At 43.2% G+C, this 144179-nt stretch overlaps 4 protein-coding genes and 1 pseudogene across 22 annotated transcripts in view; 2 read left to right on the top strand and 3 right to left on the bottom strand.

Annotated features, from left to right (window-relative positions):
* LOC109872858 (RNA-binding protein Musashi homolog 2-like) overlaps positions 1-32089 on the bottom strand; it is a 327630-nt gene extending 295541 nt beyond the window's left edge. For 7 of the 17 annotated variants that reach the window (XM_031808182.1, XM_031808181.1, XM_031808184.1 and 4 more), the window contains exons 1-5: positions 31890-32088; positions 31502-31542; positions 31152-31233; positions 30620-30704; positions 17786-17827 (exon numbers count right to left, since the gene is read on the bottom strand). In XM_031808182.1, coding sequence (XP_031664042.1) covers positions 17786-17827; positions 30620-30704; positions 31152-31233; positions 31502-31542; positions 31890-31951 — 312 coding nt within the window. In that variant the 5' untranslated portion in view covers positions 31952-32088. Of the gene's footprint in view, positions 1-17785; positions 17828-30619; positions 30705-31151; positions 31234-31501; positions 31543-31889 lie in introns of all 17 variants that reach the window. The other 10 variants (XM_031808187.1, XM_031808185.1, XM_031808191.1 and 7 more) reach the window with 3 other exon arrangements.
* Positions 32090-39302: 7213 nt separating this feature from the next.
* Positions 39303-61266, bottom strand: LOC109872860 (A-kinase anchor protein 1, mitochondrial). 3 transcript variants are annotated; one of them, XR_004206035.1, is made up of 11 exons: positions 61074-61245; positions 55930-57400; positions 55244-55428; positions 42811-42937; positions 42568-42692; positions 41999-42490; positions 41741-41891; positions 40468-40535; positions 40268-40341; positions 40098-40160; positions 39303-39985 (listed from the first exon to the last, which is right to left on the bottom strand). XR_004206035.1 is itself a non-coding variant. In XM_020464238.2 (11 exons), the coding sequence occupies exons 2-11, from the start codon at positions 57368-57370 to the stop codon at positions 39923-39925; spliced, it is 2475 nt and encodes an 824-aa protein (XP_020319827.1). In that variant the 5' UTR covers positions 57371-57400; positions 61074-61266; the 3' UTR covers positions 39303-39922. The 3 variants fall into 3 exon arrangements, 2 of the variants coding, with proteins under 2 accessions (XP_020319827.1, XP_020319828.1); XM_020464238.2 differs by having other exon boundaries at positions 42313-42490; positions 61074-61266; XM_020464239.2 differs by having other exon boundaries at positions 42313-42490; positions 61133-61244.
* A 391-nt stretch (positions 61267-61657) lies between these two features.
* On the bottom strand, positions 61658-143910 carry LOC109873160 (neurofibromin-like; annotated as a pseudogene).
* LOC109873161 (uncharacterized) lies at positions 93887-95958 on the top strand. The gene is made up of 2 exons (XM_020464736.2): positions 93887-94061; positions 94607-95958. Exon 2 carries the CDS (start codon positions 94611-94613, stop codon positions 95400-95402), a length of 792 nt encoding a protein of 263 aa, XP_020320325.1. The 5' UTR covers positions 93887-94061; positions 94607-94610; the 3' UTR covers positions 95403-95958.
* LOC116358174 (oligodendrocyte-myelin glycoprotein) lies at positions 96730-99760 on the top strand. The gene is made up of 2 exons (XM_031808640.1): positions 96730-97093; positions 98034-99760. The coding sequence occupies exons 1-2, from the start codon at positions 96948-96950 to the stop codon at positions 99385-99387; spliced, it is 1500 nt and encodes a 499-aa protein (XP_031664500.1). The 5' UTR covers positions 96730-96947; the 3' UTR covers positions 99388-99760.
* Positions 143911-144179: the final 269 nt, after the last annotated feature.

The raw sequence follows: 144179 nt of genomic DNA, 5'->3' as shown, positions 1-144179 counted from the left end.
ATTCACAAACACAAACAGACCCTACAGAGCCCCAGGACAGCAACAGAATTAGACCCAACAAAAAGATAATTACTTGACACATTGGAAAGAATTTACCAAAAAACTGAGCAAACTAGAATGCTATTTGTCCCTAAACAGAGAATACACAGTGTCATAATACCTGACCACTGTAACTGACCCAAAATGAAGGAAAGCTTTGACTATGTACAGACTCAGTGAGCATGGCCTTGCTATTGAGAGAGGCCGCCGTAGGCAGACCTGGCTCTCAAGAGAAGACAGGCTATGTGCACACTGCCCACAAAATGAGGTGGAAACTGAGCTGTACCAACCTCCTGCCAAATGTATGACCATATTAGAGACACATATTTCCCCTCAGATTACACAGACGCACAAAGAATTCCAAAACAAATCAAATTTTGATAAACTTGGGTGAAATACCACAGTGTGCCATCAGAGCAGCAAGATGTGTGACCTGTTGCCACAAGAATAGGGCAACCAGTGAAGAACAAACACCATTGTAAATACAACCCATATTTATGTTTATTTATTTTCCCTTTTGTACTTGAAATATTTGCACATCGTTACAACACTGTACATAGCCATAATATGATATTTGAAATGTCTCTATTCCTTTGAAATTTGTGAGTGCAATGTTTACTGTTAATTTTGTATTGTTTATTTAACTTTTGTTTATTATCTATTTCACTTGCATTGGCAATGTAAACATATGTTCTCATGCCAATAAAGCCCTTTGAATTTAATTGAATTGCAAGAGAGAGAGAGAGGGAGAGAGAGAGGAGAGAGAGAAAGACAGGGTGAAAGACAGAGGGAGAGAGAGAGAGAGAGGACAGAAAGGGAGAGAGAGAGAGGCCCGTTTTCTACAGTGTGCAGACCATTACCCTGCTGCCAGAGCTGCTATAGAGAGGAGGGTGAGTAATGTCCACTGAATCAGCCCATCAATAGTATACAGTATATACAGGGGAAACCACTGGAAACAACTTTAGTACAAAGATAAGGTCAGTGGTTGTTTAAACCTCCCAACTATATAAACTGTACAGACAGTGATTTGTTTTACATTAAATGTATGCTGATTCATGAACAGTGGCATCCTGTGATTTTTTTGCGCCTAGCTAGATAGCTCCGCAGCATACATACCCTGTGCTGTGTTTCAGAAGCCTTAAAGGAAAATCCCAAAACTATATTTTGGTATTTGTTTCATTAGTCCATTGTTGACATGGTCCCAAAATGTTTTGCTTGTCAGCAATCAAGTTTTCAAGATATGTGACTTTCAAAATACAGAAATACAGCCAGTATCCCTTTGGAAAGTGATTTATTTTAAGACTTAATAGGGCATGAGAACCAAAACACTTATGTTGGTTACAAATTCTTCATGAGAAGCCAGACAGGGAGACCCCTTCTGAAGGCCTGCCTGTTGTTGTTAGTTCAGCTGCACTGGCCATCTCCACTCAGTGTGAAGCTCATGCAGCTAGCTCCACGGCTGGGCTGGGCTCTGGCCCTGGCTGCCTATCAAGGCCCTTCCATAGGTCTGCCTGAGTCTACAGTGCACACGCACCAACGCACACACCCTTCCATGTGCCTTATTCACATGAAATCCCCCATGCCCACACACACAACCAATGTTGCTCCACTAGATCCCTCTGTTACTGCAAGCCTCTTTTCTATCGATCTCACAGTAATTGCCTCTAAAACGCTGGTGTACCAAGTTGCTTCCGTTATTGATGCAATGTGGGCGTCCTGGGATTTTCAAATATATCCCAATCAAAGCATGGAGTTCTACCCGGCATTATCAAAACATACTAATGGAGAAGGAGTAAAAGCACTCCAAGCAGAATTAAAGAGTAATTCCACTATTCCATTAGAAACTGGGCCAGACCAGTCTATATAGTCTTATGTAGCACAGCACTACTCAACATAGTGATGGCACACTAACTCTGTGCAAATACGGTCGAAGAAATCCTTGTGAATTCGGATATGCCCCCTTTTCATGGCGAAGGTCACCAGAGACATTTCATATGGTGCGAGTCAGGATAAAGGGCATGAAGAAATGTATCAGCCTCACCGTATGTCATCACTACTTTACTCCTGTCAAGTATAAGGTATTATAGGGTTTAAGGTACGCTATACCTAATAAGGTATGAAGGAGTCTCAGCAGGAGATTAGGCCTAATTGATTAATGTAATGGATCTAGACAACCGGGATCTAGACAACCGGGATCTAGACACCCGGGATCTAGACAACTAGGATCTAGACAACCAGGATCTAGACAACCAGGATCTAGACAACTAGGATCTAGACAACCGGGATCTAGACAACCGGGATCTAGACACCCGGGATCTAGACAACTAGGATCTAGACAACTAGGATCTAGACAACCAGGATCTAGACAACCAGGATCTAGACAACCAGGATCTAGACAACCAGGATCTAGACAACTAGGATCTAGACAACCAGGAACTAGACAACCGGGATCTAGACAACCGGGATCTAGACAACTGGGATCTAGACAACCGGGATCTAGACAACCAGGATCTAGACAACCAGGATCTAGACACCCGGGATCTAGACAACTAGGATCTAGACAACCAGGATCTAGACAACCAGGATCTAGACAACCAGGAACTAGACAACCAGGATCTAGACAACTAGGATCTAGACAACCAGGATCTAGACAACCAAGATCTAGACAACTAGGATCTAGACAACCAGGATCTAGACAACTGGGATCTAGACAACCAGGATCTAGACAACTAGGATCTAGACAACCAGGATCTAGACAACCAAGATCTAGACAACTAGGATCTAGACAACCGGGATCTAGACAACTGGGATCTAGACAACCAGGATCTAGACAACCAGGATCTAGACAACCGGGATCTAGACAACTGGGATCTAGACAACCGGGATCTAGACAACCGGGATCTAGACAACCAGGATCTAGACAACCAGGATCTAGACAACCAGGATCTAGACAACCAGTAACTAGACAACCAAGTCTGCATTTACCTTTGCTTAAACCTCAGGCTGGCAGCACTCTAAGTTCATACCTTCATCTGCAAATACTGTCCAATGAAATCCAGTAGCAAGTAGGCAGTAGTCAAACTAACTTACACATTCTGAACAACTGATGTGTAAAGACAGTTTTGTGGGAGGGGAAGAGGCAGTGGCTGGAGTCTCTCTCTCTTCTCCTCTGTCATTCCTGCTGTACTCGCACTCTTTCTCTCTCTCTCTCTCTGAGAGCCAGTAATGTATTTTTTGCAGAGAAGAAATGCCTCTAAATTTAGCTTCAGATTTATCAAGCTGATGCAAACGAGGAGAACAGGGGAGTGAGAAAGAGAAAGGAGGAGAGTGAAAGGAAGAGAGGGAGCGAACAAGGGAGACAGGGAGTGTGACTATTAAAAAGTGAGTGGGGATACAGTAGAAAGGAAGAGACAGATACTGAGAAAGAGGGTGAGAAAGAGGGTGTGTACCATGATAACCTGATCTGTTTCACCTGTCCTCGTTATTGTCTCCACCCCCTCCAGGTGTCGCTTATTTTCCCAGTGTATTTATTTATCCCTGTGTTTCTTGTCTCTCTGTTCCAGTTTGTCTTGTATGTTTCCAAGTCAACCAGCGGTTTTCCTGTTCTCCTGCTTTTTTGATTCTCTTTTTTCTAGTCCTCCTGGTTTTGACCCTTGCCTGTTTCTGGACTTTGCACCCGCCTGCCTGACCATTCTGCCTACCTTGACCACAAGCCTCTCTGCCACTCTGTACCTCCTGGACTCTGATCTGGTTTTGACCTTTTTGCCTGTCCACGACCATTCTCTTGCCTACCCCTTTGGATTAATAAACATTGTAAGACTCCAACCATCTCGCCTTGATAGGGGGAGAGTGAGAGGAACATAGGGGGCTAGGGAGGGGAGTGGTGTGTCAGTGAGGAGCTGTTCGTTATGAGTCACGATTAGACGGAACCAAAAAAACATTTCTGCCAGGCCTCAAACAAAACACACACAGCAAGCACACACATACTCATCACACAAAAGCCTTCCCCTAGCAAGATGCATGAAGGAGAAAGATATGTGAATTTCAATAAAGGGGAGAAGAAACAAACCAAGTAGTAGGCAAGCAGCGTAAGGAGAGGGAGGAGAGAGAGCGCCAGCCACCCAGGCAGTAGGCAAGCAGCGTAAGGAGAGGGAGGAGAGAGAGCGCCAGCCACCCAGGCAGTAGGCAAGCAGCGTAAGGAGAGGGAGGAGAGAGAGCGCCAGCCACCCAGGCAGTAGGCAAGCAGCGTAAGGAGAGGGAGGAGAGAGAGCGCCAGCCACCCAGGCAGTAGGCAAGCAGCGTAAGGAGAGGGAGGAGAGAGAGCGCCAGCCACCCAGGCAGTAGGCAAGCAGCGTAAGGAGAGGGAGGAGAGAGAGCGCCAGCCACCCAGGCAGTAGGCAAGCAGCGTAAGGAGAGGGAGGAGAGAGAGCGCCAGCCACCCAGGCAGTAGGCAAGCAGCGTAAGGAGAGGGAGGAGAGAGAGCGCCAGCCACCCAGGCAGTAGGCAAGCAGCGTAAGGAGAGGGAGGAGAGAGAGCGCCAGCCACCCAGGCAGTAGGCAAGCAGCGTAAGGAGAGGGAGGAGAGAGAGCGCCAGCCACCCAGGCAGTAGGCAAGCAGCGTAAGGAGAGGGAGGAGAGAGAGCGCCAGCCACCCAGGCAGATAAAAGCTCCAACACTGGGGGCTGTGAACGGACAGAGCATGCAAAACACACACACACACCAAAGCACACAGGCCGGTGGGGCTGCAGAACTAGGGCATCTGCTACAAGGGCAAGGATTACAGGTCAGGACTACTTCATGGACAAGTCAACCTATCTCTGAAGACCACAACACCACAGAGGGCTTTGAGCTCCCCCTCCTATCCCACCTCCCCCTCCTCTCCTTCCTGCCATCCTCCATGCGGTACCCAGGGCTCTCTGGTAGCAGTAGCTACAAAGGACATGTCAACGAGTGGGTTCACTTTATCCCATTCATTTGTTTAGTTTGGCCAATTTGGACCCTCTTGGGAATTGACTGTGTTTTGTTTGAGAGGGGGATTTATATGCAATGCTCTAAAAGAGCTAAGCTTTCCCCCTCCAGCGTTTGTGCTCCTCTGAGCGGCACCACTGGGCTTTAGTCAGGGACTCAGTGGCAGATCAGCTGTTTCAGCAAGTACGGAGCAGAGAGAGAGAGGGGGGAGGGGGGGATGTTCAACTCTTCCATGTTGTGTAAGCATAAGGCAGACAGCTCTGTTAAATATTACAGCAATAGGCATACCTTAATGTTTCATAAGTTAAAGATTGCTTTGGCTAAAAAATGACAGTGGCACAGTAGAACATCCAAACTTGACTTTATGAATATTCATATGTGGATGGGATTCAAATTCATTCTGAATTCATGTTCTACTGAGACAGTCGTTTGAAGTTTCGAGGTTATTCAACATTTAGAGGTACACATGTCTGTTCAATATTACATGGGAGGATAAATAGTTCCATACGGAGGATTTATCAAAGAATAGAAAGTCAAAACACAACTAGATATTCAATTCAAACTGTCCTCCCATCAAATAGGCTAACGCATCAATCTACCCAATTTAGTTGCAGTGAAACAATTTAGTTGGAACAAAATTCTGCTGGTTATAATATTGACAGACATTGGTTGGAAAAAATGGAATGAAGTCTGAAAGGAATCTGAATCAGAAAGGTGAAAGCAGAAGTTGAGTTGCTATTGTATAGATGGAAGAGTAGGCTTGTTTGAGCCGTGATAACTTGGATCCTGCAAATAACACTGCAGTCCTAGTTGCCTGCACAGTCTCAGCTACAGTCTCAGCTACAGTCTCAGCTACAGTCTCAGCTACAGTCTCAGCTAAAGTCTCAGCTACAGTCTCAGCTACAGTCTCAGCTACAGTCTCAGCTACAGTCTCAGCTACTGCCACAGCTACAGTCTCAGCTACAGTCTCAGCTACAGTCTCAGCTACAGTCTCAGCTACAGTCTCAGCTACAGTCTCAGCTCCTGCCACAGCAGCATGTTGGAGAGTTAACACATGGGCAGAGTAAGATAATTGTCCACTCTTCCAAAGGTGCTCTAATAGGCCTGGCAGGCACTCAGCGTTACATCAGCCAGAAACCAGAAGAAGATCCATCCTGGGTCCTGTATGTTGGTCACTGACTAACACTACGCCGAGAGGATCAGATGAAAAGTAAAGACGTTCTGTTCTGAAAATAGTTTAGCTGAAGTGCTGTGGTGTGGTATTTCTTATTTACATGAGGGGAAGCCCCTTGGAATACAAATTGAAAGAGATAAGAGTCAAGGTCAAACATGAAGGTCACTGCAGAGGCAACATACTAGGCAGAGCATACCGCAAGGTCTTTTAAGATTATTCAAATCTTCTCTAATACATTCTGGGTTAGAAATACATTATTATAATTTATTTTACAACTTTAATGCTGCATTTATTTGAAATGGTTGTGGGGAGCAGTGTTGTGTGTCTGGGTAGGATTGAAGCCGCAGAGACTTCGCTCAACGAAGGACTTAAATCACTTCTCGAGACGAGTGTAGCAGAAAATTGATAATTACTGGCAGCACAGCTGTGCCTAGTCATCAGGTGTGACAAATACCCACCTCCCTCCCAAAAACGATCATAACAAAAGTCGAGCCCAGGACAGGGGATGACAAATATCTACTTGTTTGTTGCTTCGGCAGGGCTGTTTATTTCTGTGTGTCAGAGGCAGAGACTGTGTGGTCACCCAGGCCACTTAGGCCCTTCCCTGGCTATCACGTGCCCCAGGCCAGAGGCTCCGTGCCAGGCCAGAGGCTTCCCGCCAGGCCAGGGAGATGCCACAGTGGGGTCAGGCCTCCAGGAATGCGGTGCTCTCTGGCCAGAGACTGACTGGGTGAGCTCTGTTCTGTGTCTGTCCCACTAGACCCCTCTCCTCACTGCAGAACAGAACACTATCTCAGTTCTCAGCTCCCAGATTCCATCTTGCTCAACCTGTCTGCCTCCGACCCTGGAACTAATCTACTCCCCACTCCGTCTCCCACAATGCCGCGCGAGACTGTGCCGCTGGGGCCTGCTCTGCGTAATTCAGTAGCAACGTGAGTGCAAAACTAAGCCACTGCAGAACAGCCAGGCTGTAACTATGTGTCAGTACTGTCGTAACATGTAAATATGCCTTCATCGGTCAAATAGAAGTGCACAAACAACAAGCTAGAATCTACCAATCAGTGAGAGTTTAAGAATCCTAGGTGAATGGAGATATGGTGGGGTTGGGGAGGGGCGGGGCGGCGCCATCAATGTGTGTGCAGGCGTGCACGTGTGTCATATAAAACGAGGGCATTGATAGGGCTGTGTTAGTAGTGATGAGGGGGGGTTGAGTTGGGTTGAGGGGGGCAGCTAGTCTCAATCCTGGCTGGCCTGAGTCTTCTCATTACTATCAGTCAGCATCAGGTTTAGCAGGGCCAGGCTCCTGCAGCCCTCTGTCCTCCCTGCCCTCCCTCCCCTCTATCCTGTCTGCTGCCATTGATAAGTACACAACACGGCCCTGAACCCCCCCCCCCCCCACCAAACCTAATTAACCTCGACCCACAGCAAAGAGACCAGGCCAGGGAGAGGAGAGGAGGGGAAATGGGCCAACACTCAGGAGCCAGCAGGACACAGAGAACACAGTCATAAACTGTACTACACATACAGGCTAAACACAAAGACAAGCATATAGTTCATTCAGAATAACAACATATGCCCACTGACACACACACACACACACACAGACATGATACACATCATATAATTACAATGAGTAGACGAGAAAACAGCATCAATCAAACTGAGCAGTGCTTTGACTGATTGAGTCTCTTCTGACTGTCTTTTGGTGATTCTGTCTGACCACCCAACAAACAGTCATTCATATTTTATTTTTTATTTTACCTTTATTTAACTAGGCAAGTCAGTTAAGAACAAATTCTTATTTACAACGACAGCCCAGGGACAGTGGGTTAACTGCATTGTTCAAGGGCAGAATGACAGATTTTTACCTTGTCAGCTCGGGGATTCGATCTAGCAACCTTTCAGTTACTTGTCCAATGCTCTAACCACTAGGCTACCTGGGCTTTGGCCTCATTCTTGTCTGGGCCAGTTTCATTGAGGTCATTCAAAGCTGGAACAGTGTAGGGTCAGGGATTTAAACACATCTCCTGATACCCCACACATCCATTATCAAAGGGAAAAAACATCTCTCCATGTAGCCCTCTATCTGGGGGGGGTTTGTTTGTCTCGGCTACAAACCTTTTTCACCAGGAGGTTAGAGGGAGGTAGCGATAAAGCAATCCCATCAACTGAACACTGATTGATTGACTTTTCCCTTGCCCTGATCCAAGTTAGCTTTGCCAGCTATCGGATTGTTTCTTGTTTTCAGTGAAAAGTCAATGCACTTCCCGTTGGTTCTAAAAAGCCATTTCAGAAGTGCATTTACGTGGAGGAAAAACATAAATACACATAGTAACAGTGAGGTTGTGTTTCTGTTGGTAGATGATTGTCTCCAGTCTTGGAGGAATGGAAAGATGACCTACTATCATCCAATGTGAAAACATGTAAGATAGAGATATACATGTACATAGAGATATACACAGAGATATACATAGAGATATACATGTACACAGAGATATACATAGAGATATACATAGAGATATACATGTACACAGAGATAATTTTGCACGCCCAATTTTTAAGTTTTTTATTTGTTAAAAAAGTTTGAAATATCCAATAAATGTCGTTTTACTTCATGATTGTGTCCCACTTGTTGTTGATTCTTCACAAAAAAATACAGTTTTATATCTTTATGTTTGAAGCCTGAAATGTGGCAAAAGGTCGCAAAGTTCAAGGGGGCCGAATACTTTCGCAAGGCACTGTACATGTACATAGGGATATACATAGAGATATACATAGAGATATACATATACATAGAGCTATACATAGAGATATACTTCCAGATATACATCTACATAGAGATATACATAGAGATATACATGTACATAGAGATATACATAGAGATATACATGTACATAGAGATATACATAGAGATATACATATACATAGAGCTATACATAGAGATATACATATACATAGAGATATACATAGAGATATACATATACATAGAGCTATACATAGAGATATACTTCCAGATATACATCTACATAGAGATATACATAGAGATATACATGTACATAGGGATATACATAGAGATATACATATACATAGAGATATACATAGAGATATACATATACATAGAGCTATACATAGAGATATACTTCCAGATATACATCTACATAGAGATATACATAGAGATATACATGTACATAGAGATATACATAGAGATATACATGTACATAGAGATATACATAGAGATATACAGTGGGGAGAACAAGTATTTGATACACTGCCGATTTTGCAGGTTTTCCTACTTACAAAGCATGTAGAGGTCTGTAATTTCTATCGTAGGTACACATCAACTGTGAGAGACGGAATCTAAAATAAAAATCCTGAAAATCACATTGTATGATTTCTAAGTAATTAATTTGCAATTTATTGCATGACATAAGTATTTGATCACCTACCAACCAGTAAGAATTCCGGCTCTCACAGACCTATTAGTTTTTCTTTAAGAAGCCCTCCTGTTCTCCACTCATTACCTGTATTAACTGCACCTGTTTGAACTCGTTACCTGTATAAAAGACACCTGTCCACACACTCAATCAAACAGACTCCAACCTCTCCACAATGGCCAAGACCAGAGAGCTGTGTAAGGACATCAGGGATAAAATTGTAGACCTGCACAAGGCTGGGATGGGCTACAGAACAATAGGCAAGCAGATTGGTGAGAAGGCAACAACTGTTGGCGCAATTATTAGAAAATGGAAGAAGTTCAAGATGACGGTCAATCACCCTCGGTCTGGGGCTCCATGCAAGATCTCACCTCGTGGGGCATCAATGATCATGAGGAAGGTGAGGGATCAGCCCAGAACTACACAGCACCTGGTCAATGACCTGAAGAGAGCTGGGACCACAGTCTCAAAGAAAACCATTAGTAACACACTACGCCGTCATGGATTAAAATCCTGCAGCGCACGCAAGGTCCTCCTGCTCAAGCCAGCGCATGTCCAGGCCCGTCTGAAGTTTGCCAATGACCATCAGGATGATCGGGAGAAGGTCATGTGGTCTGGTGAGACAAAAATAGAGCTTTTTGGTCTAAACTCCACTCACTGTGTTTGGAGGAAGTAGAAGGATGAGTACAACCCTAAGAACACCATCCCAACCGTGAAGCATGGAGGTGGAAACATCATTCTTTGGGGATGCTTTTCTGCAAAGGGGACAGGACGACTGCACCGTATTGAGGGAAGGATGGATGGGGCCATGTATCACAAGGTCTTGGCCAACAACTTCCTTCCCTCAATAAGAGCATTGAAGATGGGTAGTGGCTGGTTCTTCCAGCATGACAACAACCCGAAACACACAGCCAGGGCAACTAAGGAGTGGCTCCATGAGAAGCATCTCAAGGTCCTGGAGTGGCATAGCCAGTCTCCAGACCTGAACCCAATAGAAAATCATTGGAGGGAGCTGAAAGTCCATATTGCCCAGCGACAGCCCCGAAACCTGAAGGATCTGGAGATGGTCTGTATGGAGGAGTGGGCCAAAATCACTGCTGCAGTGTGTGCAAACCTGGTCATGAACTACAGGAAACGTATGATCTCTGTAATTGCAAACAAAGGTTTCTGTACCAAATATTAAGTTCTGCTTTTCTGATGTATCAAATACTAATGTCATGCAATAAAATGCAAATTAATTACTTAAAAAGCATACAATGTGATTTTCTGGATTTTTGTTTTAGATTCCGTCTCTCACAGTTGAAGTGTACCTATGATAAAAAATTACAGACCTCTACATGCTTTGTAAGTAGGAAAACCTGCAAAATCGGCAGTATATCAAATACTTGTTCTCCCCACTGTACATGTACATAGATATACATAGAGATATACATATACATAGAGATATAAATAGAGATATACATGTACATAAAGATAGAGATATACATAGAGATGTACATGTACATAGAGATATACATGTACATAACGATATACATAGAGATATACATAGAGATATACATAGAGATATACATAGAGATATAAATAGAGATATACATAGAGATATAAATAGAGATATACATAGAGATTAGAGGTCGACCGATTAATCGGAATGGCCGATTAATTAGGGCCGATTTCAAGTTTTCATAGCAATCGGAAATTGGTCATTTGGACGCCGATTTTGCCGATAAAAAAAAAAAGGTTTTTACACCTTTATTTAATCTTGATTGAACTAGGCAAGTCAGTTAAGAACACATTCTTATTTTCAATGACGGTCTAGGAACAGTGGGTTAACTGCCTTGTTCAGGGGCAGAAAGACAGATTTTTACCTTGTCAGCTCAGGGATTCAATCTTGCAACTTATGGTTAAGTAGTCCAACGCTCTAACCACCTGCCTCACGAGGAGCCCGCCTGTTACGCGAATGCAGTAAGAAGCGAATGCAGTAAGAAGCCAAGGTTGCTAGCTAGCATTAAACTTAATCAATCATAATCACTAGTTATAACTACACATGGTTGATGATATTACTAGTTTATCTAGCGTGTCCTACGTTGCATACAATCGATGCAGTGCGCATTCGCGAAAAAGGACTGTCGTTGCTCCAACGTGTACCTAACCATAAACACCAATGCATTTCTTAAAATCAATACACTGAAGTATATATTTTTAAATCTGCATATTTAGCTAAAATAAATCCAGGTTAGCAGGCAATATTAACCAGGTGAAATTGTGTCATTTCTCTTGTGTTCATTGCACGCAGAGTCAGGGTATATGCAACAGTTTGGGCCGCCTGGCTCATTGCGAACTAATTTGCCAGAATGGTACGTAATTATGACATAACATTGAAGGTTGTGCAATGTAACAGGAATATTTAGACTGATGGATGCCACCCATTAGATAAAATACAGAACGGTTCCGTATTTCACTGAAAGAATAAACGTCTTTTTCGAGATGATAGTTTCCAGAGTCTACCATATTAATGAGCTACGGCTCGCATTTCTGTGTGTAATTATGTTATAATTAAGTCTATGATTTGATAGAGCAGTCTGACTGAGCGATGGTATGCACCAGCAGGCTCATAAGCATTCATTCAAACAGCACTTTCGTGCGTTTTGCCAGCAGCTCTGCTGTTTATGACTTCAAGCCTATCAACTCCCGAGATTAGGCTGGTGTAACGATGTGATGTGAAATGGCTAGCTAGTGCGCTAATAGCATTTCAAACATCACTCGCTCTGAGACTTGGAGTAGTTGTTCCCCTTGATCTGCATGGGTAACGCTGCTTCGAGGGTGGCTGTTGTCGTTGTGTTCCTGGTTCGAGCGAGGCAGGTAGGAGCGAGGAGAGGTACGGAAGCTATAATGTTACACTAGCAATACTAAAGTGCCTAAAAGAACATCCAATTGTCAAAGGTATATGAAATACAAATGGTATAGAGAGAAATAGTCCTATAATTCCTATAATAACTACAACCTAAAACATCTTACCTGGGAATATTGAAGACTCATGTTAAAAGGAACCAACAGCTTTCATATGTTCTCATGTTCTGAGCAAGGAACTTAAATGTTAGCTTTCTTACATGGCACATATTGCACTTTTACTTTCTTCTCCAACACTTTGTTTTTGCATTATTTAAACCAAATTGAACATGTTTCATTATTTATTTGAGGCTAAATTGATTTTATTGATGTATTATATTACGTTAAAATAAGTGTTCATTCAGTATTGTTGTTTTTTATTTTATTTTTATTTCACCTTTATTTAACCAGATAGGCTAGTTGAGAACAAGTTCTCATTTACAACTGCGACCTGGCCAAGATAAAGCATAGCAGTGTGAACAGACAACAACACAGAGTTACACATGGAGTAAACAATTAACAAGTCAATAACAAAGTAGAAAAGAAAAAAAAGAGTCTATATACATTGTGTGCAAAAGGCATGAGGAGGTAGGCGGATAAATGTCATTATTACAAATAAATATTTTGTTATTATTACAAATAAATATAGAAAAATTGTCCGATTAATCGGTATCTGCCTTTTTTTTGTCTTCCAATAATCGGTATCGGTGTTGAAAAATCATAATCGGTCGACCTCTAATAGAGATATACATGTACATAGAGATATACATAGATATATACTTAGAGATATACATGTACATAAAGATATACATAGATAAACATGTACATAGAGATATACATGTACATAGAGATATACATAGAGATAAACATGTATATAGAGATATACATAGAGATATACATAGATATATACATGTACATTGAGATATACATAGATATATATATGTAAATAGAGATATACATAGAGATAAACATGTACATAGAGATATACATAGATATATATATGTAAATAGAGATATACATAGAGATAAACATGTACATAGAGATATACATGTACATAGAGATGTACATAGAGATAAACATGTACATAGATATATACATAGAGGTATACATGTACATAGAGATATACATAGATATATATATGTAAATAGAGATATACATAGAGATAAACATGTACATAGAGATATACATGTACATAGATATATACATAGAGGTATACATGTACATAGATATATACATAGAGATATACATGTACATTGAGATATACATAGAGATATACATGTACATAGATATATAGATATATACATAGAGATATACATATAGATATACATAGATATATACATGTGCATTGAGATATACATAGAGATATACATGTAAATAGAGATATACATAGAGATATACATGTAAATAGAGATATACATAGAGATATACATGTACATTGAGATATACATAGAGATATACATATACATAGAGATATACATGTACATAGAGATCTGGTCCTCTGTAGCTCAGTTGGAAGTGCATGATGTTTGCAATGCCAGGATAGTGGATTCAACACGTCTATAAGTTTCTTTGGATAAGTGTCTGCTAATGGCATATAAAGATATTCTCAATATGATGTATTCTGTTCTATATAAAGGACTTTTGTCCTTGAATGTTCTTTCAAACTCTGGCAGTGGTGCACGACTGAGTTTGAACAGGGAATCTAGCGCTTTTAATAAACTCATATGGACATTTAGAGTAGCTGGCAGCCATGGTTTCAAATTCCCAGCAGTCAGCTGTGTCAGTTGAAATGAAAATCATTCTGAGATGGAGAAGATTATAATACTAAAATCACCTAGAGAAAAACAACATATCTGAGTGAGGCGTAACAGCGGATTCACCAGGCTTTGTGAGGCTGTCCAGAATGAAAAGAAGAGGAAGAGATGGAGGGAGGGAGGGGAGAGAGACAGAGAGGGAGAAACAGAGAAAGAAAGTAAGAATGGAGAGAATGTAGGAGAGCAGCCCTTGTGCAGGTTTCTTAATTGGCATTGGGGTAGAGAACTGCACTCCTGGGCCTCTCTCCTTTGGCAAGCATTCCCAATAGTGTGTGTGTTTCTGTAAGGGAGTGTGTGTGTGTTTGTGAAGGAGTGTGTTTGTGTGGTGATGTGAAGGAGTGTGTGTGTGTTTCTCTGAGGGAGTGTGTGTGTGTGTGTGTGTGTGCATGTCTGTCTGTCTGTGTGTGTGCGCATCTTACATAATTGTTGTTCTGTATCTTTGGTTGTGTGTGTGTGTGCGTGTGTGTGTGCATGTATGTGTGTGTGTGTGTGTGTGTGTGTGTGTGTGTGTGTGTGTGTGTGTGTGTGTAAGGGGGGCTCTGTCTGTACTGTACTTCACACAGTGTCACCTTTGGACTTCATTAAAAACTTGGCGAGGAGTTTTCTCTCTCAGCAACAAGTTTGTCCCTAGCTCCAGCACCACGGGACACCTGGGAGCTTTTCTCCAACTCAGAACATTAAGCACACAACACGTCCCTCAGAAAGAAGTGGGGGACCAGAACCAGACAAAAGTGAATATATTCTAGACGCTCTAGCCTCCCCTTCCCACTATCACCAGCAGTAGAAGTCCCTCAGCAGTGGCAGAAAGCGAGAGAGGCAGGCAGAGTACACAGTGGACACACACACAGCCAGAAGGGGAAATCTGGGCCACTGCTTTGATGGTATTTATGACTGCTAACCTAGATCCATTTCCACTCAGGCCTACTACGGTACGCTTTGCTAGCTGCAGTCAACATTTGAAGGTTACTTCCTCTCCCTGATTAAAATATACATATCATATACATATCAGCACCAAATAAAACTTTGTGATTGTCAACCCAAGTAAACAGTATTACTCCTTTAAGTTCCTTTAGAGTCTAGCTCCCACTGTTCAGTACATCCAGAACATATCTATTTGTGTACAGTACAGAGAGGCTTGTCTCATCAGTGCAGTCCAATGACTGCCATTGATGTGGCGACTAGTGGCTGCTAGTGAAGCCTAATGAGGCAAACAGCCCCTGGTGAGAGACGGCCCGGCGGAAAAGAAGGGGTTAAGCTGCGCTGCTCGTCTTCTCTGAGTGGCCCAGCTCCTTCCTTTCATTTCCATAACAAGCCATCAGAGCTCATCTACCAGAGAAGTGGCCAATTAAAATCATGTTGGTACACGCTATGATTGTCTGTGATTCCGCAGTGTGAAAACAACAACAACAGCAGCAGCGCAGCAACCACAACAACGGCAGCGACGGTATCGGTAACGACATGGACAGCTGAGAAACCAATCTTTAGCGATGTGGGCAGCAACCGTCACCTTGGTTTCTAAACACACCAGGCAGTCATCAGCCCCCAGTTTCCATGTTCCTGTGAAAATACAAAAGAGAACAGCTCCACAAAGGATGAGAACAGAGAGAGACAGCACCTGTCCATCGCTCTCTCATACCTATCCCCTCCATTCACCTCACACAGACATCACACTGTGCAGATCTATTGGCTCAAGACAGTAGGGGATCCATGTGTGACCAGGTAGAACAATTCTAACATAATTGGGGCCCCTATATATTCATGCACGGTATTTAATCATACAGGAAACTGGGTGCATTATAATAGCACTAAGGCCAATGTCTGAAGTACCTGGGGAGATACATGTAGATGTAGGCTACTTAACTCTCTCTACAAAATCTACAATCGCTTAAGGTACAGTAACAGTACTGTGCACAATATGCAACGGTGCAGGGTAGATAGGGGGTGGAGTAAAACCAGGAGGAAACCAAAGCCGATTGGTCTCTCAACAACCCAGCGCCATTGAGGCACCTGTAGCCTGCCCTAGCAGCCGGCCCCATAGAAGCCCTCTCACTGAGGACAGGCCTGTTAAACAACAGCGACTAGCAGCCGGCTGGAGAAGAAGGTGGGGGGGGGGGGAGAAACGATGACAAATTCAAGACAGAAAGTGCTTTCTAAATGGCAACCTCAGACCCAGAATGCTTATAAAGGCCTTAAATCAATTAAATATGAAGGAGAAAGCCATGAAATGCTAATCTATCTGCCTTAATCCTATTTCTTTGAGATACTTTGAAATCCACATTCTCTTGCATAATACTAAAACAAATAAAAGCCATTTTCTCCTCTAATGAGCTTGCCCTAGAGCCTGCCGTTTTCTACAACATCTCAACGACAGGTATTTTCTGTACTACTGTAGCAATTCTGTTCAGTAGTCATTGTTTTCTTCCAGTGATGTAACCTACCTTCATAATGACACTGGATGTTTATAAGTGTGTGAGAACAATTCATGTATTTCTGAGCGATTCTGTTCTCTTACATGTCGGTCCCAGCTAAACAGAGCATATTGTTGTAAAAAGTATCAAATAATAAGCACAACAGCTATGTCTTCCAGGGAGGAGCTAGCTTCCCTTTCAACTGAAATCCCAAAATCCAGAGGCAAAACATGTCGGTTGTTTTTGATGTGTTTTATGTGTTTTATGTTCAGGAAGAGAAAAGGTTTAAGTGACAAACAGGCAAATGTGGGAGAGAGAAAAAAGAGCTGGTAGTTTCTCAACCATATGCCGATACCCGTAAAACACCATGTGCTCTGGCTTTGAAAGCTTTCACTGCCAATTCCCCGTTTGAAACCAGAACCGCTCAGTAACAACACCTCTCTGTGAGCCGGTGGGAAGGAGAAAAATACATTATTGATCTCCGCCCGTTTCGGGTCTAAAAGGTCTGATGTGAGGAGCACTACAGTGGCCTAAAGGCGCTCCCCTCTAACCCAAAGCCAGTCAGAGGGGATAAAGAGCACACCTCTCACCACTGTAGCTACATCATGATCACCAACACAACCTTAACACACTGTGTGTGTGTGTGTGTGTGTGTGTGTGTGTGTGTGTGCATGTGTGTGCGTGTGCGTGTGTGTGTGTGTGTTGCACACAGAAGACAACCAGTAACCGAGCCAGGATTAAGCCATTATGAAAGATATGATACTGTCATCATTAATAAGTTACCTACATGTCAAATATCCCCATTATTTTGTTATTGGTTTGTTTTGGTAAAATTGGGATCAGCATAGGGGAAATGACTGCTGACCATGGGAATGACCTTCCAACTGTGCAGGAAGTGGTCCCAAGCTTATAGTACAAGTGCCTTTGGAATGCTTTTTCCATTATGACACACGAGTGGGGCAAATGAAAGGAGTCCTGTTGCTAATAAAGAAAGTAGATTTAGAGAATGAGGCTGACTGGTCAGTTAGTATCACTAATACTAAGTGAGGTGGTTTGCTCTTACCTTAGGTTGAGCGCGTCGGGGGAAGGCAACCTTAGGATCAATCTGTGAATGACAGAAACATTTGGAGTAAGTAAATAAGGAATGACATTGTCAACTGTGCATCAACATTGACATTTTAGCGACAGAGATAAAATGCTAAAGTTCCTCCAAAGTGACAACAACATCATTTTGATGTAGATGCGAAGAGATGTTCACAAAACGGGAACAGGCCTTTGGAAGTTTGGAGGAAATTATTAATTCAAGATTACAGTGTTGGAGTCTGGAGTTTGTGACTCCAGATATTCCAAAATAAGCAGGAAGATACATCAGATCAAGCATTTTTTTTCAGTCTTCGCCTTGTCGTCTCGTTAATTTCATTTTTTCTTCTGTTTAACTGGTCTCGAGGTGTGCGGTTGCAGCCTTATCAATCTTGCATTCAGAATGAATAGAAACTATTTCATGCACCGATGTCACGGTGCCTTCTCCTGACTTTAATACCAGGCTCTTAAAAGAGAACTTTCAAACAAGCAGACCCATTGAAGGGGAAAAACGTAAACAGATCGAAATTGTTCTCTTGCAGAAAATTACTTCTTCGTGTTTAGCAGGGCAAACCCTTTACCTTGCTGCATATTTCTCTGTGAGGATTTGAAGGCTTGTCTACCTAGAGGTTGAATGTAATCCACTAGAGCATCATCATAGAGATCCTTTCTCTCTCAGTAGATGTCTCTCTCAGTGGGCCGCATGTAGGCCTGAGATGTCTCTCTCAGTGAGCCTCATGTAGGCCTGAGATGTCTCTCTCAGTGGGCCGCATGTAGGCCTGAGATGTCTCTCTCAGTGGGCCGCATGTAGGCCTGAGATGTCTCTCTCAGTGGGCCACATGTAGGCCTGAGATGTCTCTCTCAGTGGGCCACATGTAGGCCTGAGATGTCTCTCTCAGTGGGCCACATGTAGGCCTGAGATGTCTCTCTCAATTTACAAAAGAAGCCAAAAAGAAGGAGTAGGTGGTAATCTGTACTGGAAGAGCATTACAACATGTCACGTCAGCTGGACAAAACATCTTCCTCTTGCATTACAACATGTCACGTCAGCTGGACAAAACATCTTCCTCTTGTAAAACCTCTGCATCTCCTTTGACGTAAAAGGCCTCTGAATCGACAAAACTGAGATCACGTATTCCTAAGAAATTAAGAAAAAACATTCCTAAATAAGGAATGCAATTGACGATTCAGTTGAAAACAAAGACAACGCTTACCATCTGTGCAGATCGATTCAGCCTACCGTAGGTCCTATTTCACCTGTTGTGTTTTAAGTCAAATTTGAAAGAGCAGCAGGTGAGAACGAAGCAGCAACATCATTTCTCTGTTCTATTTCTATCTGGTGAAGTTATGACTGTTATCATTTGAAATCAGGTCAATTTGAGAGAGGAATTCAATAACACCTGGGTATGGCAACCCTGCTCATAATGAATTTCATGTAATGATTCGTTTTAGCAATTAGCCTCAGGCATAACCAATTCAACCTCAATTACTCAGTGGAGCCGGGCCTAGTCGTGCAAAGACAATACTATATGCTTTGAATAGCAACGTCGTCATACATGGTATTGTGTCTTTGAATAGCAACTCTTGCTGCTTGTTTTTGTTTCTCTTATACGGTCCATTTTCCTTTGGCATATAGCCTGTTTAAGACGTCAAAATAAATGTTTGCTACAGTTCAACTTATAACAGAACAGCAGTGGTGGAGGTGGTCAAATGTAGCCTTGCAGCATGTCAATCAAATCTACAATGGGTTTGGAGCATGAAGACTTATTCAACATACAGTCACTATCGATCCATTTTTTTCTTCTTCTCGTAATGCAGACATTTCGTTTGTTTATTGAAATGGCCCCATAATGCAGTAATTTGTCCAGATTACCAGTGTAGCTGGGTTAGGTAATGATGACTTAGTGTGGGATCTGTTGAGAAGGCTTGTAGAAGCACACCTTTATGTAGGTCACAGCCTAGGAAATGAATGGTTCCTTTGAGACGTTTGCCGAAGGGGGGAAATTCTAACAATTGTTTTCATTCTGTTGAAGTACTCATGTAAATGGGAAGTTTATGTGGGAATTACATTTAAAGCCTGGGCCCAGTCATATAGGCCACATATTTCCCATTACAACAGTACACTATAGCATGTCTGGAACTAAAGGTTATTCCATTTCCACACTTCCATAGGAATAGCAGTTTGCTTTTTGTGGTGTAATTGGTCTCGAGGAGTACTATTTCCCCTCACCAGTAGGAAATAAATCACAGTGTTGAATGAAGGGATCATTGCTAGAGCCATGAAATGATAACAAATCCACCAACAAGATATATGAGCAGTATATTCAATCAATTTTTTAATTCTGGTACAAATTACAATGCATACCGGAAGCTAATCTACAATATGTAATGGGTCATATCCCAGAGTTTAAAAATAGCTTTTTCTCAATCTCTACAGCATCTTCAAACTAGGTATGTCAGACTAATAAAAGAGAACAAACCAACACATTTTTCCCTCCTTTTATCTTCTGTTAGTGCTTTTTACAGCAGGGTCTCAGAGGGCCTCGTCACTGTGCGATTGTGAAAGAACAGGGCAGGAGGCAATTGTTTACATCCTTAGTGTAGATCTTCCAACAGGATTTCGTACATTATTCCATATTCTGGGTAAACTCTCTCTCTTAACAGATCTTCCTCTATACTGGCAGTTTAAGATGAAGTTGTTTTAAAAGCTACCACAATTGCTTATCAAAAGGCTTGATTTCTTAATTGTTTTCTTTGTGCTTCGAATGATTTAGGAAGCATTAGTATATAATGATTTATCATCTGCTTCTTTCTGTCAATTTCCCTATGGTTCTCATACACAAACAAGTATAATCATCGATGTCAAATGCACTGCCAACAAATACCCAAATGAAATCATAATTTCATGAGGCCATTAGGCATGCCCTTATCAAAGAAGTATTGTTTTGGAACATTAAATCATTCTATAGCAATTTATTATCCACATTTGGAAGCCTGCCTTAGCCTGCTGTGTAAGCCATGTTATAAAAAATAATTACATGTACAGTGATTTCAGAAAGTATTCATACCCCTTGACTTATTCCACATTTTGTTGTGTTACAGCCTGAATACAAAATGGGTTAAATCATTTTTTTTCTCACCCATCTACACACAATACCCCATAATGACAAAGTGAAAACATGTTTTTAGAAATTTTAGCACATTTATTGAAAAAGAAATACAGAAATATCTCATTTACTTAAGTATTCACACCCCTGAGTCAAAACTTTGTAGAAGCAGCTTTGGCAGCGATTACAGCTGTGAGTCTTTCTGGGTAAGTCTCTAAGAGCTTTCTACACCTGGATTGTGCAACATTTGTTCATTATTAATTTCTAAATTCTTCAAGCTCTGTCAAATTGGTTGTTGATCATTGCTAGACAACCATTTTCAGGTCTTGCCACAGATTCTCTAGTAAAATTAAGTCAAAATTGTAACTCGGCTACTAAGGAACATCTACTGTCTTTTTGGTAAGCAACTCCATTATAGATGTGGCCTTGTTTTTTTTTGGTTATTGTCGTGCTGAAAGGTGAATGCATCTCCCAATGCCTGGTGGAAACAGACTGAACCAGTTTTTCCTCTAGGATTTTGCCTGTGCTTAGCTCCATTCCGTTTATATTTTATCCTGAAAAACTCTCCAGTTCTTAACGATTACAAGCATACCCATAACATGATGCAACCACCACTATGCTTGAAAATATGGAGAGTGGTCCTCAGTTGTATTGGATTTGCCCAAAACATAACACTTTGTATTCAGGGAAAAAGGTTAATTGCTTTGCCATTTTTTTTTGCAGCATTACTTTAGTGCCTTGTTGCAAATAGGATGCATGTTTTGGAATATTTTTGTTATGTACAGGCTTCCTTATTTTCACACCGTCAATTAGGTTAGTATTGTCGAGTAACTACAATGTTGTTGATCCATCCTCAGTTATAACCAATTAAAGTCATTAAACACTGTAACTGTTTTAAAGTCACCGTTGGCCTCATGGTGAAATCCCTGAGCGATTTCCTTCATCTCCGGCAACTGAGTTAGGAAGGATGCGTTTATCTTTGTAGTGACTAGGTCATCCAAGCTGTAATTAAAAACTTCACCATGCTCAAAGAAATATTAAATGATATATTTTTTGATCTACCACTTTTTGCGAGGCATTGGAAAACCTCCCTGGTCTTTGTGGGTGAATCTGTATTTGAAATTCACTTACAAATAATTGTATGTGTGGGGCACAGAGATGAGGTAGTCATTCAAAAATCATGTTAAACACTAGTATTGCACACAGAGTGAGTCCATGCAACTTATTATGTGACTTTTTAAGCAAATCTTTACTCGTGAACTTATTTAGGCTTGTCATAACAAAGGGGTTGAATACTTACTGACTCAAGACATTTCAGATTTTCCTTTTTTTATCAATTTGTGAACACATTGAAAAACATAATTCCACTTTGACATTATGGGGTATTGTGTGTAGACCAGTTACAACAAAACAACATTTTATCAATTTTAAATTCAGGCTGTAACACAACAACATGTAGAAAAAGTCAAGAGGTGTGAATACTTTCTGAAGGCGCTGTATGTCTGTGTTGATTCAATTCAATTGACGTTTTGTAGTATGCCGCAGGTATTCATTCGCTCAAAATACAATCACTGCAATTATTATAAGTGCAACGAATGATGACAATGCAAAAAGTACTGCATGTACTGCAAGAGAAAAGTCTGAGAAGAAGACAAAATCCATCATAGGATCTGTTGGCTTTAAGCCTGGGAAAGGCATGTATACCTTACATGATTAACTGTGGAAGACAAAGCACCTGCTAGACCTGAACCAACAAGGGGCACGGTGGAGGTGAGCTCACAGCTGACATTACTTTCAATTTATATCCGACAGAGGAGGCTTAGATTTGTTCAGAGCAGCTGCTCCTATCTGTACCAGCCCTTTCTTCTTTCTCTCTCTGTTCTTATCCCCCTCACCTCAACCAGCCATTCTGTCATTTCAAATGCTACATCAAAACAGCAAACAGGGGTTGGCCAGAGGTCATTCAATAATGGCTGAAAATATCGGTGGACAAAACAGGCTACCTTTGTCTTGGAAGAAAGAAATCACTTATTTAGCAGTACAGTGCATCTCCACTGGCAGGAGTCCAGAGTGAATAATCCCAACTTGGACATTGATACTGTGACGCAGTAGTCTAACACTACAACTCCTCACATAAAGAAGAATTATAATCACTTCAAATCATGTTCATCATCATTTCTTAAACTAACTGTACGTAAAAAGATAACTTATACTTTTCCAAATGGGATATAGGATAATATCAAATATAACATCCTAAATATGTTCTGAATTGCTTTGTGTTTTGAAGCCTTAGGCTCTACTTGGCCATATGTCTCCATTCACATTCATCCTGGTCTGAAAGCCCTCTGTTTTAATAACTGGACAGAAAGCAACCCAGGCAATCAGGGCGGATTGAACAATAGCCATAGCACATTATGATGGTGTGTGCATTATGAAAGCATACATGTGCTCATTGTCCACGTCTCTCGCTGACATCTTTCTCCACGGGGTTATCCTGCTTCCACACTGAGGCCATTAGCACTAGAGAACATCCACTACAACAAACAAAGGAGGAATATGTTGTAAAATGTCATACTGTTTGGAACTGGAGTATGCTAACTGAGAGAAATAGATCAAATATTTATAAACACTGTCCCATTGAATGAGATTTTTTATTTATTTCTATTTCTATTTCTAAACCTGCAGCCTTGTAGGCTATTGCAAGTAAACTATTTTACTAAGTCCCTTCCAAGGTCACCACTGAGAGAGAAGAATCCATTCAAGCGTCAAAATGTTGTACTTTCAAGCTTCCTACCAACCTAACATCTCCACAAAAACACACGAAGAGCAATCCAAGTTCAACATAATGAACATTCTCTTGTGTTGTTGTTGAAATAGCAATGTGGGAGGATGATTAGATCTTGACTCATCTCTACACAGTAAGTGTTCTAAGAAGAAAAAAATGCCGGTACATAAATTGGTAGATTTCTTGTATTTAGTTCATGAAGGCTAGTCTCGCTAAGATCAAATCTCTTTTGCAAGAGAGACCTGGTACGAGACTGCATGGCACTCTTCAACACTGTAGTTAGTACATACAGTGTAATACATACAGTCTACACAACCCTTGCACAATCTTCACATTTTGGAGCCTTAAAATTACATCTAAAAAGGGATAACATTTGTTTCCTAATGATCTACACAACCTATTCCACAATTTGTAAGTGAAATAAAAAAATTCTAGAGCATTTTCCAAATGAGTAATAAATGCAAAATGAGGACGTATTGATTGTATTGTGGTGGCAGAATCATGTTACGGGTATGCTTGTCATCTGCAGGGATTGGGGAGTTTGTTAGGATCAAAATAATTATGGAAAAAGCCTCAGTCTTCTGAAAACGTAACCCTGGGATAGAGACAATTACACAAATGTTTATTGCAAAGTCACACCAGAATTGTTTTACAAGAGGGGTTGAGTGTTCCTGAGTGGTCCAGTCTCACTTCTGCCTTAAATTTGCTTGAATATCTGAGACAATGTTTGAATATTACTGCCCATCAATGATTCCCAACCAAATGTACTGAGCTCAAGCAATTTTTTACAAAAACAATATACCTGTTACCCTAATAGTTGTGCAAAGTTGGTAGAATCTTGTTCAAAATGATACACAGCTGTAATGGCTGCCAAAGGTGCTTCCATCAGGTATTACCTCTGGGGTGTGAAGACATAGGCAATCAAGACATATATATACAGTGCCTTGCGAAAGTATTCGGCCCCCTTGAACTTTGCAACCTTTTGCCACACTTCAGGCTTCAAACATAAAGATATAAAACTGTATTTTTTTGTGAAGAATCAACAACAAGTGGGACACAATCATGAAGTGGAACGACATTTATTGGATATTTCAAACTTTTTTAACAAATCAAAAACGTACAAATTGGGCTTGCAAAATTATTCAGCCCCTTAAGTTAATACTTTGTAGCGCCACCTTTTGCTGCGATTACAGCTGTAACTCGCTTGGGGTATGTCTCTATCAGTTTTGCACATCGAGAGACTGACATTTTTTCCCATTCCTCCTTGCAAAACAGCTCGAGCTCAGTGAGGTTGGATGGAGAGCATTTGTGAACAGCAGTTTTCAGTTCTTTCCACAGATTCTCGATTGGATTCAGGTCTGGACTTTGACTTGGCCATTCTAACACCTGGATATGTTTATTTTTGAACCATTCCATTGTAGATTTTGCTTTATGTTTTGGATCATTGTCTTGTTGGAAGACAAATCTCTGTCCCAGTCTCAGGTATTTTGCAGACTCCATCAGGTTTTCTTCCAGAATGGTCCTGTATTTGGCTCCATCCATCTTCCCATCAATTTTAACCATCTTCCCTGTCCCTGCTGAAGAAAAGCAGGTCCAAACCATGATGCTGCCACCACCATGTTTGACAGTGGGGATGGTGTGTTCAGGGTGATGAGCTGTGTTGCTTTTACGCCAAACATAACGTTTTGCATTGTTGCCAAAAAGTTCAATTTTGGTTTCATCTGACCAGAGCACCTTCTTCCACATGTTTGGTGTGTCTCCCAGGTGGTTTGTGGCAAACTTTAAACAACACTTTTTATGGATATCTTTAAGAAATGGCTTTCTTCTTGCCACTCTTCCATAAAGGCCAGATTTGTGCAATATACGACTGATTGTTGTCCTATGGACAGAGTCTCCCACCTCAGCTCTAGATCTCTGCAGTTCATCCAGAGTGATCATGGGCCTCTTGGCTGCATCTCTGATCAGTCTTCTCCTTGTATGAGCTGAAAGTTTAGAGGGACGGCCAGGTCTTGGTAGATTTGCAGTGTTCTGATACTCCTTCCATTTCAATATTATCGCTTGCACAGTGCTCCTTGGGATGTTTAAAGCTTGGGAAATCTTTTTGTATCCAAATCCGGCTTTAAACTTCTTCACAACAGTATCTCGGACCTGCCTGGTGTGTTCCTTGTTCTTCATGATGCTCTCTGCGCTTTTAACGGACCTCTGAGACTATCACAGTGCAGGTGCATTTATACGGAGACTTGATTACACACAGGTGGATTGTATTTATCATCATTAGTCATTTAGGTCAACATTGGATCATTCAGAGATCCTCACTGAACTTCTGGAGAGAGTTTGCTGCACTGAAAGTAAAGGGGCTGAATAATTTTGCACGCCCAATTTTTCAGTTTTTGATTTGTTAAAAAAGTTTGAAATATCCAATAAATGTCGTTCCACTTCATGATTGTGTCCCACTTGTTGTTGATTCTTCACAAGAAAATACAGTTTTATATCTTTATGTTTGAAGCCTGAAATGTGGCAAAAGGTCGCAAAGTTCAAGGGGGCCGAATACTTTCGCAAGGCACTGTATATAGATTTTGTTCTATAACTTTTAATCCCTTTTGAATTTTAAGGCAGTAAAATGTGAAGACTGTGCAAGGGGTGTGTAGACTTTCACTAGGAACTGTACATCCTACATGTGCGCTTCTGCAGAAAAACTGATGGAATGGAATATTAGGCAGAACACTGCTGGTTCAGGTCTATGTGATGAAACAACAGTTGCTTCCTTTGCATGCCGGCAAAGTGCCATATTTAACCTCAGTGGCACATCAGGAAGTATCAAATGTTGATCTCAGTATTGGTTAGTATTAATAGGTCCACACTTTAGGTCCTTCAATAACTCAGCTCATACAAAGAACATGACATCCTCCATCTCTTCAACTGCTAAACCATTGCGCTTTTAGAATCTTAATCCGAATGATTTTCACGGGGTATTCTCGCTTGCTTATCAAGATGCCGTCTGTCAATTTAATTAACACAACACACCTTAGTGCAAGGGAAATTGAACTAACAGTAATTAATAAATGTGTAATGTTCTGGAAGAAGATAAACAAATAAAACATTACAACGTGATTGTATGTTTCAAAATTTTTCTCCATAAAATATATCAAGCTATAACCTGCAATTTCAATTATAGCTTACTTCACTCAAATGAAGTCTTATTCATTACACACTGTACAGACAAAATGGAAAACCAAATGGCTTTATTAAGGCGAGAGCTTTATTTATACTTTACATTAAATAATCCAAACAATAAATTCTACGGAACTAATACCAGTGTTTTATTTGACAATATGCCTACTTATAATGTAACTACAGGTAACTCAATTGTTAATAACTATGGTTAGTTTGTCAGGCAGAATTGTTTATCTTTGAGTCGTATTAGTTGTTCGGTTATAGTAAGAAATGTGGATGAAACAAATACAGATACAGGACACACCAAGCAAAGAGACTTCTCATCTCTACAGAGGAAATAATGTCTTTGGTATGAGGGCTTTGTCAATAACCAACTGTTGTACCACCTGCATACTATCTACACCACGAGGGGCAAAATGAGTGTTATTCAATTAAGATTACTAAAGCATATTCATTATCATAAATAAAGAGTTCTTCCCTCCCTAATTTATATGGATCAAAAGTACTGTATATCTACAGTATACTGTACGTACCATATTCAGACATACAGTACCAGTCAAAAGTTTGGACACACCTACCCATTCAACTTTTTTACTATTTCCTACATTGTAGAATAATAGTGAGGACATCAAAACTATGAAATAACACATATGGAATCGTGTAGTAACCAAAACAGTGTTAAACAAATCAAAATAGATTTTAGATTCTTCAAAGTAGCCACCCTTTGCCTTGATGACAGCTTGGCATTCTCTCAACCAGCTTCACCTGGAATGCTTTTCCAACAGTCTTGAAGGAGTGCCCACATATGCTTAGCACTTGTTGGCTGCTTTTCCTTTACTCTGCAGTCTAAATCATCCCAAACCATCTCAATTGGGTGGAGGTCAGGTGATTGTGGAGGCCAGGTCATCTGATGCAGCAATCCATCACTCTCCTTCTTGGTCAAATAACCCATACAAAGCCTGGAGGTGTGTTGGGTCATTGTCCTGTTGAAAAACTAATGATAGTCCCACTAAGCGCAAACCAGATGGGATGGCGTATCGCTGCAGAATACTGTGGTAGCCATGCTGGTTAAGTGTGCCTTGAATTCTAAATAAATCATAGATAGTGTCACCAGCAAAGCACCGCCACATCTCCTCCTCCATACTTCACGGTGGGAGCCACACATGGGGAGATCATCCATTCACCTACTCTGCGTCTCACAAAGAAACGGCGGTTGGAACCAAAAAGATCAAATTTGGACTCATTAGAACAAAGAACAGATTTCAACCAGTCTAATGTCCATTGCTCGTGTTTCTTGGCCCAAGGAAGTCTCTTCTTATTATTGGTGTCCTTTAGTGGTGGTTTCTTTGCAGTAATTCAACCATGAAGGCCTGATTCATGCAGTAATGATGTACTGTTGTTTCTCTTTGCTTATTTGAGCTGTTCTTGACATAATATGGACTTTTACCAAATAGAGCTTTCTTCTGTATACCACCCCTACCTTGTCACAACACAACTGATTGGCTCAAACACATTAAGAAGGAAAGAAATTCCACAAATTAACTTTTAACAAGGCACACCTGTTAATTGAAATGCATTCCAGTTGACTACCTCATGAAGCGAGTTGAGAGAATGCCAAGAGTGTGCAAAGCTGTCAACAAGGCAAAGGGTGGCTACTTTGAAGAATCTGAAATCTAAAATATATTTTCATTTGTTTAACACTGTTTTGGTTACTACATGATTCCATATGTGTTACTTCATAATTTTGATGTCTTCACTAGTAAATAAAGAAAAACCCTTGAATGAGTAGATGTGTCCAAACTTTTGACTTGTACTGTACATAAAGAACACATGCTAATCGGCAGTATTAATACTGCATGTGTGTAGGCTATTTATCAATGATTTAATTCCTACATGTATGCCATATATTCTAATATATCACAGTGCTCTAAGCCATGACATTCTGTCATAGTGTTTGTATCAAATAATCACACGTTAAATGAAGCACTCTGTGGCTTGCTCCCCACTATCTGCATTGTACATCCCATTATTATCTGCAACAGCTTACAGGTGCTAGTTTCCTTTTATGACATGCAAAACATGAACACGCTCCTCTTTCACTTTCAAGTATCGAGATAAAAACGGCAAGCTTTTACAAGCACCCTCCAGTGACTTCCCAGTCAGGTCAGGACAGCCTTGCAACAAGTTCTAGCACTGCTTTCAGCCAGGCTCCACTGTACTTGTACACTGCTTGCTGAAGTACAATAGGTTTGTCTTTCCAAATATATCTGAAAGACACTCCCCTCTGAACTTGGCTTTCACAGAAGGCTGCAAACAAAGCGTTTATTTCTCGGTTTGGACTATTCCATTTCCAGAACTGTGTGAGCATGACTGGATATCACCACCCACTGAGCAGATATCTCAGACAAATATGATTTCATCTGAACACTGTCTAATTCACCGCTACACAGATTACTGACATGCTTAATTATTCATCTACTGCCACATTTCAAAAGGGAAGCACAACAATATAGTTCAAGGCTTGGGATGGGGATGCCGTGTGTGGGTGTGTGTGTGTGTGTGTGTGTGTGTGTGTGTGTGTGTGTGTGTGTGTGTGTGTGTGTGTGTGTGTGTGTGTGTGTGTGTGTGTGTGTGTGTGTGTGTGTGTGTGTGTGTGTGTGTGTGTGTGTGTGTGTGTGTGTGGATGCCTTGGTCTGGTGGAAAAGTACATGAGATAAACTGATGGGAGAAGCACCAGGTTTGTTGATGTTATAAGAAGACAGAAAATAGGTTTTGGTCATTGGGAAGGTGTTGGCATTTTACAGATTTGACAATGTACTGTGCCTTAAACTTAGAAGAAACAGTTCTAATATTTCAAATACACTTATGTATAAGAAGCATCCACTGACATAAAGAAATACCAAATATTTGTTGAGATTTACAGGATTAATGGACCCTTTGGACATCAACAATTATTTAATACAATCACATGTGTAACTTTCCACTTCCAATGATGTGATATACATCAAACTGACTAGAGTGACATGTATGATCTGAAAGGTCATATGCATGGATGTGGGAGGTCTGTGAGAGACAGCCCATTTGGGTGACATGTATGATCTGAAAGGTCATATGCATGGATGTGGGAGGTCTGTGAGAGACAGCCCATTTGAGTGACATGTATGATCTGAAAGGTCCTATGCATGGATGTGGGAGGTCTGTGAGAGACAGCCCATTTGAGTGACATGTATGATCTGAAAGGTCATATGCATGGATGTGGGAGGTCTGTGAGAGACAGCCCATTTGAGTGACATGGGATATGTGCACATGTGGAGCCATAATGGTAATGGGGAAAAGGGGCATGAGAGCTTAATTCGTTCAGAAAAGGGAATTTGAGCAGATATGAGATTCACCTCTGAGTAGTGTTTTACTGCAAGAGTTTGCATGGAGGAGGCAACGGTGTTATCATGGGCGTATTCCACATCTACAGCTTTGATCAAATGTATGGCTTTACCAAAGAGGTCTTTACCAAGAGGACCAACCCAGTGACCGGTACATGGCATTCTGAGTATTCTGAGATGCCACCTGCCACACATGGATGTACTGCAGTTGTTGTTGGTTTCAATGTGGTATTATTTTTCTATGTGGAACTTATATTACAGTATTATTACAACTCAAGCATGCATGTGAAATGAAGGCAATGATGAACATTTAAAATGTGCAACACAGACAGTAAAATATCATTGCAAATGACATCAAAACACAAACATACCGTCTTTGAGTCTAATTCGTGGTGTGGTTGAGCTAAGACTTTATCTACACTGGCAGCATCTGCAAACGTAACGAACCCAAATCCTCTGCAAAACAAAGAAACATCAATTAGATTACACATTATTTATGCAAATGAGAACATTGAATATAAACTCAGCTGTTTCTCTCAGCGCAATTAACATGTATCAGGGATTTCCTTAGCTTTCAAAAAATAGAACTGCACACACATGTATTTACACTACCCTAATGAACCAGTATTCATTCAGATGATAGGGATACGACTATCCTGAATTATAGATTACTATAGTAATTGCGGGCACTGATATTTAAGTTATATGACGTTATTGCAGTCCCAATTCCCAAAGTCAATGTCAAATTGCATTCGCCCGCAGTTTACTGCGAGCAATACAGCTGCAGCTATCTCTGTGAAACACAACGCGGGACAAACAGCCCGGGTTAAAATGTGTCATGTACACAAGTGTTGGATATAATTTCACCTACTGGAAAGCAAAAGTAAAAATATTTTATTTTACCTGGAACGTTTTGTCGTGGGGTCTCTCATCACCATACATTCTCTTATTTCTCCGAATTTGCTAAAATAGTCTCTAAGGCTGTCTGTGAATAGAGGAAATATATTGGGTAATTAGTCAAGTACAAATGGTCGTCATACTGTTGTCAGTGTGATTCAAACACGCCCTGCAATGCACATAGGGGTCGAATAGAGGACTTCAGATGATTGGAAATAACAAACAACCTTGCACGCACACACATATCCATATAGTATACTGCACACACGCACACACAGAGAACGCGTGCAAGCACAATCGATCATTGCAACAAAACAACATGAAACATGGGACATGTAAGGGAATAATTGTCTCACCTGGTGAGGTTTGCCAGCTGAGGCCACCGATAAACATTTTACTGTAAGAAGAAAACATAGCAGAAGTGAGTCCAGATGTTAGATCGGCCATTTTGAAGACTAACTACTTATAAAAGCGATCTTAAATAGGGAGAAGCAAAAAAAAAAACATTCGCTCGATCGCAATAATGTATTTTGTTAAAAGGGGGAGGCTACACTTGCTACTGTAATCTGCCAAAGCAAAGCAGAAGCTTCGTAGCTATCACCAACTGCATCCGGAAAGAAAGACCAATGGTTATGTGCGCACTGTAAACTGAATCCAGCACGGCACAGCGCTAAATCCTCTGCCAGATATTCTCACATGAAAAATCCTATAAATAAATAAAAATCGAAAAGGTTATAATCTTACCCCGGGTCATGTTGTGAATCATTTGGGCTTCCAGATGTGGCTTGACTCCCGTCTCCTTCCATAGCTAACCAAACTATAGGCAGTAACTACAGTAACAGACACACACACACAGACACGGGAAAAGCTATGCAAAGCCCGCTATGAGAATATTACTGAGCCGGGAATGGAATCGTCACACGTGGGATCAACTCAGCCTAGCTCCCTCCCTCTCTCTGCATTACCCTCCCTTACCCCACACTGGGCGGGGCGAGGGCTCGTCACCTAACCAATCCAATTGACGTCAATACACTAAACCCGCCTATAAAATTCAGAAAACCACTCCCCATGTTGGTCATAACGTTCCTATGACAATGTAACAATTGATTAGTTACAATGTCGATATACATTTTTTTTACATTCCCTAATGGCAACATTTTATTCAATTTCCTTCCAGGGCGCACATGCAATTCGAGAAACGATTAATGATATTTGCAAAACATCAATTCAATTCAAAGTTTCTTGGTCGTGTACACAGATTATCGCAGGTGAAGCGAAATGCTTGTGTTTCTAGCTCCAACAGTAATGATACCTATCAATACGCACTTAAGCCAAATAGTAAAATAATTAAGACATATCAGAACAAGCTATGTCAGATTCCATAAAAAAGTACACACACACACACACACACACACACACACACACACACACACACACACACACACACACACACACACACACACACACACACACACAAATATAGATAGACTATATGGACAATATATGAATAGAAAAGGTGTGTACAGCAGCTTTACACAGTACAGTATTTACATGTAAATAAAGTGGGAAAAACAGCAACAAACATTATTAAAGTGTCCAGTATTCAATGACTATGTACATAGGACAAATCAGTCTCTAAGGTGCAGGGTAGAGTACCGGGTGGTAGCCTGCTAGTAACAGTGACTAAGTTCCGGGCAGGGTACTGGGCGGAGGCCGGCTAGTGCTGACTGTTTAACAGTCTGATGACCTGGAGATAGAAGCTGTTTAAAAGTCTCTCAGTCCCAGCTTTGATGCACCTGTACTGTCTCAGTGTAGATGGTAACGGGGTGAACAGGCTGTGGCTCAAAATAAGCATATTGGCTATTACAGATGTTAAACTATTCAATTGATATATATTGTAACTAATTGTTTGTGCCTTTAAATTAGCAATATTATCATTATTTAACCTAAATAAATGCATTCATATTTTATGCATGTTTGTATGAACGTGTACAGTAGATTCTTAATATTTAACTCTTGCAGAGACAGGTTAAAGTAGGTCTACGGTACCACAGTATTAGCCTGCAATATGTGTTGTACTATACTATATAGAATAGGGCTATGTTTCTAATAACCACAGGTACACTGCAGAGCTATGCATAGAAGGGGGATATTTTGTTCAAATGGTGTTCAGAATTGTTTCAGAAATGTGTTACCTCACATCCCCTATAATCACTTATAATAAGACACTATTTTAATAGGAAAAGATTTTAGCATTGTATTCCATGTTGAATTTTGAAACACTACAGTACAAGAATCGCAGTCCACCTGAAGATGAAAAAGGAGAGAAAAAAAGAGGTGGATTTAATTGTAACCTCTGAATATGCATGTTCATTACTCAGTAACTGGGGGAAGCGGGCCTTGTTTTCCATTAAATCTGAACACAAGTGAGAGCTCAATTAAAGCTGGATGCTCAGCGGATTTCAAGTCATGGTACAGTGATTGCTGTTTATTTCCTTACTGTGGCCTGAGACGAAGGGAGGAAGACGCACGCACACACACAATAATTTATCTTTTTTTAGAAGGACACTTTTAAGGCATGTCACACACACTCAGTTCCTGGAATGAATCGGGTTTTTTCTTCAGTAGAACCCTTGTAAGGCACTTAGAACCGGTTGCAAAGTGATGTCATTGCTGACTTTGAACTGTCTTGTCTATGAGAGCTATTTTCAGTGTCAGTCACAAGTCACACAGGTCAACTTTTTTTGTTTTGTTTTACAATTAACATGATTTTATATGAAGCTATTCTAACCCATGTTGAAGCTGCTCTTATTCCTAGACAGAACCCAAACGTAGAGGAGGTTCAACATTGGTAGGTAGAATTTATTTTCACATGTACAGTGCCTTTCGAAAGTATTCAGACCCCTTGACTTTTCCACATTTTGTTGTGTTACTGCCTGAATTTGAAATGGATTAAATTGAGATTTTTTTTGTCACTGGTCTACACACAATACCCCATAACATGGCTGTGATAGAAAACTAAAGATGGCTCAACAATGTTGTAGTTACTCCACAATACTAACCTAATTGACAGTGATAAGGAAGCCTGTACAGAATAAAAACTTGCATCCTGTTTCCAACAAGGCACTAAAGTAATACTGCAAAAAATGTGGCAAAGCAATTCCCTTTTTGTCCTGAATGCAAAGTGTTATGTTTAGGGCAAATCCAATACAACCACATTACTGACTACCACTCTCCATATTTTCCAGTATAGTGGAGGCTGCATCATGTTATTGGTATGCTTATAATTGTTAAGGACTGGGGAGTTTTTCAGGGTAAAAAAAACGGAATGGGGCTTAGACACTGAGATAAATTCACCTTTCAGCAAGACAATTATCTAAAACACAAGGCCAAATATATACTGGAGTTGCTTACCAAGAAGACAGTGATGTTGCAGTTGTCTAGCAATGATCAACAACCAAATGTTGCACAATCCAGGTGTGGAAAGCTCTTAAAGACTTACCCAGAAAGACTCACAGCTGTAATCGCCAAAGGTGATTCTAACATGTATTGACTCAGGGGGTTGAATACTTATCTAATCAAGATATATATATATTTTTTTTTTGTACAAATGTTACAAATGTAGATTGTTGTCAAAAAATGGCAATTAAATCAATTTTAATCCCACTTTGTAACAACAAAAATGTGGAAAAAGTCAAGGGCTGTGAATACTTTCTGAAGGCCCTGCCATTGATTGTTTTTGTATGAACCACCACTCAAAGAGGAAAAAGCCACTTGAATTTATCAATATTACAACAACTAAATGTTGATGCTTGCTCTGGCAAATGAGTCAATTTATACTGTTTATCGTATTCTCTTCTCTGTGTTTCTCTAGCAGGCACGCACACGGTTAAGCTGAGCTCTAAACAGCCAAATACATCAAAGTACTTTACACAAGGCAAGTAAACATCACAATGTGGATATATCCCAGTAATTGTGACAGCTGTTGTATTCAATGAAATGCAAACACTCCAAGCCAGGGTTTATGGAGTGGTGGAGCATTCCCTTTAATCTGAGCAGCCACTAGTGTTAAGTGAGCATGTCTGAGATGCAATTCAGCCTTCAAAACAACATGGGCAATGCTGCTTTCCAGCCTAACAGCTGAGATCCCTTAGACCCGTCATGATGATGTGATAAACCCTTCCTCTCTACATATTAATGTAATCAATCCCTACCTAGTAATTAACAATACACACAGTCAAAGGTTTGTTCAGTGCTGAAAAGTAAAGGGAAAATATTGGTCTTTTAGTGATCAAGGTTAGAGACAATACGTAAAACACCCTTAACAACAGTGAGGAAACTGCATTATATCGCTCTACGGCATGGACACTTCTGTGAGTTCTCCTGCAGTCACAATAGCATCTGTGTTCGATTAATTAACACATAAAGTATTTAAAGAACGGTTACATTTTTCTATCCTACATCTGTTACGTGCTTTGAACATTTCAATTTGATACTTTCGCACATCAAAACATCTGACTCGATTCCCTATTGAAATGTGCAACATATATGTTCCTGTTTTGCACCATGAAATACACTTTTTTTTAAACTCCCAGAAGTTAGATGCATTTTTCATTGAGGAAAAATGTGGGGACTGTATCCATCTACTAAGGTTAAAACAAGAAGCTAAGAAATGTAACACACTAGCTCAATAAAGTGAACCCCTCTACCCAGAAAGCTGAGCCTAGAGACAAGGAAACATTGTCCTGCGAGCATTGATATATTGAACATAGCATTGACAAGCATTCAACATGAAGACTTTGTTCTCACACAGCTCCTCAGTAGTGATGGCACTCAGCATGCAGGACGGCAGAGATAACCAGGCCTGTGGATGCTGTTCGCATGGAGCTATTGGAGATTTAAAGGGAAAGAAGGAGAAATTAGTGTGAGAGGAGAGCAGAGGGGAAGTTGAGTGAGAGGACAGCTGGGGACATCCTTGTCTGCTGCAGCTGTCACACAGTCCCTTGTCCTCATACTGCGAGCTCCAGCAGAGATCGATGCATAGATCTCAGTGACAGTCAGAGGCTTTGCTGTTCTGTGTTAGGGTCTCTGCTGTTCTGTGTTAGGGGGCTCTGCTGTTCTGTGTTAGGGGGCTCTGCTGTTCTGTGTTAGGGGTATCTGCTGTTCTGTGTTCGGGTCTCTGCTGTTCTGTGTCAGGGTCTCTGCTGTTCTGTGTTAGGAGGCTTTGCTGTTCTGTGTTAGGAGGCTTTGCTGTTCTGTGTTAGGAGGCTTTGCTGTTCTGTGTTAGGAGGCTCTGCTGTTCTGTGTCAGGGTCTCTGCTGTTCTGTGTTAGGAGGGTCTGCTGTTCTGTGTTAGGAGGCTCTGCTGTTCTGTGTTAGGGGGCTCTGCTGCTGTCTAATCCCCAATCATGACTTCACATATTCAACCCATATTGTAATGATGACATTTGCTTCAAAACATTGCCCTGGTCTGCAGTATTCCCCAGATACAATCATGGTTTTGATGCCATGCATGTCAATTCTTAATGTTATTATTTATTAAAATCAAAAAGGAGTGATTCAACAACCTTTAACCTGAAAGGCCATTTTACGTAAATACTAGAGGAGCCTAAATAGCAGATATAATCTTCCTATTTGGTAGTGATTGCGCTGTCTTGCTATATTATTACTGTATTTTTAAAAGAGGAAATGTGTCAAGCCAAATACAGGGGGATATAAAAGTTATTTTTAAACTGTTAAAAAGCAATACCTGTGATTGGATGATACACTTTGTTTTGACCTTTACCACCCTCCAATTAATTCCCAGCACACCTGTGTCCTACATTAGGTCCCATAACTGACTAATCAATTGCACCTGTGCTGGTTAGCCACTCACACAACTTCACAGAAATATCCAGTACAATCATTTGCAGGATAACGTAACGTAGGCCTACAACAATATAGCAATTTGGTTAATATAGAAATAAAATATAGATATAGAAGAAAAATACTATTCAACAATAAAGTTGGGAGTCATTCATAACCCTAAATAGATCACTAGTTTCTTCCATGAAAAGGCAAGCTTTGTATTCTGTTTCAATTATCACAAATTAACATGACTCTTTTAAGAAATACTATCACATATTATAAAAAGATAACTGACATGTCACATAAAATACAAATGAATCCTTGCACTCAGCAGCACAGTCAAAACATCATGAAGTATAGCACTGACTTGAGTTGAGCATCATGACTAAAGAGAGCATTTATAGAGCGCAACGTGAGGAGACCTTTGCTAATCCTTCAATCTCTCTCCACTGTTGGTGGGTGAGTGAGTGTGCTATTATAAGCAGCGAAGATAATGGGGGATGACAGTGTGACTTCATTAATCAATAGGGGTCTTGGATGAGGCTCCTCATAGTCCTGCCCCCCGATTAGCTTTTTAAAAAAGATTTTTTTTACATGCCTCATGCCTTTAATTAGTCTCATCAAAGACACCAAGGAGTGCATGCTGCTGCATTATCATGGGGCCTTTGCTGGAAAATTAATGTGCACCACAGGTGATTTCTGAAATCCTCCCCAACTCCCTCCCTATTATCCTATCAGCAGAACAACGGACTTCTGAAATGCCCAGACGGCACGCTGGAAGACAACGGTCACTCAGTCTTCAACGTACACCACTGACAATTATAGTGAATAGAACAAAAAAGGAGAAAATCCAATCCACAAGTCTGTCCGTTCATGACAAAATAATAACCCTTATGTACTTAATATTTTCATTCAGTTCCAACTCAAATAATGTAACAAATTTGTGGTGAAACGACCCTAAATTTAAACAAAAAGTAATGACCCCCCCCCCCCCCCCCAAAAAAAAACCTGGATAGAAGCTGATGAAAGAGAAAACTATGAGTTGCAGAATTAAGATACAAACGATGTAAAACCAAAGAAACAGAGAACACATCTTCACACACATGTACACTTTTTTTTACTGTGTTAAATTCAAACTTGGGATGAATCTAGACAAAAGTTAATTTAGTTTTCCTTCAGACACGGGCATGGTTTCCTGTATACAGTATTAATTCAGAATGGCTCTAATTTGGTCCTGCAAGTGATTTATTCAATTTTTCAGTTGAGTGCGATGAGTAGTTAGCTGCAAAATAATAACGAAGTCTTCAGCTGCCTTGAACGATGGGCCTCCCAAGTTGCCTCACGTAAACAATGTTTGCTTACAAATGTAACCGCGGAGAGTTTATATAACATTTAGTAGTCAAACCTAAATTCATATACACTCATTCTTTACACGGTACTCAGTTGACTGAAACATTTGTCTGTGCTTATCAAGACAGCAGATGCTCTCTGTATTCGTAACATTCCCGGTCTAGTGCTTGACTAATAGGAATAGCAAAAACTAAGCCTTTGGCGCCATCTACTGAATTCGCTAGGTTCTTGTTTACTCATTCCATCATTCCCCAGAACATCCACTTCAAAAACTACTCATAACGAACAGAGACCTACAAATAACTCAAAACGTAGAAACAAACACTCCGGGGATCAACGCTGAAGCACAATAACCCTCAGTGAGTTTAACAGTCCAGACAAGTTCCTCACCGGCACTGGTTGACCAAGTCAAAATGTCCTTGGCTACAGAGCCATAATACACTGAATGTACAAAGCATTAGGAAAACCTGCTCTTTCCATGACAGACTGACCAGGTAAATCCAGGTGAAAACTACGACGCCTTATTGTCAGCTGTTAAATCCAATCAGTGTAGATGAAGGGGAGACCAGTTAAAGAAGGATGTTTAAGCCTTGAGACATGGGTTGTGTATGTGTGCAATTCAGAGGGGCAAGACAAAATGTTTAAGTGCCTTTGAACAGGGTATGGCAGCACAATCAGTTTCCCCATGTGTATCAAGAATGGCCCACCAGCCAAAAGACCCCGAGCTACCGTCACACAACTGTGAGAAGCAATGGAGTCAACATGGGTCAGCATCCCTGTGGAATGTTAGTTCATGCCCCAACGAATTGATGATGTTCTGAAGGCAAAAAGGGGTGCAACTCGATATTAGGAAAGTAAGTGTTCCTAATGTTTAGTTCACTGTGCATATTTAGTTTGGACATCGAGCTCAATATACAAAAGGTTCCTGAATTTGTGTATCATCTAACAAACTCACAAGATGTACACAACATGCATTCATTTAATGAGATGTGATTGAAGTCAATACAGACTGTAGCTTCATTATACTGTACATCTCACAACATAAGTCTGGCTCTGGTCAAAGTGGACACCTCAGAAAGGACAGTTCATCTTTATTTTGTTTCTTAATAGGATTGTATCCATTGAAAACAAAACGGTAATTATATTATTCACGATTCATCTTGGTCAAAAATCATGTAAGCATAATTAACAAACATTTATATAAGGGTGGGGGGCTGTAAATAAAACTTCACCAAATAAATACATCAGAAAGTGTACATGGTGATAAAGAAACAACAAGCATGAACAGTCGAGTTGAGAAGGAAGACATTGTTGTGCCCCAACAGGGCAACAGTCCAGAGGATGGGACTGAGGGGATGGAACGATGAAAGGCAAGGCAGGGGCCATGTTTGAATACTTCAGAGATCCAATTTTCCTTCCTACTTTCCTTGAAGTAATCACAGATCAAAATTTGGTAGATTGGTGAGGGTAATAGGGCTGGTAACCTTACTCACACATATCCAATCCCTTTATAGATCTGTGCTTAAAAAGGGAGGATACATTTGAAAACTATCCAAACAGGGACAGGATTTGTCTTCACAGTCAGAGGCAGTCTACCCAGCTACACAGTCCGTTATCCACCAGAGCACGGTTCACAGACACCAACTGGAAGACCAAGAGAGAAACATTAGCAACATGAACCCATTAGAATACTTTTATAAATGAAGAGGTTTAACAAACAGTGGACGCTTTCAAAAATATAAAAAGTATTGCATACCTCTTCTCCTTCAGTTTTCCATATCTGTACCAAGGGAATGCCACTGGTGTGACAGCTTGTGACCTGGGGAGTGTGCAGATACAGGGTAAGAACAGACACCACCTTTCCTTATTGTCATTGTGCTGACTGTACACCAGCAGGAGGAGACATATCCATGTACTTTTCTCTACCTGTGCAAGTAGTGGCAATCCTTGTGTCATTTCCTCCAGTGCAGATTTGGCTGCAACAGAGAACCCTTCTTCTCCTTGTAGATAGGGAAGAGATGTCACAGTGATATGAGAGCATGAACTTTAAACTCTGTATTTAAACTTCCATTTAAACTGTTGACAACATTTTGAAATTCGGTTTCATTAATACAGCTGAAACATACCTGGAAGGGGTGCAATATGTTCCAGGATCGCCTCAGATCCTTGGAAAGGCAAGGCAACAAAGTCTGATCTGTGGGAAGACCAACAGCAAAGTCAATCCCACGTTTCCATAGGAAAAAATGTGCAGATCAAAATGTGAGCTTTCCCGGCCATAACAAATATATCATATTCAAAATCTTGGCCTCCCAAGTGGTGCAGCGGTCTAAGGCACTGCATCTCAATGGCAGAGGCGTCCCTACAGACACCCTGGTTCGAATCCAGGCCATCACAACTGGTCGTGATTGGGAGTTCCATAGGGCAGCGCACAATTGACCCAGCATCGTCCGGGTTTGGCCGGTGTAGGCCGCCATTGTAAATAAGAATTTGTTCTTAACAGACTTGCCTAGTTGACGTGTAAGGTAATGCTTTCTTTAGGACTACCCACTGCCGATTCATTGACACCATATGGAAATGACTACATTAATTATGCAAGGAGGAATGAACGTTGGCTCCTTGCAAAATGCATGTCTTTGTCCATCTGGCTTGTAAATATTCTGTTTCAGTGTCAATCTATTTACCCACTTATCTGTGCCTCCATCCTTGGTACAGTAGCTAGTTAGCTAGATTGCTTAAACTGCTAATAATTTAAGCAAACTACACGATGAGGCAATAAAAGTCATTTTACTTCCTCTAAATCAGCGTTTTCCAACCCCAGTCCTCGAGTACCCCCAACAGCACAATTGTATTTTGTAGTACCAGACAAACTCAACTGATTCAACTAATTGAGGGCTGGATGATTAGTTGACAAGTTGTGTACTTGTCCAGGGCTGTGTGCACTGTTGGGGGTAGTGGAGGACTGGAGTTGGGAAATGCTGATCTAAATACTCCTCTTTGGTGGACAATTCTGTGTCAGTCACAGACTTACAGGTGAGGGAAACTTTGCTGGCCAGCACCAGTTGGTTCATTGAAAGTTTGCTTGCGAGAGTGTGCTCTCAAAACCGATCGGCAGAGTAGAGAGCGATGATGCGATTGAAAGAACCTGAACCAACCTCCATGAACAGCCAATGTGATTTATAGAGGATGTTGTTTTTTTCAATATAATATTTTGTGCTGGACATGTTTTTAATTTGGTAATTATTATTAAAATTTATTATTAAAATTATTATTATAATTTTAAATTATGCATAAAATTAAATCATCCAAAAGAAGGTTTTTCCAGGTAATGGAAACACTGGTAAATTCCAACATCAACTTCTATTCCAGTTACATTTAGACTCGCCACAGTTAGTGTGTCACCTGATCTGGCGGAGGGTGTCGATCTTCACCAGGACATAGCCTCCATAGTCCACATAGCAGAGCTCCACCTCCTTGGTTTCTTCATAGTAACCCATCACCTGCGCTCTCCACCAGGCTCCCTCAGGCATCTGGGCAGCACAGATCACTCCCACTGTGGGTGTGTGAGAGAGAAAAACATTTGAGATAGGAAATTACACCACAGAAAGATACTATCATCCGAGGGTAAGGAGTCCCAAGGCCCTGACTGTGCATGCCTACCTTCCACTGGGGCCGGCAGGGGAGGGCACCCTGGCTGTGCATGCCTACCTTCCACTGGGGCCGGCACCCTGGCTGTGCATGCCTACCTTCCACTGGGGCCGGCACCCTGGCTGTGCATGCCTACCTTCCACTGGGGCCGGCACCCTGGCTGTGCATGCCTACCTTCCACTGGGGCCGGCACCCTGGCTGTGCATGCCTACCTTCCACTGGGGCCGGCACCCTGGCTGTGCATGCCTACCTTCCACTGGGGCCGGCACCCTGGCTGTGCATGCCTACCTTCCACTGGGGCCGGCACCCTGGCTGTGCATGCCTACCTTCCACTGGGGCCGGCAGGGGAGGGCACCCTGGCTGAGAATAACACAAGCTCATCTGTTGGTCCAGGCTGCGGAGAGCATAGAAGGTTGGGTGTGTGTGCTGCTGGAGGAACACATAGTTCCCAGAGGCTACTTGGATCACGGTTACCTCAACTGTCACCCTATGGGGAAGCAGCAGCTGAGAGAGAGAGGCTTTTAGTCAACGCACTACCCACCGTTCCACACTACATCAGCCAACCAAAAGATACTACTTACCCAGGATGTGATGGGGAGAGAGGGCAGTCTGGCCACTGGAGGATGGACATAACAGCTGGTCACATCCAGATCTTTGAACTTCTTACTGATCAGCTCCAGAGCACAATCCACCTGCTCCTTTGACCCTGGAGGAAACAGACGGACAAGCTGAGCAAGTCACAAGGGGCAATGCAGCTACCAAAGCCTAGGTACCTGACTACAAGTGATGTCCTGTTGTGGAGAGCCAGCGTCTTGTGCACTCACCCTCTATATGGCAGATCTGTAACTCCTGGGTGTAAGGCAGGGTGGCGATGAAGATGTTTGCTCCGGATGTCTCCTTCAGGTAGCTCACATACCGCCCCTGCTTCCCAATCAATCTCCCAACAAGATGCTGTCGGACAGTGAAACAGAATTCAAAGAGAGATAATCATGCATACGTTCCTATACCATACTAGAAGGTGTATGTGTGTGTTTTTCTCTGAGTGGCATATAGGCTGTCCATGTCACCCGTCGCATGGCTTGCTCTGATAACGTGCTCAGATGTAACCAATTCCACCGAGCACATCTCAGAGTAATTGGAAGGAGCGGTCTGTGTGTGCATTATACATATATATATATATATATGCCACAGATCAGAGTCAGGCAGCATGTCCTTGAGTGAGAACATGAGGACAGTATGGCATCAGGAGGCAGCAGGATTTCCATTACACACTACCAGACCACAGCCCCAACCACCGTTCCCCATAGCACTAATCAGACAGCTGTACCCAGCTCAGTGTCACCGAAGTGCCTGGTCTCAGTCTCAGAGAGTATTTACTGCAGCACACTACTCTACCAAATCTGGGCTATAGCTAAATGGCTCACACTACAAGTAGGCAGGACAAAACTGAGTCGGTGACTTCTGGTATTTCAAAATATATAAAAATACCGTTGGAAATTAATATTGAAAGTTACATTTACATAGTTTATTCCTAAAACTTCCGACATTTGGATAAATAACTCATGTCAAAACACAGCTTAAAAGGTGTCCAAATCAATAACCAATGCGCAGAAACAGTTTGTGATATTGGAAACCTAAAATGTAACATCTACACATGCAACAATAGTAAATCAGTCCATTTGATTTATTTTCTAAAGCACAAGCACCAACCACTTGTTTTGACAAATGTCAAAAAGACATTCAGATTGATTAGTGATCAGTGTACACCCAGAAAAAAAACATGGAAACGGGAGATATCTTTTACCTCACTGGTTAGATGACAATGATAAAAATCCAGAATGTTGGATTTTGATACGGGGGTCACCAAAACGCAACACTTTTGTAAATTACTTTATCGATATCACATTGAAATCAATAGAGTGACACAAATATATTTAAAAAGACAGGTTGCACATCCTGTAAATAAAATTTTAAAAAACATGGAATCTAGGAATAATTTGTATATCACTGGTAAAGGACAACTTTTAGAAGACAGCCAGCTACATTTGGAAGTGTTGCATTTTGATCAAATCAAAGTTTGTTGGTCGTGTACACAGGTTTGCAGATGTTATTGCAGGTGCAGCGAAATGCTTGTGTTTTTAGCTCCAACAGTGCAGTAATACCTAGCAAAATAAATACACAATCCAGAAAAATTCTAAAATATCATAACGAGCAATGTCATAAATATATTGTTATAATGGTGTGTAAAAACAATATATGAATAGAAAAGGTGTACAGCAGTCGTTATATAGGATGAGCCTTGACTAGAATACGGTATAAGTATAAAGTGGGTAAAAAAATTTTTTTAAGTACGTACACATTATTAAAGTGACTAATATTCAATGACTATGTACAGTGCTTTCAGAAAGTATTCATACCCCTTGACTTATTCCACATTTTGTTGTTACAGCCCAAACCAAAAATATTCTCACCCATCTACACACACAATACCCCATAATATCAAAGTGAAAACATGTTCAGCATTTCTGCTAATTTATGGAAAATTAAATACAAAAATACCTAATTTACATAAGTATCCACACCCCTGATGCAATATTATTTGTTTCCTCTTTTTCAATCAGTCTGTTTTATCCGGAGTATTTCTCCTGTCTTACCTGGTGTCCTGTGTGAATTTAAGTATGCTCTCTCTAATTCTCTCTTTCTCGGAGGACCTGAGCCCTAGGACCATGCCTCAGGACTACCTGGCATGATGACTCCTTGCTGTCCCCAGTCCACCTGGTCGTGCTGCTGCTCCAGTTTCAACTGTTCTGCCTGCGGCTATGGAATCCTGACCTGTTCACCGGACGTGCTACCTGTCCCAGACCTGCTGTTTTCAACGCTCTAGAGACAGCAGGACTGGTAGAGATGCTCTTAATGATCGGCTATGAAAAGCCAACTGACATTTACTCCTGAGGTGCTGACTTGCTGCACCCTCGACAACTACTGTGATTATTATTATTTGACCATGCGGGTCATTTATGAACAATTGAACATCTCGGCCATGTTCTGTTATAATCTCCACCCAACACAGCCAGAAGAGGACTGGCCACCCCTCATAGCCCGATTCCTCTCTAGGTTTCAGCATTTCTAGGGAGTTTTTCCTAGCCACCGTGCTTCTTCACCTGCATTGCATGCGGTTTGGGGTTTTAGGCTGGGTTTCTGTACAGCACTGAGATATCGGATTTACAAAGGGCTATATAAATACATTTGATTGGTGAGGCTGTGGAGGGATTCCAATTGTGGTTTTAAAAGAAAACATGAATCATCTGCGTACAATGACACCTTTGTTTTTAAGCCATGAATTTCTAATATTATTGTTGGATCTAATTTTAACAGCTAACATTTAGATTGTAATAATAAAAAGATATGCCAATAGTGGACAACCTTGTTTTACTCCGACAGTTTAAATACTTTGTAGAAGCATCTTTGGCAGCGATTACAGCTGTGAGTCTTTCTGAGTAAGTCTAAGAGCTTTCCACACCTACAATGTGCAACATTTGCCCATTATTCTTTTCAAATTCTTCAAGCGCTGTTAATTTTATTTAATTTTAAATTGGTCGTTGATCATTGCTAGACAACCAGTTTCAGGTCTTGCCATAGGTTTAATCAGGTAAAGAAGGGGTTTAGCTGGTCTGGGAGCGAGGCGTCTGTGTATGCAACGTGGCTGGCTTTCCCTTTATAAGACGTGATTATCTGGAGTCCCTGCCATATACAGTATGACTCGTGTCTGAGCAATTGAAATGTGACTCCACTTTCTCCCTGTACTGTCGTTTTGTCTCCGATTGTCTTAAGGAGGACCTAGGTGATCGGTTTGTAAATGTTCATGTTCCCAGTCACCTTGACGTAGTTAAATGCGGTGGTTTGTGCTTTCAGTTTTGCACAAATGTTGCCATCTATCCACAGTTTTTGGTTTGGATAAATTCGTCAGTGGGAACATCCTAAGCATTTCACCGATTCAGTGTATTCGTCGATACTATTCTGAGGCGTCCTGGAACATTTCCCAGGCCACATGATAAAAAAAATAATAATAAAAAAAAACAGATTCTGATTGGTCAGGCCAATGTTGAACAGTCCTTACCACGGTAGCTTCTGGTTTAACTTTATGCCTATAGATGTGGAGGAGCAGAATGGAGGCGTGATTTGCCGAAGGGAGGGCCTTGTTTCTGTCCAGGAAGGGAAAGTAGCAATGAGCCAGGGTCCATGTTGCACATATAGCACAGGAGATGTGCGGACAGAATTTCGGTAGCGTTTTCCTCCGACTTCCTTTAATAAATTCCCCAGCTACAATAAATGTGGCCTCGTGATATGCAGATTCCAGTTTACACAGTTCCTTGAGAGCAGTCGTGTCAGTTTGGGGTGGGCAGGGAATATGACCGAAGAAAAGGATAATCTCGGGAGGCAATGCTGTCAGCATTTGATGGTGAGGTATTCCAGATTGGGAGAACAAAAGAACTTGAGTTCCTGTACGTTACCACAATCACACCATGAATGTTTGTTTCATTACTAACTCCTCCGCCTCTCTTACTCTGCCCAGAGTCCTTTCTGTCCATGAGATGGACGGATAACTCTGCTGGCTGAATGGACAGGGCAATAGATCCGGAGAGTGCCACGATTCCATAAAACAGTATGTTACAGTGCTTAATGTCTCTCTGGAAGGAGACCCTGAGCTCGTCTACTTTATTGTCCAGGGACTAAACTTTAGCGAGTAATATACTCGGAAGCAGTGGATGGTATGAAAGACGCAAGTCTGACTAAGGCCCCAGTCTTTCAACCTCTGAAGTGGGTCGCCAGCATATATATTTTTATTATTGACTATTACATATCTACCTGTAGTGAAGCCACTCAATATTTACATTACATTCAGTGATCTAACTCCCATCCAAAGTGACCCACAGGAGCTACCCGGGTCAAGTGTCCCACCCAAGGGCACGTCGACAGATCTCCCACCAAGTCAAAAAGGGCAACCCAAACCAGCGACCTACCAGCCACCAGCCCAAACTCCCAGACAATCAGCTGCCCCCCACAGTTCAGACTTCTGCCTCCCATGCACATACCAACAAAATTTACAAAAGAGAAAAACATAAAAATTCAAAACAAAAAAGATTTAAAAAAGCCAACTGTATACATTTGAGTGCATGTACGCACGTGTGAGTTTGAATGCAGTTTTGATCCACACACACACACACACACAAACACATCAGAATCCAGATTCACAAAACACTTCTTACTCAAAAACATAAAGCTTAAGAAAAAAATGTATGGGTTCATAAGATAGTTTGTAAGTGCAATTCCTCAACAATATCTTAATATTTAACGATTTTCTTATGAATTTGCTTGATATGTTTGTTGCTAGGTAACCAGTTTTGTTGGCCATCTAAGCAATCATGTTAGCATATTTTGTACTGAGAATACTGTTGGGTTTGGGTTTAAAAGAACCAATACTGAAACTTACAGATAAAGTTTGAGTGAATTAAACATGTTCAATTGCTTTCATAAGCTTATTCTCTCACTGCCCTGAGTTTAAGACAATGATTTAGTCATCTTGGAATTAACATTTCCAATAACCATTTCCAAGAATGTAATTTCTTCTTAACTTCTTGCTTAAAGGAGAAACCTAAGAAATAGCAACTTTGCCTAACTTTCCTCTTAAGGCTACAGTTAACTGCCATTAAATCCCTACCTCTCGCTGCCACCCGCCTCCTCCATTTTGGGGTAATGCTGTAATCAAATAGTTGTAATATATTGGATTGAGCAGACCTTACGATAACTCCATGAAAAAGACAACTACCATTACAATTTAAAAACAAAACATATTTTCCATAGAGACAGGTCTTTTACCAACCAGTACATTCAACCATAATTTGTTCTATCGTTTTTGGGGGATGAAATTGAAAGCAGCTCTGCAGTACTTTTTTGAAAGAGATAATTAAATATTTTTCATTTCATTCGAAAATGAGACATGACAAAAAGGCTATTTTTAAACCATGGATGAGCTTTTCTTAGTAACCTACTTGAGCCGTTTGTGACCCGATTCAAGAAACTAGGCATATGTCGCAAGTCACGACTTCAAAAATGTATTATCAAAATGTGCTTCTTTTGGCAGAAATGCATTCTAACAACTTTGATGTGCCTTAATATCAAACTTGCATGCCACCTGTAAATACGGGAAAAAAAGGTTAAATTACGAGCCTAGTTGGTTTAGCCAAAGAAAAAGTGGAATTTGGGTATGATAGCTAAGGAGAAAACACGAGTCTGGATTACATCGTCAAACTAAGGCAACGATGCATGGCATCAGACCGGAGACGCGTCAAACCATGATGTATACTGGTAAGATTCAGATATTACACATTTCTAATTTTGACAGAAATTTCATTTCAAGTGTACTGTTAGCTAGCTAATGTTAGTTGGCTGGGTCTCTAGCTAATGTTACGTATATGATCTTATTCTTAAATTTCTCAGACACTAGCTATAGCCATATAACCTCGTTGGTTAGCTACCTGCTGATTCATGCAGGGTAGTAACGTCATGAGTTGTGATTATGGTCCATTATTTAGTTAGCGATATGTCTTAACAAAAGACTCCACAAATTTTGACAAAGCATTTTCATGTCAAGTTAAAGTGTACTGTTAGCTAACTAACTAAAGTTACCTCATGCGTTGGGATTCATCGTTTACCTAGCTAGCTACATTTCTTAAAAGACTCATCTTCGCGTGCAAGAGCGCAGAATAACTGATGCATTTTTGAATGTTTAACACCCGTTGAATATGTCAGGAAACATTGGCAACAAAGAGTAATTCAATTGTTGCTAGCAGCAAAGTTAGTCACCAACGCGCTAGATAACATGAAAAAAGCCTAACCAGCTCTGCTAGGGCGAGTAAAATGGTCAGAGTGGGATGTTTTCTTATTATGTGTCTGGAATTAGCTAGCCAATGCTCGACTGTAGTTGTGAGGTCAGAGCTTTCGGAACTGTACTTATTGGCCAGAGGATTCAGTGTGCGCTCTGAATGCAAAACCACAGAGAGCCATAGGGAGAGTAATGTTCAATGAGCTGTTCCCTCTCTCTGATGTCTGGAAGTAGCTGGCAAGATAGTACAGAATGGTTGGATCAACCCTTAAAGAAATGGGACTCAGGCTTAAGAGGGTGTGACCAATACTGAATGGTGTAAACACAGAAGGACTCTCTAAAAGTTGTACCAAAACATTGAAAGAGTTCTCAAAAGATAGTTTAAAAGTTGATCAACTTTCAAAGCAGAATTACTTTCCCATCGTTTCCAAATGCAGTGTATGATTATATCATTTTCTAGCTCAGTCTACTTTTATCTTATGTAAAAATGAAAACAGACATTCAAATGTTGCTACATAAGATCAAATCTAGGTGGGGAGTCACATTTTGTTAAATTAAAATAATTGTAAAGCTTTTAGAGAGGTTTAGTGCTTTAAAAATTTCTACCCACCCAGTTCATATTCATTATATAGATGGGCACAAAATCAATTCTCACATGATTTAAAATAAATAAATAAAAATCAAGAGTACGTAGCCACATACGTAGGTAGTAAACGGAGATATGACTAAGGAGTTAGACAGGTATTTACCTCTCCATGGCAGGATCTTGTCTATTTTACTAGTTTTCTATTCAAATTCATTGGAGAGCTCATTTATATATTTTGGGATATGAATACCAAGTATGTCTCCTTCACCATCAGCCCATTGTATAGGTAAAGTTCAGGGTAAATACGAAAGTTGGTACACTTATCATAATTAGTTTAGTCCAGAGGCCAAAAAAGTTTAGATCTTCAATGAGACATTGCAGGGATCTAGCATCCAGACTTAATATAGCACTTGAGTCACTGGCATACATGGACACATTTGTTTTTAAGCCTTGGATTTCTAATCCTTTGTTGTTATTTGATCTGATATTAAGAGCTAGCATTTCGAGCTCCATAACGAATAGATATGGTGACAGCGAGCACCCTTGTTTAACTCCGACAGTTAAAACCAGTCTAAGACCGGGGTTCCGCTAGCGGAACGTTGACAAGAATTGCAGAAATGCAATTATAAATATTTAACTTGAATTAAAATCAGAAGTACAATACACCAAATGAAAGCTAAACCTCTTGTTAATCTAGCCACCGTGTCAGATTTCAAAAAGGCTTTACTGTGAAAGCAAACCATGCGATTATCGATCTGCAGACAAAACATCACATACAGTTACCAGCCAAGTAAATTAGTCACGAAAGTCAGAAATAGGAATAAAATTAATAAATTACCTTTGAAGATCTTTTGGCAATACTAAAGGTCACGACAAACAATAGTCGTTTTGTTCGATATAATCCATTTTTAATAGCCTAACACGAAACATTTTGTAAGCGGCTTGTATCGTAAATTCAGTGTCCTTCAACTTTGGACGTAACGTTCGATGTAATTACTCACTCTAAACGGACGTTTATCGAGCCATGTTTGCAATCCTCCGTTTGTTAGTAACACAGCCATACCTCATGTTTTTTTTCCCGGGACATATTGACCGAAAGGAACTGATTTGAACACACCAAACTATGTCCTCATTGCGCACCAATGATATGAACAGTTCTTTGTTGATTGACTGCATTTCGAACCAATGAACACTGATCATCTTGAAATCTAGCTTGGTAGATAGCCAATGAGCTGAGGTAAACGGTAATAGGTAATGGTTCTATCCGGGAAGACTAGCCTTTGTGGGAAACTCGAGCATAAACACAGCCAGTCGCAATTGAAAATTCTACCAGAAGCAGCCACGCTGGTTACGCACAGCATTTTTGTTTTGAGAGCATTTTCAGAGAAGAATTATGGCGAGTAAATCTGTCAAATCAAAGACAGTCAAAATATACAGATCTACACGATATTATTGAAGAAATTGATAGGGATAGTGGCAGTGAATTACTCCAAGATGATTCGGACAGGGAGAATACTTGACTCAAAATCTATTCTGATTGTGAGCCCATACTGCCAAGGTGCCCATCCCCCACTGAAGCTGGTCCATCCAGCCGGACCCCTGCTGTCCCTGGCACCACACCTACCCCCGCCCGGCCATCTAGAGGTGTGAAGTCGGTGACAAAGAAGCAGAGGAAGGGAAGTGTGGAACCTGCTGGCAGAGAGGAGGAGGATGTGGCGCCTCCACCTCCAATATTCAGACCAAAAAGGCCACCAGGATCTCAGCTGGACATGACCTTCAGTTGTTTTTCACCTCGGCAGTTGTTGATTCCCTGGTGTTGAACACTAATAAGTACGGAGCTAAGAAGCAGGCAGGCAAGAAAGAGGGATGGAAGCCCATTTCAGATCTTTTTTGTTACCTTTCTATGGTCATTTACATGGGCCTTGTAAAGTTAAAAACCCTGAAGGACGACTGGAAAACTGCACCCCTCTATCAACTGCATTTCCCCACCACGGTCATGTCATGCAAAAGGTTTCTGACAATCTCACGGGCGAGTCATATCAGTAACCCAAAAGTTGAGGACAACGAGAAGAAGCGAGGTACGGCAAGGTTTGATAAGCTCTGCAAAATTAAACCTCTACCACAACATCATTGAGGCCTGCAATACTTATTTTCAGCCCACCAACAACCTTTCCATAGATGAGAGAATGGCCAGAATTGGCCAAAAACAGTACATGCGCAACAAACCAACTAAATGGGGTTCCAAAGTGTTTGTTTTGGCCGATTATGCGTGTGCATACACGTGCAATTATTATAATTTTTTGTTATCTATGAGGGGAAGAGCAGTTGTGTGACTGGTAAGGGCATTAGCTATGACTCCGTTATGGATTTTCAGCTGCTAAGGAACAAACTGTTTGTGGATAACCTGTAAACAAGCCCTACCTTGTTCATAGACCCGAGGAAGCTGGAGATGTGGGCCTGTGGCACCATTCGGACCAACAGAGTGGGATTTCCGAAAACCAGGGTGAATGACATGCCTAAGCGGGCCGACCAGGGTAGCATGAGATGGATTTGCGAGGATGGCCTGTTCTTTGTGAAGTGGATGGATACCAGGGAGGTGGTCATGTGCTCCAGTATCCACAAGTCCTTCAGTGGTGATACTGGGGCATGGACCACCAAAAATATCCCGATTCCAGCTGCTGTGAAGGACTACAACAAGAGCATGGGAGGTGTGGACCTGTCAGATGCGCTGATAGGCTACTATAATGTTCTCCACAAGACCATGAAATGGTACAAGACATTGTTTTATCATTTCATTGACATTGCTGTGGTGAATGCCTTCATGCTCCAGAAGGAAATGGCTAAGAGCTGTGGACAGCCCCCCCCATCGCACAGCTAGCCTTCAGGGAGCTGCTCATCCAGGAGCTTGCTAGCTACAGCAAGACCACTGTTACACTTTCTGTCCCCTCCGCTCCAACCAGTGGTGTTCACATGCCAAAATTCATCATTGCAGCCAGGAATGTGCCTCAGGGCAAAACAGGCTCAGTAGGGAGGCTTCGTTGTGCTCTTTGCCACAAGAAATCCCCTGTCACCTACACCACCTGTTCAGTGACTCTCTGCTTCACACCAGAAAGACACTGCTATGGGCTATGGCATCAGCAGCACAATATTGTGTAGAGGACTGAGGGTCTTCACATTATTGTACATTGAAAGTGTAAATAGGTACTCTTGTTATTTTGAAATATATTTTTTTTTCCCATTACATTTTTATTTTTTTACTGTTCAAATATATATATTTTTTTTGGGGGGGGGGTATGTTAGAATAAATGTTTTGTATATAGTTATTTGCAATGTACCAATTCGGGCACATTTTGGGAAATTTGTGAGGGACACCTGGGTGACTGCACTCATTCCTGAAGGAACCCGTCTGAAACTTTGGTCAAATACTGTTGCCCACTTCTGTTCTTATTTGAAATTATCCCCAGCATCATATCTGAATGTTTGGCTGTTCTTGTTCATTTCAAAGATGCAACCGTAAACGTCTGATTATTTCCTTGTATTTTCTTCTACCAGATCTATTGTGTTATATTCTCCTACATTCAATTCACATTCCCACAAACTTTAGAGTGTTTCCTTTCAAATGATACCAAGAATATGCATATCCTTGCTTCTGGGCCTGAGCTACAGGCAGTTAGATTAGGGTGTGTTTTCAGGCAGAAATTGAGAAAACCTGTTAAGGATGGCCCTCCAGTTTTCAAGCTCTGAGAAATAGCCTCCATTTACTATTTTACAGCTGGCGTTGCTATACATAATTTCTACCCATTGAATAAGAGACTCCCCGAAATTGAAAAAAAATCCAGCCATTTATATATAAAATCCAGCCTTAATTTATTAAAGGCCTTTTCAAAATCTGCTATGAATACCAGGCCTGGCTTCTTAGACGTTTCATGTTGTTCTATTAGTTGTCGTATATTATCTCCAATGTATCGTCCATGTAAAAAACCTGGTCAAAACTTTTGTTATATCACGCGTATCATTACATGTTGAAAACAAACAATACAACTGGGGCAATTTCTTTTGGTTAAATGTGCCGTTTAAACATACATTATACAAAAGCCACTGGGAAACTTGGAATAACCTATATAGTGCATTCGGAAAATATTCAGGCCCCTTGACTTTTTCCACATTGTTACAGCCTTGATTAAATACCAAGAAAATCCTACATCTACAAACAATACCTCATAATGACAAAGCGAAAACAGATTAAGAAATGTTTACAAATTTAAAATAAACATGATTCAGTATTCAGACCCTTTGCTATAAGAAGTTCATGTGCATCCTGTTTCCATTGATCATCCTTGAGATGTTTCTACAACTTGATTGGAATCCACCTGTGGTACATTCAATTGATTGGACATGATTTGGAAAGACACACACCTGTCTATATAAAAAGGTCCCACAGTTGACAGTGTATGTCAGAGCAAAAACCCAGCCATGAGGTCGTAGGAACACTCCGTAGAGCTTCGAGACAGGATCGTCGAGGCACAGGTCTGGGGAAGGGTACCAAAACATTTCTGCCGCATTGAAGGTTCCCAAGAACACAGTGGAACACACTTGCTTCCAGTCAGCCACGTTCATTAGTGAGGTCGGGCACTGATGTTGGGCGATTAGGCAATTCATCCCAAATGTGTTCAATGGAGTTGAGGTCAGGGCTCTGTGCAGGCCAGTCAAGTTCTTCCACACTTATCAACAAACCATCTCTGCATGGACCTCGCTTTGTACATGGGGGCATTGTGATGCTGAAACACAAAATGGCCTTCCACAAAGTTGGAAGCACAGAATCGTCTAGAATGTCATATGTTGTAGCAAGAAGATTTCCCTTCACTGGAAATAAGTTGCCTAGCCCGAACCATTAAATAGCCCCAGACCATTATTCCTCCTCCACCAAATTTGACAGTTGGCACTATGCATTTGGACAGGTAGTGTTCTCCTGGCATCCGCAAAACCTAGATTTGGCCGTCGGACTGCCAGATGGTGAAGCGTTATTCATCACTCCAGAGAACATGTTTCCACTGCTCCAGAGTCCAATGGCGGGGAGCTTTACACCACTCCAGCCGACTCTTGACATTACACATGGTGATCTTAGGCTTGTGTGCGTGAGGATGCTCGGCAATGGAAACCCATTTCATGAAGCTCCCGACGAACAGTTAGTGCTGACGTCGCTTCCAGAGGCAGTTTGGAACAGATGATTATTTTTTATTTTTTTCACACGCTACGTGCTTCAGCACTCGGCAGTCCCGTTCTGTGAGCTTGTGTAGCCTACCACATTTCCACTTCACAATAACAGCACTTAAAAGTTGACCAGGGCAGCTCTAGCAGGGCAGATCTTTTATAAACTGACTTGTTGGAAAGGTGGCATCCTATGCCATGTTGAAAGTCACTGAGCTCTTCGGTAAGGCCATTCTACTGCCAATGTTTGTCAATGGAGATTGCATGGCGGTGTGCCCGATTTTATACACCTATCAGCAACAAGTGGCTGAAATAGCCGAATCAACAAACTTGAAATGGTGTCAACATTCTTTTGTATATATTTCTCACTAGTTAAACTACGTAGAGATTTTTTTTTATGTTCCTAAGCACAATTTAACTAGGTGCTCAAGACTATAGCGTCCAACATTTGAAGTCCCTACTACAAGCCCAAAAATTACAGACATTAGAGAACCTAACATTGCAATCAGTAGCCAGAGAAAATATATTATCAGTAATGTGGTGAAGTGATGAGAGAGTTAGACAGGGGAGGTAGACTCACCTTTGGCACCTCTATGTCCCAAACAGTCGGTGGCTGGCTGCTGTTGTAACTCTGGATGTATTTTTCAATTTGCTGATCGCTGTTCAGCAGTTGACTTAGCGGACTTGGACTGTTGATATGCTGGTTGTCCCTGGCTTCGTGTTCAACGTAACGGTCTACAGAGTCCATGCTGGTCACACCAGAGCCTGGGGCAGTACGGATCAGTCACTAAAAACAGTCACTTGTGTTGTGTACACAATGTAACCTCGCAAACACAGCAGCACACAAAACACCCACATACAACAGTAACAGGGGAGAAAGAAAACATTCTGGCATGGCGAGAGTTCTCTTACCTGAAAATACTGCGCCAAGAAGGCAATACAAAAAGTTAAATTAGCATGCAGGGGAATGTTCCCTCATCAGCAACTGTAAAAACGGTCTACGGTATGGTGTCTAGCTAGTACTGAGACTAAACCAGGTTCACATTCTATATGGGAACTCTAGCAGCTGCAGGCTAGAGTATTGCAAAATAAAGATATTTCTTCACTGCAGTAAAATCAGTCCTGAAGTCATAAGGCAGAGCTAAAACAGGACACCAGCCACTGGTGTGTGACAGCAACACTAAGAAATAAAGGGGACAGGTCAGGTTGAACAGAAAGATACTGATATATTGTGAGAAATTGAAAATCTGCTATGAGGCGACTCACCTGGAACAGCCACCTCTGTCCTGTGACCATTAGGGAGGGCCATGCTGGGGGCCCCCAGTCCTTCAGCGGGTCCCCTGGGTGGTTGCAGGCTCACACTGGGGCTAGAGTCCTCGCCACTGGAGCTCTCCTCAGAATGACCTAAGCTGGAGCCAGAATCACCTACTGCAGAATCTTCTGCTAGTTCTGCCTGCTCAGTCTCAGTTCTACTGCTGCAGTCATGTTTCACATCCTCAAAGACTATAGGAGATGAACATATGTTCTCCCTGCCAGTTATTGAACACTGATCCTCCTGCAATAGACCAGGCATCTCTCTCCCAGTCTCACTGTTACCCACTGAGATGATATCTGGGGATGTGAAGGGGTCCCTGTTACAGAGAGGCCCAACATTATGTTCTAGTAGGGTCCTATCCTTCAGGACTTGACTCACTGCTACTGAGACCACGTCAGTAATCAGACTTGACGCCAGCTGGTTAATTTCCTCTGTGTTACTCCTGCTAAGTTCACACTCCTCAGACTGGTCTTTCTTCTGAGGTGATATCAGAATGCCCAAAGGCTGCCTTGAGGGGGACACCTGACTGGTAAGGAGGTTGATGGGGGAATCCAGACAGGTGTCATCCTGTAGACTTGACTCACAGGTTGGTTCTTCCACAGCAGGCAGGATAGATAGGTTGTCTTTGGAGAGGAGGCAGTTCTCAGCCAGATCGGTTTGAGGCTTCATCTCTGCAAAACAAAATGTAATCTTGTCTTCTCCAACCTCTCCCTCTGGGTCCAGTCTAACCTCCCCTGGGTCTAGTCGAACCTCCTCTGCAGCCTCTTTGTTGAAAGTTCTGTTTGTAGTGTCCTCCAGCGTCTCAGAGAGTGGCGGTGCATGTGGCTTTAGGCCTGCACTCTCACCAGAGTTAGGATTAGAGCCTAGGTCAAAGATAGAAGAAACTTGTTCCTCATCAGAGGATGGCTGGTTTTTATTTTGTAATGCTATATCCTTCTCAGGTCCCCCCTGGGCTTGGCTCTTAAGTGCAGTCTCTGGGAGTACTTGAGCTGAAGACTCAGTTCTCTCCGTAACGTGCTTCACAGTAGTAGTATCGAGGCCTCTACTCAGACACTCTGCAGCCACAAACCTTTCCTCCGGTTGTGATTGGCAGAGTGGGATGTTAACCAGCTTTGCTGCCGCTTGTGTGTTTGTACAATCAACACGCTCCTGTTCCACTAACGACCTCTTCCTCACTGCGTGCCTGTCCCGATCTGTCCCAGTGGAGTGGCCGTTCTCCACAACACCAATACCTCGGTCTCTAATGGAGGAGGACAGGTGCGCCTGGTTTGTGGTCGTCTTATCCTTGTCAGTGGGTTGTTCTTTCTTCCGAGAGGTGTACCACCACAGGCCTAGGAAAGCCAACACTCCCGACAGGGAGAGGACCAGAACGGATTGAAGCCTCAGCACCATCCCCTAATCTCCTGCTGCTAACAGCAACACCTGAGGAGACATACACAAGTTAACACCATAAAAACAAATCACAACACACCCAGTCTCTTTTACTTCTAGCAAGGCTAGAAAGGTGTGAAGCACTGATGATAAAAATACCATTGAGGGGATGGCTAAGGGGGCATGGCCACACTATTCTAGTTTAGCGAGAAAAAACCCTCCGTCTCCACCACACCACCCCTCTGAGCAGCAATCCCATTAGCAGCCAGGCCATAGGGACAGCATCTGATTGCAGCGAACAAAGCACACGTGTCACGTTACCTTCTGCAGAAGTTAACTTTGGGAATCTGGGTCTGGGGCTAAGGGGCCGGGCCCTGATAGGACAATGGTAATGCACCACTGTCCAGTGTGGTGCATTACCAATAGAAACTCACTCATTATTACCTACTGTGGGGGGAGAATCAACTTATCCGTCATTACATATCAGTAATTATGTTGCCCAATAGTTTTTTGCCACAGAACAGAAGATTATACAGTGTAGCAAGCTAGAAGTATTGTTTACAGTTTGGCCAGACCCTGACCGGCTGTCCTACATGCAGGTTGACCCATAACCTTTTGGTAGAGAATTATAAAAAGAGGTGAGCATGAAAGGCTCATAAGTTCACAGATCCGGTCAGTCCAATGAAACAACGCAATGGGCTATATTGCAGTTACACTTAAGCCTGTGACCTTCAGGTTTTGGCCAGCCCTACCGCGACATATGCAAATTCTAAGAGGGCCGTTGTGTGACTTGACTTTGACCCTCATGGAAGAAGTGCCAGGCAGGGTGTGCTGTGGAAAATACTCTAGTACTCATCTTCAAGGATGAAAGCTCTTATTTCCTAGAGTTCGTTTCAAGTTCCCACAGAACAAAGGAATAATAACCATTAATAGCATCATAAACATCTGAGCCACGCAAATATATGGTTCTGAAAACGAATGCCTATGCCTATAGGCTACAGCAGTTCATTTATGAACGTGATCTTAGAGACAGGAGAAGAGGTGTAGCCTAAATGTTTGACAAACAAGCAGGTTCATGTGACAGCCCTGTCTTAGTATTCCTCAGAGGATTTCCAAAACTATGCTCAATATCTAATTCCCTTTGCAGGGCATCCTCTCCACAACCAACAGGAAAGGGGAGTGACAGGCCTAACATCCCATGCTCAGCAATATCTACCCTCAACAACTAGCCCTCTTGACTGCAGATATAGAGAGCTAGGGATTATAGAGGTTCTATCTACAAAAAGATGGAGATAATTGGCTTTAAAGGGATACTTCAGGATTTTGGCAATGATGCCCTTTACTTCCCCAGAGTTAGCATGCTAGCAGATACCCAATGACTTCCAGTCAGTGCGCTAATGCTAGTTAGATGTAGTTTCGCGGGTCAATGCTAACTTCCTTCATACTGGATACAGACATTAAAAAAATGGTATCCACAAGTACATCGGACTATGGGAAAGTAGATAAAGGGCCTCATTGCCAAAAAAAAGTATCCCTTTAAAGTTCAGAACCCTCATTGGTTTAATGTGTCAGCAATCTTTCATCTTGTATTCTTTTGAACTGAACATGAATCAGGGTATTTAAAGTACTGTGTCAGGTAGAGAATATTGAACAGAACAAAGCTATGTCAATAACAAAAATTGACAACAAAACAATACAGATAGGACTAAGTGCTTAATTTCCCCTCTGCTGCACAGCATGACCACAAATGTGTTCTTTGCTAAAGTATGTTTGTTTATATTAAATTGTAGGCTAAACTTATGAATCGATAACATTGGTTGAATCCTTGTAAGGAATAATCAATTATTAACATGCGCCTAGAATGTTGCTGTTCAATTTTGATAATGAATGTAACAGTAAACTGAAGGTGGTGTCAGAAAAGACGAGACAGTACATGGCATAGGAAAATAGCAATGGTACACATGGAAACAGTTTCTATTTAATGCCTAACGATTTATCCTAACAGGATTGAGGGACCTCTAGCTATTTGCATTAGGTCAAAAAGTCAGCAAGCATGGACCCACTGAAATAACTAGCTTTAAAAACATTTGCTAGTCAGACCATTACTACTGATGGCTGATAGCCGTTGGCAGAGTAAAGCATAGCACAGAATTTCCAGCTATACTTCCTGAATTCCCGACTTGGAAGACAACATAGTTGGGTCAGGTGGTTATTAAATAAAATAATTGTTTTGTTCCATGAAGTAAGCCAACAATGTGTACGTCGCCATCTTGTCTACTTCAAATGTTCTCATTTGTCAAGACAGGCGAGTGTTGTTAAACGCACCGCTTGATTTCTAGATGGCGCTCATGACATGCAGCACTTTGGTGTGGACATCCACCCGTCTCAATCAATGAGACAAACCGTCTGCATAGAAGGTTAGAAGACATGCGTGGTCTTCCAAGTCAGGAATTGTCGCCAAGTAAAGGCTGGTCGAAAATTTACTGTGCTATGCTTTATAGTACCTAAGGGCAGTTAGATGGGCCGCGGCAAAGGTTTTAGAATTCAATGGGAGTAGTGCGGAAAAACTGAAGCAGTTTCGCAAGCAGCACGGTTCGTCCCGTGAGGCTCCAAAAGAGGAAATTAGCTGAAGTCTTGAGCGGCTACCGCGTGACTTCGTGAGAAGTATCAGTAGCTTTATGATGCCTAATTCTGGCACGTATCACCCCCTATAGCGCATGGGCAATCAATGTTTTAATGACAACATTCAAGTTGAGCTGACAACCAGGACCGCAGGAAGGCGACTTTTCTCGCAATTCAGTTGCCATTTACCACAGCCTTTGGGAACAGCGCCTTTGGGAACAGCTATCAGCTGCTGTTAGCCAGCTGGAACAGTATTACTTTTTTTATTTGACCTTTAACTAGGCAAGTCAGTTAAGAAAAAAATATTATTTTCAATGACGGCCTAGGAAAAGTGGGTTAACTGCCTTGTTCAGCGGCAGAACTACACTTTTACCCTGTCAGCTCAGGGATTCGAGCTTGCAACCTTTCGATTACAAGTCCAAAGCTCTAACTACTAGGCTACCTACCGCCCCAAATGGTCTGACTAGCCAATGTTCTAAGACAACCTGTGGTCAGAGTTTATGATGAGGCTGATAAAAACTAAACATGACTGATTGGCACTCAAACTGGTGTACACAAGCAGCCCAATTCAAGTATGTTTTTCCACTAATTGACCAAATCACATTAGGTTTTTTCACATATCTGCTTGGTCAACAGAATCAGAATTGGGCTGCCTGTGTAAACGCATCCATATTGCACTGACAGTTATCAGCATCACTTTCTTTCTCCCAAAAGACACTGACATTTCATCCTTCGTTTGCACGGCCGAAATATAACCATCACCAAATGTTAGCCTCTGCAGTTGTCATTCTGACCGGCTAATGTGTTAAATGGGAATCAAGTGCGTTGGACAACTCGCTAGTTAGTTAGCTAGAGTGTTACTAATTAATAGAGCGCTAACCTTAGCTAGCTCCCACTTTAATTACCGCAGTTAGAAGTAACTAGCTAGCTAAGTTAGCTAGTTACCAAAGCAGAGAAGTTTGCGATCCCCTTTGCTTGCAACAATCGAACGTTTCCTCTGGTTTCTCCCCATTGACATGCAATGCATTTGGCACTGGTGCAAGATGAGGTTGATAGTTAGCCAAACAAACTGCTAACATTTGGTAGCTAGATATCTACTCACCACGTGTTTAATATCCCGCTTAGCTATATAACAGCACACCAGTAAATTGCTCCAGCTACCTCTTGGATATCTCCACCTGTTTCTTTCAGCACACAGTCACTTTTAGAAGTCGGGCAGCTTTGCTCCAAATACTGGAGCCAATCAACCCTCGCGATAGTATTGCCCAGGGAGGGAGACTGCATGGTTTCATAGGTTGTCACCTCCACAACCAGTCAAAATTGGGTAAAACCTACCGTAAAAATGTATGAAAACAAAGAATCATGAATTTAAGGTAAGGGTTAGGCATAAGATTAGCAGTGTGGTTAAGGATAGGTTTAAAATCATATTTTAAGAATATAATTTGTAGAAATAGAGGGGTTGGGTTTTAGTCATAATTCTGATTTTTGTGGCTGTGGTAACTAGTGACGGCCGGTTTCATGCGCATGCTGATGAGCATAATGGCGGAGTGGCAGGTAGTCTACACCTTTTATTTTACTATTAATGACAATGAGGTGTAGAGGTTAGTATTTTTTAAATAATAAATTAAACAACCATCAAATGCACACAAATGCTATGATCTACAAGTTTGACACCAGCAGCCAAAGTTTAGACAGAAATTATTTATTAGGGCAACATCTGTAAATGTCAGATGAGGACAGCAACCGATCATACAGTGGAGGTTTTAGAGTACACAGTCATCTATATCCTCGATTTAAACCTTTATTTTCCTCAATATATTTAATGACACAATGCAGTGACATGATGGAGAGAGGTTATCATTACTAACACTAGAATCATTCAATTTGTATGTTTTACATGTACAGCAACTAACTGCTTTACAAAAAGCTAAATAATACAATATCATCACATGTATTTACAGTGTAGTAAATATACCTTTATCAATTTTTACACAAAATTATTTACAGAGGTGGAGCTTACTGCATAAAACATGAGGGAAAGAAACAGTAAAACAGTGGCCAATGGTTAAAAATATTTTGCATAACCTTGAGATGTGTGCCAAATTAGGAGATATCACACCAGTGCAAGACACAATTGATTTCAGTTGAGAATTATGAAAACCTACAATACATTTACAGAGAGTTCAGTCGACCTTTCGGAGACAGTTTCTGCTCCCAATACTTTTGTCTGTTAAATGGTGTGATAACAGGTGGTAGGGTGCTCTGCATCCAACACTTTTCAGCTATAATTTCTATGCTTTATCATCTTAAAAGGAAGACCAATTGGCCATTACTGTATATTAAAGCAATGTTTGAGGAGAAAAGCTATTTTGACATTGTTTTATCCTTGCATTGAACAAAGTGGTTAACTGCTATCTATAATACTGTCTCTCCTGAGCTACTGCTAGTACGTTTTAGAGCCTTCAAGTGACCATTTTCAATTTCACATGAACAGACAAATGTTCAATACACTCAAATTAGGACAGTTCTTTAAAGTGGCACATTTCCATGCCGTAAAAGCAAGGCAAACACATTCCCTCTGGCCTACCCTTTATGAAGAGACACTGAGAAAGAGGGATCCATTGAATATACAAAGTGTGCTCTGTCTGGTTTACACTGTAAAATAAATACAAATAAAATCAGTTGGTTGGGTTTATCCTTCAAAGCATATGAGCTAGAAACAGAGATCTGTAGTTCCTAAAGTCTGATGAGGCCAGAACTAAATAAAACGTAGTTTTTTTTACAATACACACATCATAGCACATTATGAAGAATGCTGTGGTTCTAATTATTGTTAACTGTACAAAAAGCACATACAAAAAGAAAACTCTCTTTCACTACTTGAATCATCTCTCACCCCCATATGAAAGCAAACTAAGTTGTGGATTAGTACATTAGACTTCTCTCAGAGGACTGTTTATCAAACACAGTAGTTTCCGAGTTTGTGTGTGTACTATATTGCAGTTCCTAAACTTTGGTTTCCTTTCATCTTTTGAAATGTTGTGTTTGGTAAACTTGTTCCATTTGATTTCTAAAAATGTATTTTTTTCCCTTTCCATGATGAGGAACTGCTTCTTCTTGACATATAGCCTCCTGATTCAAGTATATTAACATTTGTAAACAAAATCTAGGCATTTGGAATCAACTTCATTACACAAGGTTCATTACCTCTCAACAGCACCAACACACATTGATTTTGGAAAAAACTAAGTGTGCACATTGTTCATTTTCTTGTGGTCATCATGTCCAATCTAAACCAGATTAATAGAATAAGAAAATAAATGTAGGGTTGAGCATGGTTGTTGATTGTTAAAATGTCTGGATGTAGGTGAAAAACTAAAACTGTCAGTTTTCATATCTTCCCTTCCACCATCTCTATACACCGACTCCTACTCAGTTTACATAATTCACTTAATGCACACGCTGGCCTTTGCAAAAGCAAGTCAAAAATGTCTAATGGAATTGTGTTTGACCCCAGGATTAACATAAATGTTAACAAGCACACTTATGAAAAATTCTGAAGGAGTTGGCACAAGCTTCCGAAACAACCATGACTTCAGAGAGACTCCGTGCATGGCACTGGTTGGTTTCTTGGTACACAACCTCAAACAGCAGAAATTAGGAACCAGGCTCCACGAGGAAATTGAATGGTGTGACCAGAGAACTCCTCTGCTGCCTAACAAACTGCACCATGTTGTTAGAGAAAGGAACGTCTCTGTTTGCCACACGTCTATCTGTGCAAGGCCTACTGGACCAACTGCAAAGGCTGAGAGAAAGTCAACAATGATAAAACTACCGAACGGATTTGCCAGTCTTTGGTGCAGCATCCCAGGACCTGCCGCACTGCATCATGGAACTGACCCGTCTGCCTAAACCGTTACACATGCCACACTACGGACTAATGAGGGGAAGACAGTGGCAAAAGGGCCAATAACACCCTGTACAGCTGTACTCCCAATACACACAGTTCTATCTGCGAACAGACAGCCTAACCATAGTCTCAATCCCGCACAAAGTTATTTTTTGGCATTATTTTCTGATTTTAAACATGGAGAACACTATTCAGCAGGTGTGTGTCTTGAGGTGATTAATTACAACCATAGTTTAATTAATCCATATTTCAAATCTCAAATTTTTCAAAATAAATCAGACTTTTGCAATGATAAAATTCAAAGCTCAATAAAACAAATCACAACTATGTCATTGTAATTCCTATATAACAAATACCTTATTGTACTATTTACATCATAAACAGGGACAGATTTACTAAAGCTTTTGAACCAGAACATAATTGGCACCAATTTCCCTAAAACAAAGATAAAAACAAACATAAAAGCCATCACTGTTGACTTCAATATCATTCACTCTTGACAAAACAGGTGCAACATTTGCACATGCACTCACTCAGCAAATCTGGTCCCTAGTGTCATGGAATTTGTGTGTGAATACTTGTTTTGACAAGAGGTACCGAATGTTAATGTTTTACATAAATATTTAACCATACAAGGCAATTACCAGGCAGCAGATTAATAATGCCTGTATGCTTGTCATTCATAAGGTATTGTTTACAATACTCAACTGTATATATAAATATACATTTATGCAGAGTAACCATCTACAATACCTTTAATGCTGTATGAAGCAATTTTTTCATTTCTCATTTCATTATAAACATCTGAAAACCCTACAAAAGGCACACAATGAACAAAACAACCTCCCAAGTTTATGGTTTGTATGTGTTTACAGTAAATTGGGGCAAGAATGAAACAATTATTACTGAGAAAGACTACCACTATAGATATATTTCAAATCTCAAAGCTAAGGACAATTTCAAATGTCCAATCCAAATTTCCGACATAGGACAATATCTATTCCTGTTTTCTAGATTAGCCTCCTTTACTTTCCTTGACATAGTGATATAAAACGTGAATAGGGTGCTGATTAAAAGCGAAAGCTCTGAAACCTGCAGGGCTGCTGTCCTCCAACACCAGAGTGGCCCACCTGGCAGGTTAGCATTTTTCCCATCACAAATCTAGTTCTAGAGGCAGCCCCACAGTGGTCACTAGCTAGCACAGCCACAAAATCAAGTTATGATTTTTTTTATAATATAGCCAATTTTGACTTTACAGCTGGGCTATCTAAGGGGGAAAAATTCACTCAGTTCTGCCTCTAGGACAAGACTTATGACAATAAACATCAACCTGCCACCTAGTTAGCCCTCTCTGACTCATGTGGGAATAAAAATACTGCCTGACAGAAATCCCCACAGCTTTGACAATCACTAATCAATAAAGACACATGGCTTGGCCATCATTAGATTGTCCCCGACACAGCTCAAAACAGGGCCAATTGATAGTCCAGCCCCCAATAACACAGTAAACCACTAATGTCTGTTGTTGGTCATGCTTTTCACAGATGTTGCTACTACAGGAGGGTTTAGGGTATTCAGCTATTTCCTCCACAATGGTGTGTGTGTGTCAGGCTAGTGCTCTCCCTCTGTAGCGTCTCTCTGGTGGGTGAGAGGGATCCCTTTCCTCAACGCTGGGTCCCAAGGCACAATGCCTCTTCATGGCCATGTGTCCCAATGAGATGCATCTGCAGCTTGTCCTTTGATGTCGTTCAGCCCCATTGGCAAAGCTCTCTCAACTTGAAGAAAAATGTCCTACTAACACCACTTAGAAAAGACACAAAAAAAAAAATACAAGCATGTTGAATTACAGAAAATTGTGCAAATCACAGAAATGGTCTTCTCGTAATACTTTGTCATTATGAAACAAAATGAAAACCAGAAAGAAGCAAGACAACAAAATGACTTCAGACACAATGTTCCCTACTTTTACTGCTGTGTTGTCAATGATAATGCTTTCTTTCAATTTATGCTGTTTTAAAAAAAGGATTCCGATGTGACAAAAATAAACAAAACATAATAACCGCCAGACTCTTTCTCAATGACATCTCATACACAGACTATTTCATAAACAAAACTGCATCATATTCAGAGTTCTTGATCGTCAAGCAAATATGGCTGACTGGACAGTTTAGGGTAAAAAAACAACAAAAAACAACGGAAACTGAGGAGAATCAAGGCTGAGAAAGATAGATAGAACGAGAGAAGAGAGTTGGAGTAAAAGTGCAGCATGATGACTGGCGTGGGCGACCCCAGTAAGGGGTCCTAGTGGTGGGCCTCTCTCATACGATCTTCTTGATGCTGGGCCGTTTGAAGCTGCCTGCACTGCGCTGCTTCTGAACCTGGCTGGCAGAGCCGTGGCGCGTGCGTCCGCTGTTGCAGTGACCCGTGGTCGGAGAGAGTTCCACATTCTCCTTGTCGATTCCTGCCGGAGGACACACGCCAAACACAGGCCATCAGGTATAATGTGTCACACTAATACATTACAAACTATTCTATAATTCTAAAGTAATGCAAACGCTTTTAAGTTATCTACCTGAAAAACTAAATGTAATGTACCTTTATATGGCTATCAATACTGTGAAAAACACAGGGATTGTAAAGCTACAAATCCAACAGCAGGGGGAGCAGTGAACCCATGTAACCAATGGCTGAAAACAAATCCACCATTTCTGACCTAAGTGACCCAACTTCTGCAATAGGATTGCTCTGTATTTTGAACGGTGGTGAACCATGAGGGCCATCAGGGAAGGCCTAAGGATTTATAAAAAATATATATACATTATTTGAAATATATATATTTTTATTTCTATTTAAATCTTTACAATAAATGTAATTATCTTCTGATTTCATCTCTTCAGTTTGTGTTGGAAAGAAGTGTTAACGGTGAAGAGAAAAAAAGATCCAATCAGGATTTTCTTTGGTGGTCTCAGGGTTGAAAAATATAGCTAGCTCAGCCAGCCATTGGCTAAGTCTTAAAAAGCTGTACATAAGGCCTCTACAATTCAACTGTATCAGAGAATAATTTTGAAGTGACAGTGGAATGAACCAATCATATTTTGACTTGCAAAGGGTGGGACCGTTTAAAATATTGTGGTGCAAGCAGTAGTTTCCCACACTAACGCCCAAAACACCTCTAGTGGCATTGCACAAAATGGTATGCAGCCTCATCTGGATGTTTTTTATTTTTTTATTTTACCTTTATTTAACTAGGCAAGTCAGTTAAGAACAGATTCTTATTTTCAATGACGGCCTAGGAACAGTGGGTTAACTGCCTGTTCAGGGGCAGAACGACAGATTTGTCAGCTCGGGGTACCTTGTCAGCTCGGGGTACCTTGTCAGCTCGGGGATATGAACTTGCAACCTTTCGGTTACTAATCCAATGCTCTAACCACTAGGCTACCCTGCCGCCCCATGTGTGCAACAAAAGTTCAAAATTCACCTTTTCTGCTACCATTTCTGTCAAGCCATCTACGCATAGAATTTGATGCATACTTTAAAAAAATCCAATGTATGCACCACACAGAACCAGTGGTGTAAAGTACTTCAGTAAAAATACTTTAAAGTACTAAAGCCATTTTTTAGGGTACATCTGTAATACACTATTTATAATTGACAACTTTTACTTCACTACATTTCTAAAGAAAATTATGTACTTTTTAATCGATACATTTTCTCTGACATCCAAAAGTACTCATTACATTTTGATTGATTAACAGAAGAGGAAAATAATCAAATTCACACCCTTATCAAGAGAAAAACCCTGGTCATTCCTACTGCCTCTGATCTAGTGGACTCACTAAACACAAATGCTTCATTTGTAAATTATTGAGTGTTGGAGTGTGCCTCTAGCTATCTGTAAATAAAATTGTGCCATCTGGTTCCCTTAATAAGGAATTTGAAATTATGTATACTTTTACTTTTGATACTTAAGTATATTTTAGCAATTACATGTACTTTTAATAAAGTATATTTAAATCCAAATACTTTGAGACTGACTCGAGTAGTATTTTACTGGGTGACTTTCACTTTAACTTCAGTCATTTTCTATTAAAGTATCTTTACCTTCACTCAAATGTGACTATTGGGTACTTTTCCCACCACTGCACAGAACGCAGTGCAACTGCCCCTGCAACTCAATTCTGCAAGGCAGCGTTCCATGGGAAATGAATGTACTTCTGGTGTACCAAAACGTATTAACCTGTAGGTGTGATCGAGGTGTAACACTAGTAACGTTAGCTAGCTTGTGAGGTAGTAGTGTGACAATGTTAGCTAGCTTGTGAGGTAGTAGTGTGACAATGTTAGCTAGCTTGTGTTGTAGTAGTGTGACAATGTTAGCTAGCTTGTGTTGTAGTAGTGTGACAATGTTAGCTAGCTTGTGAGGTAGTAGTGTGACAATGTTAGCTAGCTTGTGTTGTAGTAGTGTTACAACGGCTGCAGCAGCTGTTTTCAATTTGAAGGTGAATGTTGTTGCTAATTCGTTAATATTCCCCATTTCAAGATTAACTCTCAAACTTCATTTACAACTTATCATCATCTGGTGAGTGGCACCATTTTTGGTTGCAGCTCGCTTGCTGTTCGATATCTATTTGAAAATAATGACTGTAAAACAGTGTTGCGTTTAAACTTTAGATCACCAGTTAGTGTGATGAACGTGGAAGTAATAGCTGGTTTGTTAATTACATTTTTTAAATGGTTGTGATTTTGTATTGTTCTGATTTCATGGGGCCTACTAGAGTGAATGGGCTGCTAATTCTTTAAAATTATTTGATTCTGCGTGTGACTGCTGTAGCCTGTCTATCATCCGTGTCTGTGTTTCACCAAAACTCTCCTTCAGCGCCATGGAGTGCATAGGTATGACGGTCGCTGTCCTATCAGCACTCCGAGCCTTTCACATGGTTGTCGTCGCTATTGGTGATAGTGGTGTTAGGCTACCATAGGTTGTGTAAACAGTGTGTTTTTGGTTTTGCTGGTTACATTATTTAATGCTTTGTGTTATGTTGTGTCCACGCTGGTTCTGTCTCTGTGTGTGCGGGAGCCCAAAGCGCGGCCAGGCCTATTTGATTCATTCATAATATCATCAAAAAGCATTGCTCCTCCTTCACTACAACTAGAACGGTTTGACTACGGAAGATGTGTCGGGCACATTAAGAGATGCTATGTTTTCTGTTCTTTTCTGAAGGCCTAGGTCCTATTCAAGGTTCGACACTGGTTTTGTTCAAACAGGACATACGGTGTATGGGCATTGAAACATGATGTACATCAACTTCCATCACAAATACTCGTAGTGTTGTTGGGCTTTGTGATGGGCCTCTGCTACCCCACACACCTCTGAGAGGCTGTGCCGTGTGCCTGGGAGTGAGGAGCAGCATGGGGAGGAGGGGCTGTAATACCTGGCCGGACGTGGTGTGGGGCGAAAACAGCAGACTTAGAGCAAGGCAGAGAAGCTTCACAGACACAGAGTGGGAAAGAAACAGGAGTGAGTGTCCATGGCAACCCAAAAAGAGGAATGACATCAAACAAAGAGCAACATGATTAACAAAAACAACACTTAACCCAACTTAACAAAGGAGTGACAGAAATAAATCATGAGAAAAGTGATATGAAAAAAAAGGGGGCTCATTCTTTCATCAAAATAGTGGCATAGCAGAAATGACAAAAATGTCTTCAATTAAAGAAAACAAATAATGAAACATTTCCAAAAGTAAAAAATTGAATAAATGGTTAAGACATACAGTATGACATTACAATACATAAATACGTTGTTACCACTAATGCACATATTATAGGCTGAAACATTATTTGCCCATTGCAGCTCTATAGTTTAATTGTATCCATCATTTTGGGGGGCACCACCTTGGACCTCAAACGGGACAAAGTTGGAGATAGTCTACAAACTACACCGCATCCAGCACATCAAATGAGGTGAAAGAAAAGTGAAGAAAAACATGAAATGGGATGTCTATGATGAACACTAAATAATAAAATATGACCTAACATCATGCAGGGTTAGAGAGAGAATCAGCTGTACACATGGACCAAGTTGGTGAACCCACCATGTAACGTTACATATAAACTGGGTGGTTCAAGCCCTGAATGCTGATTGGCTGACAGCCGTGGTATATCAGACTGTATACCACGGGTATAACAAAACATTTTTACTGATCGAATTACGTTGGTAACCAGTTTATAATAGCAATAAGGCACCTCAGGGGTTTGTGGTATATGACCAATGGTTAAGGGATGTATCAAGGCACTCCGTGTTGCGTCGTGCGGAAGAACAGCCCTTAGCTGTTGTTTATTGGCCATATACCACACCCCCTTGGGCCCTATTGCTTAAATATAGTGGATGTAACTTTTCAGGTGAGGTTGAATTCAGTGGGAAATGGATGGATACTTTATATTTCTCTTTAATTCTATGTATTTGTTAGTGCATGTTGAGTCTCTTGATTGGTCAAATGGAAAGACCTAACATGCCAGAATATTATTATGATGACGACAAAACGCAAATAGGTCAAAGGTCTATTTAGTTTGCGATGGAGGCTACTGTAAAGCATCACAGCTAGTTAATTTGAAAGAATAAAAACTGTTGAGAGAAGGGCTAGATTTGGCCATCTCTGTGTGTGTGTACTGTATGTGTGTGCAGACCTGGGGAGTGCTGGGAGGTGGCCAGTGAGGTCATGGAGTTGGAGAGATTGAGGTTGGCTGTGATGCTGAGCTGGCTCTGGCCCGGCGGGGGGTAGGGCGACGTGGGCGTACGCAGACACTCCTCGCTCGTCTCCTCGTCGATCCCCGGCAGATACGTGTCAATCAAAGCATCCAGGAATTTCACTATCAGCTCAGCGTAGTCCGGGATCTGGGTTTGCTGTGTGCACAGCAGAATCGGAAAGGAAGTTAAACAGACAATAAACCTTCCATACTCTAAAAGAGGCAAACGATTTGTCTGCTCACCTTTGAGAAGGGCCCAGCGAATCTCCATAGACCATTAAACCCAAAGCCTGAGAGAGAAAGTGAAGAAACGACAATTAATAAATTGACATTTTCACCACAGAACCCATAGCTCTAATTGTAATGTGTGTGGAGAGGGGGAGGAGTGGGTGCACTCTCACTTTGTAGGTAGGAGGGCTGGTACAGGGGGGGTGACTCCTCATGGTAAACCACACTCTGCACGATGCCATGGATGGGGTTTAGGAGGTTAGGGTCCTGGCACAGTGAGAGGAGGGTGTTGATCTTCGAGTCCAGCAGGTTGTGACTGGAAAGAAGACCACAACATGATATGAAGGCTTATGTACACACTAACAGGAATATACAGTACAAGTGAAAAGTTTGGACACACCTACTCATTCAAGGCCTTTTCTATATTTTTACTATGTTCTATATTGTAGAATAATAGTAAAGACATCACAACTATTAAATAACACATATGGAATCTTGTAGTAACCAAATAGGTGTTTAACAAATCCAAATATATTTTCTATTCTTCAAAGTAGCCATCCTGCACCCTGATGACAGCTTTGCACACTCTTGGCATTCTCTCAACCAGCTTCATGAGGTAGTCACCTGGCATGCATTTTCATTAACAGGTGTGCCTTGTTAAAAGTTCATTTGTGGAATATCTTTCCTTCTTAATGTGTTTGAAACAATCAGTTGTGTTGTGACAAGGGAGGTATACAGAAGAAAGCCCTATTTGGTAAAAGTCCATATTATGTCAAGAAAAGCTCAAATAAGCAAAGAGAAACAGTACATCATTACTTTAAGACATGAAGGTCAGTCAACCTGGAAAATGTCAAGAACTTTGAAAGTTTCTTCAAGTACAGTTGCAAAACCATCAAGTGCTATGATGAAACTGGCTCTCATGAGGACCGCCTCAGGAAAGGAAGACCCATAGTTACCTCTGCTGCAGAGGATAAGTTCATTAGAGTTAACTGCACCTCATATTGCAGCCCAAATAAATGCTTCAGACAAGTAACAGACACCTCAACATCGACTGAATCAGGCCTTCATGGTCAAATTGCTGCAAAGAAACCACTACTAAAGGACACCAATAATAAGAAGAGACTTGCTTGAGCAAAGAAACACGAGCAATGGACATTAGACCGGTGGAAATCTGTCCTTTGGTTTAATGAGTCCAAATTTGAGATTTTTGGTTCCAACAGCCATGTCTTTGTGAGACGCAGGGTAGGTGAATGAATGATCTCCACATGTGTGGTTCCCACCGTGATGCACGGAGAAGTTATTTCATAGTTTTGATGTCTTCACTATTATTCTACAATGTAGAAAATAGTAAAAATAAAGAAAAAACCTTGAATGACTAGGTGTCCAAACTTGGTACTGTATGCATTTGTTCATGGCTTTATTGTGTTGAAATGAAACACTTACACAACTGGAAAGACCCTAGGGAAGACAACACTAGCTTCAGCTAAAAACTCGTAGAGGATTCTCTGGTCAAAATCATCTGTTGTATTCTTCACCAACGTAGCCTGTAGCATAGAGGCAAGACAGGAAGGAACAGTGAGATCCTTTACACCAGCATGTTAGAAATAGGCACAAACTAATGACGAGGAACTGTGAGAGAGGGAGTTTAAAAGAGAGAGACAGAGAAAGACAGAGGTGGAGGAGGAGAGCTGAGCGAGTGGTCTCACCAGGACCGTGAGCAGCAGAGCCTGGATCTTGGGGTCTGTGAGAACCTCTTCATCCAGCAGCACGTTGGACTCCGACACAGACACCTTCCTCAGGGTGTGGTGGGAGATTCTTTGGGTCGATTCTGTGGGATGGAGAGAGAGACACATGAGTCAGTGTCAAACCTCTAGCATCCCTGCCACAAACATGTAAGTGTCAGGTGAACAGGAGACACACTGACCTGGACACTCACCTATTTCATAATCGTTCTCCGCCACCCTCCTCATCTTTGGTGGCGTAGTGATGCCAGACTCCATATCTGGCCTCTTTGGTGCTTTGTTGTCTGATATCAAGTGATCAAAACTCTTCCTAGTGCCTGGTGAGCCAGCATAGAAAAATACATGATGGCCATGTTAACACACAGGTCAATTCACTTAACACTAACAATACCTAAAATAGCACAGACCTGGTGGATCCTCTATGGATATCTTGGTCATCATGTCTATAGCAGGCTAACTCCCTCTGACCAGTTCTCTCTTGATAAAAAGCTTCTGTTGATCTCTAGCAGTGCAGAATGATTGACAGGTGTCTTACCCAGCAGTTTCTTAGTGTTTGCCTGGGAAGGCTGGCCCATGTCCAGGCTCATGGACTTGCGTGTGCGGGGGCTGATCTGCCCCACCGAGGAGTAGTGAGCCACTAGGTAGCGTTCTGACACCTTGGGGGATGTCCACGGCTGACTCTCCCGAAGAGTCCTGACACAGGAGGGAAAAACAAAACATTCATGAAAGTTGAACACATATTGTCCGTACAATTCATTTTTGACATTGTACAATACAGAGAGCTGAAACTAATCTTCAGTCAGCTGCTCTGTCAGCAGGCAGCCCTGTAGACTCACCTGCAGCAGGGGTCGCTGTGGTGCACAGAGTACGTGTCCATGGGAACATTCTCCATGGTAACTTCCGAGAGGAGCAGGGACTTCCTGTGCTTGAGGCTACAGCGGCTGCGGACCTCTTCTGAAACAGTGAGGAGAGCTACACACACAGACAGGCGTCATTTCACTACGAGATCAGTTTGTTTTCTACGCAGAAACCGTTGGCATGCAAATTAAGAATATCAACGAAAATTTGCGCCACCCGGGAGGCCGGAACGAAAATCACTTTTGTTTAAAGTCAATATGAACATGGGCATCCTGAAGATGCAAGACACTCTAATAATAAAATCAATCAATAGCCTCCCGGGTGGCGCAGTGGTCTAAGGCACAGTGGTCTAAGGCACAGTGGTCTAAGGCACAGTGGTCTAAGGCACAGTGGTCTAAGGCACTGCATCGTTCGAGCCCAGGCTCTGTTGCAGGCGGTGCACAATTGGTCCAGGGTTTGGCCGGCAGGGATATCCTTGTCTCGTCGCACACTAGCGACGGGCCGGGCGCAGTGCACGCTGACCAGGTCGCTAGGTGCACGGTGTTTCCTCCGACACATTGGTGCGGCTGGCTTCCGGTTTGGATGCGCGCTGTGTTTAGAAGCAGTTGGGTTGTGTTTCGGGAATACGCATGGCTCTCAACTTTCGCCTCTCCGAGTCCATACGGGAGTTGCAGCGATGAGACAAGACAGTAACTAACAATTGGATACCACGAAATTGGGGAGAAAATGTTTTTTTTTTATATTTATTTTATAAATAAAAATGTATCAATCATAAATATTCGTAGTATGGCTTCATTGAGGATCCCTCCTGAACTCACCTGCCAGGTAGGCCACACTCTGTGTGTTCACCTCAAACTTGTCACAGTTGAGGTGTTTTCCCACCAGGGCTAGCAGTGTGTGGAGAATCCGGATGGTCCGCGCCACTGTGTTGGGGGAGGGGTGTCTGTACCCTGGACAGAGACGTGATTGGTTAGAGAAAGAGCTCAACCATGCCGACCCAATGCTTAGACACCCCCGCCTACTTACCTTTCAACAGGTGACCCACTAGTGCAAAGTTGAAGTTGGAATTGAAGTTGAGGCCCACAAAGTGGTCCATCTGTTTACAGTGCCACTCCAGAGGCTTCCTGATCTCCATAAACACCTCCTCTGGACTCTACAGGGGAAAAGAGAGGAAGATAGGGTTTACATGTTTTTGTAAATAATTAACTCAAAGTGAAACTGTGAGAAGACCTAGCCAAACCTAGTGTGAATGTTTGAGCTGAAGGTTTGTGGAAGAACATCCCTTTGAAAAGTTGTCTGTGTGTTTAGTACCTTGTCGTTGAAGACCCTGAGGCTGTCCAGTGTGTGAAGGTTCTGCTCCAGCAAGGCGGTGCCGGCAGAGTAGAGGTTGACCTCGTCCAGCTGGAGCACAGCCACGGCCACCCAGAACAGAGCCTTGTGCATGGGGGAGTCCTGGAGGAAACACAGAGGCTGTTATTTAGCCTCACCACTACTACCATCCATCACACACACACACTCACAATCCAACACACACACAGGGCCCTGTGCGTAGGCGAGCCACCAACAAACACACTTGCAGTCAGAGCGAGTCTCACACGACAATTTACTGCCACCATCTACCATCTACCAGCAGCCTATTTACCACATACAGGCAGGGCCAAAATAACTTCCCTCCTCTCTACGTGTCAGAAGGAGCTTTGGGTTCTACTTTTTAGAATGTGGTTCATACGCACGCACACACAAATAAGTTAGCTCACCAGAACATTTAATACATCCATCTCTTAAATTATCCCTTGAGATCAGCCATCTGTGTCTGTACCTTGTTGAGGAGAGGCTGCAGCTTGGTGAGAGCTATTACTGTGGCTTCTATCAACACCTGGCTGTTGTAGTTATCAGGTCCCTTTAGACAGCTCTCCAGACCCTATTGACAGACAACAGGTCAATTCAGTCTGCGCAGCACAGGTTATGCTACACACAGCATCTTTCAACAGACAGACCCTAATGAGACAGGATCAGACACTGCTCCAGCATTCACAACTACTTCCAAAACTTGTAGCAGAATCTATTCAAAGACTTGCAACATTCCCACGAGAGTAGAGGTCATGTCTGTAGATTTAGAACGCCAATTGGCAGATAAAAAGTGCACGAGATGGAAGCACGGTTACTTGAAGTGATAGATTCTATTTTGACAACAGCGCTGCTTTAAAAAAAGAGAATTGCACTGACCAGTCTTTTACAAGATACAGTACAGTCATTCAAGTGGTTTCAATGAGATGCATGTCCTAATTCTATGTATGACAGAATGTAGTGAGGAACAGGGCAGAGTGATGGGACACAGACCCTGTCTATGCTGAGCAGGGGGCTGGCCTTGCTGAGGATCCTGATGATCTGTTTGATCTGGCCATGGGTCACCCTCTTACTGATGCAGCCAAACACCACCAGGGCTCTGGGCTGCAGGGACGGGTTGTACTGAAACGCAAACCTGACAGAGGGAGAGAAAAGGAGAGAGAGCGGATGAATACACAGACTACTTTCATACGCATGCCGTATGAAAGTCAGTCAAGTTGACGGCGGAAGGTCGCCTAGCGGTTAAGAGAGTTGGGCCAGTAACCGAAAAGGTCGCTGGTTCGAAACCCAGAGCCGACTAGGTGAAAAATCTGTCTATGTGCCCTTGAGCAAGGCACTTAACCCCAATTGCTCCTGTAAGTCGCTCTGGATAAGCATGTATGCTAAATATCAAAATAAATATATATATATTTTGAAATGTAAATGATCTGAAGCCTCTCTACATTGCTCGGACATTTGCACCAATAGTAATATAAGCATCAGAAAATTTATTTAGAGCAAACAGTGTGGTTGGTTCTGTTCATTAGAAGAGTGTAAATGTTGTTACCATACCTCTGAGCCAGCTCTGTCCACTGGTCCAGCCACTTACAGCCAGGGATATCCCTCATACAGGCCTTGTGGAAAAGAGGAAACAGTTTGAATATAAAAATATATTACATATTACATTTGGTTGGTGTTCACCCAGCATCTAGCATCACCCGGTACAGACAGTAGTTTCATAGAGACGATGGAATAATGAGTGACGATGTCAGTGTGGTGATCTCTAGCATCACCCGGTACAGACAGTAGTTTCATAGAGACGATGGAATAATGAGTGACGATGTCAGTGTGGGTATCTCCTGACCTCCATGATCTCCAGCAGGGCCTCGGTGACGGTCTCCAGGGAGGACAGGGCGAAGGTCTCCCTCTCGTAGGAGCCGGGGGAGAAGGAGCGGTCGCGGTAGCTGGAGCGGAAGGCGATGACCGCAGCAGACTTGACCTTACTGATGCCGAACAGCAGGTAGAACTTAGGCAGGGAGAACTCTGTCAGGCTCAGCCTCAGGACCTGCTTGGTCTCCTCTTGAAGAGAGAAACACACAGGGGAATAGTTATCAGTTAGTTTCAGCAAGGCTATACAGTACATCAATGAAAAATCTCCCAAAAGTGTACATCTCTAGCTATCCATCTACTTTCAAAACACTGAATGACACTCATCAACCCTCTGCCTTTTAAATTGTTTCACTTCTCTCTCTCTCGCTCTGTCTGTCCTCTCTTCTCTACAGCCAGGGCCAGGATGTTGTGTGTGTGGCCTCCTCACCACTGAAGTTGAGCTGGGAGCAGGTACAGAGGGAGTGGATTATGTTGATGACCAGGCCGTGTGTGGAGGCGCGGAGGGACAGGGGGCCAGTGGCCACCAGCAGCGTGACCACGTGGAACAGGTAGGGCAGGTGAGTGGCCACGTCCAGAGAGTTGTTGAAGGACAGCATGAGCATGTAACGGGCCAGGATGGCGATGTCATCCCACATCAAGTGTTGCTCCAGGGTGGGCGTGGGAGACAGACACGTCTTATCGATGATCTTACACATGCGGATGATCACCTGCAGACCAGACAAGGGATAGAGTTAAGGTTACATCAAAGCTCTGGTACGTAGCACATCACATTACCACATTTGACATCCCCATCTTATATTATCTCTCCCATCCACCGATGATAAAAGAGCAGGATGACTCAGGACTCTTTCATGTCATTTAGCAGCATCACTGTCCTGTAGTTAAAGGTTACAGGCAGAATTGGGAATGCAGCAAGTAATGTTGAATATCCCAGTGTGGTGTTAATCAATTGTGCAATAACAATTTAAACCTGTGTTCAGTATTTTGCCTTGACATACAAGTACAGATAGAAGAGAAAAGAGACGTCACCCCACACAGACTGGCCTTTGTATTCAGTTGCCATACTGTTCCTGGTACTAGATCACATGATCAGCATTTTGTGAGGTAAGTTATGGATACTACATTGGGCAATACACTGAATGCTCTCTTTAGAAGAGAAGTAGCTCAACAGTCAAAAGGAAATGACAAGTAAAGGCAGGACACCACCTGTGACCTAAATAGGGCAGGCACTTTTAAAATGTGTCTGCTTGTATGTTTGGTTTGTGAGATGTTTAAAACAGGCTTTCATACATACTGTAGTGGTATGGTTCAACAACTAACTGTAATCAGGGTATCTGCAGCTTCTATCAAGTTTAATTTAACAATTTTTTAATACTACTTGGAATGCAATTTAATACCAATTTTGAAGTATGCATGCAGCACACATCTGCTAATATTCTCCTCCAGAAATGAGCCCATGTTGGCAAAAAGTATAATTTTTAGGGCTCTCTCTTTCCCCAAAGACTATAGCCTATATGGCACATATTAAATCAGGCAGATGTGCTATTTTAACAATGAGCATTCACCTCTAGACTAAAGAAGTAGTAGCATAGTGGCTAGGTTATAGATGGCTGAAGCATGGGGTGGCCCATCTGCATTTGTTAAGGCTACCTCAATGGGCTAATCATTAGCTGGATCACAAACTCTTAAGTGTTCAGAAAATTATACTCAATACCAAAACAATACCAATGTGAAAAAATGCCTTATAAAGTCAAATTTACATCACTGTTACTGTATAAAATAGTGGTCAACTCTGGGTGCGCAGGCTTTTAATCCAGCACTGCTCAAACTCATTCAGTGAATCAGGAATCAAACGGCTGTACTTCCAAAGCAGGGTAGCTAAGCGGGAGGGCTCGACTGACTTTTTCCAGTGCCAAGTAAGACATGAACATACATTTGATCTAACAAGTTCAGGGAATGCATGATGGATATTTGTATGTGCAACATGTCAAAATAGGATCCAGAGTAATCCAATCTATTTAGAAATTAATTTGCCAGAATGTTTTTTGTGCATATTGGCCTAGGGGCTATAATGCTACATAATTTAAAAACTGAGGAAGTGGGAATTTAAAACACATTAGCTAGATTGCTAACCCTAAATATGCTATTATTGCTAGATAGCCACGCAAAAACGTTCCATTGGTAGGCCTATATAGGCCTCCTGATATATTCACTGTAAATGGCACATCTCAACAACATACTCTGTTCGTAAAGTGGTGTTATTTCCTCTATATTGACAGTTTGAAAAATCATTCTTACTCACATGAAGCTCTCCTCTTTTTTAACAATGGTCTTTCCTGCAACTAGTGCCTTCAGAAGGTATTCACACCCCTAGACTTCTTCCACATTATGTTACGTTACAAAGTGAGATAAAAATATTTCTCTTTTTTTTTGTAAACGATCAACACAAAATATTCTGTCAAAGTAGAAGAAAAATTTGAAAATTCGTAATAAGAAAATATATTTAAAAAACACTCATATCTTGATTACATAAGTATTCAACCCCTCGAGTCAATACATGTTAGAATCATATTTGGCAGTGACTACAGCTGTGAGTGTTTCTGAGTACGTCTCTGAGAGCTTTGCACACCTGGATGATAGAATATTGCACATTCTTAGAATTCTTAGAATTCTTCAATATCTGTCAAGTTGGTTGTTGATCATTGCTGGACAGCCATTTAAGTCTTGCCATAGATTTAAGCCGATTTAAGTCAAAACTGTAACTAGGCCACTCAGGAATATTCAATGTCGTCCAGTGTAAATTTGGCCTTGTGTTTTAGGTTATTGTCCTGCTGAAAGGTACATTTGTCTCCTAGTGTCTGTTGGAAAGCAGACAACCAGGTTAGTTTTACACACCCATAACATGATGCAGCTTACCACAATGCTTGAAAATATGAAGAGTGGTATTCAGTAACGTGTTGTATTTCCCCAAAAATAACACTTTGTATTCAGGACATAGAAGTTAATTGCGCATGTTTTGGAATAAAAACTATTCTGTACAGGCTTCCTTCTTTTCACTGTCATTTAGGTTAGTATTGTGAAATAACTACAATGTTGTGGATCCATCCTCAGTTTTCTCCGATCACAGCCATTAAACTCAGTAACTGTTTTAAAGTCACCATTGGCCTCATGGTGAAATCCCTGAGCGGTTTCCTTCCCCTCCGGGAACGCCTATATCTTTGTAGTGACTGGGTGTATCAATACACCATCCAAAGTGTAATTAATAACTTCACCATTTTCAAAGAGATATTGCATGTTTGCCTTTTGGGGTTTTTCACCCATCTACCAATAGGTGCCCTTTTTTGCGAGGCAAACTCCCTGGTCTTTGTGGTTGAATCGGTGTTTGAAATTCACTACTCGACTGGGGGACCTTACAGATAATTGTATGGGGTCCAGAGATGAGGTAGTCATTCAAAAATCATGTTAAACACCATTATTTGCACACATAGTAAGTCAAAGGGGTTGAATACTTGACTCAAGACATATCAGCTTTTTATTTTGTATTCATTTGTAAAAACAAAATGCAATAAAACAATTAATTGCACTTTGACATTATGGGGAATTGTGTGCAGGCCAGTGACACAAAATCTAAATGTAATGCATTTTAAAGTCAGGCTCTAACACAACAAAATGTGGAAAAGGGGTGTGAATACTTTCTGAAGGCACTGTACATTTTGAAATGTTGCTCAACTGTTAGAATGCATCTCTATTTATTCATTTTGTTTGCCACGGTGGTATTAAGCAGCGGCACAATATAATGGAAACGCTGTAGTCACTCTGTCAAGACCTTTGAAAACTGAATTTAAGACATGAAAACTTTTGAAGGCCTTTAAATCAGATAAGTTAATTTAACACGTTTTAAGGACCCGCAGACACCCTGTGTAATGTAATCTGTAACATTGGCTAATATGTTAGCTACTCCAATTAATTCAGTGACATTTACACAATTACATCTTGCCATAAAGCAGTATAATAAATGTACAAAACAGATCTTTCATGTCATTTTATAGAACAAGGGACATCTGGAAAGATTGTATTCATGTGTGCAGCATCTGTATTGATGTTTGTAGCATATTTCAGCCACACCCGTTGCTGAGGTTCATAAAATCGAGCACATAGCCATGCAATCTCCATAGACAAACATTGGCAGTAGAATGGCCTTACTTACTCAGTGGCTTTCAACGTGCCACCGTCATAGTCAGTTCATCAAATGTCTGCCCTGCTAGAGCTGCCCCGGCCAACTGAAAGTGATGTTATGGGGAAGTGGAAAGGTCTTGGAGCAACAACGGCTCAGCCGCGAAGTGGTAGGCCACATAAGCTCACAGAACAGGACCGCGAAGTGCTGAAGTACGTTGCGCGTAAAAATCGTCTGTTCTCGGATGTAACACTCACTACCGAGATCCAAACTGCACCTGGAAGCAACGTCAGCACAATAACTGTTTGTCGGGAGCTACATGAAATGGGTTACCATGGCCAAGCAGCCGCACACAAGCCTAAGATCACCAGGTGCAATGCCAAGCTTCGGCTGGAGTGGTATAAAGCTTGACGCCATTGGACTCTGGAGCAGTGGAAACACTCTCTCTGGAATGACGAATCACGCTTCACCATCTGGCAGTTCGATAGACGAATCTGGGTTTGGCGGATACCAGGAAAAGGCTACCTGCCCGAACGCAGTGCCAGCTGTAATGTTCGGTGGACTAGGAATAATGGTCTGTGGTTATTTTTCATGGTTCGGGCTAGGCCCCTTAGTTCCAGTGCTTCCAACTTTGGGGAAGACCCTTCCCTGTTTCAGCATGACAATGCCCCCGTGCCCAAAGCAAGGTCCATGCAGAAATGTGTGTGTCGAGATCGGTGTGAAGAACTTGACTGGCCTGCACAGAGCCCTGACCGCAACCCTGTCAAACACCTTTGGGATGAATTGGAACGCCGACTGCGAGCCAGGCCTAATAGCCCAACATCAGTGCCCGATCTCTCTAACGCTTGTGGATGAATGGAAGCAAATCTCCGCAGCAAAGTTCCAACATCTAGTTGAAAGCCTACCCAGAAGAGTAGAGTCTGTTATAACAGCAAAGGGGGACCAACTCCATATTAATGCCCATGATTTTGGAACGAGTTGTTCAACAAGGTGTCCACATACTTTTGGTTATGTATTGTATGTCGCAATGGTAATTCTTGAGGTGTTTGTGTGTGCGTTTCTCACCTTGCTGGACACCAGCTTGACATTCCCGGAGGCCAGCGCCACAGCTGTGTCAGCCATGACCTCAGCCTTGATGGAACCCAGGCCTCCTGTTGCGCTGGTCTTGATGAAGCTGTCCAGCACCACGTCCAGCAGGTCAGTTATCTACAGAACAGGGACAACAGGACAAACCATAAACTCATCTCCATTAATAGCCCACAGAGGTGTGATGCAACCCAGAACTTTCACCAAAGTTCTCACAGTAGACCTATAGATACTGGGACTTGCACAACGGCCTCAGCGTATGCTTTTTTGTTGTTGTCTCAAGTCATTTCTCTTTCAGAATGACTACTCAGCCAGCATCTTTTTTAGTCAGACGTTCCTCTCCACGCTAATACACAAAGCTTTCCGTGGCAAGCATGATAACTGGTGAGAGCTGAAAAGTACAGAGACGCTGACACAGAAGTCAGAATCATTTGTAATGACAACATACAGTGCCTTCAGAAAGTATTCAGACCCCTTGACTTTTTCCACAATTTGTTGTGTTACTGCCTGAATTTAAAATAGATTAAATTGAGATTTTGGGTCACTGGACTAAACACAATACCCCATAATGTCAAAGTGGAATTGTGTTTTTCTAAATTTTGACAGATTATTTAAAAATGAACAGCTGAAATGTATTTAGTTAATAAGTATCCAACCCCCTAAATAAGTTACATGGACTCACTGTGTGCAAAATTGTGTCCAACAAAATACTAACACTTGTCTTTTGTTGGACATCAGACTGTAAAAACACCTGGAAATAAGCTCTGAGTGATTTTAATTTAAGAAATCTGTTCCCAAGTATTCCCACACATAATAGAGAAACACGTGATTATACACAAATGTAAGCAAGGTTTTAAATTCTTATGTTTTAGGCTTCTTGCAGCCAATTTACAGTCGACAAATTATGTTACTGGCCCCCGACCATCCGCTCAAGAAAAAAAAACAGCCCATGGCTGAATCTTGTTGATGATCCCTGGCATAGGGTGTCCCTGTCCAGCATCTATAACATCCTGAACAGTGGGTTCACTGAATCCTTCAGCCATTTCCCAGTGCATGAATCAGCAGTAGCATTAGGCAATAACAGACACTGCACAGGCACAGTAATATTCAATATACCACCCGGTACTCTACCCTGCACCTAAGAGACTGCTGTCCTGAGTACGTAGTCATTGAACACTGGTCACTTTAATAATGTGTACATACTGGTTTTACCCACTTCATGTGTACTGTATTCTAGTCATGGCTAATCACTACTGCTGTATACACCTTTTCTATTCATATACTGTCCATACATACTATTTTTTTTAAATATTTCTTAATTTCTTATTTTTAAGATTTGTGTGCATGGTTTTGCTAGGTATTACTGCACTGTTAGAGCTAGAAACAAAAGCATTTCGCTGTACCTGCGATTACATGTGAAAATATGTGATTTGAAATACTGGTTGATACATGGGCTAAAACGCATACAGAGAGGAGAGAGAGACCCCCACCTGTCCTAGACTACCCCAGATCTTAGCCTGGATAGAAGGGTACATCTGCTTCTCGTTGATAGTCATGGTGATGAGCTTGTCCAGGATGGCGGTGACACGCTGGCGCTTGGCGTCGTCATTGTGCTTACAGAACCTCACCAGGTTGAGCAGCCAGGGGGTCATGTACTCCAGACACAGGTGTTTCAACTCAATACCTAAACACACATCAGAGAGGATGTTACAGTGTGTGTGTGTGTGTGTGTGTGTGTGTGTGTGTGTGTGTGTGTGTGAGCGTGAGTGCATGTATGTGTGCGTTTGGCGTATGTGTGTGGAGGGCAGGAACAAGGATACTGACTAGATTTGCTGAAGCCAGAGATACACTCTTCCAGGAACTCCAGGGTAAGGTGTGGTTCGTTGGCGGCCAGTGTCTTGCTGATGGACACTATGAAGAGGGTGTTGTTTGCAGGGATACACAGGCCCGACGTCTCCAGCAGCTGGCCTTCTATCTTCAGGTTGAAGGTGCAGGTCAAGGCACAGAGCAGGTTGTAGGCCGCCGATCTGAAACCAGCACAGACAGAAAGGGAAGGAGAGAAAAAAAATAATAGTACGTAAGTAAGCATCATAGATGTATAATTCAAACATCCCTATGAAGCCTAACGGTCTGCTCTCATAGTCCCATCAAAATCTATACTAATCACATATGACTATTTTCCACAGCTGTGTTTCTGACCTAAGGCTGGGGTCGGAGCTGCCCAGGTTGAGCAGGGCAATGTTGAGCAGGGTCCCCGGCACGTCTTTGGGCCTGATCTTGGTGTGCTGGGGGATGGAGTCCGGCTGGGACAGCTCCCAACGCGTCCTGATGTGGATGATGGACTGGACGATGGCCTCACACTCCTGGTGCATGAAGGTGAGCGGCGTGCCCTGGTTGGCGATGGTAAGCGTGAACTGGTTCTCATCCACCAGGCAGATCTCCTCTATCTCTGAGGCATAGTAGATGTCGTTGAGGAAGACCGACTGACCCAGGACCCGGGTACGCTCTGCTGACGTCACCTGGACTGCTGTGGAGCCCACCTGGGGACAACAGAGACAGCTCATTGAGACTGAGTCACTATGCTATATGGTCCACAAAAGAGTAACATGGTTTAAAAAAAACTTCCATTATCAGCCGGAGTCTGGTTTAGCGGATGACCCTTCAGACCACATCTACTTCCGGGGGACAAGCATTCAATCCGTCTCAGACATTCGTCATTCCTGTCTGTGCCCCCCCTAATTACATCCCAAAAAGTATGTAAGAATCATATAACATTATAAATCTACTGACTCCCCCATGTCCTGACCTTGATGGAGACCTTGGTGTCCTTGTGGGCCAGTTTGAGGGCATTGTGGAACACCTTGAGGTCCTCCTCCAGGGCTAGCGTGGCCGCAGGCAGCTTCTGCTGGTCAGGCTCCACATGCTCCGCAAGCCGCACTGGTGAATCAATGAACAGCAGCTTCTTGCTCCCCTTCAGGCCTGTCAGCAGTCTCTCGTGGTACTTAGTGTACTCCCTCACCCACGTGTTGCAGTTGTAGATGTAGATGGCAGCCACGTTCTCGTAGGCGAAGCCCGGGAACACCACAAACCACTTGGACAGGAAGTCAGTCTTGAAGCGGTTGCTGGGTCCGGCGTGGGTCAGGTCCACCACAATCTCATAGGGCTTGGCGTAATAGGGCTTCAAGGTCAGCAGCACGTGGTAGATTAGAAGGTCACCGTTGATCTGGCCCGTCTTGAATCTGGGAGGGTAAAGAGGGAGAGGGGGACGTCACAGAAGCATTCGTGGTTTTCATTGTAATTTAAATAAGGTGCACAAGACAGGAAGTGTGTGTTATGCCAACCTGATTGTCACAGTTCAACACTTGATTCGGTTGGAAAATGACAGACAGTGTGAACTGGATTAACAAGCAGACATGGGCTCTCAAATCCTCAAAATGTTCTACAGCTGCACCATTGAGAGCATCTTGACTGCAACACTGCTTGGTATGACAACAGCACCGCCCTCGATCGCATGGCGATACAGAAGGTGATGCGGACAGCCAAGTACAGTCGTGGCCAAAAGTTTTGAGAATGACAAATAATAATTTCCACAAAGTTTGCTGCTTCAGTGTCTAGAAATGTTTGTCAGATGTTACTATGCAATACTGAAGTTTAATTACAAGCATTTCATAAATGTCAAAGGCTTTTATTGACAATTACATGAAGCTGATGCAAAGAGTCAATATTTGCAGTGTTGACCCTTCTTTTTCAAGACCTCTGCAATCCGCCCTGGCATGCTGTCAATTAACTTCTGGGTCACATCCTGAATGATGGCAGCCCATTCTTGCATAATCAATGCTTGGAGTTTGTCAGAATTTGTGGGTTTTTGTTTGTCCACCCGCCTCTTGAGGATTGACCACAAGTTCTCAATGGGATTAAGGTCTGGGGAGTTTCCTGGCCATGGACCCAAAATATCGATGCTTTGTTCCCCGAGCCACTTAGTTATCACTTTTACCTTATGGCAAGGTGCTCCATCATGCTGGAAAAGCCATTGTTCGTCACCAAACTGTTCCTGGATGGTTGGGAGAAGTTGCTCTCGGAGGATGTGTTGGTACCATTCTTTATTCATGGATATGTTCTTAGGCAAAATTGTGAGTGAGCCCACTCATTTGGTTGAGAAGCAACCCCACACATGAATGGTCTCAGGATGCTTTACTGTTGGCATGACACAGAACTGATGGTAGCGCTCACCTTGTCTTCTCCGGACAAGCTTTTTTCCAGATGCCCCAAACAACTGGAAAGGGGATTCAGAGAAAATGACTTTACCCCAGTCCTCAGCAGTCCAATCCCTGTACCTTTTGCAGAATATCAGTCTGTCCCTGATGTTTTTCCTGGAGAGAAGTGGCTTCTTTGCTGCCCTTCTTGACACCAGGCCATCCTCCAAAAGTCTTTGACTCACTGTGCGTGCAGATGCACTCACACCTGCCTGCTGCCATTCCTGAGCAAGCTCGGTTCTGGTGGTGCCCCGGTCCCACAGCTGAATCAACTTTAGGAGACGGTCCTGGCGCTTGCTGGACTTTCTTGGGCGCCCTGAAGCCTTCTTCACAACAATTGAACCGCTCTCCTTGAAGTTCTTGATGATCCGATAAATGGTTGATTTAGGTGCAATCTTACTGGCAGCAATATCCTTGCCTGTGAAGCCCTTTTTGTGCAAAGCAATGACGGCGGCATGTGTTTCCTTGCAGGTAACCATGTTTGACAGAGGACGAACAATGATTACATGCACCACCCCCCTTTTGAAGCTTCCAGTGTTATTCGAAACTCAATCAGCATGACAGAGTGATCTCCAGCCTTGTCCTCGTCAATACTCACACCTGTGTTAACGAGAGAATCACTGACAGGTTATCAGCTGGTCATTTTGTGGCAGGGCTGAAATGCAGTGGAAATGTTTTTTGGGGATTCAGTTCATCTGCATGGCAAAGAGGGACTTTGCAATTAATAGCACTTCATCTGATCACTCTTCATAACATTCTGGAGTATATGCAAATTGCCATCATACAAACTGAGGCAGCAGACTTTGTGAAAATGTATATTTGTGTCATTCTCAAAACCTTTGGCCACGACTGTATATCTCCCTGCCATCCAGGATCTCTATATCAGGTGGTGTGAAAGGAAGGCCTGGAAAAATCATTAGACTCCAGCCACCCAAGCCATAGACTGGTCTCTCTGCTTCCAGTCAGCAAGTGGTACCGGTGCATCAAGTCTGACACCAACAGGCTCCTGAACAGCTTCTATCACCAAGCCATAAGACTGCTAAATAGCTAACAATATGGCTACAGACAGTTAACCCTTGTAATTTAATTTTGCAGCATCTCTATGCACACTCATAGGACTCCACACACACACACACATTTCCCTGCACACTGTAAATACTGTATGGTATTGGAACTGACTCTGTATTTTGCTTCTTACTTTCTTGTGTATTTTTGTTCTACCTTGTGTTATTTGTAGTGCTACATCGATGATGATTACTGCATTGTTGGGTTTGGAGCTTGAGAGAAAGGCATTTCACTGTACTTGAGCACATGACAAACTTGGAACTTGAGTCTGCAAAGACAGAAATTAGAAACAGATAGGAGGAATGACTGATGTACAGTTAAATGAATGGCTAATGTACAGCTTTCAATTAAATATTTGGTTAATAATAGAATTAATAAATAATTAAATTAATCTGACAATGCAAGACATTAATTTGTTGAATAACGTCTACCTATAGTAGCATTAGTAGGAGGAGATCGGTGTGCCTTGTAAGGATCCGGCGACGAGTGGCTAATCTGCCTTTGCCATCGGTACTATTGGCCAACGTACAATCGCTGGATAATAAAGTGGACGAACTTCAAGCACGTATATCCTACAAACGGGACATTAAAAAAACAAACATCTTATGTTTCACCAAGTCGTGGCTGAACGACTACATGAATAACATGCAGCTGGTGGGTTACACACGTATCGGACGGTCAGAACAGCAGCCTCTGGTAAGACAAGGGGTGGCGGTCTATGTATATTTGTAAACAACAGCTGGTGCACGATATCTAAGGAAGTCTTGAGGTTTTGATCGCCTGAGGTAGAATATCTCATGATAATCTGGAGACCACACTATCTACCAAGAAAGTTTTAATCTATATTCTTTGTAGCTGTCTATTTACCACCTCAAACTGATGTTGGCACCAAGACTGCACTCAATGAGTGCAGCCATTGTATACAGCCATAAGCAAACAGGAAAACGCTCACCATAGGTGGTGCTCCTAGTGTCCGGGGACTTTAATTAAAAGGAAACGTTAATCCATTTCTACCAGCATGTTAAATCTGCAACCAACCAGAGGGGGGGGGGGGGGACTCTAGACCACCTTTACTCCACACAGCAGTACAAAGCTCTCCCTCGCCCTCCATTTAGCAAATCAGACCATAACACTATCCTCCTCAGTCAATAAAAAAAAAGTGGTCAGTTGAAGCAGATCCTAAGCTACAGGACTGTTTTGCTAGCACAGACTGGAATATGTTCTGGGATTCTTCCAATGCCCTTGAGGATTACACAACATCAGTCACTGCCTTCATCAATAAGTGCATTGATGACGTCGTCCCCAAAGTGACTGTAAGTACATACCCCAACCAGAAGCCATGGATTACAGGCAACATCCACACTGAGATATAGGGCAGAGCTGCCGTTTCAAGGAGCGGGACTCTAACCCGGAAGCTTATAAGAAACCCCGCTATGCCCTCCGACGAACCAGCCAACAGGCAAAGCACCAATACAGGACTAAGATCGAATCGTACCACACCGTCTCCGATGCTCGTCGAGTGTGGCAGGGCTTATAAACTATTAGAGTACAAACAGAAGCACAGCCGTGAGCTGCCCAGTGACGGGAGCCTACCAGACAAGCTCAATTACTTCTATGCTCGCTTTGAGGCAAGTAACGCTGAAACATGCATGAGAGCATCAGATGTTAAAGATGACTGTGTGATCACGCTCTCCGTAGCCGATGCGAGTAAGACATTCAAATAGGTCAACATTCACTAGGTCGCAGGACCAGACGGACTACCAGGACGTGTACCCCGAGCATGCGCTGACCAACTTGCAAGTATCTTCACTGACATTTTCAACCTCTCCCTGTCTGAGCCTGTAATACCAACACCAAGGTAACCTGCCTAAATGGACTACCAACCCGTAGCACTCATGTCTGTAGACATGAAGTGCTTTGAAAGGCTGGTTATGGCTCACATCAACACCATTATAACAGAATCCCTAGACCCACTCCAATTTGCATACTGCCCCAACAAATCATGCCATCTCTATTGCACTCCACACTGACCTTTCCCACCTGGACAAAAGGAACATCTGTGAGAACGCTATTCATTGACTACAGCTCAGCATTCAACACCAAAGCTCATCACTAAGCTAAGGACCCTGGGACTAAACACCTCCCTCTGCAATTGGATCCTGGATTTCCTGACAGGCCACCCCCCAGGTGGTAAGGATAGGTAACAACACATCCGCCACGCTGATCCTCAACACAGGGGCCACTCAGGGGTGCATGCTCAGTCCCCTCCTGTACTCCCTGTTCACCCAAGACTGTGTGGCCAGGCACGACTCCAACACCATCATTCAGATTACAGACGACACAACAGTGGTAGGCCTGATCACCGACAATGACGAGACAGCTTATAGGGAGGTCAGAGACCTGACCGTGTGGAGCCAGGACAACAACCTCTCCCTCAACGTGATCAAGACAAAGGAGATGAATGTGGACTACAGGACAAAGAGGACCAAACACACCCCCATTCATATCGACAGGGCTGTAGCGGAGCAGGTTGAGAGTTAAAACATGTTGAGGCTAGGGGGCAGTATTTTCACTTTTGGATGAAAGGCGTGCCCAGAGTAAACGGCCTCCTACTCTTTCCCAGATGGGAATACATGCATAGTATTATTACTGGTGGATAGAAAACACTCTGACGTTTCTAAAACTGTTTGAATTATGTCTGTGAGTATAACAGAACTCATATGGCAGACAAAAACCTGAGAAGAAATCCAAACAGGAAGTGAGAACTCAATTTAGAAAACAGTGCCATTGGATGTCCACCTTAGATATGGATGAGAATGCACTTCCTAGGGCTTCCAAAATATGTCACAGTCTTTAGATTCTGGTTGTATGATTCTAGTATAAAAGGTGGGGCTCATAATAGCTCTTTGAGTGGGTGGTCTGGCAGAAAGCCTCGGTTTCATTATGCACGGTCACGAGAGAGTGTTCTTGCGTTCCTATGCTTTTCTTCAGACAATGAAATTCTCCGGTTAGAACCTTATTGCTGATTAATGTTTAAAACATCCTAAATATGGATTGCATACATCATTTGACTTGTTTCTATGACCTGTAACAGAGCTTTTTGAGTTTTTGTCTGGAGGAATTGCTCGTGCTTTTTGAGGCTTGAATGCTGGGCTGAACAAGCTAACAAGTGGCTAAATTATGGGCTTTTTGGAACAAATCAGTCATTTATTGTCGAACTGGGATTCCTGGAACTGCCTTCTGATGAAGATATTCAAAGGTACGTGAATATTTAGTGTTTTTGTAGCTTCTGTTGACGCCAAAATGGCGGCTATTTCTTTGGGTTCTGAGCGCAGAAGTAAAAAAAAAAAAAAAAACATCTGACACAGCGGTTGCATAGAGGATACATTCATCTTTAATTCTGTGAATAACACTCGCATCTTTTATCAATGTTTATTGTGAGTATTTTTGCAAAATCACCGGATGTTTTGGAATCAAAACATTACTGCACGTAACGCGCCAATGTAAACAGAGTTTTTTTTATATATATCTATCTATCTATCTATCTATATATATATATATATATATATATATGCACATTATCGAACAAAACACACAATACATGTATAACATGATGTCCTATGAGTGTCATCTGATGGAGATAATCAAAGGTTAGTGATTCATTTTATCTAAATTTGTGACTGTGAAATATCGCTCTGTGTGTTTTTGAATTTGGTGTCCACATCACAAACAAACATCCAAGCACACCAAGACAGTCATGAAGAGGGCACCACAAAACCTATTCCATCTCAGGAGACTGAACTGAAAATATTTGGAATGAGTCCTCAGATCCTCAAAAGGTTCTACAGCTGCACCATCGAGAGCATCTTGACTGGTATGGCAACTGCTCGGCCTCCAACTGTAAGGCACTACAAAGGGTAGTTGCGTACCTCCCAGTACATCACTGGGGCCAAGCTTCCTGCCACCCAGGACTTCTATACCAGGCGGTGTCAGAGGAAGGCCCTAAAAATCAAAGGCTCCAGCCACCCTAGTCATAAACGGTTCTGCACAGCAAGCGGTACCGGAGGGCCAAGTCTAGGTCCAAGAGGCTTCTAAAAAACAGTTTACATACACCTTAACCAAAGACATTTAAACTCAGTTTCACAATTCCTGACATGTAATCCTTGTAAAAAATTATCTGTCTTAGGTCAGTTAGGATCACCACTTTATTTTTAGAATGTGAAATGTCAGAATAATAGTAGAGAGAATTATTTACTTCAGCTATTATTTCTTTCATCACATTCCCAGTGGGTCAGAAGTTTACATATACTCAATTAGTATTTGGTAGCATTGCCTTTCAATTGTTTAACTAGGGTCAAACGTTTTGGGTAGCCTTCCACAAACTTCCCACAATAAGTTGGGTGAATTTTGGCCCATTCCTCCTGACAGAGCTGGTGTAACTGAGTCAGGTTTGTAGGCCTCCTTGCTCGCACACGCTTTTTCAGTTCTTCCCACAAATTGTCTATAGGATTGAGGTCAGAGCTTTGTGATGGCCACTACAATATCTTGACTTTGTTGTCCTTAAGCCATTTTGCCACAACTTTGGAAGTATGCTTGGGGTCATTGTCCATTTGGAAGACCCATGTGACCAAGCTTTAACTTCCTGACTGATGTCTTGAGATGTTGCTTCAATATATCCACAATTTTCCTTCCTCGTGATGCTGATTTATTTTGTTAAGTGCACCAGTCCCTCCTGCAGCAAAGCACCCCTGCAACATGATGCTGCCACCCCCGTGCTTCACGGTTGGGATGGTGTTCTTCGGCTTGCAAGCCTCTCCCTTTTTCCTCCAAACATAATGATGGTCATTATGGCTAAACAGTTCTATTTTTGTTTCATCAGACCAGAGGACATTTCTCCAAAAAGTACAATCTTTGTCCCCATGTGCAGTTGCAAACCGTAGTCTGGCTTTTTTATGGCGGTTTTGGAGCAGTGGTTTCTTCCTTGCTGAGCGGCCTTTCAGGTCATGTCGATATAGGACTCGTTTTACTGTGGATTTAGATACCTTTGTACTTGTTTCCTCCAGCATCTTCACAAGGTCCTTTGCTGTTGTTCTGGGATTGATTTGCACTTTTCACACCAAAGTAGATTCATCTCGAGGAGACAGAACGCGTCTCCTTCCTGAGCGGTATGACGGCTGCGTGGTCCCATGGTGTTTATATTTGCGTATTATTGTTTATACAGATGAACGTGGTAATTTGGAAATTGCTCCCAAGGATGAACCAGACCTGTGGAGGTCTACAATTGTGTTTCTGAGGTCTTGGCTGATTTCTTTTGATTTTTCTATGATGTCAGGCAAGAGTTTGAAGGTAGGCCTTGAAATACATCCACGGGTACACCTCCAATTGACTCAAATTATGTCAATTAGCCTATCAGAAGCTTCTAAAGCCATGACATCATTTTCTGGAATTTCCCAAGCTGTTTAAAAAAGGCACAGTCAACTTCCGACCCACTGGAATTGTGATAGTGAATTATAAGTGAAATAATCTGCCTGTAAACAATTGTTAAAACAATGACTTGTGTCATGCACAAAGTAGATGTTCTAACCGACTTGCCAAAACTATAGTTTGTTAACAAGACATTTTTGGAGTGGTTGAAAAATGAGTTAATGACTCCAACATAAGTGTATGTAAACTTCCGACTGTACAAATTACCTCGACTAACCGGTGCACCCACACATTGACTCTGTACCAGTACCCCCTGTATATAGCCTTGCTATTGTTATTTTACTGCTGCTCTTTGTTACTTATTTATTTTATTTTTAGGTATTTTTCTTCAAATTGCATTGTTGGTTTATGAGCTTGTAAGTAAGCATTTACATATCTACACATGTACGATCTACACATGTTGTATTCGGTGCATGTGACAAATACAATTTGATTAGTAATTATAAACACTTCTCGTCTCCAAGACAACACAGCATGTTTCCACTCCTCTCAACAGCCCACCTGTTGTAGGGTGTTAACCATAGTGCTTACTCTCTGGCTTCTGTGTGACCAAGCTAATCATCACACACACACACACACAAACTGATATACAGGTAACTTCCAAAATAAAGGAAACACCAACATAAAGCGTCTTAATAGGGCATTGGGCCAGAACAGCTTCAATGCACCTTGGTAAAGTTGGCATAGATTCACAAGTGTCTGGAACTCTATTGGAGGGATGCGATGCCATTCTTCCACAAGAAATTCCATCATTTGGTGTTTTGTAGATGGTGGTGGAAAACACCGTCTCAGTCGCGGCTCCAGAATCTCCCATAAGTGTTCAATAGGGTTGAGATCTGGTGACTGCGAAAGCCATGCCATATGGTTTACATCATTTTCATGCTCATCAAACCATTCAGTGACCCCTCGTGCCCTGTGGATGGGGACATAGCCATGGTAGCCAAAATAATGGGGAAAATAATGGCCTGCCCAGCATTTTTATACATGACCCTAAGCATGATGGGGTGTTAATTGCTTAATTAAATCAGGAACCACACCTGTGTGGATTCAAGTGCTTTCAATATACTTTGTATCCTTCGTTTACTCAAGTGTTTCCGTTATTTTGGAAGTTACCGTTAGCTTCAAATAAAGCAGCAAAGGAGAAGTGAGAGCGGTACAGGAAACATATCATTACTGTGCGAGCCTGATGAAGGCTTCTCTCACGCCCCTTTTTCCCCCCCAGACGTTTCTTTTTTACAACATTTCTCACACATACGGCTGTTTTTTAAAATCTTGGCTGGCTTCTCCCGTGTTACGAAGTACCACAAACAAACTTGTCAACTCCGTCAAGGTAAGTGACATTAACATATTTAAGAAGAGAAAAAAAGTTTGGAAAGTCATTTAAAAAAAATATATATATAAAATTGTATAGTCTTTTATTTTGAGAACCTAACTATAAGGAAATTCAATAGTGAGATTTTGTTCATCATACCCAGAATGTGTAGGTTATGGTCTATATTGACCAGAATGTATAGGTTATGGTCTATATTGACCAGAATCGCTTGAGCTACATTTTCTGGGAGAAAGAAATAGCATAATATCAGTACATTTTTTTAAATGTGCTGGCCTAAACTGGAAGTGAACATTGATCGTCAATGATCTAAAATATATTCTGGGCAAAACAAATGAATAATGGTTCAAATTAATCAAGACGTGAAATCTCAGATGAGAGCATTGATCTCCGACTGCTGATTGAATCAGACAGTATGGAAACTGACTCTCACATGAAATCACAATAGGAACTGTTACAAAAAAAATAAGCACAAATTAAGATCCCATTATACTTTCTGAGAGTCACCAGTCAAGCTCACTCTTTTTCTCACTCTTCCCCATTAGAAATATGAATGGCTCCCGGGTCTGCCTCTTGCTGTACAGTGTAGTACTAATGGGATATGGGGCTAGCCCTGACACAACCATGGGACCATCTGTACCTACAGGTTTAATCACAGCAACAAATCAAACCTCACCTACACACTCCACTTGGGCAACATCTGCAACCAACATCCCAGCAACCACCAACATCCCAGCAACCACCAACACACCATCCAGAGCCAATACTAAGGCCCATCCCAATCCCTGTGCCGACTGTCTGTTTAAGGAGATGGATGGCACCATCCTGCTGATAGTGACGGGTTGCCTGGTGGTCCTGTGTACCGTCCTGCTGGTCTCCACCGTGGTGCTGTTATACCAGGTGTTCCACCTGAAGCACCAGCTACGTAGCAGCACCATCAGCAGCCTCCCCACTCGCAGCAACGTAGACCCGGAGGAGAGTGGTTCTGAGCAATGGGGCACTGGGCAGAAGACCAAGGAGAGGCCTGGCTCTGAGCCCAGTGAGACCAGCCTGATGATGCCAGAGCTCAGACAGACGCAGGAGGGGGAGAGGGGCAAGGAAGAGGAGCCAGAGAAGTCAGTCAAGGAGCAAGGGAAAGATGAGACGGCGAAAGCCAAGCCCAAGAAGAAAGAGAAGGAGGCAGCCACAGCTAACGTCACGTCAGGAAGTGCTGAAAATGGAGCAGCGACCCCCAGCCAGGAGAGCCCAGTCACCACCAACCAGCCTGCAGAGCCCTCTGACCCCGCAGCCACAACAGCCTCTCCTTCCTCCCAGGCCTCCAGTGATGTGGTGGTGGGGTGAGGTGCGCACTCATGGTGACCTTCTCAGACCGCATACCAATTGGTACAGCACAGTTTTATACAACAGCTTCTATTGACATGCCCTAAAGAGACAATCTGCTTTCGCACTGACAGGTGTTTGCGTAGACAAATAGCGATTTTTTCAATACCACAGTAGCTTTTTTTCATTTGTATTTTTGAAAAACAAAAATAAGTATTTGTTCAAATGTAGAGCATTCCTTGTGTCACTGATCAGAGGAACTGACTCCTATTTTGTCTAGTGGATATATTCACAGCTTGCTTGTTGTCACATTTCACATTTCCCTCACTTTTTTAGACATTGTAAATGCAATAGAAATGCTGTTAATATGACAAAAGCAGAACCAACCACCACTGAACTGTAGCATCAGGTCAAGTAAAGAGACTGCATTTAAAGCTCTTCCAGAAACACTCACAATACTACAATTCAACATCACTTTCTTGGTCTTTTCTCTACAGTAAAGAAGAATTCAAATGTTTCTACTCTAGCTCCATCTATCCTTTGTATACACCAATAAAGAATTACGACACCTTGTCAAGTGCTTCCTGAGTGCTTCTCTGCTACAGAGAGTGTGTCTGAGAGACAGCTAAATGTGTGTGTGTATGTGTGTGAGAGAGAGAGAGTGTGCAAGACCATCCATTACAGAGCGTGTGAGGCTGGGCATTAGTAAGCAGAGCGAGTCCGTCTCTCTGCTGGGCAGTACCACTGGGCTCTCAAAGAATGCCCTGTTTTCACTGACCAGAGAGGGAATAAAACAACGAAGCAGCACAAAACCACATTCTGAACTTCCACACCGCCACGGATCCCTTCTTTGTGTTCCCAGCGTCTTTCCCAGATAATTATTCAGCTACTTAAGGCTGACAACATGATGAATGCGTGGATGTATTGCATGCCAAGTCTAAAATGGGTTGTCTGTGATGACATATTACTGACACCAAAATCAATCCAAATGCAAAGGTTTTCCATTACAGCAATATTTGTAGGGGGGGGGGGGGGGGGGGGGCATCAAATTGGGTACATAACTATTATAGTAAATATGAAAAACATTGCTGTGCCATAACAAAATCAATTCACTTCCATGGTGCAGTGAGTCAGGAGAATTGTATTGGTAGCTTAATACAGAGAAATGGAAAGAGGAAGGTGTGGGGAGAGAGACAGGAAGAGATTTATTTGAATGAGTGAAAGGATAGTGATTATGAAACATTGGCATCAGCAGCCCCCAGCTCCTCAGTCATCAATAGCTATGAGCCGCTCTGCATCCCTCTACTCTTCTCCTTACACCCCTCCCACTTTCCCCCTCCCCAAGACACACACACTCTTCCCTGCACAGAGTCAGCAGTGGCTGCTCAAGCAGTAGGAGCTTACTGTTTAATGCTCCCTGCATCACTGAACCTAAAGGATAGAAGAGACATATCCTCCTAACAGTCCGTCCTCCAGAGAAGAAAGAGAGATGCAGGACAAAACCAGGGGACAAAACAGCCTCAGAAGGTAAGGAGGGAAAAGGAAAGAGAGCGTTAAAAACAGTGAATGAGCGACAACCGGTCAAACCCAGGAAAATCCCTCATCAGCATTGCAGCAGCCACTCCAGTGTTTCAGGAGACAAAGGCAGGAGCTCAGCCTGGGCTGGGGACCACAGAGGAGAGGAGAGACTGGAATGCAAAGATGAGGAAAAGGTGAGTGTCTCTACTCTCGCACACCGATGGATTCAAATAGAAAAACAAGAAAGTAGCAATGCACACACAACCTTACATACATGACCGTGGTGCTACAGTAACAATATCTGCACTGCTCACAATACATCCTCTCTGACTCTGGCTTGCTGTGGGACTGTCCGGTGTCTCCGTCCTCTCCATAGTCATTTATAAAACCCATCTAGTCAGCCTGTTCTAGTAAGAACAACTCCCTGCTCAATAGCTGACACTCACTAACTGGGCTATATATCGAACAGGCTAATTAACATCAGTGAAATGGGACAACAGGGAATTCCCACCTCAAGTGAACTACAACCATCTTCTAAAAAGGTATCCCCTACAGACTAATAACCCAAGCCAATCAGAACATCCTCTTCAAAACAATCTACAAGCCATTGTAGTCAAAGCATGACACTGCCCACTAGTCTGTTGCTAGGGAGGATGGTGGAACTCCCTAAATAAATAGGTCCCGGACTGTAGGCGTTAAAGACAAACATTTCAACCCTACTCACATACTGTGTTGCATGCATGAGCATGCTGGAGAAGGTGTATCTGCAGCACTGTGACTGACTGAGTGCATCTCTACACACACTGCCTGATTACTATACCTGCATCATTTTTGAGGTCACAGTCATATTGGTACAGTGCATGTACTGCCTCCAGATATTAGGGATCCTCCATGGGAGAGAGTTGGGCAGGGCAGAATGGGAGAGAATTAGATCTGAACTGTGGTCTCTAGTCAGTTCGGCAGCCTCTACTCCACTACTGGTGCAGTCTGCCTCTCATTCATTCACACTGCTAGTTCTTGGTCTTCTACCTACGTGGACTATAAGGTTTTACTACTAGATGCTGCTGATATGTAGCCTAGCTAATAAAGTGGGTTTGCCATCATGTTTCTAACCCATTCCTCCTGTGTTTCAAGGCGTGTGCTACTGATGCCCCACAGTGGCCCTCCCCACTGTGTGGCCATACTATGGCTGTTGATGCTGCTGTGTCTTCAGGCCCTGGCTGTCTGCCCCCCCATGTGTACCTGTAACCGCAGCCACAGAGAGGTGGACTGTTCCTGGAGGGGCCTGAGGACGCTGCCCCTGGGCCTGCAGCACAACCTGCACTCCCTCAACCTGTCTCACAACCATATCCATGACCTGGATGGCCAGCTGAGTACCTTCGCCCACCTTCGCACCCTGGACCTGTCCCACAACAGGCTGGTCCACCTGCCCACCACCCTGCCAAAGGCACTGTGGGAGCTCCACGCTGCAGCCAACCACATCCACCTACTGGACAAGAATGACACGGCCTACCAGTGGAACCTGCGGGTCCTAGACCTGTCCAACAACAAGCTGGAGCGGGCCGTGTTCATCAACAACACCCTGACCAGCCTGCGCCTGCTCAACTTCAGCAACAACCACTTCTGGACCGTGCCCACCAACATGCCAGCCAGCTTGGAGACAGTAGACCTGTCCCACAACTCCCTGGTGCAGATCCTGCCTGGCACTCTGAACCGGATGTCCAGGCTGACCACCTTCTACCTGCACTCCAACCGCTTCTCCTCTGTGGGCCCTGAGGCCTTCAGCCAGCTGGGCAGCCTGAGCCTCCTCTCCCTGGGGGACAACCCCTGGGCCTGTGAGCACCAGACCAACATCACCCACCTGCTGGCCTGGCTCCAGCACACATCCACCCGCGTGCTTGGCTGCCCCTGCCACACTCACTCTGTCTGTGGAGAGCCCCACCCGGCCAGGACTGGAGGATGGCACTTTGCCTCCTACACTCAGCCTCCCCTGGCTGCTGGTACTCAGGAGGAGAGGAGCCACCCTCCTCCCCCAGAGGCACACACCAGGTGGCCTTGGTACCTGTCCGAGTCTGCCCTGCTCAACACCCAGCTCCACACCAGGAGAGCCCCAGGACGCCCCAGTGGACCAGAGAACAACAACCTCTTCACAGACCACTACCCGTTCACTTCAACCCCTCTGGCCATTTCCACCCTGCCCACTGACAGGTCCCACACCGAAAGCAGCACGTCAACCACAGACGACACCTTCATAACAGACACAACCTTTACTACTGACAGCATCTACACTACAGATACAGCCTTCACCACTAACAACCCCTCTACCATCCCAAGGAGAACGGCCACCCTCCGCACCAGGAGTGTCAAGAGGGCCAACCAGGGTGGCTCCCCGGACCACAACACCAGCCCAGCCCCCAGCGCCAGGTCAACACTCCCACTAGTACTGAACCTGTGGCTCCTCCTGACTCTCACCCTGTACGTTCTCTGAAAGTTCAATTAAAATGTCTGGAGTTAATGTCCTTGACAGTCTATTGGACAACTGCACAAACATACACGAATGAGTGTCATTAAACCAACATTCTGTTTTCTTACCAGTCTGAATACTGTGTCAAACACTTTCACATCTCTCAAACTAATCAATAACATATGACATGCACAGGTAGCATCGATGTACATTTTACACTACCAGTCTACCACCGTACACATTATTGGGATGTTGAAAAAATACGTTTTGGTATTCACTATCTGCATAACTCTGTTTTCATCGTTAACTTTTAATAGTTCCTTAATGGCCCTTACTTCACCTCCGAGATGTGTTTGCCTGTTTCTTGACTATTAAACAGAGTTATTTCCAAACATTCTATAGGCTATGACCTTGACTCAGCAGCAGGTGGCACCATACTGTACCTTTGTTTCTATTGGCACCACAGTGAGAGAAAGTGAGTGAGTGAGTGAGTGAGTGAGTGAGTGAGTGAGTGAGTGAGTGAGTGAGTGAGTGAGTGAGTGAGTGAGTGAGTGAGTGAGTGAGTGAGAATGTCTAGATGAGTGGATCTCAGGTAGAGACAGCATTGCGAATTTCAATTGGAAAGGCTCAACAAAAATAATGGCCATGATCTCATGATGCCAAACTGTTGGCTCTTCTACAATCTTCACCACTGCAGGTGAGAGGGTTTACTTTGTTCACAAACCACTGCAGGGGAGAGGGTTTACTTTGTTCACAAACCACTGCAGGGGAGAGGGTTTACTTTGTTCACAAACCACTGCAGGTGAGAGGGTTTTTGTTGTTCACAAACTACTGCAGGTGAGAGAGGGTTTACTTTGCTCATTTATTTATTTATTTAACTAGGCAAGTCAGTTAAGAACAAATTCTTATTTTCAATGACGGCCTAGGAACAGTGGGTTCCTGTTCAGGGGCAGAACGACACTGCTCAGACAGTGACAGAGTGAGTCCATGCAACATATTATATGACTTAAGCAACTTTTTACTCCTTAAAATGATTTAGGCCAAAACAAAGGGGTTGAATACTTATTGGCTCAAGACATTTCAGCGTTTCATTTGTTATTCATTTGTCAAATTTCCAAAAACATAATTCCACTTTGACATTATGGGGTATTGTGTGTAAGCCAGTGACACAAAAGAAATGATCACATTTTCCAGATTGACTGGCCTTCATGTGTTAAAGTAATGATGGAATGTCATTTCTCTTTGCTTACTTGAGCTGTTCTTGCCATAATAAGGGCTTGGTCTTTTACCATTTTCTGTATACCACCCCTACCTTGTCACAACACAACTGATTGGCTCAAATGCATTAAGGAAAAAAATTCCACAAATTAACTTTTAACAAGGCACACCTTTTAATTGAAATGCATTCCACCTCATGAAGCTGGTTGAGAGAATTCCAAGAGTGTGCAAAGCTGTCATCTAGGCAAAGGGTGGCTCCTTTGAAGAATCTCAAATATATTTTGATTTGTTTAACACTTTTTTGCTTATTTCATGATTCCATATTGATTAACAAGACATGATCTCCTATTATTGGTATTAATTTGCCATTTACCTTGAAACATTATTTTCTTACATTGTTGTGTCTAAATAGCTCCTATTCATAGCCTAGTGGCCTAAGTGCAACTGTCAAGTCACTGAGAAAGACGTCAGCTTGACATCGAAACGTCAGTCACCTGTTCTCATCTGTACAATGGATTAAGGTGAGCTAAAATAAATTAATCTATGCCTTTTATTGTTGAGTGCTCCAACTCAATGCCTCGTTTTAAAATGTTTCCAGCATCAATGTTTCTGAATAAATGCATCATGATGAAGTGAATAGAGCGTTTTGTGACTCTGTTGAAATGTGACAGTCTGCAGGCCTCACCTGCGTGTGATGTAGTAGAAGACAGGGTTGCCGTTCTTGGAGGTGCCAGCCTGGTAGAAGATGTTGAGGGTCTTCAGGGCTTTGAACTCCTCTTTCTCATGTACCTGGTGTCTGAGGCAGCAAATACAAGATCGGAGGTACTTTTAGAGTACTAATAAAACAACCCCTGCCTCAGATACTATCATATCCAGTTTTATGAGACCGGCTTGTGACAGTGAGATCTATGTGATTAATAGTAATTTGATGTGTGTACCTTGTCATAAATTCTTCAAACTTGGAGCTGGTGAGGTTGAGGCTGGACCAGTGGGTGTCAGCCACAGGTTTGTGCTCTGGGGGCCCCAGGTAGGCTAGGAGGGTGGCCATCTTGTCAAACGGCCGTCTCCCTACTGCCTTGTGATCCCTGAAGAAGAACAAGGAAGTGGTTAGCACGACAGAGGTGTACTCCCCGCACAATGACACTGTACCAATACCCCCTGTATATAACCTCGCTACTGTTATTTTACTGCTGCTCTTTAATTATTATTTGTATTTTTTTTACTTATCCATCTTTTAGTAAACACGTATTTTTCTTAAAACTGCATTGTTGGTTTAGGGCTTGTAAGTCAGCATTTCACTGTAACCTGTTGTATACAGCGCATGTGACAAATAACATTTGATTTGATCCAGTCTACTCTGATAAGCCTCTCCCACACGCAGCAGGTACAGAGGTGTACAATAGTTTCAAACAACGCTTCCTGTGAGCTGGGCTTATCAGATTGGTGTAAACAAATGTGGTCTTCAGTTCATCCTAAAGATCTGGGTTATGTAAAACATCTTTGTTAATGGGATTTATATGTTTAAATGAATGATTAGAATACTCCACCCTGAAACCATATAATTGTATGAAATTGATTAGAATCATAAAATTATAATTAATGATGTGTGTAGTTTTAGTCAGTAAAACAATATATCTGTACAATATGTCTCTATAGTATCTTAAACACAGACTGTCTGAGCAAAATTCGGTGCCGACCTTGGCTAGGGGCCACTGAGAGATTTGGTCTCACGGCCTCCCCAGGGAGTACTTCTCACGGTCTCTGTAATCTATGTCGGTTGGGTAGGGAGACGGTATGTGCGCAGGATACCTACCGTTTGTGTGGAAGTATGTTCGCCGGTATAAAATGGATGTCTTTGTATTGTGGACTTCAGAACGTTCTCGTGAATAAACATTTGACTATGGTAGGCTGGGCCACTGTCTTACAATCTTACATAGAAACAGATATATCTCTTATAACATCGAAGTCGTCCCAAGCAATACAACACAACTCTGTTGGACTGTTCAGCCCACTCACCTGTTGCTGGAGAGGTACTGTCCTATCTTCTCCTGGTTGTTCCACAGCAGCCGGTGCAGGGCCAGAACATTGCCATCACTGATGAAGGACAGGCTGTGGTTGACGGAGTCACTGGCAGGGCAGTCTGATGCAATGTCCAGGAAAAACCTACAACACAAAAGGACAAATGAACAAGATTCAGCTAGGCCTGATAGGTTCATGAGTATCCAATAAGTTTCAGTGAGGGAAGAGATCCTTATTTTATCATACCTTCTAGCTGCATCAAAGTTGCTTTTGACAAAGTCATTGAAAGGCCTCATGTGCTCCTCTTTGGTGAATAAAACATGGTTGGCAATGCTCTGCAGGATCTGGAAGAGATAAATAAAAACATGTCAACAACAAGGCAAGATCCTCAAATAGAATACACCATATGTGACTGAATTCAGGAAGGTGAACTTACAAAATTCTCAAGACTGACTATTTTAACATTTTATAAAAGTGTAAAAAAATTAAACGAAGAATTTGATACAAGTAGGAGAAAAAGCCCTTAAATGATATATTTTCTTGGTTTACACCCATTCAGCATCGTTCTCATCCTCTTAAGCTGTAGCCCCAATAACTTTTTTTAACCTTTATTTAACTAGGCGATTCAGTTAAGAACAAATTGTTAGTCACAACGACAGTGGGTTAACTGCCTTGTTCAGGGGCAGAACAACAGCTTATTACCTTGTCGGCTCAGGGATTCGATCTAGCAACCTTCCGGGTAACTTTAATGATTCACATGTAAACATATGAGTCAGAATGGCATTTCATAGTGTCATATCGTTTCTGTACCATACCGGGGTACACAGTATTCCTGAATGTGCACTATTTCAACAACAAAAATAACTGTACATACAGTGCCATCGGAAAGTATTCAGAACTCTTGACTTACAACCGTATTCTGAAATAGATTAAATAGTTTTTCTCCCCTCAATCTACACACAATGACAAAGCAAAAACAGGGTTTTAGAAATGTTAGCTAATTTATTAAAAACAAAAAAACGGAACTATCACATTTACATAAATATTCAGACCCTTTAGTCAGTACTTTGTTATAGCACACTTGGCAGCGATTACAGCATTGAGTCTTCTTGGGTGTGACGCTACAAGCTTGGTACACCTGTATTTATAGTTTCTCCCATCCTTCTCTGCAGATCCATCAAACTCCGTCAGGTTGGGTGGGGAGCGTCGCTGCACAGCTATTTTGAGGTCTTTCCAGAGATGTTCGATCAGGGTCAAGTTTGGGCTCTGGTTGGGCCACTCGAGGACATTGAGACTTTTCCCAAAGCCACTCCTGCATCGTCTTGGCTGTGTGCTTAGGAACGAGGTCCTGTTGGAAGGTGAACCTTTGCCCCAGTCTGAGGTCCTGAGTGCTCTGGAGCAGGTTTTTATCAAAGATCTCTCTGTACATCTTTCCCTCAATCCTGACTGGTCTCCCAGTCACTGCAGCTGAAAAACATCCTCTCAGGATGATGCTGCCACCACCATGCGTCACCATAGGGATGGTGTCAGGTTTCCTCCAGACGTGATGCTTGGCATTCAGGCCAAAGAGTTCCATCTAGGATTCATCAGACCAGAGAATCTTGTTTCTCATGGTCTGAGACTCTTTAGGTGCTTTTTGGCAAACTTCAAGCGGGCTGTCATGTGCCTTTTAATAAGGAGTGGCTTCTGTCTGATAACTCTAACATAAAGGCCTGATTGGTGGAGTGCTGCAGAGATGGTTGTCCTTCTGGAAGGTTCTACCATCTCCACAGAGGAACTCTGGAGCTCTGTCAGAGTGACCATCAGGTTCTTGGTCGGATTCTTGGTCCCCTCCCTGACCAAGACCCTTCTCCCCCAAATGCTCAGGTTTGGCCAGGCGGCCAGCTCTAGGAAGAGTCTTGGTGGTTCCAAACTTCTTCCATTTAAGAACGATGGAGGCCACTACGTTCTTGGGGACCTTCAATGCTGCAGAAATGTTTTGGTACCCTTCCCCAGATCTGTGCCTCGACACAATTCCTTCGACCTCATGGCACGTTTTTTGCTCTGACATGCACTGTCAACTGTGGGGCCTTATATAGACAGGTGTGTGCATTTCCAAATCATGTCCAATCAATTTAATTTACCACAGGTGGACTTCAATCAAGTTGTAGAAACATCTGAAGGATGATCAACGGAAACAGGATGCACCTGAGCTCAATTTAGAGTTTCATACCAAAGGGTCTGAATACTTACACTGTATGTAAATAGGGTATTTTTTAAAGGGTCTGAATACTTACACTGTATGTAAATAGTATGTAAATAGGGTATTTTTTATTACATTTGCTAAAAAGTTCTAAAAACGTATTTTTGTTTTGTCATTATGGGGTACTGTGTGAAGATGGGTGAGGATTTCTTTTTAATTGAATGCATTTTTAGAATAAGGCTGTAACCTAAAAAAATGTGGGAAAAGGTGGTCTGAATACTTTGAGGGCACTGTACACACACACACACACACACACACACACACACACACACACACACACACACACACACACACACACACACACACACACTCACACCCAGTCAAAAGTTTTAGAACACCTACTCATTCAAGGGCTTTTCTTAATTTTTTACTATATTCTACATTGTAAAATAGTGAAGACATCAAAACTATGAAATAACACATATGGAATCATGTAGTAATAAATCAAAGAATATTTTATATTTGAGAATCTTCAAATAGCCACCCTTTGCCTTGATGACAGCTTTGCACATACTTGCTCCATTGCCAAGATAAACCATCCACCTGACAGGTGTGGCACATCAAGAAGCTGATTAAACAGCATGATCGTTACACAGGTGCACCTTGAACTAGGATCAATAAAAGGCCACTCTAAAATGTGCAGTTTTGTCACACAACACAATGCCACAGATGTCTCAAGTTTTGAGGGAGCGTGCAATTGGCATGCTGACTGCAGGAATGTCCACCAGAGCTGTTGCCAGAGAAATTAATGTTCATTTCTCTTACTTAAACTGCCTCCAACGTCGTTTTAGAGAATTTAGTAGTACGTCTAACCGGCCTCACAACCGCAGACCATGCCAGCCCAGGACCTCCACATCCGGCTTCTTCACCTGCGGGATGGTCTTAGACCAACCAACCGGACAGCTGGTCAAACTGTGGGATTACACAACCGAAGAATGTCTGTACAAACTGTCAGAAAACGTCTCGGGGAAGCTCATCTGCAAGCTCGTCATCCTCACCAGGGTCTTGACCCGACTGCAGTTGTGCGTTGTAACCAACTTCAGTAGGTACATGCTCACCTTCACTGGAGAAGTGTACTCTTCACGGATTAATCCCGGTTTCAACTGTACTGGATACCGAAATGGCAGACAGCGTGTACGGCATCGTGTGGGCGAGCGGTTTGCTGATGTCAACGTTGTGCTCCATGGTCGGTGGTGGGGTTATGGTATGGGAAAGCATAAGCTACGGACAATGAACCCAATTGCATTTTATCGTTGGCAATTTGAATGCACAGAGATAATGTGACGAGCGAGGCCCATTGTCGTGCCATTCATCTGCCACCATCACCTCATGTCACAAGGACCTGTACACAATTCCTGGAAGCTGAAAATGTCCCAGTTCTTCCACGGCCTGCATACTCAGACAGGACACCCATTGAGCATGTTAAGGATGCTCGGGATCGACATGGACAATAGAGCGTTCCAGGCCCCTTTGTTTTGTACACTGCTGCTACTCGCTGTTTATTATACATGCAGTCACTTCACCCCTACCTACATGTACAAATGACCTCTAACCTCTACCCCAGCACACTGACCCGGTACCAATACCCCCTGTATATAGCCTCATTACTAACCTGTAGCCCAGCACACTGACCCGGTACCAATACCCCCTGTATATAGCCTCATTACTAACCTGTAGCCCAGCACATTGACCCGGTACCAATACCCCCTGTATATAGCCTCATTACTAACCTGTAGCCCAGCACATTGACCCGGTAACGATACCCCCTGTATATAGCCTCATTACTATCCTGTAGCCCAGCACACTGACCCGGTACCGATACCCCTGTATATAGCCTCATTACTATCCTGTACCCCCGCACACGGACTCTGTACCACTACCCCCTGTATATACCCTCATTACTATCCTGTACCCCCGCACACGGACTCTGTACCACTACCCCCTGTATATACCCTCATTACTATCCTGTACCCCCGCACACTGACTCGGTACCACTACCCCCTGTATATACCCTCATTACTATCCTGTACCCCCGCACACTGACTCGGTACCACTACCCCCTGTATATACCCTCATTACTATCCTGTACCCCCGCACACGGACTCTGTACCACTACCCCCTGTATATACCCTCATTACTATCCTGTACCCCCGCACACTGACTCGGTACCACTACCCCCTGTATATACCCTCATTACTATCCTGTACCCCCGCACACTGACTCGGTACCACTACCCCCTGTATATACCCTCATTACTATCCTGTACCCCCGCACACTGACTCGGTACCACTACCCCCTGTATATACCCTCATTACTATCCTGTACCCCCGCACACTGACTCGGTACCACTACCCCCTGTATATACCCTCATTACTATCCTGTACCCCCGCACACTGACTCGGTACCACTACCCCCTGTATATACCCTCATTACTATCCTGTACCCCCGCACACTGACTCGGTACCACTACCCCCTGTATATACCCTCATTACTATCCTGTACCCCCGCACACTGACTCGGTACCACTACCCCCTGTATATACCCTCATTACTATCCTGTACCCCCGCACACTGACTCGGTACCACTACCCCCTGTATATACCCTCATTACTATCCTGTACCCCCGCACACTGACTCGGTACCACTACCCCCTGTATATACCCTCATTACTATCCTGTACCCCCGCACACTGACTCGGTACCACTACCCCCTGTATATACCCTCATTACTATCCTGTACCCCCGCACACTGACTCGGTACCACTACCCCCTGTATATACCCTCATTACTATCCTGTACCCCCGCACACTGACTCGGTACCACTACCCCCTGTATATACCCTCATTACTATCCTGTACCCCCGCACACTGACTCGGTACCACTACCCCCTGTATATACCCTCATTACTATCCTGTACCCCCGCACACTGACTCGGTACCACTACCCCCTGTATATACCCTCATTACTATCCTGTACCCCCGCACACTGACTCGGTACCACTACCCCCTGTATATACCCTCATTACTATCCTGTACCCCCGCACACTGACTCGGTACCACTACCCCCTGTATATACCCTCATTACTATCCTGTACCCCCGCACACTGACTCGGTACCACTACCCCCTGTATATACCCTCATTACTATCCTGTACCCCCGCACACTGACTCGGTACCACTACCCCCTGTATATACCCTCATTACTATCCTGTACCCCCGCACACTGACTCGGTACCACTACCCCCTGTATATACCCTCATTACTATCCTGTACCCCCGCACACTGACTCGGTACCACTACCCCCTGTATATACCCTCATTACTATCCTGTACCCCCGCACACTGACTCGGTACCACTACCCCCTGTATATACCCTCATTACTATCCTGTACCCCCGCACACTGACTCGGTACCACTACCCCCTGTATATACCCTCATTACTATCCTGTACCCCCGCACACTGACTCTGTACCACTACCCCCTGTATATACCCTCATTACTATCCTGTACCCCCGCACACTGACTCTGTACCACTACCCCCTGTATATACCCTCATTACTATCCTGTACCCCCGCACACTGACTCGGTACCACTACCCCATATATAGCAGTTATTTTAGTAGGTCACTTTTTTATATTTCAAAATGTTTATTTAGTAAATATTTTCTTAACTCTATTTCTTGAACTGCATTGTTGGTTAAGGGCTTGTAAGTAAGCATTTCACTGTAAGGTCTACACCGTTTGTATTCGGCGCATGTGACAAATAACATCTGATTTGATATCCAGCAACTTCGCACAGCCATTGAAGATGAGTGGGACAACATTCCACAAGACACAATCAACTCCATACGAAGGAGATGTGTCGCACCGCATGATGGTCACACCAGATGCTGACTGAATCTGGTGTCTTTTAAGGAGCCTTTTGGTCCTAGACTTGGCGCTCCAGTACCGCTTGCCGTGCGGTAGCAAAGAAAACAGTTTATGACTTGGGTGACTGAAGTCTGACAATTTTGGGGGTTTTCCTCTGACGCCACCTAATATATAGGTCCTGGATGTCAGAGAGCTTGGCCACTACCCTCTGTAGCGCCTTACGGTCAGATGCCGAGCAGTTGCACGGTGCAGCTGTAGAACTTTGAGGATCTGGGGACCCATGCCAAATCTTTTCAGTCTCCAGAGGGGGAAAAGGTGTTGTCGTGCCCTTTTCAGGATTGTCTTGGTGTGTTTGGACGATAATAGTTAATTGGTGATGTGGACACCAAGGAACTTGAAACTCTCGACCCGCTCCACTACAGCCCCGTCGATGTTAATGGGGGCCTGTTCAGCCCGCCTTTTCCTGTAGTCCACAATCAGCTCCAAGTTTGTAATTAAGGCATATTAGCTCTTATTAAATTTTTTAACAGCCCTACTGTGAACTAGGAAATAGCGTCAAATGCCTACGATGCTGAATCCGGTCACGTATTGTTAAGCCATATTGTATACGAGGCCTGGGTGTCCTGTCCTCTTACCTTGGACATGAGCTTCAATCCCCTCTCTATCCTGGGAGGAGGTTTCTTATCCAGGATGCCCGCCTCATAGGGTGACACTATGGCAGGGTTGATGAAACGTAGGAACATGGCACTGCCCACCGCCCCTATGCTGTTCTGGGGGAAACGCTGGCTGACCACCTGAATGGGAGGGTGTTGGAGGAGGGATGGTAAGAACAGGGGAGGATTCATTGTTAGAGAGAGGGAGAGGAGGAGAGGGCATGGGTTGGAGCAGATCGAGTGGAGGAGAAAGTATTCCACAGGCTAGAGGACACAAGATGGCCACGTCACCACCAAACCACATTCACACCACTAGGCCCGCTTCAAAACTGAGTTAGAGATTAAAAAGGAAAGCAAGGCAACTGGAAATCTAGATAAAGGGGAGAGGAGAATCTTAGACCAGTCCTAACTACTAGTGTAGACTTGATACTGTACGCTGCTGAGAAAGCACTGGGCAATGTTCAGTTAAATCCCTCGCCTGAACTGAACAAACGTTCTGCATGTCTGCATACTGAAATGTCATCAGCTGTAACACAAGTGTATTTAAAAGGGGGATCGCAGCAATGGAATTACTAGGCTGTAAGATGAAAATAATTGTTTCATTGCTGCTGCAACACCACAAGCTGTTATTAACAGCCTGCAGTATTAGATTGCTTTGAAAGGTCAGCCAATTACCAGGCCTCTACAGCTTACTGCTCAGTCCCATGAACACAGGATATTGACCGCTAGCAATATTAACCATGATGCCAATATGACATCTCAACTGATGAAGGAGACACAACTACTCATGATAACAAGCTGCTAGCTCACTTCATTGTTCGTTTCAGATAAAGGTAAATGCAGTAGAGGGGGCCTCCCGAGTGGCGCAGCGGTCTAAGGCACTGCATCACTACAGATCCTGGTTCGATCCCAGGCTGTGCAGCAGCCGGTCGTGACCGGGAGACTCATGATGCGGCGCACTTTGTCTCAGCATCATCCGGGTAGGGGAGGTTTTGGCCAGCCGAGTTGTCCTTGTCCCATCGTGCTCTAGCCACTCCTGTGACGTGCCAGGCTCATTGCACGCTGACACGGTCGTCAGGTGTACGGTGTTTCCTGTGACACATTGGTGCGGCTGGCTTCCAGGTTAAGCAGGCGTTGTGTCAAGAAGCAGTGCGGCTTGCCGGGGTCGTGTTTCAGAGGACGCACGGCTCTTGACCTTCGCCTCTCCCGCGTCCGTTCGATAGGACAATTGGATATCACAAAATTTAGAAAAAAAGGTCAAATTAAATCAAATATAATAATTAAATACAAATACAGAATAATGATTAAATAAAAAAACACCAACCCCCAAAAAACTCACACCATTAAGAGACCAGAGGAGCAGTGGATAGGAACATTGTAGCTACAACAGTCCCACCAGTTTGTGGTGAGTGTACATTGAAACCGAGAGAAACTTGTTTGGAAGTAAAAGTATTAGTAGTGGGATTTCAGGTGGTGATTGTAAGGAGGGCGGGAGTATAAAGTAGTTTAAGGTGATAGAAGAGCAAGAGGGTGAATGACCTTCCCTTTCTTTCAACAGAGTGGCCAGGGAGAACATTCTCTGAACTTACTGCTTTTTTGCTTTCCTTTTTCTCTTTAACTGTGGCTTTATTCAGTAGAGAGTGGCAAGTTGCCTACAGAACAGAGATGGGCACAAAAAAAGTCACCACAAACATACACACACCACTACATTCGTATACAGAACCTGCACAAATACTACTGCCTTCGTATACAGAACCTGCACAAAAGTGCAAATGATTCCTATGCCATCAAAGCTTACCTTGTGATGTACATTTACCTAGTTCATAATAACCACCCTGGAAACAGAAAATGGTGACCACTGCAGAAAAAGCTCAGATAATTCCTGAGATAAAAGGAACCCTGTCAGTCAGATGAGGGTTTCCAGCCGGTGCAGTGGGTTAGAGTTGGGACTTGAGGGGTCTAATACGTACCTGGAACAAGCAGTGACAGACACTGCGCAGCTGAGGGGGGAACTCTGTGGAGGAGTTGATGATGGCCAGGAAGAAGCGGTTGGTGATTTGCAGCAGGTTCCTCTGGTTCTCCTCCAGGATCTCACTCTGCTCTAGCCTGCAGCCGGAGACACGGAACCAGTCAGCCATAACCAGAGACACAGAACCAGTCAATCATAATCAGAGACAGCAAGAGAGCATGGGACAATGCAACACTTCTTCCATGTTGCTGAGAATCTTAACATTTTCCAAAGGTCCTAACTGAAATCAAAACAAACAGATTATCAGTTAATTGACAAGCAGTGCCATCTTGGTTTAAATAGCACAGCTGGAAAACTAAGTGGGCGAATGAGTTGAATAGTGTCTGTGGGGTAGGTTACCTGGTGGGATCCACCTCGAAGCTGATGAGCTGCCACTCAGGGGCAGTGATGACCCCTCTGAGGAGAGGCTCCAGCAGCTTCTGCAGGTACGTGGCCCCGTACACCTGAAACAGCAGCGGGAGGGAGGGGTGGACACACGCATAAACACACTGACAACCTAAACTAGAACTCATTTTAGAAAGCAGGCGCCACGCGTCTTTGAAAGCCTGAGACCATATTGTGTCATGACCCTTGTCAGAGAGCAGGCATTTTGCATAGTCGTAAAAGAGCTCAACCACACTTTCTTTCCTGGGTTGATCGGGACGGGACTGGGCACCTAGCCAGTCATGTTGTGTACCTTAAAGCAGAAGGTCATGATCTTGCTGGCCAGACTGTTTCCTCTGAACAGAGTCTGCATGGAGTCTGCCAGCTCCACCTCCTTGGAGAACATGTTCCACAGCAGCTGGTAAAGGAGGTGGCGCGAGTCAAACAGAGTCACCAGCACCCGCGCCAGCTCATCCTGACAGGGGACAGGAGGGGAGAAAATCACTTACAGAGATCACACCGTTAGTGACACAGCTCACACTCCGACACCCACAGTCTGTCTACACATCACTAACACAACACTGACATTCATATTCACACCTATGAACAGTAGGAAACCATGTGTTAAATGTCATTCCATTTACACTGCCAGATCTAACACCAGGGTCAAGATGATAGGTCACACAGAAAGGACAGTGGGTGGTGAGTAGACTGCATACCCATTGGGAGCAGGGCACTACGTTGGCCAGAGCCATGGCGATAGGCAGCTCTCCCTGGTCTCCCATCATGGTGACCAGCTCTACCAGCCTCTCGAAGCGGTCTGCCAGCACAGTCTCTGCCAGTGTATCAAACTCTGTTCCCTGCTGCAGGATCTTAGTCAGCACCTCCATGAAGGTGGCCCGAGTCTGCAGGTCCTTATGGTAGCCCAGACCTACACACACACACACACACACACACACACACCGAGAGAACGCAAGAGAGAGCGCAATAGGTAAGATAATGCATTTCTCTCTATGTGGGACAAGAGGGAATATCATTGAACATGGGCAAGTATCGTTTTAACGACACTACACTAATGAGAAATTAAATGTAATTCACAGAGATCCCATTAAAGCCACTTCCACTGTCAATCTTCTTTCGCATGTGCAGTGAAGCACTTTAAAAAACAGGGACACATGAAGCAGCCAACCAAAGAGCGAGCCCAAGCTTCATTCCTGATAAGTTCCTATGTTAGGCTTCCAGACTGACCGATGGAGTGCATGAGGCCGCTGTCCACGTTGGCGTTGAGGAGGTTGGACATGGCCAGGACGGTGCAGTGTCTGAGGGAGGCCAGACGCCGGGACATGCCCCTCTTCCTCCCTGCCACCTGCTGCCCATCATCCTCCACCTCACTGCAGTCATTCAGCAGGTTCATGAACAGGGTGAAGTACCTGGGAGGAGGACACACACAATCACTACAAAGCTAGTGGGAGTAATGATGCCAGACTTTCCTTTCTGAAGAACTTTGATGTACAGACGTAATAAAATGCAATAGTAGTAGAGCTTGGCTGGCGTACTTGAGGAAGAGCTGGGACTTGGCCTCCATCAGTTCCACTCCATCTCCCTCCTCAGGCTGGAGGGGCAGGCCAGCTAGCAGAGACACCACCGCCTCCATACTGGCCTGGTCCAGGTCCCTGTATATCACACAGCACAGGGTATAGATTAGGGGTTAGAGGTCATGTTCACATCAGGTGTGTGAGGGGGGTACAATCCAAGCAGGGGGTAGTAGAACAGTACCTGGTAAGACACTTGACGTCATCGTCAGCCGCTTGGTTTGAGGTGCCCATCACCCAGTCTGTCAGGTACTCCACCATCTTGTTCCTGCCAGGGATGAATGGACATTGCTTTACAGTATGTCAACTAAATGACACAGACTTTTTATTACTCTGTATCAATATGTTGCAGTAAACCTGGACAGTACAGTTTGACAGACTGTTCTCCTGGAGTTTTGACTTTCTCACCTGAACTTCATCTCCTGGCAGAAGGACAGGTCGTCTCGTCTCTCCATCATCACCTCCACCAGCTGGCACAGCTTGGTCTTGATCTGGATGGCATGCACTATGTTGCCTAGGATACGCACATACCTGCCAACACAACACAGGGCATGTGGAGGATGAGAGTGGGCAGTGGGCTCACAGCAGCTCACCAACATTCTCATGGTCAGGATAGAGGAGAGGAGACAGGAGGGGTGGCATTTACCGGACCAGGTTGAGCATCATGGTCTCTATGCTGGCCTGTCCCAGGTGCTCTGAGCTGCCCTCAGTGTGGTTGTCCAGTAGGTTCTTCATGATGGCGATCGTCTGCTCCACAAACTGGGTGTTGGTGTCATTGATTGGGACCTAAACAGACACAGAAAAATATATTTTACCACAAAAGCTAACAAAGACAACAGTTACCTTCTCCATTCCTTCAGTGACATTGGGTATAAAAGGTATAACCCTTTTCAGAAGCAAGAGTGCTCACACCAATGTGATTACACTATGACAAACAGATAATCGATGACGTTTTCTAAGCGTGCGTGTGTTTGTGTGTTCTCTCACCGGCCCCTGTGTGTCGAAGAAGCGACTGATGCCGTTCTTGAGTTTGTTGAAGAGCATGGGGTAGAGAGCCGGGCTGAGCTCCAGGCCAACTAGGTCCTTAATATTAGTCCGGATCTGAACACCCTTCTCATGGCTGCACACCATGAGGGACAGCAGGCGGTCCAGGAAGCGGCCCAGGGGCGTCTCTGTGTTCCCCTCACAGGAGCCCATGGAGATCATGGAGCCTTTCCTCTCGCTGAGAGGCCCCATGGGGGGGCTGTAGGTGGCCAGGCCTGGGGCGCTGCGCTGCTGCAGACACACACCTCCTAGAGCACACAGGAAGCCAGTCATGTTGATCCACTCCTGGACACAGAAGCAGAGAGAGAGGACCAATGAGAGAAGGCAACAGAGACACAATATCAATCCACAACCAAAAAATATGTGAAGTGTATTTTTTATTTGCATAACAGGAATGCATAAGAACAAGGTACTGGGTGTGTGCTTGCCTGGCCATCCTCTAGCTTAGTTTTGGGATGGGTGAGGATTAATTTGGTTGCCTGCTCCCATTTTGCATGCGTGTCTTCCCATGCCTGTGGGGAAGATCGTAAAACAAATGCTGAGTTGATATCAATATCGTGCTTAACAAACATCCTTCCATGATTGAAGCATCAGGGTATGAACAGGAACACAGTAGCAGGCCACTCTTTCACCTCTTTGTTTCCTGCAGTAGGATGTTCGATCCTCCTCAACAGAGCCATCACTCTCTTCTGCAGGGCTGAGCGGCCTGAAAACACACAAACACACGATGACAGGAGCCTTCACCTCGCTGACAGCCCCAGCACACACACACACACTCAACACACACGCTGCTGCTACCGTCTATTATCTATCCTATTGTCTAGTCGCTTTACCCCTACCTATATGTACATAGCTATTTGAATTACCTCGTACCCCTGCACATCGACTCGGTACTGGTACCTCGTGTATATAGCCATGTTATTTTTTACCTGTTATTCACTGTGTAATTATTATTTTATCTTTCAATCTGAATTGTTGGGAAACTGTAAGTAAGCATTTCACTGTTAGTCTACACTTGTTTATGAAGCATGTGACAAATATCATTTGATTTGAGCATTATGACCTGAGTTCTCATGGTGGGACTGCCCTCTATAGCAGTGGAGGCTCCTCAGAAGAGGAAGGGGAGGCCCATCCTCCTCAGTGAATTTCAGACAAATTAAAACTGAAACATTAAAAGGTTATCCTTTTTAGATAAAACTATACTAAATATAGATCATTGATTAAAACACACTATGTTGCAATGAAGGTCTACAGTAGCCTCGGCCGCATTCTGTAGGGTAGCACCATGGTGTAGCCAGAGGACAGCTAGCTTCAGTCGTCCTCTGGGTACACTGACTTCAATACAAATCCTAGGAGGCTCGTGGTTCTCACCCCCTTCCATAGACTTACACAGTAAGTCGTCCTCCAACCTATCAGAGCTCTTGCAGAACGAACTGACATCATGTCCACCCAATCAAAGGATCAGAGAATTAATCTAGTACTGAAAGCATAAGCTACAGCGAGTTAGCACTGCAGTGCAAAAAATGTGGTGAGTAGATGACTCAAAGAGAAAGACAACAGTTGAAGAAATTTCTTCTAAAATAAAGGAGACGTAAGAGAGTGAGCTAGCTATATTTCGTAATATTTTTTTCTCACTTACTTAGCTAGTGATTGCAGCTAGCTAGTTTAGCCTACTCAAACATGGAGGGATGCTACAGTATGTTAGCAATGATGTAGGCTGCGGTTAGCGTTTATGGTATGGATGTTTGGCTTGGAAAAAGCTAATGTGCTGTGCACTCTAGTCCACAAGTGAAGGGAAAAGGTGGAGGAGCGCGCGTAGGAATTACACAACTAGCAGATCATGCTGTTTGTATGTGGCAGCTATGAAAGTGAACTGTGTTTGCGTGTATTAGTTCCACCGATTCTGTTGAAAAACATTTTTTAAACGGAAGCAAAGGGAACCAAACAGGGATAAACATACCTGAATTTTCCCAACCGAAACTCTCATTTGCAACTGCTGGACTAATGATTACACCCTTGATCAGCTAGATGCAGGCAAGAATGTGCAAGACGGTATTGAACGTGTCACTGTCTTGATTACTTACTTATTTCTCTTGACCTATGCACCTACGTTGTAAACTTTCATTCATAGTGTAGGTTGTAGCAACCTCATGATGGGTATAGGGAAAATTTGAGTATCATGTAGCTGCCTAAACCTATCAATGTTACATTGAGCTGGGTGAATGGAATATGAATGACAGTCATCCAATATGCTGTAATAGAATAAAGGCCATGCTCGTAAAAATTCAATAAATCGTGCTCCCTCGTCTTAAATGGCACCGACTGCCACTGCTCTAGAGGTACAGCGCCATCATTTCTCCCCAAGGTCCCTCTGGTTTATTGAACTGACCCAGACAAAGAAATCTTAGGAGGTCATTAGCTTGTGCGTTCACGACTAACCTGTGGACATCATGTTGCTGACGGAGGCAAACTCAATGAAGGTGTTGTAGTTGGGCAGGATAGTCTGTACCGGGACCTCATCCACGCAACAGCGGACCTCAGCCTCCTCACACAGGTGTCTGAAGCAGGACATGGCCACCAGAACGGCCTCCATGTCAGGGCTCCACAGGAACATGTAGAGACACACCTCCAGCTTGGTCTGGGCCTGTCTACAGATGGGGATGCCACTGCCCACCGTGGCCCGCTCCTGGGGGAGGAAGACAGGACAGAGGGTTAGAACAGAGATCTAAATGAGGTCACGTTCAGGAGGGTGTTCAGAATGTACACTGCTCAAAAAAAAAATAAAGGGAACACTTAAACAACACAATGTAACTCCAAGTTAATCACACTTCTGTGAAATCAAACTGTCCACTCATGAAGCAACACTGATTGACAATACATTTCACATGCTGTTGTGCAAATGGAATAGACAACAGGTGGAAATTATAGGCAATTAGCAAGACACCCCCAATAAAGGAGTGGTTTTGCAGGTGGTGACCACAGACCATCCTGGCTGATGTTTTGGTCACTTTTGAGTGCTTTCACTCTAGTGGTAGCATGAGACGGAGTCTACAACCCACACAAGTGGCTCAGGTAGTGCAGCTCATCCAGGATGGCACATCAATGCGAGCTGTTGGCAAGAATGTTTGCTGTGTCTGTCAGTGTATTGTCCAGAGCATGGAGGCGCTACCAGGAGACAGGCCAGTACATCAGGAGACGTGGAGGAGGCCGTAGGAGGGCAACAACCCAGCAGCAGGACCGCTACCTCCGCCTTTGTGCAAGGAGGAGCACTGCCAGAGCCCTGCAAAATGACTTCCAGCAGGCCACAAATGAGCATTTGTCTGCTCAAACCGTCAGAAACAGACTCCATGAGGGTGGTATGAGGGCCCGACGTCCACAGGTGGGGGTTGTGCTTACAGCCCAACACCGTGCAGGACGTTTGGCATTTGCCAGAGAATTTGCCAGCAAATTCGCCACTGGCGCCCTGTGCTCTTAACAGATGCTCTTAACAGATGAATGCAGATTCACACTGACCACATGTGACAGAAGTGACAGAGTCTGGGGATGCCGTGGTGAACGTTCTGCTGCCTGCAACACCCTCCAGCATGATCGGTTTGGCGGTGGGTCAGTCATGGTGTGGGGTGCCATTTCTTTGGGGGGCCGCACAGCCCTCCATGTGCTCGCCAGAGGTAGCCTGACTGCCATTAGGTACCGAAATTAGATCCTCAGACCCCTTGTGAGACCATATGCTGGTGCGGTTGGCCCTGGGTTCCTCCTAATGCAAGACAATGCTAGACCTCATGTGGCTGGAGTGTGTCAGCAGTTCCTGCAAGAGGAAGACATTGATGCTATAGACTGGCCCGCCCGTTCCCCAGACCTGAATCCAATTGAGCACATCTGGGACATCATGTCTCACTCCATCCACCCACGCCACATTGCACCACAGACTGTCCAGGAGTTGGCGGATGCTTTAGTCCAGGTCTGGGAGGAGATCCCTCAGGAGACCATCCGCCACCTCATCAGGAGCATGCCCAGGCGTTGTAGGCAGGTCATACAGGCACGTGGAGGCCATACACACTACTGAGCCTCATTTTGACTTGTTTTAAGGACATTACATCAAAGTTGGATCAGCCTGTAGTGGGATTTTCCACTTTAATTTTGAGTGTGACTCCAAATCCAGACCTCCATGGGTTAATACATTTGATTTCCATTGATAATTGTGTGATTTTGTTGTCAGCACATTCAACTATGTAAAGAAAAAAGTATTTAATAAGAATATTTCATTCATTCAGATCTAGGATGTGTTATTTTAGTGTTCCCTTTATTTTTTTGAGCAGTGTATATAGAAATGTCATACATAGAGCTGCCATTTTTCCCTACTCTGCATGACAGAAGTATATATCTGTTATACAAAGAATATTCCTGAACATGTTGTGCCTTCCTTTCCTGGTTGAGACACAGAGGTATAAGGAATACATAACACACAACGCAGTAACCTACCTTATTTCTGAGGAGGAACTTGTTCCTGCAAATGAGGATCTCCCTCAGCCACTTGAGGATCTCTGTGCTGTTGATCATCTGGTGGCCAACCAGCTTCTTACAGATGAAGAAGAGGACCTGAGAACTGTAGGGTACAAAAGTCAATCACAATCAACTTGGGTGACCATCTCTGCTAACCAATCAGCATCAATTTCACCTGGCATCTAATGTGGAGGATCACACATAAGCAAAGGTGGTTAAACAAATGGGGCATTTAGGCTACCTGATATCCCAGAAGGTCTCAATGGGAGCATCTGGGTTCCACAGTTCTATGGTCTCAGGTTGATGCAGGACCAAGAGGGCCTACAAAAGGAAGAGAACGGGAGGAGTATCTATTAGCCACTGTGGCAAATGTAACCATAATTTATATATATATAAAAATAAATAAATAAATAAGAGAGCGAGAGAGCGAGAGCGATGGGGCTCACCTCCATGGCCTCCTGTGAACACTCTCCCATGTTGGCCAGTGGCACCAGCTGCACCAGGCCGGTGATCAGCTCTGCTGTACTGCTCTGGATCTCCTGACCCTGCTTACCCGGGTTCTGACACACACAAAGCAAACCTACAGTACACACGTACACAACTACACAGCCATGTACAAACATGCCAAGAGTGGCTTTTCCAGACCAGTCTGCCTATAAGTCTTTGATTTAGAAAGTCTTAAGCTGGTTTGGGATTTGCAGTCTCTAACCAAACACTTGGCTTATTTGTCTAAATCTAACCCTGCAAGTGGAATTAACCACGATAATCCCATAACCCAACACAAAAAATGTAGAATTAAAGGATAAGTGAAACTACTGTGTTAAACAGACCATCCTCAAACAGCAAAACACACATTACTTTAGGTCTCCTGGCCAGAAATAAACAGAGTAAATACTAACATGCAGCATGAGTTTAGGGTCAGAGTGGATGAGCTTGACCAGGGCCAGCAGGAGGCTCCGCGTGTCCAGGTCTGTGGTCTTCTCCTTGAACTTCAGACTGGTCATCTTCTCCTTGAAGGTCAGACTCTGAAGGGAACAAGCAGTAGAGACTGGCTGTGAGCAGGAGAATTCATTCAATATGAGGGGAGTGGGAAAAAAAGGAGGGTAAGGAAAACGTGGAAAAGGGAACTAGAGGAGACGGAAACAGATGCAGAGTCTACTGTAATCAGACAAACAAGTTCCCTCCGAGCAGAGACCCACAGCACAGGGATCAGGAGAGCCACCAGGAGAGAAGGGATCAGGGGTCAAAGATAAAGAGGGACTGTTTCATGAGGGCCCTTCATGGGTGGGCCATGAAACAGGAGGTGGGCAACCAGACTGACAGACAGGAGCATGGGCCCATGACTAAACCATGACACACAACGTCAGGACACGGCAAACCCAGATTATGGATGAGGAAATAATAACCAACTCTAGTTGAGGTGGAAGGAAATATTCAACTATGCACCAACACAATCTACAGGCCTCCCATTTCTTCACAGGTGATGAGATCCCAACCAAGTATCCATCCATAGAACCTAATATGAAGGCATGTCAACGCTTAAAATAAAGGAGATGAACCACCCAAAGACAGTGTGCGAGTGGAGGGCCCAGCCTCAACAGGCTGAGAAGCATGCTCCAGCAGCTAGCCTAGCATAAAGAGGAGATGGAGTGGAGGACCCAGCCTCAACAGGCTGAGAAACATGCTCCAGCAGCTAGCCTAGCATACAGAGGAGATGGAGTGGAGGACCCAGCCTCAACAGGCTGAGAAACATGCTCCAGCAGCTAGCCTAGCATACAGAGGAGATGGAGTGGAGGGAGGAGCCAGAGGCAGGCTCACTTCAACCAGAGCACAGAGGAGGTGGAGGACGACAGGGGCTCTCCCTTATCTGTGGTAGCCTGAGGGTGGGGTCAGGGGTTAGAGGTCAGGGGGTCAGCTGCAAAAGGTTCAGGAGGAGGCGGCTTGGGGAGTGGCAGTTATACTTACAGCAACAGATGCCCACTGCCATGCAAAACAGTGACAGTGACAAGTTGGCATCTGAGTGAGTGAGCAGCAGCCAGTTCAAAATGAAGGAGAAGGAAAGAACGAGGCAAGAGAAAAGAAGCACCACCGTCAGTGATGTCAGAGAGCTCCCTCTGCAGTCCTCCACCTCCATGAGATGACTGAACCAAACACACCGATGACAGCGAGGTGACACACGCCCATAAACATACTTACGCATTCACACAAAAGGACAGGGACATGAGGAGTTATCAGAAATGTTCAAATATTCTCCTGTATGACTCTCCAGTAGTGTCTGGGCTGTGTCAAATGGACACAGCCCATTTGTGGATCGCTGTGGATCTCCTGGTCTCTACAGTTCCTCCATACACAGTCACTGCTGTCTGACATTCATTAACATCTCAGCACATCCCATTCCGGAAAAAACAATCATGCACACTCACACACCGATAATATTTGGGGTTTGTTGAGCATGTTTTTGTTTCCAAGAGTGTGTGCTGTGTTGTGTGTGTGGTCAGTCTGCGCACAGACGGCGAGGGTGTTTTGCTGTGTGAACATCTTACCGGAGTCGAGCGTAGGGGAGCGTGTGTACTGCAGCCCCTCATCACGTGGCCCAGTGTCTCAGAAAACATGACCCTCAGCTCTCCTGAATAGCAGTACACAGCGTCGATCTTCGGCCACCAGTCCAACGGAGACTGCAACAGAGGAATGGACCGAGGGTTAATCCTGTAGGTTGATTAAGGTGGGTGTTTACGGTCTTGTCCCAATCAAAACTTTCCCAGATAACATGGGGCCTTCAGCCCAGGAGGATTTGTTGGGGTGGAGAAATGGACTTCTTCAGTTAGCCTGGAGGAGAGAAAGATGGTGTCTGACATCTCCTATTCTATATGGTACCCACCCAGACATACACACAGGAATACAATCAGCCTCTAACTTCTGCTCACAGACAGGAAGTGCTTTGGGTAAGGGGGGCAAGAGAAAGACCAGTAATACTCCCACTCCATCGCTCTTACACACACACACACACACAGTCTCTCAGGCACATGGAGAGCTAATAAAAAGGGCTCTGTATGAAACCTGCCCTCTGGCACTTCCCATTGAAACACACACACGCACCACATAAATGTCTGCAGCACTTCCTCTCCCTGCATGGCTCACAGCCAGAGTGAGATGGTAGTCCATCGAATGCTGTGTAATAAAGCCCAGTGTGTACAGAATGTGAGCCATTCCTACAGTAGTGACATCATCTATACCGAGTCACCACAGATAAGGTCACCACTGGTCATTGTCGATGGGCACTGTGTGGTCACTTTTATATACTTTGGATGGTGCCACTGGACATTAGTATTGGGTGTGTTGATTGATCCCTTCACTCGGAGTTGGGCCACGACACCACACACTTACATTAGTGATGATTCTGTGTAGGGAGTTGACCAGGACAAAGTGAAAGGAGGGAGGGGAGGATGATGCCAGGCAGACCTATAGTGGGAGAGAGAAATAAATAGAGGGAGACGTTGAACAGAGATCAAACACAGTCCTTACTTCAACACACCAGCATGTGCTTAACATCAGTTCATGATAAATGGTTATCAACATTTCTATGGAATACTACAGTCAAGAAGTCCACAGGAGTCCCAGACCTTAAAGTGCTGGTTGTTGTGGGGATTGATGCGGAAACATGAGACGAAGCAGTCGATCATGAGGTCCACATCTGCGTTCTGGCTTCCCGCCCCTCTGGAGAAAGGCTTGGCTGGGTTGAAGAGCAGGGCCTGACAGGAGAAGGGAGAGACAAGGTAGATCGTATCAGCTGTGACTGGTTATTGCTGGTGACTAAACCTGTATACTACGATAATAATGCTGTCCCATAACAGTGATCATCAGAGGACCATCTGTGGCTGGTGCTCACCTTGAGGTCCACCACGATGGACTGCACCAGGAGGAAGATGACAGAGTGGTCCTCCCAGTTGATGTAGGTGGAGGCCTTGCAGAGTTTGACACAGGCGATAGCAGCACTCTCAGTCAGCTGTTTACTGCCCCCGTGGCCGGCCAGGGCCTTCCTCATGTTCTCCAGGAACAGTTTCTGTGAGGCAGACAGAAGAGTAGTGTACGAGAGGAGAGTAAGACATAGCTAATTAAAACACTGGTGTGTGTGTGTTTTGTGTCGGACCTTGTTGACCTTGGTGTCCTCCACGGTCTCTCTGGAGAGGTCCTGTGTGATGTCAGGACAGAGGATGAGGAGGATGATCTGCAGTGGCCACACGGCTGCCTTCCTCTTGGCACTCTCAGCAAAACTGTCCACCAGGTCAAACAGCTTCTCTGCACAGTCTGGGAGAGACCCGGCCAGGCAACAACAGTCAATATCACACAGTCTGGGAAAGACCCGGCCAAGAAACAACAATCTATAACACAGGATTCATCTCTGATTGTAACATTAGATCTCTAACAGCATCCTCACCGGCCATGTCTGTCTGTGGCCTCTGGTACAGCATGGTGAACTCATCAGGGTAGCTCTCCACCCAGTTCCAGAAGGCCTGAGGGAGAGAAGAGGGTTACATCAACTGCATGGAAAGCACTGTCCCTATCCTCAACTCACAGAGAAAACTATCAACGCACCAACTTGCAAGGATGTTTCCCTATCCTCAGCCAACTAAACTATTCAGATACTAATGTCACGCTCTGATGACGAGAGATAAAAAACTGTTTAAATGTAAAACTTCATCAAACGGTTGATGTGTTTACACGTCCTCTCAGTGGAGCCACACTCTAGCTTCATGACTGGGGCTTCTGGCGAGCCAGAGACAGTTTGTGTAAACACTAGCGTCCTGACTGCACTGAAGTGTCTCCAGATGCCTGAGCAGCTCCATGTAAACTCAGACTACACTAGAGCAGGAGGAGCATGGATACAGGAGGAGAGACACCACTAGGTGGAGACAGTGAGTCTATAGACAGACACTGCAGAGGGCGACACACAGGGCGACATTCACCTTCTCTAAACTGTTGATGACACTTAGCTGGGCAGGCTTCTTGAGGGCCTTGAATTTAAACACCGTCTCTGCAGAAGATAGGGAGTCAACACCGAGCATCAATAACAGAGAACAACTCAAAATAAACAGAATCTGTAGCTCTATCAAAATGTGACATCTGTTGTCCTAAATAAAGCAACGTGACTGAGAAGAATAGGCATATACCTTGGAGCAGTTTCTTAAGCTTGGCACAGTCCACATTGATGTACTGGATGAGCTCAATGTCATGGACATCCACTGTGTCCTCCGAACACACGGTGAGCTCCTGCAACCTGAGGGGGAACGCAGCAGAGATGGATATTTATTAAAGACGATACTTGTCACCTCAATAAATATTCGCATTCAATAGAATCACAGCATTACAAATCTGTAGATGAGTAGCATCATACACACTGTACACTAACCATCATACATACACACTAGCGTATGGGGAAAACCAAACCCAATGGGAAATGTAATAATAAATGAGGTGGTTCGGTGAGTAAGACTACTACAGCCTCCAAGAACAAGGTTAAGTAGCAAATTAAGGGTCATAAAGAGCTTTGCCTTCACGTAGCACTAATGACATCAAATAGTTTGGATGACTGGGCAATGCTTTTCAAGGTAAAAGCTCTGAAGAGCAAAAGGTGACACTGGAGAGTGGTTGAGGTCAACGCACTCTCCCTGTCCTAACATCGCATAACAAAACCTCATGTTTTAATAACCAGCTATTTCATCAGTCTGGGGCCTGTGAGTCATGAACCAATCAGACCACAGCACAGCTTGGTTAACAAGTGCAGACTGCGACTCACAGACATGATAGATACGAGTGGAGCAGCACTATTCTCTTCTGCCTCAGAACCAAATAGTACACCAGTACAACGAGAAGGGAGACAAAAGCTGTGCTTTCTAAGCTTCTACAAATAATTCATAAACCCTAGTGGTTAATGTTTACACCAGATGTTATCTCCCCACACGCCTTGTTCAGGCCCAGGTCCTTATGGGGCACGGTGCTCACAGTGGAACATTGCTCCATCAGACCCGGACAAAGACCTTCTTTATGAAGGCTGCTGACAGAGACTAGACTCCCTTTATTCATCCTCCCTCCCTTTCTCTCCATCTTAGGTGGGTGATAGAGCTATCGACTCTCTTCCCCCTCACTCTCATTGAAGCCCAAAGGCCTGAACTGGTGTACAGTGCATTTGGAAACTATTCAGACCCCTTGGCTTTTACCACATTTTGTTACGTTACAGCCTTATTCAAACATTTATACAATTAAAAATGTTCCTGAATCTACACACAATACCCCATAATGACAAAGCAAAAACAGGGTTTTTAGAAATTTTAACAAATGTATTAAAAAAAAATATATATATATATATATATATATACACACATAAGTATTAAGACCCTTTGCTATGAGACTATAAATTGAGCTCAGGTGCATCGCTTGCATTGATTATCCTTGATGTTTCTACAACTTGGAGTCCACCGGTGGTAAAATGTTACTGATTGGACAAGATTCGGAAAGGCTCACACCTGACTATATAAAAAATGTCCCAAAGTTGACAGTGCATGTCAGAGCAAAACCCAAGCCATGAGGTCGAAGGAATTGTCCGTAGAGCTCCGAGACAGGATTGTGTTGAGGCACAGATCTGGGGAAGCGTACCAAAACATTTCTGCAGCATTGAAGATCCTCAAGAACATAGTGGCCTCAATCATTGTTAAAAGGGAAGAAGTTTGGAACCACCAAGACTTTTCCTAGAGCCTGGCCAAACTGAGCAATCGGCGCAGAGAAGGGTCTTTGCCAGGGAGGTGACCAAGAACTCTGACAGAGCTCCAGAGTTACTCTGTGGAGATGGGAGAACATTCCAGAAGAAAAAGTTCAGTACTGCAGTACTCCACCAAACCAGACGGAAGCCTCAGTAAAAGGCACAACAGCCTGTTTGGAGTTTTACAAAAGGCATCTAAAGGACTCAGACCATGAGAAACAAGATTCTCTGGTTTGATGAAACCAATATTAAACTCTTCGGCCTGAATGCCAAGTGTCACATCTGGAGGAAACCTGGCACCATCCCTACAATGAAACATGGTGGCAGCATCATGCTGTGGGGATGTTTCTCAGCGGCAGGGACTGAGAGACAAGTCAGGATTGAGGGAAAGAAGAACAGACCAAAGTACAGAGAGATCCTTGATGAAAACCGACTCCAGGGGCCTCCCGGGTGGCGCAGTGGTTAAGGGCACTGTACTGCAGCGCTAGCTGTGCCACCAGAGACTCTGGGTTCGCGCCCAGGCTCTGTCGCAACCGGCCGTGACAGGGAGGTCCGTGAGGCGACGGACAATTGGCCTAGCGTCGTCCGGGTTAGGGAGGGTTTGGCCGGCAGGGATATCCTTGTCTCACCGCGCACCAGCGACTCGTGGCAGGCCGGGCGCAGTGCACGGTCGCCAGGTGCACAGTGTTTCCTCCTGCACATTGGTGTGGCTTGCGCGCTAGAAGCAGTGCGGCTTGGTTGGGTTGTGTTTCGGAGGACGCATGGCTTTCGACCTTTGTCTCTCCTGAGTTGTAGCGGGAGTTGTAGCGATGAGACAAGATAGTAGCTACTAACAATTGGATACCATGAAATTGGGGAGAAAAAGGGGGGTAAAATTCTAAAAAAGAAAAGGGGAAAAAAAGAAAACCTACTCCAGAGCACTCAGGACCGAAGGTTCACCTTCCATCAGGACATCGACCCTAAGCACACAGCCAAGACAACACAGAAGTGGCTTCGGGAACAAGTCTCTGAATGCCAGGTTCAAGCCAGGACTTGAACCTGATCGAACATCTCTGGAGACACCTGAAAATAGCTGCGCAGCAACGCTCTCCATCCTACCTGTCAGAGCTTGAGAGGGTCTGCAGAGAAGAATGAGAGAAACTCCCAAAATACCCAAACCACTGGTGTGCCAAGCTTGTAGCGTAATATGTAAGAAGTGAGGCTGTAATCACTACCAAAGGTTCTCCAACAAAGTACTAAGTAAAGGGTCTGAATACTTATGTTAATGTGATACTTCTATATATTTTTTTATAAATGTTCCAAAATGTCTAAAAACCTGTCTTTGCTTTGTCATGATGGGATACTGTGACTGATAAGGGGGGAAAAACTATTTAGACTCATTTTAGAACAGCCGAAGCTAAGTAGTAACATTAACATGATGCCTTCTAATTGCAGCCGCTGTACTCGCCTTACGGCGAGGATAGCTGTGCTGCAAGCCCAGCTTCAGACGCAATCGTTAGGCAAGGGTAATTTCAGTGTAGGAAAGGATGAAACAGCGTCTGTGGCACCAGTAAGTACAGATAGTAGTGTAAATCCCCTGGCACAGTCCCCGCAGCCGGACAACTTTCTCACGGTTTCTGGAAGGAAATGCTGTGGGAACGCTCAACCGGTGTCGCTCATTCAGCCGACAGAAACTTTCAACCGGTTTTCCCCATTAAGCAGCGGGTCGGAGTCAGAGGCCGATTCTTCTCTGGTCTCTACTCCTCCCGTTACGGGGTCTGAGACGCCGAAGCTTCCCACCATTAGCTCTGACAAATTGAAATCTCTAGTCATTGGCGACTCCATTACCCGCAGTATTAGACTTAAAGCGAATCATCCAGCGATCATACACTGTTTACCCGGGGGCAGGGCTACCGACGTTAAGGCTAATCTGAAGATGGTGCTGGCTAAAGCTAAAACTGGCGAGTGTAGAGAGTATAGAGATATTGTTATCCACGTCGGCACCAACGATGTTAGGATGAAACAGTCAGAAATCACCAAGCGCAACATAGCTTCTGCGTGCATATCAGCTAGAAAGATGTGTCGGCATCGAGTAATTGTCTCTGGCCCCCTCCCAGTTAGGGGGAGTGATGAGCTCTACAGCAGAGTCTCACAACTCAATCGCTGGTTGAAAACTGTTTTCTGCCCCTCCCAAAAGTTAGAATTTGTAGATAATTGGCCCTCTTTCTGGGACTCACCCACAAACAGGACCAAGCCTGACCTGCTGAGGAGTGACGGACTCCATCCTAGCTGGAGGGGTGCTCTCATCTTATCTACCAACATAGACAGGGCTCTAACTCCTCTAGCTCCACAATGAAATAGGGTGCAGGCCAGGCAGCAGGCTGTTAGCCAGCCTGCCAGCATAGTGGGGTCTGCCATTAGCACAGTCAGTGTAGTCAGCTCAGCTATCACCATTGAGACCGTGTCTGTGCCTCGACCTAGGTTGGGCAAAACTAAACATGGCGGTGTTCGCCTTAGCAATCTCACTAGGATAAAGACCACCTCCATTCCTGTCATTACTGAAAGAGATCATGATACCTCACATCTCAAAATAGGGCTACTTAATGTTAGATCCCTTACTTCAAAGGCAATTATAGTCAATGAACTAATCACTGATCATAATCTTGATGTGATTGGCCTGACTGAAACATGGCTTAAGCCTGATGAATTTACTGTTTTAAATGAGGCCTCACCTCCTGGCTACACTAGTGACCATATCCCCCATGCATCCCGCAAAGGTGGAGGTGTTGCTAACATTTACGATAGCAAATTTCAATTTACAAAAAAAAAAGACATTTTTGTCTTTTGAGCTTCTAGTCATGAAATCTATGCAGCCTACTCAATCACTTTTTATAGCTACTGTTTACAGGCCTCCTGGGCCATATACAGCGTTTCTCACTGAGTTCCCTGAATTCCTATCGGACCTTGTAGTCATAGCAGATAATATTCTAATCTTTGGTGACTTTAATATTCACATGGAAAAGTCCACAGACCCACTCCAAAAGGCTTTCGGAGCCATCATCGACTCAGTGGGTTTTGTCCAACATGTCTCTGGACCCACTCACTGTCACAGTCATACGCTGGACCTAGTTTTGTCCCATGGAATAAATGTGGTGGATCTTAATGTTTTTCCTCATAATCCTGGACTATCGGACCACCATTTTATTACGTTTGCAATTGCAACAAATAATCTGCTTAGACCCCAACCAAGGAACATCAAAAGTCGTGCTATAAATTCACAGACAACACAAAGATTCCTTGATGCCCTTCCAGACTCCCTCTGCCTACCCAAGGACGCCAGAGGACAAAAATCAGTTAACCACCTAACTGAGGATCTCAATTTAACCTTGCGCAATACCCTAGATGCAGTTGCACCCCTAAAAACTAAAAAAATGTCTCATAAGAAACTAGCTCCCTGGTACACAGAAAATACCCGAGCTCTGAAGCAAGCTTCCAGAAAATTGGAACGGAAATGGCGCCACACCAAACTGGAAGTCTTCCGACTAGCTTGGAAGGACGGTACCGTGCAGTACCGTAGAGCCCTTACTGCTGCTCGATCATCCTATTTTTCTAACTTAATTGAGGAAAATAAGAACAATCCGAAATTCCTTTTTAATACTGTCGCAAAGCTAACTAAAAAGCAGCATTCCCCAAGAGAGGATGACTTTCACTTTAGCAGTGATAAATTCATGAACTTCTTTGAGGAAAAGATTATGATTATTAGAAAGCAAATTACGGACTCCTCTTTAAACCTGCGTATTCCTCCAAACCTCAGTTGTCCTGAGTCTGCACAACTCTGCCAGGACCTAGGATCAAGAGAGACGCTCAAGTGTTTTAGTACTATATCTCTTGACACAATGATGAAAATAATCATGGCCTCTAAACCTTCAAGCTGCATACTGGACCCTATTCCAACTAAACTACTGAAAGAGCTGCTTCCTGTGCTTGGCCCTCCTATGTTGAACATAATAAACGGCTCTCTATCCACCGGATGTGTACCAAACTCACTAAAAGTGGCAGTAATAAAGCCTCTCTTGAAAAAGCCAAACCTTGACCCAGAAAATATAAAAAAATATCGGCCTATATCGAATCTTCCATTCCTCTCAAAAATTTTAGAGAAGGCTGTTGCGCAGCAACTCACTGCGTTCCTGAAGACAAACAATGTATACGAAATGCTTCAGTCTGGTTTTAGACCCCATCATAGCACTGAGACGGCACTTGTGAAGGTGGTAAATGACATTTTAATGGCATCGGACCGAGGCTCTGCATCTGTCCTCGTGCTCCTAGACCTTAGTGCTGCTTTTGATACCATCGATCACCACATTCTTTTGGAGAGATTGGAAACCCAAATTGGTCTACACGGACATGTTCTGGCCTGGTTTAGATCTTATCTGTCGGAAAGATATCAGTTTGTCTCTGTGAATGGTTTGTCCTCTGACAAATCAACTGTAAATTTCGGTGTTCCTCAAGGTTCCGTTTTAGGACCACTATTGTTTTCACTATATATTTTACCTCTTGGGGATGTTATTCGAAAACATAATGTAAACTTTCCCTGCTATGCGGATGACACACAGCTGTACATTTCAATGAAACATGGTGAAGCCCCAAAATTGCCCTCGCTAGAAGCATGTGTTTCAGACATAAGGAAGTGGATGGCTGCAAACTTTCTACTATTAAACTCGGACAAAACAGAGATGCTTGTTCTAGGTCCCAAGAAACAAAGAGATCTTCTGTTGAATCTGACAATTAATCTTAATGGTTGTACAGTCGTCTCAAATAAAACTGTGAAGGACCTCGGCGTTACTCTGGACCCTGATCTCTCTTTTGAAGAACATATCAAGACCATTTCAAGGACAGCTTTTTTCCATCTACGTAACATTGCAAAAATCTGAAACTTTCTGTCCAAAAATGATGCAGAAAAATTAATCCATGCTTTTGTCACTTCTAGGTTAGACTACTGCAATGCTCTATTTTCCGGCTACCCGGATAAAGCACTAAATAAACTTCAGTTAGTGCTAAATACGGCGCTAGAATCCTGACTAGAACCAAAAAATGTGATCATATTACTCCAGTGCTAGCCTCTCTACACTGGCTTCCTGTCAAAGCAAGGGCTGATTTCAAGGTTTTACTGCTAACCTACAAAGCATTACATGGGCTTGCTCCTACCTATCTCTCTGATTTGGTCCTGCCGTACATACCTACACGTACGCTACGGTCACAAGACGCAGGCCTCCTAATTGTCCCTAGAATTTCTAAGCAAACAGCTTGAGGCAGGGCTTTCTCCTATAGAGCTCCATTTTTATGGAACGGTCTGCCTACCCATGTCAGAGACGCAAACTCGGTCTCAACCTTTAAGTCTTTACTGAAGACTCATCTCTTCAGTGGGTCATATGATTGAGTGTAGTCTGGCCCAGGAGTGGGAAGGTGAACGGAAAGGCTCTGGAGCAACGAACCGCCCTTGCTGTCTCTGCCTGGCCGGTTCCCCTCTTTCCACTGGGATTCTCTGCCTCTAACCCTATTACAGGGGCTGAGTCACTGGCTTGCTGGGGCTCTCTCATGCCGTCCCTGGAGGGGGTGCGTCACCTGAGTGGGTTGATTCACTGTTGTGGTCATCCTGTCTGGGTTGGCGCCCCCCCCTTGGGTTGTGCCGTGGCGGAGATCTTTGTGGGCTATACTCAGCCTTGTCTCAGGATGGTAAGTTGGTGGTTGAAGATATCCCTCTAGTGGTGTGGGGGCTGTGCTTTGGCAAAGTGGGTGGGGTTATATCCTTCCTGTTTGGCCCTGTCCGGGGGTGTCCTCGGATGGGGCCACAGTGTCTCCTGACCCCTCCTGTCTCAGCCTCCAGTATTTATGCTGCAGTAGTTTATGTGTCGGGGGGCTGGGGTCAGTTTGTTATATCTGGAGTACTTCTCCTGTCCTATTCGGTGTCCTGTGTGAATCTAAGTGTGCGTTCTCTAATTCTCTCCTTCTCTCTCTCTCTCGGAGGACCTGAGCCCTAGGACCATGCCCCAGGACTACCTGACATGATGACTCCTTGCTGTCCCCAGTCCACCTGGCCATGCTGCTGCTCCAGTTTCAACTTCCACCTGACTGTGCTGCTGCTCCAGTTTCAACCGTTCTGCCTTATTATTATTCGACCATGCTGGTCATTTATGAACATTTGAACATCTTGGCCATGTTCTGTTATAATCTCCACCCGGCACAGCCAGAAGAGGACTGGCCACCCCACATAGCCTGGTTCCTCTCTAGGTTTCTTCCTAGGTATTGGCCTTTCTAGGGAGTTTTTCCTAGCCACCGTGCTTCTACACCTGCATTGCTTGCTGTTTGGGGTTTTAGGCTGGGTTTCTGTACAGCACTTTGAGATATCAGCTGATGTACGAAGGGCTATATAAATAAATTTGATTTGATTTGATTTGATTAGAATAAGGCTGTAACGTAACAAAATGTGGGAGAAGTCAACGGGTCTGAATACTTTCCGAATGCAATGTACGTACATTTAGTAACCCATCCTCTATGTGCAGCCTGATGCCATTCATCTTGGCCTGTTCCTACTCAGAGCAGGTTGGGCTGACAGGAGAGTTGTGATGTGTTTATGGTTAATGTCACCTGGTGGAGATGCGGCTGAACACAGCGTTGAAGTTGTTGCAGCTGAGGGAGAATAGGACCCCGGAGGCGGAGTTACGGAGCTCGGCGGCGTGCTGGTGGCCCTCGCGGTAGGTGTGGATGAAGTGACAGATTTCTGGCAGCAGCTGCTTCACCAGCATGGTCTCGTCCAGACGCATGCAGTCCTTCGGTTGCTGAGGGATGGAGGGAAGGGAGAAGAGGAGGAAAGGAGGAAGGAAAGGTTAGAGGTCAAAAAGAAGAAAACCTTTAAAATCGATGTCCGCACTGCCCTCTTAACCCAGAGGAGAGAAACCACTGATAGCTGAGGATGAGGATCAAAGCCATCCCACACAGAGAATAGTCAGTCAGGCTCCAGTGACAAGGCTGGCATCCCTGAACAACTACACCATGGACAGTGCGGAGCACCACGAAAGCAGAGAGAGCTCTGCATAAAAATGAAGTCACACATTCAGTGCTCTCTAAGCGCCTACTTTTCCACTTCATAAATTAAACTTGGCTTCATTTCATTTAAAAGGTTCAATTCCCTCGTCAGAAACGTCTGTATAGCCTGCTCCCGCTAGAATGAACGATATACAGTACATCTTCTAGTAATCTATTGATAGAACAGGTCACAGGTCAGTCACAAAGTGGGCGATGACAGGGTAACTGCTGGTTTGTCAGTCTGCTGTCTGTCCTGCCTCTCGGTATCCGTGTTATTTATGTTTGCTGTGGTTGGCTGCAGTCAAAATGTATTTTCACGGAGCAGGGAGAGCATGGCACTTCATCGTCCCCTGTGAGTGAATTTTCAAGTCCCATGTAAGTGGTAACAATGAGTTGAAATCCACTTAATTAATGTTTAGCGCAAATCAATGTATTTAGCGTGTTTCATATAGCCAGCCAAGGAGTCAGGCCGCAAAGGCTATTTACTGTGCTTTGATTGACGACCGAACAGCAAGTGTTTTAACAGCAGATTCGTTTATAAAAAGGTGTCGAACTGACTGAATAAAGTCAATATCCTATATCCCTTTGCTATTCATACAACATAGTTAAATGTCCATGGTATCGCATCGGGACAAGTAAACCAAATCTTGCTTTTATTTCCCTAAGATTTGAAGTCCATGTCGACACTTGCCAGTGAGCGCTAAAGTGACTTGTCAGTGTAGCCTAGTGATGAGTTGTTCACAAGTGACAGCCATTTTTGAACAGATCTTTTAGGTGAATGTCGGAACTGAGTCGGAGAGAGAGCTGTTCATTTGGCTCCCTAATTTACATAGTGGTAGGCTAGTACTACTTTTTGGCGATTATCTGCAGATAAATTATGAAAACATTTCATTAAGATGTTGAATCCTCACTGCAGGAACAGTAAGTAGCCGAGAAAAAGCCTAATTTCGGTCCAAAATACTGCTGATGCTTTCTGTGTAGCCAAGCACATGTTTAACCTGCTTCATTCTTCAAGCATACCTGTAGGTCTATAATGGGCCCCTGACTTCGTATAAAATGGGGGTGCACAATCTGTGGGTCATCCCCCTGAAAATGTTGTTTCTCAACAAGGAATCCATGTTTAATTTACAGAACACAACCTTTTGTCTTAGGTTTTTGCCACAATAAATTCAAAGAGTAGACTACACTCGTTTTTCTGACGAATCTACTGCCTTCCCTCAAAGTCCACCTGCAGTGATTGATTGACAGGTCTGACCCCCTTCCAACTCTGTGACACACAAGCAACCTGCTCCCTCCCCTGACAATCCCACCCACAGTGATTGACAGGCCAAACTGTTAAAGGGATAGTTCACCCAAATTAGGGTCCACAGTCAGAGCCAATAAAATACATAATTTGAAGAACAAACATCGTGGCAATTCATATCTTGCAGTAAAACTAGCAGAAAATGTTAAACAAAAGGTTATCTTACTTAGAAAATAGTCCTGAACATATTAAGGTCGGGACGATACCAGTATCACGATAGTATCATGGCAAGGAAACAAAACAAGAAGCGGATTTAACTTCTTTAGGAGAATAGCCCCAATGTTGGAAACAAAATCATTATGTTGTCATCCAGAGTCACATTTACTTATTTTCCAAGCTTTAGCACAATATTTTGCATACAGCAGGATTTTAAAGGACCAGGGAGTTGCATGCTTGTTCTCATTTTTGCCATGGAATAAAATATTGTGATATTGGTATCGTCACAGCCCTAGAACATACAGGCCTAGACCATATCCAAAACAACTTACAACACACTGAATTCTTACATTTTCTGCTATTTTAAAGTCAGATATTTCTACTCAATACCACAACTCATTTCCCCAATCTAGGAGGCAGTCATTAAAGAATTCAACAATTTAGCTGTGTATTTCAGATGGAATCAAGGCATTAGAATGTACCAGAGGCCACCAAAATAGTTTGTTTTGTATTTTTCCCCCTGGGATCTGCCATTACCCCAGCACACCGTGGGAGGACTGGGGACAAAGAGGGTTCTACTTGGGGACAATAGTGGTGGATCATTAAGTTAAGTATTTAATTGAAAATATAAGGATTTTCTAATTACTAGTAAGGGTTTAATATGTCATGCTTTTAAATTGACTGGCAGTGACATGGGCAACAAAGTGGAAAGCTGTATATTTAAGCCGTATATGTAACTCACGATTATGAATAAATACCATCGAAAAAGAAAAATATATAATAAACAAACAGCTGACTGAAGACGGGGCGGCCGGGCATTGAGTCAGTTTCTGAGGTAGCACGGACTCTTTAAAACGTGATGAAATTTGGTTGCTCCTCGCTGAAACAAGCAAGGTGTTGTATAAAATAAATAATTGGTTGCCTAGGCAGCGCCCTTCTCCCTGCTAAGCAGCACATGCAGTCAGGAGTGGAGGAGTGTACAAAATGTGCTTTAAAAAAAATACCAATAAATGTTTTGCTTTTCAAAAAATTACAACGACGACCGCCGTCATTTGGCTGACCAATAACAGTCATCCAAAATTCTATGACCGTCACAGCCCTGTGTGTAAATAAACTATTTACAAAGGTAAAATATTCAGCAAAAAGCATTCAGATTTCAAGAACAAGGAGGACTTGAAGAACCCACTAACAGCTGTCCTCCATCCGCCAGCTCCCAGTGATAATAAAAAAAAGGTTAAAAAAAGGCCGGAAACTTGGAGGCTGCGAATGTGAAGTCAAGATGAGGAAGCACCTGGAAAAGCAATCTTCAGAAGTGGGCAGTAAGCACATCTTTACTGAGGAGAGGAGGGAGAGGAACCAGGGGAATACTGGCTACTAACAGAGTTCACTGAGCCTGAGAGAGAGACAGTACTCAAACACACAGTTCATTTGTGTGGGGAGGGGAAAGGGCCCAGATCCAGGGCAAAGGCCACTGTCCCAACTGAAACAAAACATCTAAACCACAGACAGCCCACCACATCCTATTGTGTTATGCTGATATCCATTGGAAATCTCCTGATAAAAAAAGTGTCTTAGGACAGCATGAGAAAATGAAACCAATCAGGAAGAAGGGAGAGGGAGAGTCTGAGAAATAAAAGCGACATGTATCCATCATTTAAAAATATATATATATATTAAGGGGAAGGTTTAAGAGAAAAAATAAAACAGGGTATAAAATGTAGATAGCCTTAAGGTTCCTCACCCCAGCAAGGCACTTCTCCAGTGTGTCAAGGATGATGAGCTGAGAGAGATACAGGTTCTTTTCCGCAGCCTCCCCAAATATTCGCTAGGGGAGAGAGAGGAGAGGGAGACATGGTTGAGACATCTGCAACACTGTACATGTCTCTATAGGCTACAACTGGCGTTGCTTGCACGCACACACACTTACCATGTTGTTCACATTCTTCAGTATGTTTGTGAGGCCACTGATCACCAGTGAGAACTTATACTTGGAGATGTTGATCAGACATTCCTTGTTGTGCTCCGTGCTGACTTTGGTGTGAGTGTTCTGTTGGCCCACTTTGACTGGAAGCTGCAGGGGGGAGGGGGTGGGTTGAGTTAGGCTTATACGGTGTGTGAATCCTTGATGTTGGTAACTTCACTGTGTCCAACACGCATAACCCTAACCACAATGTCAAGAGCATGGAGTACAGGAATAGCCAAGTGTTGTGTATACCATTTCCTGTCAATAAGTTCATCAGAGAGCGGCACACAACAATACGATTATTTCAGATAGATTCATCTAATAGTTTGTTTAAAACGTTTACATGCAAAAATATTTTTTTTCCTAATAATCCTGTTCACTTGAACATCTGAAACCAGGCTACCTGATGGGACTTAATTAAATGCCAAAAACCGTCAATCAAAATAAACATTCTACAACAGCGACCATGTTATTTTTGCAAAGCCTATTTGATTCTGAGATCGGACATATTAAGTTTGTATGTGACAACTATTTCCAAGATGCATACTTTCAGTTTTTCCGAACTAACTTCACCCGCGCATATGCCTCGATCACACCAACAGCGTCATTGCATACACCAGAAGCACATTCATTCCCAATGAAAACATTGAGTTTGCCTTGCAGCATTGCATTGCAGAGGCAGTGCGTTCTATGTGTATATGTTGGATTTATCAATCAGTTTAATATCGAATGAATCAGTGTACATGTAAACGTACTCAATATGTTTTCAAGGAGGCCTGTCCAGATCTGGGGGGGTGAACTGTACAGTAGGCCTAACTAGTGCATAGGCCTAACTAGTGCATAGGCCTAACTAGTGCATCGCTATAGAATGAGCTAACAGGGAGAAAAAAATTGTCTAGGTAGCAAAAAAATAAATATTCTTATGTAGTACAAAAGTTAAAAAGCATTGGATTGGTGTAAACATAAGCAAAAGTTTCCTTCCATCATATTTTTTTGCGCCAGCATCGGCGCAATTCCTTTTAAACCTAAGTCTCTTGAGATTGACGTTATAATTCTAATTAAACCTATGACCTGACACGTCAGACTTTTAGTGCCCGACTTCCACATCCGGCTTCCTTACATACGGGATCGTCCGAGACCAGCCACCCGGACAGCTGATGAAACTGAGGAGTATTTCTGTCTGTAATAAAGCCCTTTTGCAGGGAAAAACTCATTCTGAGTGGGTAGGCCTGGCTCCCAAGTGGGTGGGCCTTTGGCCCCCCAGGCCCACCCATGGTTACCCTTCTCTGCCCAGTCATGTGAAATACATAGATTAGGGCATAATGAATTCATTTCAATTGACTGATTTCCTTGTAGGAACTATAACTCAATAAAATCATTGAAATTGTTGCATTTATATTTTTGTTCTGTTTAGTAAATATGCAATGGATGCAGTGTCCTTAGGTTGTCATAAGAAATACTATGTATATTATGTAACACTAGATACAGAACTTCTGACTTTATCATTGGCTATTAAGGAACTCTCCTTTTCTCATGCATTCAGCCACCACCCCCCTCCCCCCTCACAGCCTGTAGGCTACTCTATTCATACTGTAGGAACGAAAGGCTCATCTGTAGGTGAATGAGGGAAATATATTTTCTAAGGAACAATCTGCTAAGAGATCATTCATAGGTTTAAAGGCAAGCCCATCATCCTTTCTTAAATATTAACATTGAATTATTTCCTGGGAGAAAAGAGGCAAGGAGGGACATCAGAAAAAAAGGTTACACAACAGCGTAGAATACCAGCACATATGGCCACAAGAAGAGATTAGAGGTCGACTGATTAATCGGAATGGCCAATTAATTAGGGCCGATTTCAAGTTTTCATAGCAATTGGAAATCTGTATTTTTGGGAGCCGATTAAAAAAAATATATATACACCTTTATTTAACTAGGCAAGTCAGTTAAGACACATTCTTATTTTCAATGACGGCCTAAGAACGGTGGGTGCCTCGTTCAGGGGCAGAACGACAGATTTTCACATTGTCAGCTCAGGGGATACAATCTTGCAACCTTACAGTTAACTTGTCCAACGCAATAACAACCTGCCTCTCTCTCGTTGCACTCCACAAGGAGACTGCCTGTTACGCGAATGCAGTAAGCCAAGGTAAGTTGCTAGCTAGCATTAAACTTATCTTATAAAAAACATTCACAATCACTAGTTAACTACACATGGTTGATGATATTACTAGATATTATCTAGCATGTCCTGCGTTGCATATAATCTGACTGAGAATACAAGCATACAAGTATCTAAGTATCTGACTGAGCGGTGGTAGGCAGAAGCAGGCGCGTAAACATTCATTCAAACAGCACTTTTGTGCGTTTTGCCAGCAGCTCTTCGTTGTGCATCAAGCATTGCGCTGTTTATGACTTCAAGCCTATCAACTCCCGAGATGAGGCTGGTGTAAGCGAAGTGAAAAGGCTAGCTAGTTAGCGCGCGCTAATAGCGTTTCAAACGTCACTCGCTCTGAGCCTTCTAGTAGTTGTTCCCCTTGCTCTGCATGGGTAACGCTGCTTCGATGGTGGCTGTTGTCGTTGTGTTGCTGGTTCGAGCCGAGGGAGGAGCGAGGAGAGGGATGGAAGCTATACTGTTACACTGGCAATACTAAAGTGCCTATAAGAACATCTAATAGTCAATGGTTAATGAAATACAAATGGTATAGAGGGAAATAGTCCTATAATTCCTATAATAACTACAACCTAAAACTTCTTACCTGGGAATATTGAAGACTCATGTTAAAAGGAACCAACAGCTTTCATATGTTCTCATGTTCTGAGCAAGGAACTGAAACGTTAGCTTTCTTACATAGCACATATTGCACTTTTATGTTCTTCTCCAACACTTAGTTTTTGCATTATTTAAACCAAATTGAACATGTTTCATTATTTACTTGAGGCTAAATTGATTTTATTGATGTATTATATTAAGTTAAAATAAGTGTTCATTCAGTATTGTTGTCATTATTACAAATCAATAATAAATAAAATAAAATCGGCCGATTAATCAGTATCGGCATTGAAAAATCATAATCGGTCGACCTCTAGAAGAGACATCACAAATACACAAAAAACTAAGCTCCTAGCCCCCCATGCATGCTTTCTGTCCCCAACACAAACTACACATACATAATATAAAAACGAAATAAAAATATATATATTTGTACACAAGTAAATTGAACTTAAAATATATCAAAAATTAAATGTAAAAAAAAATATATAAAAACACAAAGCTATAATAACCTTGAGTAGAAGAGGCTAAAGGGATAGGGAGGAGTGTAGAGTACTGGGGAAGCCTGGAAAGTGGCTGGGTGGCCCCTCCCGGAGTATATCGTACCACACACACAGGGGGTGGATGGGCTGAGCTCACAGACACCCGCTACGGGCCATGCTCCATGCTCCGCTCTGTAGGAACAAAGAGGCCTTTGGCGCTGCGCCGCTCCCATTTGGGCCACAGCTGCACACCTGCGGCAGTCTGCTGCTCACCCACATACAAATGCGTGCGCGCGCGCACCCACCCACATACAAACACGCACGCGCACCCACCCACATACAAACACGCGCGCGCACCCACATACAAACACGTGCGCGCACCCACATACAAACACGAGCACATACCCACATACAAACACACGCACCCACAATTCACAAGTAAGACTACTAATGAAAACAAACAGTCTGCAAAGTGCAAAGGAAGTCAAACTTGACACAGTTTTGTACTATGACTTCTTATAAGTATGCTAAACATATAAAGGTATGGAGATTGAGATGAACACACCAATCCCAACCATCCGACAGGTCCAGAGGAGATTCCTCACCTATAGCAGGACCTGATACCATGTCCTCCAGCAAAGGCCAGAGGTCACCATAACAGACCCGAGAGGGGCTGCTCCTCTCCTGGCTCAGAGACATGTGCATGAAATGAGAGTCCCGAGACTTAAGCATCTTCCCTGCAAACACAGAGTATGGCTTGTTGACATCTATATTCAGGCCAGGCCAACAGACACAGGGCCACTTTGTTTCACTGGCACAGTCAAATTCCTCTAAGGTCAATCCCTTTCCTAATGAGTGCTTTGGCACCAGCCAACCGGGCACTGAACACAAAGAGGGGACGAGAGGCAGAGTACACTTCCCAAGTCGACATAACGCCAGAAGATACACAAACGCGATTTAAGACGTTTTTCCTGAGTGCTGCCAACATAGAAACACTATTTAGGCGAGCACAGAAACACCATTAAGAGATATTTATGAGCTTCCATCTAAGATGCCATCTAAAAAAAGACATGGCTCTTCACTTGGCTGAGCTTCTCTTTCCAGGTCACGGCTTGTAAAGCAGCATCAGGGATCAACATCAGATTTCCAATGAAAAGGTCAGAAAGACTTCATGCTCTTTCCTTAGGAACTTTGGTGTTACAAGCTCAAGCACAATACATGCAAGCACTAGAATAAGACAGTATTATTAGATAATACATTATAGTGCATCATTTTGGAGCTAGCAACACAAGCATTTCGCTACACCTGCAATAACATCTGCTGAATATGTGTATGCGACTAATAACATTTGACAAATAAGTTGTTTACACATCAGGGGGAAAGAATCTGCTTTGACTGGAATCCCCGTCACACACTACATTATTCTTGAATTTCGCATGAGGAAAGAAGCCTACCTAACATTGGATTTACAAAAGTGAGAGTTGGATTATTGATATGGTAATAACATCCAATTCTATTTGATTTACTTTTATGTAACTAGGCAAGTCAGTTAAGAACAAATTCTTATTTTCAATGACGGCCTAGGAACAGTGGGTTAACTGCCTTGTTCAGGGGCAGAATGACAGATTTTTACCTTGTCAGCTCGGGGATTAGATCTTGCAACCTTTCGGTTACTACTCCAACCGCTAGGCTACCTGCTGCCCCAATGCTCTGCTCTGGCCTCAACGGGTCAAGCTCAAAAGGAAATGTGATACAGCATAACCTATAACGTCACAGTCGAGGGTTGAGCTGCTAATCTGAAAGCTGATTCTGACAGAAAGCAGTCTCAATCCAACATACAAAATCCTCTTTAATGATTACAAAGTGGTATCAATAGGCTTAACAGCATATTAGGCCTGATCTCCATTAAACCTTCATCAAAGTGCAATGAGCTACACCCAGCCACAACTACCATACCTCGTTCAAAGGCACTTAAATCTTATGTCTTGCCCATTTACCCTCTGTATAGCGCACATACACAATCCACGTCTCAAGGCATAAAAATCCTTCTTTAACCTGTCTCCTCCGCATCTACACTGATTTGAAGACAGTGAGCTAATGGAGGGGGGGAACAACTTCAACAGGATATCTACTACAAGGGACAGGTAGGCCTATCGGTTTGATATTCGGTGGAATAGTCCTCAGACTATCCCAACCCTGGAAGACGGAGATTACTGGGGACATTGGACTAGTTAGGACTATGCAACCACAGACCCTGTCAAAACTAGGAATAGCGGATCTCAGAAACCAAGTGTTGTGATACTGTCTCAATAACAGACATCCGGCCTGTTGCATACTGTCTAACCTCATGTCATGCACTGTAGGAATGTCACTGATGTGTTTACCAACAGCTTAGATAGAACTGTTCAAATGAACCATTCATCCGATTAGCCTGCCCTGCATGGAGTTTTGAAGTAACCACATCCCCAAAACAAACCAACTTGGACACAGTAGCCTAAACATCCACAATTACTAATCTCGCTCATATCCACTGAGATTTTATACTAAAGAAATAGTTGATAGTAATTGAATGTGTAAACAAATTAGAAGTGTGTTCCAATATGGTCACACAAGTCACTTTCCTCTTGCAACAATGAACAAGCACAAAAACGAATGCTCCCAGGGCTGAGATTTCCGGTTCGCTAATCCGCTAATTTGTCATTTGATAAGGTTCATTAGCCTATATTTATTTTGACTTATGAAATATGGAATTTCCCATCCCACAGGTTCATCATGTAGGCATAACATATACACCGAGTTCACAAAACATTAGGATTACTTTCCTAATATTGAGTTGCATCCCTTTTTGACATCAGAACAGCCTCAACTTGTAGGGGCATAGACTCTACAAGGTGTCAAAAGCATTCCATAGGGATGCTGGCCCATGGTGACTCCAATGCTTCTCAAACAATTGAGAGTGAAAAACCCAGCAGCATTGCAGTTCTTGTCACACTCAAACTGATGCGCCTGGCACCTACTACCATACCTCGTTCAAAGGCACTTTTACCCTCTGTATAGCGCACATACACAATCCACGTCTCAAGGCATAAAAATCCTTCTTTAACCTGTCTCCTCCCCATCTACACTGATTGAAGGTGACATCATTAAGGGATCATAGCTTTCACCTGGTCAGTCTGTCATGGAAAGAGAAGGTGTTCCTAATGTTTTGTACACTCCGTGTATACTGCAATATACTACAAACGTCACTGATCAGAATTACAGACTAGCTCGGCCTATACATTACAATGTGAACACGTGTAAGGATGGATGATACAATGAAATCACTGCTTTGCATACAAGCCTAATACTGTACAACCATAGCCCATACTGCATCATATAGGATAGCACGAGAAGGAAAATGAAGATATTGGTGAGATTTTGTGAGGGGAGCAAAGTAGATCAATAAATTCATTCAGAAAAAAGCTTCGATACCCATCATCACCAATGTTTCCCAATGCAATGGATGAGACCTGCTTGTCAGTCTGCATAGAAAAGTCCACAGTCCACACACACACACTGTTGGCTAAACAATCTGGACGCAGCTAAAATAACACAGGATATGACTAGCTAGCAGCTACTGTAATAGCCAACAGGCTATAAACAAACTATTTGTAGTATAGACAAACAATTTGATTTGTAGTCCAAGATGAGTTACTAGGTAGGTAAATGGAAATTGAATTTGCGCATGAATTACTGGACACTAGCTTCAGGTTGACAAATTGGATATCAACAAAGCTCGCAGTGGCTAGCTAGCTATCTATAGTTAGCACAGTGTTACTGGCAGAAGCTGAATGTATTGCTAACCAAGCTAACAACTCGCTGTTTAAGTCTACATCTAGCTAGTTCTTCCTTTTTAACAGCGAAATGCGTACTCTGTCGACTCCTTTGTTTATATAGAGAGTACATCCTCGTGGTATTATCCTTATGAATTTTAAATGGTATCTCAAATGTTTGGGACAAATTTGCCATGTGCTATTTCGCCCTCTGTCGCTGTCACTTGCTCCCGAGTCCTGTGTGTGATGATGCGGCTTTGCAGGAGCGGTGTGTTGAGCGAGCGAACGAGCTAGATCGGCACAAAACCCACCAGTCATGACAGTGCAGCTTTCTTCAAATGATCCCGTCGCCAAAACCACGACCTCCATGATGTTACAGGGACAAGGCAGGGGCACAATGTCTGATACGATGTGTTATTCTTACCTGCTCGTCGAATCTACTAATTACGGCCTGAACCCATTCCACGGGTTTATGCGCCGCCATGGCCGGCCGGGTGCGAGCCGCAATGGGCCACCTGAATTATCCGTATAAATAATGATTCCTCTGCTATTTGCAACCAGTTAATGCTCAAAATCCGATGTTGATGGGGTTATTTTTCTTTATTTTAGCAGACACACCACCATGTCGCCATGACAGTACCGGAAGTTTGAATCCTCCTTCTCAATGAAATAAAGCAGGCACTGATGCTGCTTTGAGAAACAGCTAACATTACTGCGCGTGCGTTGCAAGAATCTTTGCGGCGACTAGTATGAATGTAAAAACCGGGGATTGGACCAATGCCGTGTGTTTTCATCAATGACAGGCTTTAGATAACAAACCGATGATGTCACACTGCCTTGTGATTTTAGATACGGAAGAAACAGAACCATAAACATTTTGCCGTTACATTATAAGAAAATGCATGGTAACAGTACACCAGATAGCCATTCGATCTGTGTACATCATCAATATGTACAATATAATACTCCAGTCCGTAATATGTGCTG

The sequence above is a fragment of the Oncorhynchus kisutch genome, linkage group LG28 (assembly GCF_002021735.2).
Source record: "Oncorhynchus kisutch isolate 150728-3 linkage group LG28, Okis_V2, whole genome shotgun sequence".
In the NCBI taxonomy this organism is placed as follows: Eukaryota; Metazoa; Chordata; class Actinopteri; order Salmoniformes; family Salmonidae; genus Oncorhynchus; species Oncorhynchus kisutch.
The sequence above is the reverse complement of the archived record's forward strand: the minus strand, read 5'-3'. Positions and strand labels throughout refer to the sequence as shown.

What these genes read in the sequence shown, in the direction of transcription:
- LOC109873161 (XM_020464736.2), top strand. Translation starts at nt 94,611, where the DNA reads ATGAATGGCTCCCGGGTCTGCCTCTTGCTGTACAGTGTAGTACTAATG.
- LOC116358174 (XM_031808640.1), top strand. Translation starts at nt 96,948, where the DNA reads ATGAGCGACAACCGGTCAAACCCAGGAAAATCCCTCATCAGCATTGCA. An exon ending in AATGCAAAGATGAGGAAAAG is followed by an intron (nt 97,094 to 98,033) that starts GTGAGTGTCTCT and finishes CTGTGTTTCAAG; the next exon opens with GCGTGTGCTACTGATGCCCC.
- LOC109872860 (XM_020464238.2), bottom strand. Translation starts at nt 57,370, where the DNA reads ATGGTGCTGAGGCTTCAATCCGTTCTGGTCCTCTCCCTGTCGGGAGTG. An exon ending in GACACCCTCCGCCAGATCAG is followed by an intron (nt 40,536 to 41,740) that starts GTGACACACTAA and finishes GTCTTCCCACAG; the next exon opens with ATCAGACTTTGTTGCCTTGC. An exon ending in ACATATTGCACCCCTTCCAG is followed by an intron (nt 40,342 to 40,467) that starts GTATGTTTCAGC and finishes CCTATCTACAAG; the next exon opens with GAGAAGAAGGGTTCTCTGTT.